Consider the following 142,454-nt stretch of genomic DNA (forward strand, 5'->3'; position numbering starts at 1 on the left):
GGTGCAGGACCCTCTGGCTTCCCCAGGAGCCCCGCCTGAGCGGACTCGCTGTGGGAAGCGCACGGAGGGGCAGAGGATGCTGAATGCTCCGAGGTCAGACCCAGGAAGGTGGAAGCCAGGTGAGCTGTGTGTCCTGAAGACAGGCTGCTCACCGAAAGGCGACTGCCCCAGAGTCCTGCCTGGCTTCATGGGGATCAGTTCCAGAGCATTGCCCAGGGACTCCGTGACAGCCTCACAATGCCCCAGCCACAGGATGACCCTGGAAAGAGCCCCTGGGCAACCAAGTTCTTCAGAAAGTCACTGTCCAGCTGGAGAAATAACCACCCTGAGAGTCAGGCAAATAATGAGTAAGCCGTGATGGATCTGTCTGGGCTGCTATTAGACACCCACAGTTGGCCCATGCCATCTGACTTGGGTATGAGGAGGGTCGGGGTAAGGCGCTGTTTATCTGTGGTGTAGTAGGAGGGTCCCAGAGCCCAGGCTCCAGCCCGAGCCCAAATGTCTACACTACAATTAAACAGCCCCTTAGCCCGACCTGTCTGCCTAGCTGTCTCATGCAGTGTAGTTGTAGTCATGTAGGTCCCAGGATATTGGAGAGACAAAATAGGGGAGGTCATATCTTGTATTGGACCAACTTTCTGAAGTCCGATAAAAGATACTGCCTTACCCACCTTATCTGTCTGGCTGTCTATATCTTAACCCATTCCTGCCCACACAGCGCCAGGGAGCTTTCCCACGCTGTAGAAAACACCCTGACTAGCTGATGTAAAATGCAATTCCCTGCAATGGAATGGGACAGAGCAGAAAGGCCAGGCAGGGGATGCCTCTACCACCCGTACTCATCTGCAACAACGGGCCTGGGCCCAGAGGGCGGGTGATCCTGCCTGCCTGACGGTTGAGTCTGGTGCCATGTTGACGCTGCAGTGAGCACATGGGCCAGGAGCAAACTGCACCGACCTCTTTTACGGCTTCACTCCAGTGCGTTTCTGTGCTTCAAATCTTATAAGTCAATGCGGCAATCAGCCAGGCCAGGCGCTGCTTCCCGGCGCTCAGGGAAGGGGAGAGGAGGTGGCATCTGGAGACCTCCCTGGGTGTTTCCAGCTCTTACTCCGATGACTGTACAGGCCACGCCCACACCCATGGCTGGTGACATTTTGCTTTAATGATCAAGGCTTTTACGCTCTCCAACCTGCCTTGCTCAGCTCTTCATCTGGGACGGGTCAGTGGCTTAGGGTCATATGGGGGCTGGCCCCACCCACACCCTTAAGCGCAAACCAAACCTCAGGTCCCTCTCCAGTTGGAAAACAGCTGGGAAAGGCTGCTCTGTAACAGCACGGCAGGAGTACATCGAGCTGCCATACGGGAAGCTGGCCTTGTGCTGGTTCCAGCCAGGCCCGAGCCAGACGGCTCAGGGGATGGAACCTGGAACCCTCCCCTTATGAGCTCACCTGCTGGAGTCTTAGGCCAGAGCAGTTGGGGAGCTGCTGGACGGGGGAACATCTCAGAAGCGTGCCCCCAAGAGCTGGGGGGCTGCAAGGCCCAGCCCACGCCCCTCTCCTGAGTGTGGAAAGTGAGCAACTCCTGGGGGGCTGATCAGGCCCCAGTCACAGTGCCGGACAGGTACAGCAAAGGCCCCTCTGGCAGCTGCACCTAGGGGCTTGCTGGTGGCTCAGCGTGAGATGGGAGCATAGCCGCTCCTATCCTCAGGGTCACCTCGGCTTCCCCCTGCTCCCCTCTGCCCACAGCCAGGTGTTCTCCAAGCCTGTGACTCCTTCCACTGTGAGAGCTCTAAGGTCCCTCCCTGCCGCTCCCTCTCTGCTGCTAAATCCTTAGACACAGGCCCAGAGCCTCAAAGGTATTTAGGCACTCACTGATTCCAGTGGGCACTAGGATCCTAAATGCCTTTGAGCACTTGGACCTTCTGGCTTTGTTGTGACCTCCTCCCTCTGGTTTGCCTCTCCACGCGCCAGGAGCTCCTCAGCTAAAATCACCTTCCTCGGCTGATGCCCCAGCCACGTCACCCTCTCTGCAGATCTGACCTCCGGCGTCCCACATTGTTCCACAGGAGGCTGAGGCTCGCCCACCCTCTCACGCTCTCCTGTGCCTCTTCCCTCTCCCTGCACTCCAAATCCCGTCTGTCCCCGTCTCCTGCTTCCTGCTCCGTGCCCTCCCCGCTCTGAGTGTGTGACTCTGTGGCCTGTCCCCGTGCGCTGAGCTCCTGTGCGCCTCCCCCCTGCTTCCTGGGCCCATGCGCTGCACTGCACTGGTGTGGCTGGACGGCACTGTGTGGGGCTTGGCTGAACGAGATGGAGAGCAACCTTGTTGCTTCCTTGGGTCAGCAACCTTGTTGGCTACCTGTCTACAAAGACACTGAACCAGGAGTATGTGGCTCTGGCCCCGTCATGCAGCCCTGGGAAATGCTTGCCAATAAACAGCTTCCGCTTGGACTGGCTGGAAGGTGCAGCTGACACTCGTTCCAGCCAAGAGCAATGATTTTCCAATGCTTTCCCCTCTGCCCTGGCATGCTGCCCAAGCTGCGGAGCCGTAGGCTGTGGGCCATGCATGGCGCCTTCACAGCCCAGCCCTTGGCTCTTGCTGATGGTGCTGCTGAGCGGAGCATCACAGCTCACCAAAAGGCCAGAAGAGGCTGGGAGGATGGCACAGCAGTCTGGTGCCGCCTCTCTGCCAGCCATGGCTTTTACTGGGCTGGGACGGGGAGAGCTTCGGCCCTGGCCTGAATGGCTCGTGGGCAGTGGAGGGAACTTGTGTGCCAGCCGCTGCGTGCACGGCTATGGGGTCTGCCTGCAAAGTTCTGCCTGTTCCTCCTCCTCGGCTCTCCAGCCCCAGAGCCGGTCAGCTCTAGGGAGCTCCTTCGAGTCCAGCTCAGGCCACTCCGCGCAATCACTGATCTACGTGAAAGGCATTGTTCAGTCTCAGCCCAGTTCAGAGCAGACCGGCGTCCCCCACCCCAGAACCACGCCCCTGGCTAGCTCTGATCCCAGCTCTGAGAACCTGACTGGGCCTGGGTCCCAGAGGGAAAGCGAGGCTCCGGGGGCTGTGGCAGCGGGGTGGTGGACAGCCCAGCCGGTGTCTTTGATGGCTAATGGCGATTTCAATCCCTTGAGCTGTCACTGCAGCACCTCTCCCCACCGCCAACAGTCCAGGCACGAGGGAGGGCTGTGTCTGGGCCCAGTGCAGCTGTTCCCATGCGAGAGCAACACATTCAGCCGCTTGCTATCGACCCGGCAAGCCGGCTGCGGATGGAAACCGCACAACCAGTGCACCAGTCACTCTGCTGCTGTCAGAAGCAAATTTTCCACCATTGAAATGAGACCATTTATCCCCGGGGCCGAGACGCTTATTTTTAACTGCAGGAAATGGCCGTTTATTCACAGGGCAGCAGTGAGCGCAGGGGCCGGTAAATCCACGTACCTGTGCCGAAAGGCGGAGCCCGGGGCAGTGTGCGGTGCTGGCTGTTTTCCTGAGCTAGAGAGCAGGACACAGACATCTGGACAATGGCACCCGTGGGTGGTTTGTTACCTGATGCCATGGGTCAGCGTTACTACAGCCCGGGTGGGGAGGGGGCTGCAGCACCCCTATAGACTGATGCATCTGATCTCCGAGCCACTGAGCGTGTCACTGCAGTGGGGGGCAAAGACACAGGAGGGCAGGGGTCACACCACAGCTGGCTGGGAAAAACGGTACCTGATGGTGCTTCAGACCTCAGAAGCACAATGAGAGTTTGGGGCAAGGCAAGCAACTGGGACGTGGGGAAGGGCTGAGGAGGCAGCCAAAGGTGGTGGTGTGGGCGCTGAGAGAGGAGGTGGAGGAGGGTGGTGATCATAGAATCATAGAATATCAGGGTTGGAAGGGACCTCAGGAGGTCATCTAGTCCAACCCCCTGCTCAAAGCAGGACCAATCCCCAATTAAATCATCCCAGCCAGGGCTTTGTCAAGCCTGACCTTAAAAACCTCTAAGGAAGGAGATTCTACCACCTCCCTAGGTAACGCATTCCAGTGCTTCACCACCCTCTTAGTGAAAAAGTTTTTCCTAATATCCAACCTAAACCTCCCCCACTGCAACTTGAGACCATTACTCCTTGTTCTGAGCCATCCTCTTTGGAACCCCCTTTCAGGTAGTTGAAAGCAGCTATCAAATCCCCCCTCATTCTTCTCTTCTGCAGACTAAACAATCCCTGTTCCCTCAGCCTCTCCTCATAAGTCATGTGTTCCAGTCCCCTAATCATTTTTGTTGCCCTCCGCTGGACTCTTTCCAATTTTTCCACATCCTTCTTGTAGTGTGGGGCCCAAAACTGGACACAGTACTCCAGATGAGGCCTCACCAGTGTCGAATCGTCCCTTGATCTGCTGGCAATGCCCCTATTTATACATCCCAAAATGCCATTGGCCTTCTTGGCAACAAGGGCACACTGTTGACTCATATCCAGCTTCTCGTCCACTGTAACCCCTAGGTCCTTTTCTGCATAGAATCATAGAATCATAGAATATCAGGGTTGGAAGGGACCCCAGAAGGTCATCTAGTCCAACCCCCTGCTCAAAGCAGGACCAATTCCCAGTTAAATCATCCCAGCCAGGGCTTTGTCAAGCCTGACCTTAAAAACCTCTAAGGAAGGAGATTCTATCACCTCCCTAGGTAACGCATTCCAGTGTTTCACCACCCTCTTAGTGAAAAAGTTTTTCCTAATATCCAATCTAAACCTCCCCCACTGCAACTTGAGACCATTACTCCTCGTTCTGTCATCTGCTACCATTGAGAACAGTCTAGAGCCATCCTCTTTGGAACCCCCTTTCAGGTAGTTGAAAGCAGCTATCAAATCCCCCCTCATTCTTCTCTTCTGCAGACTAAACAATCCCAGCTCCCTCAGCCTCTCCTCATAACTCATGTGTTCCAGTCCCCTAATCATTTTTGTTGCCCTTCGCTGGACTCTCTCCAATTTATCCACATCCTTCTTGAAGTGTGGGGCCCAAAACTGGACACAGTACTCCAGATGAGGCCTCACCAATGTCGAATAGAGGGGAACGATCACGTCCCTCGATCTGCTCGCTATGCCCCTACTTATACATCCCAAAATGCCATTGGCCTTCTTGGCAACAAGGGCACACTGCTGACTCATATCCAGCTTCTCGTCCACTGTCACCCCTAGGTCCTTTTCCGCAGAACTGCTGCCTAGCCATTCGGTCCCTAGTCTGTAGCTGTGCATTGGGTTCTTCCGTCCTAAGTGCAGGACCCTGCACTTATCCTTATTGAACCTCATCAGATTCCTTTTGGCCCAATCTTCCAATTGGTCTAGGTCCTTCTGTATTCTTTCCCTCCCCTCCAGCGTATCTACCACTCCTCCCAGTTTAGTATCATCCGCAAATTTGCTGAGAGTGCAATCCACACCATCCTCCAGATCATTTATGAAGATATTGAATAAAACCGGCCCCAGGACCGACCCTTGGGGCACTCCACTTGATACCGGCTGCCAACTAGACATGGAGCCATTGATCACTACCCGTTGAGCCCGACAATCTAGCCAGCTTTCTACCCACCTTATAGTGCATTCATCCAGCCCATACTTCCTTAACTTGCTGACAAGAATACTATGGGAGACCGTGTCAAAAGCTTTGCTAAAGTCAAGAAACAATACATCCACTGCTTTCCCTTCATCCACAGAACCAGTAATCTCATCATAAAAGGCGATTAGATTAGTCAGGCATGACCTTCCCTTGGTGAATCCATGCTGGCTGTTCCTGATCACTTTCCTCTCATGCAAGTGCTTCAGGATTGATTCTTTGAGGACCTGCTCCATGATTTTTCCAGGGACTGAGGTGAGGCTGACTGGCCTGTAGTTCCCAGGATCTTCCTTCTTCCCTTTTTTAAAGATTGGCACTACATTAGCCTTTTTCCAGTCATCCGGGACTTCCCCGGTTCGCCACGAGTTTTCAAAGATAATGGCCAGTGGCTCTGCAATCACAGCCGCCAATTCCTTCAGCACTCTCGGATGCAACTCGTCCGGCCCCAGAATTGCTGCCTAGCCGTTCGGTCCCTAGTCTGTAGCAGGGCATTGGATTCTTCCGTCCTAAGTGCAGGACTCTGCACTTGTCCTTGTTGAACCTCATCAGATTTCTTTTGGCCCAATCCTCCAATTTGTCTAGGGCCCTCTGTATCCTATCCCTACCCTCCAACGTATCTACCACTCCTCCCAGTTTAGTGTCATCTGCAAACTTGCTGAGGCTGCAATCCACACCATCCTCCAGATCATTTATGAAGATATTGAACAAAACCGTCCCCAGGACCGACCCTTGGGGCACTCCACTTGATACCGGCTGCCAGCTAGACATGGAGCCATTGATCACTACCCAATGATGGGAAGGGAGGTGGGGGAGTAGGCAGCTGAAGGTGGTGATGGGGGTAGGGGGCAGAAGGGATGTGAGATAGGATGTGGTTTCATAGATTTAAAGGCCAGTGGGAACTAGTAGATCATGTCGTCTGACTTCCCGCATATCGCAGCGGATAGAATTTCACCCAGTCAACCTGCACTGAGCCCCACAACTTGTGTGTGACTCTGAAGGAGTTTTTAATGTTCGATAGAAACAGAAGGAATCCTATTCATGGCATTGATCAGCCCTAGGTGGGTACGGTAGAACCGTCCATAATAATGCAGAAAAGGCAGACGTGGTCAAGAAACATTTCTGTTCTGTATTTGGGCCAAAGCCAGATGATGTGTTCCTACCAGATGATGATGATGAAATACTTTCCATTCCAGCAGTAACTAAGGAGGATATTAGCTCAGTGGTTTGAGCATTGGGCTGCTAAACCCAGGGTTGTGAGTTCAATCCTTGAGGGGGCCATTTAGGGATGGGGGGAAAATATTGGGGATTGGTCCTGCTTTGAGCAGGGGGTTGGGCTAGGTGACCTCCTGTGGTCCCTTCTAACCCTGATCTTCTATGATCCATGTTAAACAGCAGCTACTGAAGTTATGCATTTTAAAGCAGCAGTTCTAGCATCCAAGAGTTTTTAAAGGGCTGACCAAGGAGCTCACTGGACCGTTAATGCTGATTTTCAATACGTCTTGGCACACTGGAGAAGTCCCAGAGGACCAGCAGAAAGCTCATGTTTGAATATTTTAAAAGGGTAAACAGGATGATTATAGCCTGACACTGATTCCAGGCAAGATATGGAATGGGTGTTACAGGACTCAATTAACAAAGAATTAATGGAGGGTAATGTAATTAATATCAAGCAATGTGGACTTATGGAAAATAGATCCTGTCCAACTCATTTGCTATTTTTTTTGAGACGCTTGCAGATTTGGTTGATCAGGGACTAGTGTTGATATAACATACCTGACCTCTGTCAGGCATCTGAATTTGTGCCCCCTGGCATTTTGAATAAGAAACTAGAATGATATAAAATCAACATGGCCCACATGAAATGGATTAAAAACTGACTAACTGACAGGTCTCAAAATGTAACTGCACAAGGAGATCATCATTGCGTGGGTGTGTTTCTACTGGAGTCCTGCTGGGATCCGTTCTTGGCCCTCCACTATTTAACATTTTTTAACAATGAGCCAGAAGAAAACATAAAACCATCCCTGCTAAAGTTTCTAGATTACACAAATATTGGGGGAGTGGTAAATAACGGGGACAGGTCATGGATACAGAGGGATCTGGGTTGCTTGGTCAAGTGGGTACAAGCAAACTCTGTGTGGTTTCATAGGGTTAAATGTAAATGTCTACATCTAGGAAGAAAGAATGTAGGCCATACAGGGGTGAAGTAACTCCAGACACTTACCAGTATGGGGCCGGGGCCGGCTCTGGGCCCCGGCAGGGGCAAGGCTGGCAGTCACCATCCCCCAGTGAGCTGCAGTAGCAGCAGCAGCAGCCGGAGCCCCGGGCCCTTTTAAATCGCCGGCCCCGGGGCAGCTGCTCCCTTTGCCCCCGCTGCCTGTCAGCGGCCGGGGGGAGGGGGGCAGGGCAGAAGGGGCAGGGACGCTAAAGCCCTGCAGGGTCATTGCTGCCTTTCCCCCCTACCAGCAGGGCTGCCGACGGAGGAGGCAAAAGGGGCAGGGACATTAAAACGCTGTCACGGCAGCACTTTAATGTGGGCTGCGTACGGGCTGATGCGGGTTCCTACCAGGACGCCGTACCGGCCCGTACCAGCTCGCTTTCAGCCCCGAGGCCATACTCACAGGCTGGGGGACTCTATCCTGGGAAGCAGTGACTCTGAAAAAGATGTGGGGGTCATGGTGAATAATCAGCTGATCATGAGCTTCTAGTGTTATGCTGTGGCCAAAAGGTTGAACACAATCCATGGATGTATAACGAGGGAAAGTTCAAGTAGGAGTAGAGAGGATATTTTACCTCTGTATTTGGCAGTGGTGTGACTGCTGCTGGAATCCTGGGTCCAGTTCTGGTGTCCACAATTCAAGAAGGATGTTGATAAATTGGAGAGGGTTCATTGAAGAGCCACAAGAATGATCGAGGGATTGGAAATTATGACTTATAGCTATAGACTCAAGAAGTTCAATCTATTTAGCGTACCAAAGAGAATCATAGTATCATACTCATAAGGTTAGAATGGACCACAATGGTAATCTAATCTAACTCTTGTTAAGGGTGATTTGAGCACAGTTTCTACGTTTCTACGTGAGGAACAGAAATTTGATAGTAGAGGGCTCTTCAGTCTAGCAGACAAAGATATAACATGATCCAAAGGTTGGAAGTTGAAGCTAGACAAATTTAGAATAGAAATAAAATACAATTTTTAACCGTGAGGGCGATTTAATCTTTGGAATAACTCACAGGGGTTGTGATGGAGTCTCCATCACTAGAAACATTTGAGATTGGATGATTTGTGAGAAGACCTGCTCGAGTTCAAACAGGAATTAATGTAGGGAAGTTCTCTGGCCTGTGCTGGGCAGGAGGTCAAACTAGCTGATCACAATCATTTCCTACTGGCCTTGGAATCTATGAATCTCCCAGAAAGGCATCCAGTCTTGACTTGCAGATGTAGAGAAATTGAGGATTCACCACTTCCCTAGGTAGTTAGTTCCGATGGTTAATCACCCTCAGTGGTAAGAATGTGTCTTATTGCTAGTTTGAATTTGTCTGCCCCCATCTTCAAGACACTGGTTCTTGTTCTGCCTTTCCCTGGTAGAGTAAAGAGCCCTTTAGTAGCACCTGGTATTATTTTCCCCAGGAAGGTTCTTACACACTAATCAAATCACGTCTCAGTCTCCTTTCTGATAAACCAAAGAGATTGAGTTATTTGTGTCTGTCACTGAGAAGCATTTTCTCCAGCCCTTGAATCAGTTTGGTGTCTCTTTTCTGTACCATGTCCAATGTTTCAACATCCTTTTCAAAATGTGGCCACCAGAACTGGATGTAGTATTCCAGGATCCGTCTCTCCAACGCTGTAGACCAAGAGAAACCACCTCCCTGCCTCTACGTCTGTTCATACACCTTTTTGGCCACAGCATTGCACTGGGCATTCATGCTGAGTTGTTGAATAGCATTAAGGCAGGTACCCACACCTGTGGAGCCCCACTCGAATGCCCCTATTCAATGATGACTCCCCACTGATCACTACGTTCTGAGATCTGTCAGTTAGCCAGTTCTTAAACCACTTACGTGAGCTCTACTGCTATTCGAGAGTGGCGGGTTTTAATCAGAATGTCATGCAGCACTAAGTCACATGCCGTACAAACACCACATCGATGCAGTTACCTTTATCGTTCAAATTTGTAATCTCATCAAGAAATACCAGCTTTCTTTGACAAGACATATTCCATATAAACCATCTTGATCTGCATTAATTACATTCCGATCCTTTATTTCTTTATCAGGTACACCATGTCTTAGCGTTGCTTTGTTTTACCCAGGATTGCTGTCAGGCTAACAGGCCTGTAGTTACCTGGGTCATGCCACTTGCCCTTTTTGAATATCGGCCCAACATGAGCAATCTTCCAGTCTTTGGGATTCCCCTGGTATTCCAAGATGTATTAAAACTGAACAGCAGCGGGCCAGAGCTCTCCTCAGCCAACTCCCTTAGGACTCTGGGGTGCGAGTTATCCAGGTCTGAGTTAAAATATTTTATCCCTGGGAATTGTTGGTGTTTGGGGGGGTTTCCCCTTCAATCTTTCCCCACAAATTTTCTTTCAGAGAAGAAAATAACAGTACCCTTCCAAGTGTCTTGGGAGTCTAATTCCCATTTCCAAGAGTGACTTAGGGCCAGACTTACAAAGGCAGGGAAGCACTGAGTAGGGGATTCTATTGACTTAAGCTGGACGTGCACAAGTCCATGGGGCCGGACGAGTTGCATCCGAGAGTGCTGAAGGAATTGGCGGCTGTGATTGCAGAGCCATTGGCCATTATCTTTGAAAACTCGTGGTGAACCGGGGAAGTCCCGGATGACTGGAAAAAGGCTAATGTAGTGCCAATCTTTAAAAAAGGGAAGAAGGAGGATCCTGGGAACTACAGGCCAGTCAGCCTCACCTCAGTCCCTGGAAAAATCATGGAGCAGGTCCTCAAAGAATCAATCCTGAAGCACTTGCATGAGAGGAAAGTGATCAGGAACAGCCAGCATGGATTCACCAAGGGAAGGTCATGCCTGACTAATCTAATCGCCTTTTATGATGAGATTACTGGTTCTGTGGATGAAGGGAAAGCAGTGGATGTATTGTTTCTTGACTTTAGCAAAGCTTTTGACACGGTCTCCCACAGTATTCTTATCAGCAAGTTAAGGAAGTATGGGCTGGATGAATGCACTATAAGGTGGGTAGAAAGCTGGCTAGATTGTCGGGCTCAACGGGTAGTGATCAATGACTCCATGTCTAGTTGGCAGCCGGTATCAAGTGGAGTACCCCAAGGGTCGGTTCTGGGGCCGGTTTTGTTCAATATCTTCATAAATGATCTGGAGGATGGTGTGGATTGCACTCTCAGCAAATTTGCGGATGATACTAAACTGGGAGGAGTGGTAGATACGCTGGAGGGGAGGGATAGGATACAGAAGGACCTAGACAAATTGGAGGATTGGGCCAAAAGAAATCTGATGAGGTTCAATAAGGATAAGTGCAGGGTCCTGCACTTAGGATGGAAGAACCCAATGCACAGCTACAGACTAGGGACCGAATGGCTAGGCAGCAGTTCTGCGGAAAAGGACCTAGGGGTGACAGTGGACGAGAAGCTGGATATGAGTCAGCAGTGTGCCCTTGTTGCCAAGAAGGCCAATGGCATTTTGGGATGTATAAGTAGGGGCATAGCGAGCAGATCGAGGGACATGATCGTTCCCCTCTATTCGACATTGGTGAGGCCTCATCTGGAGTACTGTGTCCAGTTTTGGGCCCCACACTACAAGAAGGATGTGGATAAATTGGAGAGAGTCCAGCGAAGGGCAACAAAAATGATTAGGGGTCTAGAACACATGACTTATGAGGAGAGGCTGAGGGAGCTGGGATTGTTTAGCCTGCAGAAGAGAAGAATGAGGGGGGATTTGATAGCTGCTTTCAACTACCTGAAAGGGGCTCTAGAGGATGGCTCTAGACTGTTCTCAATGGTAGCAGATGACAGAACGAGGAGTAATGGTCTCAAGTTGCAGTGGGGGAGGTTTAGATTGGATATTAGGAAAAACTTTTTCACTAAGAGGGTGGTGAAACACTGGAATGCGTTACCTAGGGAGGTGGTAGAATCTCCTTCCTCAGAGCCCTGGCTGGGATGATTTAACTGGGAATTGGTCCTGCTTCGAGCAGGGGGTTGGACTAGATGACCTTCTGGGGTCCCTTCCAACCCTGATATTCTATGATTCTATGACTTCAATGGGAGTTAGGCTCAGGCACTTTTGAACCTGCCCGGAGCTTAAATACCTTTGAAATCTGGCTGTCTGGGGCCAAAGTCACAGAGAGTCAGTGGGAGTTAGTTGCCTAACTCACTTAGGCATTTCTGAAACTCCCACTCGTGCCTCTCTGCATCCCTTGGTAAATCTGCCCCCGAGTTCCTTGCTTACCTATGAGCTTTTGAAAAATTCATCTCAAGACTGGAAAAAGAAAATCAGTCCAGAAGGGGAGCATTTCAGGAAGCTGTGAGTCTCCATGAAAGCTGTTCAAATGGAAACATATAGGTAACTTTAACCCCTGCTGCTGAGACGCCCAGATGTACCATGGGAAGGGCAGCGGGTGCAGAGACTCAGGAGTTTCTCGCAGAGGGCGGCTCAGCTCAGCGAAGACCCCAGTGGGCCTAGAGAGGCTGGTGACTGCTGTGATAGAGGCCGTCAATCATCTCGGTCATCAGTAAAAGCTAAAGTCCATAAAAAAATTATGTCAATAAAAATGTCAAGATCGTGTGGAACAATATTTCTGTTTCACTCACTGGCAGATGGTTCCAGCTTCTGTGCAAGGTTAAGACAGACTCCAGTTTTACAGGCTGTTTTTATTACTAGGATGGTGGAGTCTTTATAGGAATGGACCTGCAGGACCAGAAACATCTCTGACTCTCCCTCGCTCCGCGCCATTCCAGCCTGCAGTCTGCAGGGGAGCCGAGCGACTGAGCACAGCGCTCCTTTGGGGCCACGAAACCGACGTGCGGCACAGATCACTCAGAGCAGTCACGCTGCCTTTTGCTTTCTGGCTGGTTTGGGAGATTTAAACAACTGGGAGCCCAGCTTTCAAATTGGGCACTGAATTCAGAGAGCTCAGTCCATGAGTGAGCCTTCAGCTGGCAGGCAGAGGGTCCCTGCCGCAGTGCTCAGTGTAGTCGCCTAAGTGCTGAACTGCAGCTTGAAGCCCCAAAGGGTGGCGAGGGCTGCAGGGCACAGGGCCTCCCCAAGGCTAGGCACCACTTCAGGCTTCCAGCCATGAGGCGCTTGGAGAGGGACTAACGGGCAGGGGTGCTGCAGCTGCACGTGAGTGAGTGAGGGCCATGGAAGCGACAGTTGGCTATAAATAGGGAGGTGGTGTGAGGGGGCGTTGACAGAGGGGACGTGGCTGTCCATGGGGAGGTGGCGTCAGGGGGCGTTGACAGGGGGACGTGGCTGTCCATGGGGAGGTGGCGTCAGGGGGCGTTGACAGAGGGGATGTGGCTATCAATGGGGAGTGGTGTGAGGGGGCGTTGACAGAGGGGACATGGCTGTTAATGGGGAGTGGCGTGTGGGGGCGTTGACGGGGGACGTGGCTGTCAATGGGGAGGTGGCGTGTGGGGGCGTTGACGGGGGACGTGGCTGTCAATGGGGAGGTGGCGTGAGGGGGCGTTGACAGGGGGACATGGCTGTTAATGGGGAGGTGGCGTGTGGGGGCGTTGACAGGGGACGTGGCTGTCAATGGGGAGTGGCGTGTGGGGGTGTTAACAGAGGGGACATGGCTGTCCATGGGGAGGTGGCGTCAGGGGGCGTTGACAGGGGGACGTGGCTGTCAATGGGGAGGTGGTGTGAGGGGGCGTTGACAGGGGGACGTGGCTGTCAATGGGGAGGTGGCGTGTGGGGGTGTTGACAGAGGGGACGTGGCTATCAATGGGGAGGTGGCGTGAGGGGGCGTTGACAGAGGGGACGTGGCTGTCAATGGGGAGGTGGCGTGAAGGGGCGTTGACAGGGGGACATGGCTGTGAATGGGGAGTGGCGTGTGGGGGCGTTGACGAGGGACGTGGCTGTTAATGGGGAGTGGCGTGTGGGGGCGTTGACGGGGGACGTGGCTGTCAATGGGGAGGTGGCGTGTGGGGGTGTTGACAGAGGGGATGTGGATTTCAATGGGGAGTGGTGTGTGGGGGTGTTGACGGGGGATGTGGCTGTCAATGGGGAGTGGCGTGTGGGGGTGTTGACAGAGGGGACGTGGCTGTCAATGGGGAGTGGCGTGAGGGGGCATTGACAGAGGGGACGTGGCTATCAATGGGGAGGTGGTGTGAGTGGGCGTTGACAGAGGGGACGTGGCTGTCCATGGGGAGGTGCTATGTGGGGGTGCATTGGTAAGGGAACCTGTCTATCAATGGGGATCTGGCAGGAGTGGATGGCAGGGGGACCTGTCTGTCAATGGGGAGGTGGCGTGAGGGGCATTGTCCCGGCAGAAGGGGCTATCGGTATGGCTGGCTTCCTTCTTTTCACAGATGGTAGCAGAATCTCGCTGGTGCTCAGAGCTGGCCCAGGTAGGGGGAGGGATTTATGGCCGCATAGTGGGAAAGGGGCCAGAGGTGACACAGGTCAGTGGTGCAGTGATCACTTCTCTGCGCCCACTGGGCCTGCCACTCGTGTCCGCTGCCCAGCCCACAGCGCCGCCCGCACACGCAGCTGTCTCACCGTGGGGAGCAGGTCCCCACTACACAAATGCTGCAATTTACTGATTCTCATCTATTGCCCAGTGTTGTGATTGACACTCATGGGTCCAGCCCAGCCTCTGGGGTGCTGGAGACCCCATTTTCCTGCCCCAATGCCCTGGGCCTTCCTTTGACTCTCAGTTTGGTCTTTAGTTCCAAGTGCCGAAGGGTCGCACAGGCTCCTTGGTAGCTGAGGTGTGTTGTAAAATGTGTTAAATTGTAAGCTATCCCTTTACGTTCTAAGGGGGTTCCTGGGTCTGCTTGTAGGCAAGGGAAAGCTAGAGAGAAACAGGGGATCTGGGTCTAGCAGAGTCAGTCTGCAGCCAGCCAGCTAGCTGGGGTGAATTGGGCCTCTCTGTTTTAGGGAGCAGCCTGCTTTCTCTTTCTCTGGTTTTGAGTTCTGGTGCTTTATTGTTCTGAATTCTAAGAAATAAAGTTGTGTGGTCATAGAATCATAGAATATCAGGATTGGAAGGGACCTCAGGAGGTCATCTAGTCCAACTCCCTGCTCAAAGCAGGACCAATCCCCAACTAAATGTTGTAGCCTTCCAGCAAGAGTGTTAATGTTTTTATCTAACGTCTTGGGATGTTTGCCAGGAACAAAACAATAGGGCTCACAAGTATTGATTATTTTACTTGTCCCCGCCTTTAACCTTCCAACTCCCTCTCTGGTACACCACATTCACTGACCCCCTCCATCTCTCGCACACGCACACAGGGATATGCACACATGTGCATGCAAACACACAGACACGCATGAACACACAAGCATGGAAGTCAGCTGGCCATACTTGTAATATTTAAAACAATTTTATTCATGAAAATATGCTGTACAATGCACTATACACAGTTCTTTACATTGCCACATACACAAACTCTAATAGCACAATCAAGAAGGTTACGTTGCCTACAATATATGTGCGGTGAGAGATGACAGCCTGTCCGAAACCCTCCCCCCAGGTCTGTACAGTTATAAATACGTGGGAAAGAATGAACAGAAACATCTGTATAAAGGAAACTGTTGGAGCCAGTCCCTCTGCGGAGCCCTGTCCCGCCGGGGAGCCAGCTCCGCTCTTGGATTGCTCCTTGCTTGTGTGCCCATCGCTGAGTCACTGAAGTCAGGCCCCACCAGGCCAGAAATGGGAGCCAGGCTGGGAGCGTGGGGCAGAGGGGGACAGTGCACTAGGGAACCAAGTGGAAAGTTCAGAAGAGGAGTCTCCCGGGGGGGCTGGGTATGGGCTATGCTTGGGGACTCACGTCCTGAGGGAGATTTAAAATAACCCCGCTGATTCCTTCAAATCAAAGAACTGGCCTTCTCCTTCCCTGTGCTCCCAGCCATGCTAGGAGCCGAGCAGCTGGTGGCTTGGCACTGATGTGGAGGCCCAGCGTGGCTGGGCAGGGCAGCCCAGCCGTCTCTAGGACTCCCTGGACACGACCCCGAAGCCGTATTTAAACGTGGACTCATGGCCAAGCCACATGACAACAGCCTGCACAGTGCAGACGGCACGGCCATGTGCTCGCAGGCCAGAGAGCCTCATGCGTGGCTCCTTGCCGTGGGCCTGCACAGACCGCAGCAGGGCACGGAGCCAGCTCTGCAGCATGCTGGGCCGTCGGGGGCCCCATGCTCCCCAGCTGCAGTGCGGGGGTTGCTGGCAGCCCTGACCAGGGTCAGAACCAGCAGCGATGCCACCAAGGAGAGCAGTTCTCCTGCCCTGGTCTCTAGACAGGTGGGGAGCAGGAGGCCGTGCCCAGGGCCCAGACCAGACCTGTGCACATATCATCTGACTCTTGCATACAGGAGAGCGGGGGCCCAGGGTCCAGGATGGAAATGGAGCTGCAAGGGAATGACTGACCCCCCCCCCCCCGCACACCTAATCCATCCCCATGTGCCTTGGCCCCCGCTCCATCCCAATCCCTGAGCAGCGCTGCCCCCATGCACAGCCCTACTCTCTTCTGCCCGCCCTGGCACTGGGGGTGCTGCACAGGTCACTGGTCCCTTGGCTCCTGCCCGGGCCCCTCCCGCCCTGCACCTAAACTCCCCCGCAGAGGCCGGAGGCTGACGTGCCCTTGCCCGAGGGCGTGGGTGTCGCTGGGCACGCAGGGTGATGGGTTGCCCTGCCCAGCTCCCTGCCCGCCACCACACCCCTCGCACTGCACGACGACGCCACACACAATGCTTACCAACACAACTCCACCGTACACACGACACCCCCACGGTCACGAACCACAGACAGCTTTGCAAGACAACGTGCCCGGGGCTGGCCTCCCAGGTCAAACACACGGTGGGGCAGGGCGGGGCGGGGCGAGGGGAGCAGGCCCAGGGGATGCCGGGGGGTCTTCTCTGACTGAGGCCTCCTGCTGCTTCCTCTAAGTACCAATGGATGCTCAGGGCTGGGCAAGGCCAAGGGGCTCCCTGGGCATCTCTGTCCCTCTCCCCATCTCCTTTGGGGGAGGGATGTAAACTCTAAGGCCCAGCTAGCACTGAGCTCCAGGGGCTGGGGCAGGTCGAGGCGCCTGGCCTGCAGAGGCCAGGGAGAGTCCCTGAGACTGGCAGAGAGCAGGAGTGGGGACGGGGCCTGATGCTGAGCACTAAGCACCCCAGTGAGCCTGTTGCATCCCCAGGACAGAGCCAGGCCTCCCTGGGCTGGGGTTCCCTGCCAGATGGTGGCGCGTCTCCTACAGAGGGGCAGAGCTTGGGCACCAGGCTCCACCTCTCCCCTCTCCCAAAGCAGGAACGAAAGCACCCGAGAGGAGCAGAGACTTTGCAGCAGAACCAAGCCTGGCAAGAACGATGCCAGCCTGTGCCGCTGGCCCGGCCACGGAGGGGGTGATGCTGGATCCAAAGCCCCAAGTGTGTGGCTGGTGCTGGGAGGGGCGGGCGAGGTGCCCGTCTGATGCCACATGCCGATGGCACATGCCATCCAGTGCCTAACGCCACCATCCTCTATTGTGCTGCCGGGGATGTGCCTGGAAGATCAGGTGTTTGGAAGGAGGTAGCTCCCTCCTTTCTCTCACACAGGGCAGCACTGCTCCCCGAACGCCCCTCGTGCACCTAGTAGGTGGTCCCAGCCCTGCAGCCCCCAGCCCCACGGTAAGTACGGCTCCCTGCCACACCCCTCCTCTCTAACCCTCCTTAGCGCCCCCGGGCTAGGGCAGGGCAAGCGGGCTGGGTATTTCATAGCCACCTATCATTGACAATTTCTTTCTGCAATGAATTAAATACGTATGGAAACAGAATGGGAGTGTCGAAACAGAGTGAATGAATAAATGTATGCTATCGACCAAATAATAATAATTTTTTAAAAAGCCTCTGAGAAAGAGTATCTAGAATAGAATATATTAAATTCTGTACATGATCCAACAATGTAAACATAATTAATTAATTGGTAATAATGTCTTTATAAATAGACTACGACCTCTATGTACCTGGAGCAAACATCAATGGTACATCAATGGGCTCCTTTGTTATTCCCCACCATAGACACATGCCGGGTCCCTGACGGACCCTGGTCGGGTGAGGCAAGAGGACCTGGTGTATGCCACTCTGCCCCAGGCAAGGAGCAGCTGCTCCGTCTCCTATGGCCTCCATCAGGACATGTTGCCTGGCCCTTGGAAGATGCATTGGTTGTGATGCCCGGGGCTGGGAGAATTGCTGGAGGGGAGAGATGGGGTCTTTAATAAACCCACCCCTTTCTCTGTGCCTGACAGCGCTTGGTGCTTCTGGGCCATTCACAGAGAAAGGAGGGGGGCTACAGGGCAGGGGCATGGGACAGCCCCAACCGGGGAGGGAAGCGCCCTTCGGGGATCCACCTTGCGTAGGGATGGGGACCCATCAGCAGCTGGGATCTCCTCTGCCCTTCAGATGTGCCTATGCTGACTGCTCCTATGGGAGACAAGCCTGAACCCAGACGACAAAGCCACAGGCTCCATGGGCCAATGCGGGGGGCTCCAGGTGCTTTCTAGACCACCTGGCCAGAGACCCCTGAAGCCTGGCCACCACGTGGAGTCAGGGAGCCTCCAGTTCCCGACTACATGCGATTATACCAGGGCCAGTTCTAGGGTCCCTTTCTTGGGGGGCTGGTGTGTATGCTGGGGTCCCTGGAGGTTGCTGTTTAAAACACAACCAGCCTTCCAGGAGCCCAGGCCTGGTTAGACCCAGGAAATCTTGGCATTTAAGAAAGTAAAATTTGGCTCTGGCATCAGTAGTTTGTCACTGTCACTTTCACTGCTCAGGGCTGGGTCACTCACTACGTAATTCGGCCTCTCTGACTATACTTTGGGGCCCCTTGAAGATCGTTTGGGAGGCAAATGTCCCTCCCCCTGGCTGGGAAACACCAGACCTGTGTCCTACAGTCAGAGTTCACAGAAACCTTGACTCCCACCCAGGGGGTTGCGCCCGGGTCGCTCGAGGCCCACGGTCCAAAGGACCAGCGAACCTAGAGCAAAGCGCCATGGAAACAACGTGGGTCTTCATTTCAGAGCCAGGAGCCGGGCCCCAGTTCAGGAGGAGCTGGACCCCCAAGGAAAAGCTCCAGCCCCAGAGCTCAGATGGTGTTTGGGCTTGACTTGTTAGAGAGACAGGGACTGTCTACAAGGCTCAGGCCAGGCTCTGGGTCTGCCTCAGGCCCGTCGTTGTTGAACAAAACCCTGCTGTACGGGCATGCTTGCCTGGCCTGGGGGCCAGCAGAGCCCACTGCCCAGCTGGGCCCTGTGCTGCAGCTGCCAACCTTCAGCTGAGCCCCGGGCCCACTCCTGGCTCTTCTGGCCACTCTCGCAGAGGCAAGGGGATCGGCACCCTTCTCACTTAATGTGAAGGATCCTCCCTCCGATTGGCTCGTCCCCAAATGCTGAGCACCTACTGTGCCCGCTCGTGCTCGCTGCGCTGCTGGCCCCACCCGCCCAGCTCAGATGGGCAGTGCTCAGAAAGCATGCTGACTCCTGGAGGGCCCTGCTGCTAGACCCTGACATTTAGCCCCAGTGGCTCCCTGGTGCGGGGAGCAATAGCACCTCTGCCTTGCCTGACAGACTGGCAGCCCCCGGGCACCAGCCCAGAGCCTGCGTACCGACCCATGGGGCAGGGGAGGGAAGGGTTTGCTGGTGGTGGGTTAAATGGTCTGAAAACGCAGGGGCACAGTGAGCTCTGCAGAGGGAAACAAGTGTTTGAACCCCAAGTCCCACTGGGAGGTCCAGTGCCCCGGCGCTGAGCACCTCAAACTCTGGGGATGTTCTGCATCACAAGCTAGATCCAGGTTTTGCAATCATCTCCCAACCCTCTGCATATCCCTGATTATTAACTGCCATCTCCCGTGAGCACGCGCTGCCTGCGGACTGCCTCCCCAGTGCAGGGCATAGCTCCCAGCACGGCTCTCCCGTTTGCTCTTCTAACAAGGTGATTATTCAATGGCAAGAGAGTGCGTGAAATCAAATAAATAACTCCACCCCCCACCCTCTAACCTCCGCCAGCCTACCTCTCCAGCAGGGATCCAGGCTAGCAGCATGCCCCTCCCAATAGGCGGCCACGAGCCTCACACAGGCTCCTGGGCCTGCAAAACACGCACCTGCAAAGCCGGCATTTGCACATGCAGGGGCATGCATGCCTGTGCCCCCACCCATGCACACACCAGCTGTGCATGGCACCCGGCACGTTGTATACAGACAGCTGCCAGTTGTCAGTGGGTTGGGATTTTTTCAGGCTCTGATGACTGAAAACGTGGCCATCCCCAAAGCTGGCTGAGATCAAACTGGCTCAGAATCCAGAATCAAACTCTGGAGAGAGCCCCGTGCGCGTGGGTGCTGCCAGCAAGCGGCCACAGCTGCTAGCTCCAGAGTTCAGAGGCTTTCCCTGGCTCCCCAGCTACCCCGGGGTTATATCAGGTTCTAGAACAGGCTTAAACAGTACATGGAAATCCACTGGTCTGCTGTAGGGTGAGTGGGTGGAAGGGGCTGCAGGCTGACGCTAACTCTGACTGCTGGGGGGAGCCTCCTCTCAGCCAGCCACCGCTCCTGATCGCCGCAGCTGAATTTTCTGAGCCTGCCCTGGAAAACAAGGGCCTTTGCAGTCATTTTGCCTCTGCTCCAGGGCTGCCACCCACTGTCCGTCCTGGGGAGAACTAAACCAAACAAGAGCACAAAGGGTGGGGCCAGTCACCGGTGGGGCAATTTGGAAAGCGAATGCCTTGGGTCCAGACTCTGCACTGCCTCGGCTGGGAACCCCCCTAGGGGCGGAGGAGGGACAGGGCGTGCAATTAACCAGACTGCCTTTATGTCCACACCTGATGTGCTTTCTCTTTTGTTTTACCGTGCTAGGGAGAGAACTGGGGTGGGCCTGGGGCTCCCCAGCAGAGCCTGAGCTAGCTAGTCTGGCGCACACATCAATGCGGGTGATACATCTGGACTGGCTGGCGGGGCCGTGTCCTGCGCCCGTACGGATCTGTCACCCTGCGGCTTGTGGTCAGGGTGGCTCTCCGGTTTAACAGATGGCTCTAGCCCGTCAGAACAAATAAAGGCAGAAGAGAAAGGAAAAAAAAGTCTGTTTCACTGTTCCCCATGTGACTCCTTGGTGGGAAGCATCCAGCTTTGTCTCAGCCAGGCACCCAGCTCTGGTTGGGGGGCTGGGGGGCGCTGGGCAGCGTGGCCATGTTGAGGCCATTCTGCGGGGGCAGAGCCGAGTCGAAGTTGAAGTCCATCTCGTCGCTGTCCATAAAGTCATTGAGGATAATGGACTCCACATCGCACTCCAAGCTGCCGTTGAACATGTCCAGGTCAAGGTCTGCTGGGAACCTGTCCTGGCCCAAAACAGGGGGGTGGATCGCCCCTTGGTAAGGGCCCTGGAGGGAATCCAGCAAGCTCATGTGTGCCCCCTGGGTATTGACGTAGGGATGGAGATGCCCGTGGTGGGGCATGGCTGCCATGCTGCAGGAGTCACTAGGCAAGCTCATAAGGCTGATAGGAGTGGGTAAGGCACTGGTGCTGACAGCAGGGTGGTGGCTGGCTGGTGACGGGTGGTACAAAGTGTTGCTCTTCATGAGGGAGGCCGAGTGGGCGGGGTAAGAGGACAAGCCCAGCTCCCCACCTCCGCACATGAGGGCACTCTGTCTGTGGCTGCGGGACGGTGCCAGGACGCCGGCCTGAGCCATGGGCGGCTCGCCCTGAGCCACGCTCTCCTTGTGCACGTAGGAGATGGAGGAGAGCAGGTCCTGCAGCGAGGCGTTCCGGTAGGAGCCGACGGGCGAGAAGGTAGCTTGCTTGTTCTCCTGGATGGTCTGCATGGGCAGACGCCGCAGCAGGTTCATGGCGGGCTGGCTGTAGATGGTCCCGCAGTACATGCTAGTGGGTGCCCCAAGCGTCGAGCACTTGGAGTTGAAGGTGAAGCTGGAGCTCCTCTGCCTGAGGCCGCCCGAGGGCAGCGGTTGGGAAGGGCTCATGTTGTAGCTGTCCTGCAGATCGTCCAGCAGGCTCTCACCAAGCCCTTCGTTCAGGCTGATGGTGCCGGTCAGGTCGGTCAGCCGGGGCAGCTCCACGGAGCACCTGCTGGTTAGGGAGGGAGACATGGTGCTGGAGGGGCTGGGGTACATCAGCGGGGAGGATGGGGTGCCGTCGTCCTCTTCCAGCTCGTCCGGCTCGTGGCTGGACAGGATTGGGGAGAGGCGCCCGCCCAGCGTGCTGGCCGAGGAGTTGGCCCGTGTCCGGAAGTCGGCCCAGGCATCATACTCATCGCTGGTGTGGGAGGCGGGGCTCTCAGACCACTTGGCCTGCTGGGAGGACGGGCTCTCCTCCCCACGCTCCTGAGTCGCCTGCAGCTGCTTCTTCTTGCTGGCTTTCCCTTTGATGCGCAGGAACTTGCTGTTGTTGTCCATGGACACAGAGCGCCGGCGGGGCGGCTTGCCGGTCTTGCCGCCCTCGGGGTTCAGCATCCACCAGGAGCTCTTGCCGGTGCCCTCGTTCTGCACGCGGATGAAGCGGGTGTGCAGGGACAGGTTGTGCCGAATCGAGTTCTGCAGAGACAAAACAAAGAGCCTCTGTCAGTGAGAGTCCACAGCGCCTCTGCCCCTGGGACTAGCGGCTAGCAGGGGGGCTTCCCTATGGTGTGTGTGGAGAAAGCACTGCACTGGGACCCCTGAGAGCCGGGCTCTATTCCCTGCTCTGCCACTGGCCTGCCGGGTGACCGTGGCAAGTCACTGCCCCACTATGTGCCTCGGTTTCCCCATTGGTACAATGGGGATAATGATACTGACTCCTTGGTACAAGTGCTTTAAGATCTAGGGCTGGGAAGAGCTGGGGGGTTTCTCTCTGTCTTCCTTTGGTGCACGGCTGGAGCGGCGCATATGTGCGCTGACATGCACTAGCCTGGGCAGCCGGGGATTTATTTAGCACTCAGCAAGGGCTCTGACAGCCAGGGAAAGGAGCCTCTACCACACCCCCTGCGACAGGGGCAGGGCTGGAAGAGTTCACCCCAGCCTGCCAGTACCCTCAGCCTGGCCGGGCAAGGGACCACTGGGCGTTGGCGCTCCACGGCACCTTCAGTCCTTAGCCTCTCTGCTGTGGCTGCAGCAAGGGGACCTCTTGGTGCCATGGGGGGGCTGCCCCCAGGAGCAGCACTGAGATGCCCAACTCATATTGCACAACGGCTCCTGGACAGGAACAGCCCCCTCCGGCCCAACTTTGCAGTCACGCTGGTGTAAATCAGGAGCAGCTCCGCTGGAGCCGATGGAGGGACACTGACGTCAGATCGTGACTGGGATCAGAACCAGGCCCTGAGCTTCTGGCGACCAGGGCCTCGTGCGAAGGGCTCCCTGGTCCCACCCTCAACCCCCTTCCCCCAGCACAGACTCCTGGAGCCCTCCTTCGGGGCCCCCTTCCCAGCACAGCCCCATCCATAGTCCTCTTCAGACCCAGCGAGCCCATCCCGCTTGCCTCACTGGCACCAGGCACATGCCAAGTCCCTCACCGGCCTGGCAGACAGACCCTTCCTCCCAGCCCCCCGGTGGGCACCGAGTCCCTGTTCCCGTGCTCGAGCTGGCTTCAAACTCTTCTCACCAGCCCTGGCTACTATTGCCTGGCGCGCACCAGGAGGGAAGAAAGAAAACATTTCCAAAGCTCCTGCAAGCTGCCTCCTTCCTCGCTCCCCCTGGCCGTGCCCCACAGCCCGGGGCAAAGGTGAGCCTCTAGACTGGCTCCCAGCACACACGGCACTATTCTAGCCAGGTCTGACACCGGCGCGTCGGACGGCCTCCCGCAGCGCGTTCGCCCCCTGACCACACCGCTGTCACATGTGGATTGTTCTCTCATTCTCTCCCTGCAGGAGAAGCGTGCGCCGTGGCGGGCAGGGTCTGGTTTGATGAGTACCCTGGGGCTCTGTGTTTCTGGCAGAGGGGGCAGGTCTGAGCAATGGGCCTGGCCCGGGGGCAGCCGGTGCTGAGGCGTGGGATGGGCCTTGGCTCTGGGGGGAGTTCAGCCCCCAGCGGCAAGGCGGGCTGCAGAGACCTGCAGGCTCATGGACCTTGCAGCTAGGAGCCTAGCTGCGCTCAATCTATATGTAATGCCGACAGACCCTAGGCGTCGGCGGGTGGGATTGAACCTGGGACCGCTGGAGCTAAACGCATCAGCCTCTACTGCATGAGCTAAAAGCCAACTGGCTACAAGCTAAGGCTGTAGAGCAGACCCATCAATCGCTGGCTCCCTAAGTGGTCTCGGTGCCACTAGATGGGACAGAGCACCACACCCAGGAGGTGTGTGGGTTACATATGCATGGCCCATTAAGGGTGGGTGGGTCCCCCCTGGCCCAGCCCTAGGCCAGGGCAGTGGGGACGCTACAGCCCAGGGGACTCAGGACCAGCTCCCTCCAATTCCCTCAGCCCATCATCTGTATCAGCAAATCGGGAGCCACCCCCACATGCAGGAAAGGTCAGCCCAGCCATCTTGACTGCATCAGAGCAGAGACAACAGCATGTCCCCCGGGGACCAGCTCCACGGCACGAATGGTGGCTGTTCAAAGCAAGTTGGTGTGAAGCGTTGGCCGGCAGCCAGCCGGCTGGGCTCCGCTCACACCAGGAACTCGCACATTGCGTGCGGATCGGGGTCTGACCCTGGGCCGGGCGCACATCCCCCAGCATCACGCACCTGGCACGAGGGCTGCTTGCAAACCCTTACGGGATCCCGTCCCCAGCAGGGATCCCCTCCTGCCCCCAAATCCTCCCCTTCAATATGAGGTGTGGTCCTGACCTGCCCGAAGCCCAGAGCATGTGAGTTCTGGGGCCCGTGTCTCGGGCCCATCTCTCCTGCCAACAAATGCAGAGTTTGGCTATTGAGCGTGAGATGCTGCTGGCCTGGCTCCCCATGAGTGGCTCCTTCCCCTGCAGCCTCCTGAGGACAGCAACAAAACACAGGCATGGGTGTGGTGGTATCCGACTCTGATTTTTCCTCAGCAGCACCTTTGAATCCTGGTGCCAGGTGCTTCTGCAGCCACCTCAGTGCTGCCCGCTTGCAGCAGGAGCCTGTCTGACGCTGCAGCGTCCTGGGTTCTGTGTTCACAGCCCCCCAGGGCTGGTGTGATTGGACTCCCCCAGGGTGCAGCCAAACCCTGGGCAGAGAACACGGGAGCCACGGAGACAAAGGCTCTCCCAGCTATGCCACACCAGCACTGTCCTCGCCCACGGATGCATTTCCGACACCATCGAAAGCGGGGTTCCATTCTGAGGGGGAGCAACAGGCAGGGCCACGCCCTTCCGCTCACCCCCCACGCTTCGATGCTACAGCAGGGAAGTCCAGGCATGATGCACGTGGGAGCTGGGGACCGTCACTCTGTGACCCATGGATTATTCCTCAGAGTTGGCCCATGGATCCCAGTGGGCACCCTGCAGCTGCCAACAGCACATGTCACTTGTGGGGATGCTACAGAACGCCGGGCCCTTGGGAGGTGGCATGATGAATGCTCCCCAAGGCTGCCTCCCACCTGGCCCCAGCAGACAGCCGGGGGCTGCGCTTTGCTCCCTAATGAGCCCCCTCGCTGCCAGAGATTCCGTGGTAGCCGTGCTAGTCTGCATCAGCACAGAAAACCCGAGGAGGACTAAATCGGTTAGTCTCTAAGGTGCCACAAGCACTCCTCGTTTTTTTTCCTTTCGGAGATTGGTCTGGGGTGAAGGGGAGGGACCAGGACAGGACTCCTGGGTTCTCATGCTGCTGTGCTGCCAACTCACTGCGTGACCTTGGAGGAAGTCATGTGCCCTGGCCGTGCCTCGGTTTACCTGTCTGTGAATGGGGATAAAGGTGGTTCCTCTGAAGCAGGCCCAGTGCCCTGCACAATGCAGAGAGCTGAGGGTGGAAGAGACCAGCTCTCGGGCCTAGGCAGGGGGCATGCTGCGCCAGCTGGAAGCCAGAGAGGGGAACATCACGGAGTTTGCAGAAGGGCTGCCTGTGGCTGAACAGGCTCCTGGGTCCGGGTGTCTGTCCCGGCCCTGCGGGAAAGTGGTTAGCCCCAGGCCAGCCCAGCTGGGGAAGGGGCCGGGGCGGGGAGGGGGAAGTTGCTGAGGTGCCTGGGAGAAGTTTGGTGCGGCTGCCAGCCTCGAGTGGCATACTAATGAGAAGCCGCGCGAGCTCCGGGCCCATCCATCAGATTATGTAATGGCTTCCTTCTCCGCACTTCATTTATCTGGAGATTGCTCCCAGCCTGGCTCCTTGCCAGCAGCCACCAAATCCAAGTCTACAGAAATCAATCTCGCGCTGACTGATTAAGCCGTGTTTAGAACTAATTGCTCCTTCGTGTGTGGGGAGAATAAATTATGGGCTTTAATTTCACATCTTTAAAATGCAACTGCAGGTACGGGCTGGCCGTTAACCCCTTCCCAACCTGCCCTCAGCACGGAACAGCCCCAGTGCCACCTGGCCAGGCTGCCCCACAGCCCAGACGGACTCAGGCCAGGGCACCCAGGTGGGAAACACCTGCCACTGCTAGGGGCTTCTGTGGGGCACATGGGCGAGGAGCGCCTTGGCCCTCCATTCCCTCGCAGCCTGCTGGCTGTCCCCAGGAGCCACACAGCCACGGGCAGCAGGCCTGGCACTAGCCAGTCCCGGGAGACACGCCCCACCCAGCCCAGAGCACCTGGGGGGCTAGTCGCTCTGCGTCCCTCCTTACCCCCTTCCCCTCCCCCATTGCCCTCCCCTCCAGCTCCGCGGCCCACTGCCTCCTGCCCCCCAGTCCTCTCTCTCTGCCTTCTGCCCTCACTCCAGCCTCCCGTCTGCCTGCTGGCACAATGCCTGGGGCCAGCCATGCCCTCCTGCCCTCGCGCAGGCAGCTCTGCAGGGAATCCCTGTCCCACCAGGTGACATCTCTGTGCTGCCGCGAAGAGCCTGGCCCATCCTGGCCGACGGCGCAGAGATGCTGCCGGGCGGTGGCGCTCAGTCGCCCAGGTGTCTGGGCCGGGGTGCAGTGGCTCCTCAGGCTGCGGCAGCCCCTAATGCCCAGAGATGCAGGGCGCGCCTGGGGGGCAGCACTGTGCTCTGCACCTTGGGCCCCACGAGGGACATGGTGCAAACTTCTCCCGCTGATGCCACCCTGAGCCAGCCCTGCCGCCGGTAGCAGTGTGGGGCGTCCTGCTGGGCAGACGCCTGCAACAGCTGGCAGAGATAGGCTAACCCATGCCCTGACTGCAACGCCAATGGCCGTCTGCCCGGGCTCCCCGCGCTGCAACCAGCGGAGGCCCACTGCTGCTAGCAACAGCACAAAGTGCCCTGGGGCGGGCAAGCTCCGGGTCTACAGACCACGTGCCGCCCTCTAATCAGGGCACTGGTGCCCAGGGACTGATGGCCTGGAGCTTCAGCCAGGAGCTGCCAAGGGGTGGGGGCTTCGTTGTCTAACCCTGAGTTATGGGTCTTATCCCCAGAACTGCTACAGCCTAAACAGGGGTAGGATACATCACCCCCTCAGGCAGGGGGATGCCAGGGCAAGCTCTGCACATGGCCACACCAATGCACTACAGTCTCGAGGGTGAGAGGGGAGTCCAGTCTCCAGAGCTCGCTCAGCCCTCGGCCTCCCTGCTGATGCTGCCAGCGAGGTGCCTGGCAGTGTCGGCGGTGTGGATGCCAGTCCACTGAGAATGGCTCTGTGCCCGGCAGTGTCGGCGGTGTGGATGCCAGTCCACTGAGAATGGCTCTGTGCCCAGGTCGCTGGAGGCAGGCCCTGACCGGCATCAGGCTGCAAGGATGGGCCCTCATGCACTTGTGCACCTGGCTAGCTCCGGCCAGCGTCCCATACCCCCTCCCTTCATGGCTGGCCGGCATCAGCCTGGCAAGGCGAGGGCAGAGGAGCCTGCGGCTGCAGGGCCAGGGACATCGCAGTGCCTGGCGCTCCTCCGGGCTGAGGGGTGCTGGGGGAGAGGGGAGGGATTTGCCCATTGTTCTGACAGCGGGATGCCCAGCTCGCCCTGCTCCGTGGGAGACCAGACAGGCAGTGGCAGCTCCAGGGAACGGCATCGCCATGCTGGAGAGGACGCTCATTCCCACTGGCTCGCACAGTGCGGTCCCAGCCCCAGCTTGCCCTGCCCTCGCCAGGCCAGACCCACACAGCCACCCGGCCCCTCCCCCGGGCCCCAGCAGACGCTTCTCGGGGCTGATGCCAAAGCTGTTCCCAGGCCTCTGCTGAGGCTGCTCCCTCTCCCTGGCCTCACCCCCGGCACCCCTGGCTGGCTGGATCCTCCAAGGCCTCTTAGGCCAGCTAGTGAGCGGCAGTTACAGCCGGGGCAGGGCAACAAGGAGGCACTGATGCCATCCCCCACTGCAGCGCTGCCAGGCTGGCTCCTTGCACTGCCCCCTTCGGCCCCCCGCTGTGGCGGGGTCCCTCTTTCGGTGTATTCGGCAGGGCGGGCCCCGCTGCCCCCGCTGCCAGCCGCGAGTGACGGCACCCCCGGCGCCGGGGAGAGAGGCGCGCCAGCAGCCTCTGGGCACTCGCTGCTTTGGCAGAGGGCAGGGTCCCACAGCGGGCATTAGCGCCCCCCACTAGGGATCCCAAGTGCCCCGAAGCCTCTCTGGTGCTTCTCCGTTGGGAGCCAGGCCTGGGGATGGTCTGGGGCAGGGCACAGGAGGCACCACAGCGGGCACCGTCTGGGTCGCACAGCTCCAGCCACAACGCGCTTCAGGCTGTCCCTGTGGGCAGCTGGCCCTGCACTGGCTCCCCCCGAGGTCAGCGGGAGTGGGGAGCGCTCAGCACCTGGCAGGATGGGGCCCTGCCCCCTCCACGCAGGAAGACAGATCCTGCCTGAGCTGCCACCTCCTTTGTGCCAGGAAGTGACTGGGGCAGGTGTGGCACAATTTATGGGGAGCTGCAGACACCTGATCACCTTGCCAGCACCTGGCAGGGTGCCGAAGGGCGGGGGGTGCAGAGCCTGCGGCCTGTGAATGGCACCAGTGCAGCCCCAGCGACCACATCTCCCTCATCTCTGCCAGCCGTAATGCAGGAGATGCTGGTGCCCCCGGGTGTGGCACGGGGGTGTGAAAAGTCACCTCCTCCACTGGGACAGGGAGTCGCTGCTGGCCGGACTAGCTAATGCCGAGGCCAGATGCAACCGTGGGCTCCCCTGCAGTACTAACAATGGGCCTGTGCATCAAATACCTTCCCGAGCCCCTGGCTTTGGCTTTCCCCGTCCAGCCGCTGCCTCTCTCCTTTTTTAGGCAATTCCAACAACTGGAAATCTCTCCCCTCCCCGAACTTGGCACCCAAACCCATCCGCACTTAGCAGCAGGCCCGGCAGGGGGCTGCCCCCTCCCCTGCCTGAGACCGAGGGACCAGCCCGGGGGCCAGGAAGGGGAGCAGCTCGGTGCCAATCAGTGCGGGGAGGCTGCTGCCTCCTTCCACAGAGAAGGTTCTTTCAGAGCAAAAAGGAAACAGCAATTAATTGTAGCTGAGCCGAGCCGGGGACTCAGAGCCGACCGCGTCCAGGACTCTGCTTTGTTAGAGCCCTGAGGCACTTTGCTTGCTGGTCTGGGTGGGCACTGGTGGCAGGGCAGCCGGGCTCTGCAGGGAGAGGACGCGGCGGCGGGGACAGGGACACAGAGCTTAATTAATGGAGTGGAAGAAGCCTGGTTGCTTCTTGCCCACAGCAGCGTCCTCAGGAAGAGGTGCCCGGCCCTTAGCAATGCAACGGGACACAGATGCACCCCTGCCACGGGCAAACAGCTCCGGCCAGCCCACAAAGCAGGGAGCGAGGGCAGGCTGTTTGGGGGAGCCAGCGTGTGTGTGTGTCGGGGGGGGGGAGGGAACAGGCTGGGCCAGTGGCTGCTGGGGCCGGCACTGCTCCTGTGGGCAAACTGGGTTGAGTGCTAACGACACATGGCGCTGACCAAGCACATTGCGCCTGCAGCGACCCCAGCCACTTAACCATCCGACGGCAGGTATCCAACCTCTGGCCACAGGGAAGGGCTCGCCCAAGGCCACATGGCACATCAGGACCAAGAAGCTCCTGGCTCCCAGGCCTGTGCGCTCACCACTAGTCCACACTGCCTCTCAGAGCTTCAATCAGCGGGTGCGACATGAGTCACAAACACAAACCAAAGCCACACGAGGAGATACAGCAACGACACCCTCGGCTTTCCCCCGCAGCCTCTCCCCTGTCACTGCCGCTTGCCCCAGGCCACTGCCCCCTCTCCTGCCCCCTCACACCCGCTCCCTCTCACTAATGCAGCCCCTCACAGATCTCCAGTCAGCCTGAGCCCGTTGGACACCAGCCCCCCTCCCATCAGACGCTGCCCCTGCCCCGACGCCCGGCTCTCTTGCTGAGGCAGAAATCTCTCCTAGCCAGCTAGGCTATGAATGGGCCCTGGGCCTTTGGGAGGACCTGAGGGTTCCTGGGGGGGCCTGGGCAACCCCAGAAGTGCAGGCATCTCCCCCTCACGGTGAGCACCTCCAAGGCGTCACTTGGTTGCCCTGACGGCCAGACACACAAAGCTCTTACCAGGCAAGGCGCCGCACGGCCACAGGCCATGGGAGGGAAACGTGGTGTGTAGCACGGCCTGCCTGGGGAGTCGCTGGCATGGGATTCCCCCAGCACAGCTCCGAGTTGGCTGGGAGAGCCCCGGGGGGCCTGTGCAGCCAGCTCCCCGGCTCGCAGCCAGAACCACAGCAAGATGGCAATGCCCACAGCTCAAAGGGCAGCCTCAGCCTTGACAGGGGCCGCAGCTCAGCCAGGAGGTGGCTCTGCACCCGTCCGGAAACGGACAGGGCGGAGCAAGCTGCGGCTGGTGACCCAGCAGGGAGCACTGCTCCCCACATCAGCACCCAGGAAAACCCCAGCATGGGGCTAGGGGCGCTGGCCAAGTGAAATGTTCAGGGAGCTCCTGCACTTGGGGTCATTACTGACAGCATGGTGCCACTTCCTGTCCTAAACTGCTGAATGGCATTGCTGTGCTCTGTTATACAGGTGCTGTGCTCCACCTCAGAGGTGGCTGCCTGCCAGAGGCTGGTGAAATAGCCTTGGGAGAACTGCCAGGCTAGGCTGTGTTAGCTGACACAGGCAGCAGTGGGCAGGGGTATTATCACTTGCAGCAGCAGACGTGTTGGCTCTGGGCAGCCAACTCATGAGGAGAGGCTCTGGGCCTGGTGAGGAGGGTCCCTGGCAGCCAGCAGTGTAGAGAGCAGAGAGGAGGCAGGAGAGGTGGCTGCCCTAGGAGCTGGAGGTTGGAGGGGTATGCAGGTAGGCAGGCCCCTGCGAAGGCTGCCGGCGGGTTTCCCAGCACAGCAGAATCCCCAGCTGCCATCCCATATGCCTTGCCCCACGCCCGCTCCATCAGCCCTGCATCCCCAGGGGGCTGGGGAGACACTCCAGAGAGCGGAAAGGCACTAATCCCAAGGGTGCCTCCCCCCGCCTCCCATGCCAGCAGGCCCAGCACAGGGAGACGTGCATGCCAGGAAAACAGCCCCCATCCCCCTGAGCTGATCTCCAAGGAGCCTCATTGTCAAGGGAAACAGCCAGTGTGAAATTGGTCTGATTAGCAATTAGTCCCATTGTGAAAGGATTAGCCGGACCCATTGTTCTGATGAGTGGCTTGACTAGCAATTTGCATCTGGAAGGAGCTGTCCATTTTCTCAGCATCCTTCTGCCGGACAGACACCCGTCTGGGGCCGTGCCGCCGAGCACTGCGGCTGGGACCCGGGCAGGATGCAGTGGCTAGCCAGCTGCAGGGCCGGGAATGGTGCAAGAGCCTGGGGTCAGACTCTGCAAATATGGTGCCTACCATTGGGCACCTTCCCACCCATCTGTCCACCCTTTGGCACCTGCGGGCGTGGGCTGCTCGTCCATGCCGCTGAGCCCTGCCTCCCTTGCAAGGCAGGAGGAGCTGTGGGGGCTTAGCACCTCTGGAAAGTTAGTTTCTTAGGCTATGTCTAGACGGGCAATTGAGTGACAAAACTTTTGTCATCCAGAGGTGCTAAGCTGCCCTCCCACCCCGCCCCCAAAGACAAATGTTTTGCTGCAGCAAGTGTGTGTAAACAGCGTGTTGTGGGCAGGAGCGCTCTCCTGTCTGCAACACAAACGCCGCTCATTGGGGGTAGAAGTATTTTGTCGGCAAAAGTTCCGACAAAAGCGGCTACACTGCCCGACTTTCAGCCACACAGCTGTGTCGACACGGCCATGTCGCTGAAAGCTGTGTAGTGTAGACAAAGCCTCAGTTAGGTGCCTCAATTTACACTCCTTTTGGAGGCTCCTGGTTTCAGCCTCAACTCTCTGGCAAGCACAAGGGCTGGGATTAGCCCAAGCCAGACGAGCCATTGAGAGCTGGGGACAGGTAAAAAGCCAGCGACCAGAGCTACCCACAAAGCTGCCCGGCCCCCGACCAACTGTCTCTCACTTCCCAGGAGCAGCTCCTTTCGCCTGCTTGTCCTGACACCCCGAGTGGATGGTCCCCAACGTACCAGGCCAAGGGAACTGCCCATGAAAGAGTGAGACAGTGTTCCTGCCCCTGGCCAGCCGCTGCCCACATCCTGGGCACTGTCTGCTCCCCCACAGACAGGCTCCAGGACCTGGGGACAGGGTGGGTTGTGCCTTGGCTAGCAGAGCTGGACCCGGGAGCCCCTGCTCCCCCGGCAGCCAGCAAGGGGGCGGAGAGACCGGCGCTGTACTTCGGGGCACCGAAGGGCCCATCTCGGAGCACAGCCTCCCCCACACCCTCCCCTTCGCTGTTCCCTGCCTGGAGACGTCACCCTAACCAAAGAGCTGCCCCGTGAGAGCCCGTGACCGCACGCAGCAGGACTGCTGGCTCGTCCTCACGTGTCCTGAGTTGAACTGGTGGGAAGCAGCTGCTGGTCTAGACCGACGTGGGGCCCGGCCCCCCCTCGCTGCATGGGGCGGGCCAGGCCCTGGGGGCGGGGGAGAGGGGTTCTCTTCAGCCGGGGAGTGTGGGCTGCAGCAGCTGGTGTGTGTGTGTGTGAGCTAGGAGTCGGGGGGGGGGGAATGGGTGACGCATGGGGGTGGAGCTCACGGGTAGCTCAGCAGGAACGCCTGCACACCACGGGTCTCAGGGCTCAGCAGGGAGCTGGCAGGGCCTGCCTGGAGGGCGGTGCCATGTGTCTGATGGGCAGAGTGCCCGTCAGCTCCGCGAGGAGTGAGGTGTTTGCTCTCAGGACCAAGCTGAGCACTGTGCCAAGCGTGAGACTTCCTTGGCGCTGGCAGGTGCTTGCAGCACGTGGGGTCTGGTTCAAATCCAGCTCATGTCAGCAGTGACCAAAATGCATCCCCATCCAGATGCCGGTCGGCAAGCCGCTGGGGTGCCAGCCCCGACCTCGGCCCCTTCAGTCGCTTTGTCAATGCTCTGGAAGGACGTCTCCCAGCAGGGCCGAGAACGTCTGCAGATGGCCTAGCCACTGATGGCGCGGTAAATAACGATGGGCCATGGCGCCCTGGGTCCCTGGGTAAGGTGGGCTCAGCAGAACGACGTGTTCTACCAGCCGAAAGCAAGGTACAAAGAGCATCAGGTCACACTTACAAAAGGGGCGACCGTGTCCCAGAGAGCAGGGTTCTGCCAGGGACGGTGGGTCCCGGGAGATAACCAGCTGGCCAGCAGCTCCCAGTGCAACGCAACACTTGGTCATATGAGCAGAGGAGTATTACACAGGAGACGGGAGGGGCTGTTCCCTCAGCATGCGGCCTGGGTCTCGTGTCCCGGTCTCGTGTCCCCACAGCAACAATTATGTTGAAAAATTTGAAAGGGTTCCGAAAAGGGCTGCGAGAACGAGCCAGGGTCTGGAAACCTGCCTGCCAGGGAGAGACTAAAGAAGCTCAGTTGATTTACCTCAGAGTAGCAGCCGTGTTAGTCTGTATCCGCGAAAAGAACAGGAGGACTTGTGGCACCTTAGAGACTAACCAATTTATTTGAGCATGAGCTTTCGTGAGCTACAGCTCACTTCATCGGATGCATACTGTGGAAACTGCAGAAGACATTATATACACAGAGACCATGAAACAATACCTCCTCCCACCCCACTGTCCTGCTGGTAATAGCTTATCTAAAGTGACCACTCTCCTTACAATGTGTATGAAAAGCAAGGTGGTCCATTTCCAGCACAAATCCAGGTTTTCTCACCCCCCACCCCCATACACACACAAACTCACTCTCCTGCTGGTAATAGTTCATCCAAAGTGACCACTCTCCCTACAATATGCATGATAATCAAGGTGGGCCATTTCCAGCATAAATCCAAGTTTAACCAGAACATCTGGGGGGGGGGAGGGGAGGGGTAGGAAAAAACAAGGGGAAATAGGCTACCTTGCATAATGACTTAGCCACTCCCAGTCTCTATTTAAGCCTAAATTAATAGTATCCAATTTGCAAATGAATTCCAATTCAGCAGTTTCTCGCTGGAGTCTGGATTTGAAGTTTTTTTGTTTTAAGATAGCGACCTTCATGTCTGTAACTGCGTGACCAGAGAGATTGAAGTGTTCTCCGACTGGTTTATGGATGTTATAATTCTTGACATCTGATTTATGTCCATTTATTCTTTTACGTAGAGACTGTCCAGTTTGACCAATGTACATGGCAGAGGGGCATTGCTGGCACATGATGGCATATATCACATTGGTGGATGTGCAGGTAAACGAACCTCTGATAGTGTGGCTGATGTTATTAGGCCCTGTGATGGTGTCCCCTGAATAGATACGTGGGCACAGTTGGCAACGGGCTTTGTTGCAAGGATAGATTCCTGGGTCAGTGGTTCTGTTGTGTGGTATGTGGTTGTTGGTGAGTATTTGCTTCAGGTTGGGGGGCTGTCTGTAGGCAAGGACTGGCCTGTCTCCCAAGATTTGTGAGAGTGTTGGGTCATCCTTCAGGATAGGTTGTAGATCCTTAATAATGCGTTGGAGGGGTTTTAGTTGGGGGCTGAAGGTGATGGCTAGTGGTGTTCTGTTATTTTCTTTGTTAGGCCTATCCTGTAGTAGGTGACTTCTGGGAACTCTTCTGGCTCTATCAATCTGTTTCTTCACTTCCGCTTGTACTTGTAAGAATGCTTGATAGAGATCTTGTAGGTGTTTGTCTCTGTCTGAGGGGTTGGAGCAAATGCGGTTGTATCGCAGAGCTTGGCTGTAGACAATGGATCGAGTGGTGTGGTCAGGGTGAAAGCTGGAGGCATGTAGGTAGGAATAGCAGTCAGTAGGTTTCCGGTATAGGGTGGTGTTTATGTGACCATTGTTTATTAGCACTGTAGTGTCCAGGAAGTGGATCTCTTGTGTGGACTGGACCAGGCTGAGGTTGATGGTGGGATGGAAATTGTTGAAATCATGGTGGAATTCCTCAAGGGCTTCTTTTCCATGGGTGCAGATGATGAAGATGTCATCAATATAGTGCAAGTAGAGTAGGGGCGTTAGGGGACGAGAGCTGAGGAAGCGTTGTTCTAAGTCAGCCATAAAAATGTTGGCATACTGTGGGGCCATGCGGGTACCCATAGCAGTGCCGCTGATTTGAAGGTATACATTGTCCCCAAATGTAAAATAGTTATGGGTAAGGACAAAGTCACAAAGTTCAGCCACCAGGTTAGCCGTCACAGTATTGGGGATAGTGTTCTTGACAGCTTGTAGTCCATCTTTGTGTGGAATGTTGGTGTAGAGGGCTTCTACATCCATAGTGGCCAGGATGGTGTTATCAGGAAGATCACCGATGGATTGTAGTTTCCTCAGGAAGTCAGTGGTGTCTCGAAGGTAGCTGGGAGTGCTGGTAGCGTAGGGCCTGAGGAAGGAGTCTACATAGCCAGACAGTCCTGCTGTCAGGGTGCCAATGCCTGAGATGATGGGGCGTCCAGGATTTCCAGGTTTATGGATCTTGGGTAGTAGATAGAATATCCCAGGTCGGGGTTCCAGGGGTGTGTCTGTGCGGATTTGATCTTGTGCTTTTTCAGGAAGTATCTTGAGCAAATGCTGTAGTTTCTTTTGGTAACTCTCAGTGGGATCAGAGGGTAATGGCTTGTAGAAAGTGGTGTTGGAGAGCTGCCGAGTAGCCTCTTGTTCATATTCCGAACTATTCATGATGACGACAGCACCTCCTTTGTCAGCCTTTTTGATTATGATGTCAGAGTTGTTTCTGAGGCTGTGGATGGCATTGCGTTCCGCACGGCTGAGGTTATGGGGCAAGTGATGCTGCTTTTCCACAATTTCAGCCCGTGCATGTCGGCGGAAGCACTCTATGTAGAAGTCCAGTCTGCTGTTTCAACCTTCAGGAGGAGTCCACCTAGAATCCTTCTTTTTGTAATGTTGGTAGGGAGGCCTCTGTGGATTAGTATGTTGTTCAGAGGTATTTTGGAAATATTCCTTGAGTCGGAGACGCCGAAAATAGGATTCTAGGTCACCACAGAACTGTATCATGTTCGTGGGGGTGGAGGGACAGAAGGAGAGGCTATTACCAGCAGGAGAGTGAGTTTGTGTGTGTGTGTTTGGGGCGGGGGGTGAGAAAACCTGGATTTGTGCTGGAAATGGCCCACCTTGATTTTCATACACATTGTAAGGAGAGTGGTCACTTTGGCCCAAGCTGGTGCTGGGGCCGCAGAGCTCGATGCCGTCGCTGGCGGCTCTGGTGAGGTGCCCAGGGCAGCGGGCTCGGCACCCCGGCCCGCCCGAGCGCTGGCAGCATCTGCTCTTGGCTCGGGACGCCCTGCACTCCTCCAGAGACGTGGCTACTCAGTCAGCTGACAGCTCCGGGAAACAGCCCGTCGACAGGGCACCTCCTGGTAGACCCCAGGGGCAGAGACGTGCTCCTGCCTCCCCCGCTGCCAAGTGGGCAGCAGCGGGGGAGGGATGGGAGTCAGCTCTGGCTGAGGAGCTCCAGGAGCTTGGCTGGGCAACAGGAGCCCCGGGTGTGCTCAGAAAAAGGCTCCGGTTTCCCAGAAAGCCCTGATCCTACCGGCCGATTCCTCCTCCAGACAGCAGCTGTCCAAGCAGCCTGGCCACTGGCAGGGGCCTAGCAAGTCTGCACATCTGGCCCGGCTGCTGGTTGTGCCAGCTAATGAGCCTTTTACCTGCTTGTGCTGCTTAACGAGAGAAAGTGGTGACAGGCCACTAACGAGACTCCTCGTCTGAGCCTGGCCGGATAACAGCACGCGCGGCTCCGGGGGCTAATGGCTGGTTGTTCGCTTTGCACACAAAAGTGGTAGGTGTTGGAGGAAAGGCCCTGCAGCTGGGACTCGGTGCCACGGCTCCGGTACTTGCCTTCCTGCCTGCGGGGACCATGCTCACATGGCAGGGCTGGGCACACTGCACCCAGACCAGCTGGGCAACGGCAGGGTACTGACGGTGGGGAGCCCCACCTCTCCAGTCCTCAGACAATGCCTGTTACAGCCTCACCCGACCCCCCCGTGCGCCTCACCCCACTGGAAACTTCTCCAGTGGGGAGTGGATAAGGGCAGCATTATCCAATGGGTATCCATCACTGAGGTACCCATCACCATGGTCTCTGGGCGCCATCTTCACAGCACAGGATGAGGTACAGTTCTGTCCACAAGGTGGTAGGGGAAGGGAAGCAGGAGTCCAGTCTGGGCCCCAGAAAGCCCTGAGCATTATTATCTGCATTAGACTCAGGCCCAGAGGCCCCACTGCACTGGGTGCTGTAGAGATATAGCTCAACCCAGACTAATATCGCCTAGTTCCATAGTGAAAGACCCCTTGGCAGCCTTGGAAACATGCCCAGAACTTGCATCGAGGGCTGCATGAAGAGAATTTAATGTTCCATACCCAAGGGCTACCTAGGGCACCTTGTCAGCTACTGAAATGCAGCCATCTCTGGGGTGGAGCATGGCATTAACAGTGCTCAGCAACCTCGCACAACAGTTTAGGACAGGCAGGTAACTAGAGAGGCATTTGAGACAGGCAGAGGCTGGCCAGGACGCCTGGGTTCATACTAGAGCCCCATTTACACTAAATGGAGTTGCCCCTGGAACTCAGCACCCCCACTCCTCACTCCCACTCTGAGTTCAGGGCTTGCACACACCTCAGTGGAGCTAGCTGAGCGTCACCAGGATGCAGTGCAAAGCCCACCCCGCTCCACAGACCTGGTCCTGACAGCCCATGGCCCTGAGCTGAGCACTGGGGCGGCACCCAGCTCCAGTAACACCCCAGCCTGCTGGGTGGGGTCAGGGCATGTCAGGCCCACCACTACTGGCCATCCAGACCCAGCTCTGCACCCCTGACCACCAGGCGAGGGGCTTCACCGCTGCCTCAGGCAGCCGGCACACCCAGCGCAGCCCGCGAGGGCAGCAGACCGCAGCCCATGCCCCAGAGCAACCTAAAACCCCCAAGCTCCTCTAGCTACCCCCTGGAACCAGAAGGGGGCAGGTGTCCCAGCCTGGCCACAGCAGGGTGCTTGGGAGTAGTAGAGAGCAGCTCATTGGGAGAGATGCTGGGCTCTGGGTCAGGCTCACCCTGGGGCAGAGACTGGCTTTCGGTTCTGTGTCTATGCAGCCCCTAACGCAGCGGGGCACGACAGGGATAGAAACTATAAACAACCTGTCGTCTTCCCCCAGTGTGGCACTGAACAAGAGCCCGTCATTATTTGGAGGGCCCCATCGCGTCACAGCCCAGGGCACAACACAGTCCCTGCCCAGAAGAGTGTCAGCGGGGAGGGGCGGGAGGGTGGGTTGGGGGAGTCGAATTACCCCAGCCCCTCTCCTCTCTAGCTTCACTGTCCAGCTGGAGGGGAGGGTACCTGGGAGAGGAGATGCTGGAGAAGACGCTGTGACTGCAGATGGGGCATCAGCCATTCCCTGCCCCATGCAAGGCACTCACACACCGGGGGGTTCCTAGCCCAGCAGCCTTGACAGCCCCCTGCCTGCCAAGCAGAACAGGATTACGCTGCTGGGCCATGCCACACCAGGTCTGTCGGGTGGGGTGGGGCCCCATTGCGTGGCATGGCAAGCTGCTCCCAGAGCAGGATCACCACAACCTCCCCATTGCGTCTTATGCCAGTGGCCCAGGCATGCACCACATGGCCCATGGCAGCCCCAGCCAGAGCTCTCGGACAAGGAATAATTGGTGCCACAAGAGGGCAAGGGGGAGCACGCTGGTGGTGAGGAGCTCCTGGGTTCTATTTCTGGCTCTGCCCAGTCCCTGCCCTACTCTGTGGCTCAGTTTCTCCATCTCTACAATGTGGATAATTCATAGCTTCGAAGGCCACAAGGGACCACTGTGATCTGACCCCCTGCACAACACAGGCCAGAGAACTTCCCTGACTTAATTCCCCTTTGAACTAGAGCAGAACTTTTAGACAAACTTCCTGTCTTGATTTAAAAATCGCCAGTCATGGAGAATCAACCACTGCCCTTGGTCCATTGTTCCAAGTTATTCACCCTCACTGTTCAAATGTGCACATTATTTCTCATCTCAATTTGTCTGGATTCGACTTCCAGCCACTGGATCATGTTATACCCTGTGCTGCCAGACTGATGAGCCTTCCCGCTCCCCACGCAGGTACCCCACACAGGTACGTACAGACTGTGATCAGCCACCCCTTAACCGGCTCTTTGATAAGCTAAGCAGACCGAGCAGCTTGAGCCCATCACTATCAGGCAGGTTTTCTAATCCTTCCATTGGTCTCGTGGCTCTTCTCTGATCCCTCTCCAATTCATCAGCAGCCTTCTTGAATTGTGGCCGCCAAAACTGGACACAGGATTCCAGCAGCAGTCGCACTTGTGCCAAATACGGAGGAAAAATGACCTCGCGACCCTACTCAAGATTCCCCCGTTTATGCATCATAGGATCAGTGGACTGGAAGGGACCTCGAGAGGTCGTCTAGTCCTGTCCCCTGGACTCATGGCAGGGCTGAGTATTATCTAGACCGGGGGGTCTTAACCTTTTTCTTTCTGAGGCCCCCCCAACAGGCCATAAAAACTCCGCAGCCACAAGAACTGGTTTTCTGCACATAAAAGCCAGGGCTGGTGTTAGGGGGCAGCAAGCAGGGCAATTGCCCAGGGCCCCACGCCACAGGGGGTCTCGTGAAGGAAGTTGCTCAGGCTTCAGCTTCAGCCCCAGGTGGCTGGGCGTGGGGCCCCGGATTTCAGCCCCATGAGGTGGGGCTTCAGCTTTCTGCCCTGGGCCCCAGTGAGTCTAATGCTAGCCCTGCTTGGTGGCCCCCCTGAAACCTACTCACGGTCCCCACGGGGGCTCCAGTCTCCTGGTTGAGAGCCATTGATCTAGACCATCCCTGACAAGTGTTTGTCTAACCTGCTCTTAAAAATTTCCAGTGACAGAGATTCCACCACCTCCCCTGGGCAATTTATTCCAGGCTCAATCACCCTGACAGTTAGGACGTTTTTCCCAATGTCCAACCTACACCTCCCTTGCTGCAATTTAAGCCCATTGCTTCTTGTCCTATCCTCAGTGGTTAAGGAGAACAATTTTTCCTCCCTCCTCCTTGTAACAATCTTTTATGTACTTGAAAACTGTTCTCATGTCCCCCTGCCCCAGCCTTCTCTTCCCCAGACTTAAACAAACCCAGTTTTTTCAATCTTCCCTCATAGGTCATGTTTTCTAGAAACTTTGACTATTTTTGTTGCTCTCCTCTGGACTTTCTCCAATTTGTCCACATCTTTCCTGAAATGTGGAGCCCAGAGCTGGACACAATGCTCCAGTTGAGGCCTGAGAAGCGCAGAGTAGAGCGGAAGAATTACTTCTCGTGTCTTGCTGACAGCACTCCTGCTAGTACAGCCCAGAATGATGTTTGCTTTTTTGCAACAGTGTTATGCTCAATTCGTATTTAGTTAGTGATCCACTATGACCCCCAGATCCCTCTCCGCAGTACTCCTTCCTGGGCAGTCGTTTCCCATTTTGTATGTGTGCAGCTGATTGCTCCTTCCTAAGTGGAGTACTTTGCATTTGTCTTTCTTGCATTTCATCCTATTTACTTCAGATCATTTCTCCCGTTTGTCCAGATCCTTTTGCATTTTAATTCTATCGTCCAAAGCACTTGCAGCCCCTCCCAGCTTGGTATCGTCTGCAAACTTTCTCAGTGTATCTCTGTGCCACTGTATAAATCATTGATGAAGATACTGAACAAAACCAGCGCCAGGGCCGATCCCTGCAGGACCCCACTTGGGATGCCCTTCCAGCTTGACTCTGAACCACTGATACCTGCTCTCTGGGAACCAGTTGTGCACATTGACGCACTGGGACCTCATGTTCAGCTGATTCTCCACCATGATCCCCAAGCCCGTTCTGGAGTCCCAGATCCCCAGGGTAGAGCCCCCTCCTGTGCATATGGCCAGCATTCATTAATGATAGCAATCACGGAGGTGCTGGGAGATCTGTGCACAGGGCTGAGTACAGTTAGCATCTCCCTCTCATCCTTCTCGCCTGTGGTGGCCGGGGGAGAGGGGGTTAGCAGGGCCCCCATGAGCCAGATGCAGCCTCCTCCCAATATCACAGGTGCTGTCAAAAGGCTCATGGATCCAGCGCCCGGGTTTGAGGCCTAGCATGGCCACGCTGGGACTGGGGCCGTGGGGAGAGGAGGCACCAGTGGGATGGGTTGGGTAGCTGCAGGAGAGAGCTGCTGGCCAGCAGAGCGTATGGCAAGCAGTTAGGAGCTGAGGACAGGGGGTCGTCGGGGTGGGGGAGGGGTCAGTTCCTCAGCTAGAAGGGAAGGCTTTGGTCCCTGGGGGGAAGCTTGTGGCTGGGAGGGGGCGTATGCATGGGTAGCTTGCATTAATCAGGCAGGTAGGTGGGGGCTGGGAGCTGAGCAGTGCATTTTTACTCTTTGCCCCACACTCTGGCTCCTCCAGGGCCAAGCTTGGGGCAGGAGGGGGAATGAGAAGAACGGAGCCGGGGGATTGGGTCCCAGGAGCAGGAATCGGGAGGCAGGGCGGTATTGTCAAAGGACTGATGCGGCCCCAGAAGGATGGAGGAGGGGGGTAAGAGGCCCTGGGTGGGCTAGCTAGCACTTCCCTCTGTCTGCGCAGTCTGCCCCCTGCCCCGCCCCATGGCACAGCTAGCCATTCCCCAGGGCGCTTTGTGACGGCCACCCGTGCCCGCGGCAATGAGCCCCCAGCCCCACCTTGGCCGGATACGCTGAGCCCCTCCTCACCTTGCTAGTCCCTGTACAGCACGGGACAGGCTGCCAGGCTTCACCGGGCTCCTGCACATGTGCGTGCATGAGTGTGAACTCTCTGCAGCCCCCAGGTTCACTCTGGGGCAGCACTTTTAAGGCCATGCAGCCAGGTGGTCCCCTCCCCTTTCACACTGGTATAAATCCTGCACAACTACCTCCAGGGGTTTCTCTGGGTTTACAGAATGACAGGGTGCAGAGGAGCAGCCATGTTAACAGAAAGAAAAGGAGGATTGTGGCACCGCAGAGACTAACCCATTTATTTGAGCATGAGCTTTCGTGAGCTACAGCTCACTGCATCGGATACATCCCATGAAGTGAGCTGTACCTCACGAAAGCTTATGCTCAAATAAATGGGTTAGTCTCTAAGGTGCCACAATCCTCCTTTTCTTTCTGGGTTTACAGTGGCCTCAGAGCCCAGGACTGGGCCCTAGACCTTTGCAGCAGGAGACCTGAGGGGCCCATGTACACCACAGCCCCACTTGGACCTCGATGTGGGAGCACGGGATGAAATGCTCTGGCCTGGGCTATGCAGTGGGTCAGACTAGCTGATCGCAAAGGACTGTTCTGCCTGAAAACCTCTAGCTCTATAAACAACCACCACTGTCCCCACTGCACCCACCATGCTCTGTCCCTGGTGTGAACTTCCCCAAGGGTCACATGCTTGTCCCCAGCACCTCCGAGGTCTGTGGAGGGAGCTCTGGGCGTGCGGCACTGTCCCTTGAAGAGCCAGGGCAGCTCTGTCTCTGGAACAGCGCGTGGGGCAGTCAGGTCCCAGCGGGCCAGCGGGAGCCGTGTCTCCGGCCGTGCAGGACGGATGGGCTGGTTTGACCCGCTTGGTGCACACCTGGGACCTCACCCCTCTGCAGGCGCCTCCCCGCTGCCCAGCTGGAGCCAGGTGTTTAACCCTCTCCGGGCACCCAGGGCTGCAGGGGACGGGGGCGCAAGAGCTAGTGCAGGGCTTGCTTACTCCCCACACAGTCCCTGGGGCCGGGCACAGCCAGAGAGAATGCAGACAGGAGGGGAGACAGGCAAGAGCTCCCCTGTCTCCAGCCAGGCCTGAGCCAACCCCCTGCTTCAGCCTCCTGAATTAACTCCAGCCTCCCCAAAACGCTGCTCCCCCTGCGCTAAGCTGAGCCGCCGCCCCCCAGCACCCCCCGCCGAGCTCCCCGGGGCCAGGGCCCCCGTGCCGCCCCCCCAGCCGAGCTCCCCGGGGCCAGGGCCCCCGCGCCGCCCCCCAGCACCCCCCGCCGAGCTCCCCGCGGCCAGGGCCCCCGCGCCGCCCCCCCAGCACCCCCCGCCGAGCTCCCCGCGGCCAGGGCCCCCGCGCCGCCCCCCAGCACCCCTCGCTGAGCTCCCCGCGGCCAGGGCCCCCGCGCCGCCCCCCAGCACCCCCCGCCGAGCTCCCCGGGGCCAGCATTCCTGTACCACCTGCTATAGCGCTCCCTGCTGGGTGAGGCTTGAGACTGCACAGCCCCATAACCGGTGCCCCGGCGCCCTCCCCTACAGCACCTCCTACTGGAGGGAGCAGGGAGCAGGCTGGCCTGGGGGACTTGTCTGGCGGGGGCAGGCTCCGGGTTGACATGGTGTCCGGGTGCTTCCCACACAGCCAGCACTACTGGGTAAAAAGAAAAGGAGGACTTGTGGCACCTTAGAGACTAACCCATTTATTTGAGCATGAGCTTTCGTGAGCTACAGCTCACTTCATCGGATGCATGCCGTGGAAACTGCAGCAGACTTTATATACACACAGAGATCATGAAACAATACCTCCTCCCACCCCACTGTCCTGCTGGTAATAGCTTATCTAAGGTGATCATCAGGTTGGGCCATTTCCAGCACCCCTGCCGCGTGCCGCGATTCCTGCCCCCCTTTGGGAGCAGGGTTTACAAGGCACCAGCCGGAGCACAAGGGGTGCGAGGCGTGATGCTGTCCACAGACGGCTGTGCTCTGCCTCTGCACGCAGCCAGCTTTCTGCCTCTAGCCGCTGAGCAGCAGCTACCAGGTTCGGGTCAATGCATCGCCTGATCCCAAGCCAGCCTGACATGTTGATAATTGAACCAAATGCCCATTAGCGGCATGCCGGCCTGGGTCAGTCACGGAGCCCTGTATCGCAGGTGGCGGACATATGAGGATCCCAGCTCCTGCTTGAGAGCAGCCCAGTGTGTCAGCAGAGGCCTGTCCAGAGCATTTCTCTGCTTGTCACGCAGTACGGACCGGGGCACGCTCTTGTCAGTCAAGAGCCTGCCTTGCAAATCGTTAGCACCTCTAACAGAGGAGGGGAGGGAAAGGGCTGGGCCACAAGGTGACGGGTGACCCATGCCCAGGGATACAACACACACAGGACACACACAAGGTTCGCTGTGCTGCACAGACCATCGGGCCATCAAGTCTGGGCTGGCTCCTCCAGCCACACCTGATGAGGCCCCGGTGCTCCATCCAGCCCAGGATCCGGCCGGCGGCCGTGCAGCAGGAACTGCAGACTGTTCACCACAAGCCTGGGAGTCAGCAGAGCTGCCATCCTCTGCTGACTGGCTGGGCCAGCCCTCCTGCCTCTCTCTGCTTCGCTTCCCACTCCTGTGGCCTGGGGATGGTCCAACCTGCCCCCCCGTGGATCCGGGAGGCTGAACTCATTCCTGGGCAGAGAGCCTGGGGCAGGAGGTGCTGCCGAGCCACCCCGTGATCACTGGAGCCCTTAGACAGGCAGGGCGTGAGACCATCCTACTGCTGCCTCTGGCCTGGAGTCCTCCTCCCAGCTCGGGTGACCGGATGTCCCGATTTTATAGGGACAGTCCCGGTTTTGGGGTGTTTTTGTTATATGGGCTCCTATTACCCCCCACCCCGCCCCGATTTTTCACACTTGCTGTCTGGTCACCCTACTCCCAGCAGTGATGGGCACCTGCTGCTCTGCATGCGAGCGGGCGCCCCCCCCACCCCAGCTGAGCCAGGCTGCAGTCGGCTGGTACATCTGTACCGGGATGCTCCCTAGGGGAGAGAGAGGTGCCAGCAACGTGGCCCATGTTGCCCTCAGTGGCGAGGGCCAGCCAGGATGGACTGAGGGCCAGTTGGGATGCTGGGAGCTGTGATGTGGAACTTGCCCTCTAGGAGCTGGGCTGAGCACCTGCCCCGACTCAGTCCCACAGGTGCCTAACCGGCTGCTAGCTTTGCACAGGCTGGCCTGCTGCTCACTCCAGCTGGGTCTGCGCTGGCTCCAGAGAGGGGGAAGGTGATTCCTTGGTGATCACCTACGTCATCCTATGGCAGGTCAGTAGCACGTGTCCCCCAAGCCGCCCAGTCCCCTCCTGTCCCGCCCCATCCCTGGCTCCTTATCCTGCGCTACATTTCTGATCGCACTTATGCTGGGTCATGCTGGGATCACAGAGGAAATGTCTCCTGTTAGGAGAGGACTCAGCCTAGCGGGCCTGCCAAGGTCCCTTGGGGGTTGGACAGAGAGGGGTTGTGACCCAGAAGGGGGCGATACTCAAGATGGACACAACATACAGAGCATGTAACCCAGATGGATACAGGGCCTGATCCTACGCCCACTGCCATCAGTAAGAGTCTTTCCATTGGTTACTGGGCTTTGGCTCAAGGGCCCGGGACAGCAGATGGCAGCTGGAGTGGCTGGACGTCCCCAAGAGCCAGTCGGGTGTCCACTACCTGCATCCTTCCTGCTGGGACAGAACGTGCTGCCCCACTGGGCTGGGCTCCCCTGGCCTGCCCAGCCAGGTCACCTCTTGGCTGCTCGGGGTCAGGAGTCCCACCAGATTCAATCAGCCCTAAGTGGCTGTTGGGTAAAACCCTGAGAGCGAGCCGCCCACGCAGCAGAGCCGCCAGAGCTGCAGGGCTCTCAGGAGAGGTGCCACCTTCCCCACGCCTGCGGACTTGGCACCTGCAGGTTTGTTTCCCATATGGGAGCGAAGGGCCCCTCTGCTGAGTGAGTTGTCTGTGGGCAGGTCTCCCTGCCACTGGCATGGCCCCTCCCCGGGCAGGTGTCACGCTCTGCCATGCCTGTCGCTGCATTCAAATTTAGATCAGCTCCCTCCTCCTGCTCCTGACCACGAGCTCTACGAGTTATTTCCAAACCAACAGGATAGCCGACTGACGCCAATCAAACCACAGCACCCGCCCACCCATCTCCAGCCTGTGCTTCCTCCAGGGTACCGGGCACAGCCTGGCACCTGCAGCACCGCGGGACACTCCGCAGACTCTGGCTCGTCTGCTTGTGCATTCGCAGTATTGCAATCATAGCGATCTCCCAGCTGCAGGCCAGACAGGATGCAGAGCTCTCCGGAGAGCCCCCGTCCAACCAGCCCCGTCCCGTCCCCAGCCCCATACAGTGACACACATGGCAGAGTGACACCATGCCAGGGGCGGGGGAGACCTGCCAGCAGACACCTCACTCAGCAGAGGGGCCCTCTTCTCCCATCACTGTCCCCGAGTGACCGCCACCCCCCACAGCGGGCAGAGAGGAAACAGAGACGCATATCATGCCCCCCCAGGCATGTTCCATGAGGGAGCAGGCGTGGGAATCTGGCAACTGCCACATGGGATCAGAGCAGGATCTGTCCAGCCCAGGATTCTGCCTCTGCACCAGAGAGAGGGGCAGAAAACTCCTGAAGGGGGCAGATCTGGAGTAACCTGCCCCAGCAGAGGTCCCTCGCTAGCCCGCATCGTTTAGAGCAGGCAGGTCTCCAGCCTGGGCAGATGCTGATCCCAGCTCACAGGTGTGGATAGCCAGAGACACTCCACCCGCCCTGGTTACCAGTGTGGCCAAACAACTGGTTGCTAAGAAGTTCTGAAATGGGAGTGTTTCTGTTGCCATGGCAGTGGATTTATTGTAGCCAGGCAGAATCACTCAATGGCCCCTTTGAAAACAGACCAGACAGGGCAGCACTCCGATCACTGGGGATGGGCCATCCCGGGCCTGGGGAGCAAAGTCCTCATGCCCCCGCAGGGGATCCAGGACCCCGCAGCTGCAGCCATGCAGCCCATCGCTCTCCAGACACTGCCTTCACCTGCTGTCCCAGGAGCATCCCCCCAGCTGGCCACCCCAGCACAAGGCATCTTTATGTGAGCCAGCCTTTCCCCTGAGCCTGCCAGGGAGGAGGAACACAGGGCGGCTTTGTAGCGGAAGGCTCCTTCCCCCTCCCAGCTGCAGCTGGATTCACCCGCTCGGGCTGCATGACCAGGTCCTGGTGACCCAGCTCTCTGGTCAGGTGATGGCTCTTTCCAGCCGCAGGCAGGAGCCACAGCAGGGGAGGTTTGCAATCGGTGCCAGATGGGTGCTGTTAGGGGCACGGCATCACTGACGATACGCCCAGCATGTGCCACAGGGGAGGAGTGTCACACTGCCAGGCCCAACACCTGGGGGCACAGAAGGGGGAACATCCTCCTCAATCCTCACGTCCTCCCTGGCTGGCTGCAGTGCTGTGCAGGGCGTTCTTGGCTGGCAAGCTGCACAGCCCTAGATGCTGCTATGGGCACAGGATGGCGGGGAAGGGAGTAAGCTCGCTTTTTCCAAAAGAGCCACGGGCAGGGGGTGTGGAGCTGGCCCCAGAGGCCCCGATCCCAGCCAGGAGACCGCTCCACCCAGTTCTCACCAGCTGGGTGAGGAAGAGATCCCTCCCGGCGGGGACTGGCTCAGCGGGGCGCTGACCAGCACCACTGCAGCCTAGCGGAGCCCTGTCTGCACACACTTCTCAGTCGCTAGGTCTCGCCCTCTGCCTGGGCCGGGATGGGCGCATGGGGCCCTGCAGCTACCTTTGCCATGGCCGGCGTGGACCCCTGGACTGGCTGCAGGGTTACTGGGCGCTTGGCTGCTGCATTTTCGTTTGCACTTACAAGGTTGAGTTAGGACAGAAAGGGCGGGGAAAGGAAACCCTCCAGGTGGCCCATGGGGCATGCAGGTGGTCCCAGCAGGCAGGCCAGCCCAGGGGGTCCATAGCTTAGCCTTGGAGGGCCAGTACAGGGGCAGCACAGAGATCTGGTGCTCAGAGTCCCTGGCATTGCTGCCTTGGCCTGAATCCTACCAAGCTCGGAGGAATCCAGCGTCTGACAGGCTGCAGCCATGAGCTGCGGAAGGCTCTGGCCACCCGCCCTGCAGGCAGTCAACAAGTTCTTGTCAAAGGCCCCATCAGCTCCCATCCTACATGGAGCCCGACTGGAGCGTCTGCCTCAGGGACTGGGCGGGTCTGATCTCAGGTGCCCAAGCCAGGTGAGCGGCTCTAATGGCATCTCCGAACCACTGCCCCTTCGAGGGGGACAGGGCTTTGCCAGGCTTTCTGTGGCCAGTACCCCTTCCAGATGGGGCCATCTCCTGCCCAATCCCAGCTCAGGGGTGACACGCACCCACCCTGGGGCAGGCATGGGGCAGACAGAAGGACGCTGTGGCTCAACACCTTTATGAAGGATAGTTTTAGGACAGGTGTGCAGCTGGGTGTGTGTGAGCACGGCAGCAGATCAATTGTGTGTGTGTGTATGTGTCAAAGTGCACTGCGTCTGTAACTGGGTACACATGGGCATGTCAGGGGATGCTGTGTGGGTGCAGGTGTGTTCTGTCTGTGCGTGTCGGGATGGTGCATGGATGCAAGTGTGTGTTGGGATGCTGCGTGGTGCAGGTGTGTGTGTGTGTGTGGACATGTCAGGGGATGCTGCATGGGTGCAGGTGTGTGTGTGTATGCATGTCAGGAGATGCTGTGTGGATGCAGGTGTGTTTGTGTGCGTGTCAGGGGATGCTGTGTGGATGCAGGTGTGTTTGTGTGTGCATGTCAGAGGATGCTGCATGGTGCAGGTGTGTTTGTGTGTGTGTGTCAGGAGATGCTGTGTGGGTACAGGAGTGTTTGTGTGTGCATAGGTGTGTTTGTGCATGTCAGGGGATGCTGTGTGGATGCAGGTGTGTCTGGGTGGATGTGCGTTGCGTGCAGGGGACAGGTAGGGATGGTGGCGTGTGTAACAGTGTAATCCCTTTGCTTCGCCAGTCGAAGCTCTGTCTCCTGGACTGCCCCCAGCACCGTCTGTCCGGCCCCACGTTCTCTCCAAAGGGCTCATTAGAGTGAAATATGCACAATGGAGATAATGACTCCAAGCGCTGTCTCTTGGGGAGCCCGGCGGGGTGCCTGTTGCTGGGGTGGTGCGCTGCGGTCGGAGCTGTCTCAGCCTGGAGGCCCCAGGAGAGGCAGCTGCTGGGAAGCTCAGCAGGTGGTGGACGGTCTCTGTTACGCTCCGTCTTAAGATGCCCCCCCCCGCACACACACACACACAGAGTCCCTGCCAACCCCACTCGGCTCTGGCCTCTGCTTCCCAGCCCTGCCGACAGCCCCCAGACCCCAGGCACCAAGTCACGTCACCCAGGTCTCTGCCGACTGCAACCAGACTCCTCAGCTGCTCCAGGCAGGCTGTGATGGCGGCTCCTGGGGGAGCCCTGGAAGGACGCGGGGAGCCGAAACATTGGCCTGGCTGAGTGCGTGTGTGTGAGGACGGGGCGCGTGACAATGGGGGTGTATAATGATGGAGTGTGGGTCTGTGAGTGAGAATGGGTTGTATGAGGATGGCAGTGTATGAGGATGGGGAGAGTAGTGAGGTTGGGGGGGTGAGGACGGGGGTGTCTGTGAGAGGACGGGAGTGTGGGGGTGTAAGTGAGGATGAGGGTGTCTGTGAGAGGATGGGGGGTGTGGGGGTGTGAGTGAGGAGGGGGGTGTCTGTGAGAGGATGGGGCGTGTGGGTCAGGGGGTGAGGCCGGGGCTGTCTGTGAGAGGACGGGGTGTGGGGGTGTGAGTGAGGAGGGGGGTGTCTGTGAGAGGACGGGGCGTGTGGGTCGGGGGGTGAGGCCGGGGGTGTCTGTGAGAGGATGGGGGTGTGTGGGTGGGGGGTGAGGATGGGGGCGTCTGTGAGAGGATGGGGCGTGTGGGTCGGGGGGTGAGGCCGGGGCTGTCTGTGAGAGGACGGGGTGTGGGGGTGTGAGTGAGGAGGGGGGTGTCTGTGAGCGGACGGGGCGTGTGGGTCGGGGGGTGAGGCCGGCGGTGTCTGTGAGAGGATGGGGGTGTGTGGGTGGGGGGTGAGGATGGGGGTGTCTGTGAGAGGCCGGGGCGTGTGGGTTGGGGGGTGAGGCCGGGGGTGTCTGTGAGAGGACGGGGGTGTGGGGGTGTGAGTGAGGCCGGGGGTGTCTGTGAGAGGATGGGTGGTGTGTGGATAGCGGTGTTTGTGTAAGGACAGGGCGTGCTCGATGTGGGTGAGCCAAGGACGGTTTGAACCTGGCTCCGGCTCCATGTCCCTGCAGGAGAAGGAGCCAGCGCCAATCTCCTGGCCTGTGCTCGGTGGGGAGCGCTACGGCCTGGCCCATGCTGCTGCTCGCCCAGCCAGGCCTGGCCCCCAGGCCCCTCTTGCCTGCTGTGTGCTCGGGGGATTAGCGCGAGGAGGTCGGTGGGTTGCTGGGGGACGCCGGGCAAGCGCGGATTAGCTGCTGCGGCTGGTGACTGGCGGCTGAGTAGCCGTGTGAGCACCGCTCCTCGCAGCTATTTTTAACGCCGCGAGCGGCCGGCTCCCCGGCTGACACCTGGACTTGGCGGCACATGCGGTGGCTGCCGAGCCAGGAACACACAGCACTGGGCCTGCCGACGGGGGGAGTCAGGCGAGCCCAGGGCAGAAGCGGGGAGTCAGAGATCGGCCCCCCGTCATCATGTGTCTCAAAGCCCCCGGTCGCTGAGCTTTCCGGGGGCCCTGCCGCCCTTTGTCCCGTGGCATGGACGGAGGCTAGTCGGCAGGGAGGCCAAGAGAAGCAGAGCTGGGGGGGTTGTTGTCTCCATTACGCCAGGCTCCCAGAGCTCCTGTTGCTTGTGGGGTGGGGTACATGGGGTTCAGTTACCAGGGGGCGCCTACGGCCAAAAGGAGAGGGCTCGGGCTGCACTGCCAGTCATGGCTCTGCTCCCAGAGCTCTCACCTCCACTGAATCCCATGGGACAGCAGGAGCAGACAGGGCAGCAAAAAGCTGCTTTCATTCCTCTTGGAGAATCAGATGGCTAACAGCTCCTCCTCTCCCACGGGGTCTGCCAGGCCCCGGTGTCTCTGCCCTCCTGCTCCACATCCGCCCGCAGCTCCAGACAATTTGTGCACTGCTGCAGGCTGCCGTGCAGCCAGCTCGTAGGTGTGTCTCCTCCTCAGCAGGCTCAGCCAGTGTTGTGCCGTGCTGGAGAGACGTTAGGGCGCACAGGAAAAGCACCTGGCTTAGCTCAGGGAACACCGAGGTGACACTACGGTGACAGGAAACACGGGGAGGAGCTGGCTGGACACACTTGCCATCTGCTGAGGCCACCTGGGTCCTCCTGTCCAAATGGCACACGGCCTTGCGGCTCACCGCTGCTCCTGGGCACACCCCTCCCAAGCAGAGCACAGACGAGCTGGCCAGGCAATTGCATTGCTCCTCCCTGGGGAAGGCCTCTCGATGGTGAGCCAGGCTGCTGGCACCTCCTGGGACCCCAGGTCAAGCACACAGAGGCCTCGGCACATCTCAGAACTCGGCACTTTCTATCGGCTCTCCACCGTAGGTACCGTCTGGCCTCTGTCTGCCAGCAGGGAGTGCTGTGACTGGTGCAGCTTGGCAGGGATTTCCTTCCAGCAGGAATCATAGTGACCACGGCTTTGCTAACAGTTGAGCATCCTGCAAGACTCCCCTGCTTCTCCCTGAGCCATGATGGCAGGAGAAGGGCCAGGCCACACTGCCGTGAGTGGAAGATGTGGCTCCAGCAAAGGGCGGGTGAGGGGAGAGTCCTGGGAGCACTGCAATGGGAGCAGCTTGCAGCTGGCTCTGGGGAGCTGCTCAGGCTCCTGTCTCCTGGGGGCCCTCATCAGCATCACCAGCCCTGGAGGGAACAGCCTGAAAGCCACATTCCCTTGGGGCAGAAGCCGATGGGGCTGCTCTTGTGAGCTCTGCCAAGGATAAGCTCAGGGCCTCCCCTCCCCCAGGCCAACCACACCTACCAACGCTCCCGCTGGACTGGTCCGTCCAGACCCACCGAGCCAGGGCCATTGGGAAGGGGCCGGGGTCAGGCTGCGAGCACCACACATGGCTCGCCACCCGACAGCCCATCTGTGCGCCGAGGACTCTGCCTGGCAGCATTTCTGGGATCCGGGCAGAGACTCCAGTGACAGCCGGGCTGTAGGGAACAGGCTGGGCCCAGAGCCATCCCCTGGAAGGTCCTGGGCTCCGTGGGCATGGTGCCGCCTCGTGCTCCTCCTCAGTACCAGGGCCGGCCTGCCACGGGCGGGCTCTGTGGAGCTCTGGCAAGGGGGGAAATCCCAGGATTAAAAGCAAAGCGGCCCAAGGTGATGGCAGACATTCACCCAGCCTAGTGCCGCTCCCCAGCCCCAGGGCCCCACCCTGGTGTGCTGCTGGGCCGCCCGGGGAGTATTTTCCTTCCTCAAGCACAGGAACAGGAGGCTTTTGCTCTAGCTGCCAGAGGGCTGCCTGGGGCAGGAGCACCCGTGTGCCGGCACCCATCCGCTGCCCTCTCTGCTCCCGCAGCAGCTGGGAGGCGCACAGAGGGTCAGCAGGCACATCACAAAGCCTTTGCATTTTTAATTGGAAAACATGTTCTCTACCTGCTCCCCCCAGGTCCCTGAGCAGCCAGCTCCTGGGCATTCTTGGAAATCCCAGCCGTGCACGCAGCACGACAAAGCTCAAATTGCCAGAGCTCGGGGCGGATCGGGTTAACAGCAGAGTGTGCACCCCAGGACACGGCCATAGTCAGTAAAGTCTCTAAGGGGCCACAAGTACCCCTCTTCTTTTTGCGGATAGAGACTAACACGGCTGCTACTCTGAAACTCCCATCCAGAGATCACCAGCCCTACCCCAGGCTGGGGCAGTGGCAGGTCCCCCCGCCATGTTACAGATGGGGAAAGCGAGGCTCAGAGAGCAGCAGGGATCTGCCCCAGTTATACAGTGACTTAGGGACACCTGCAGTGAGTCTCGGAGCCTGCGCCAACTGCCTCAGGCTTACGGGGCTCACGTCTGGGGTTCCAAAGAGCAGCGTAGCCGTTCCAGCTCGGGCTGGAGCCTGGGCTCTGAAACCCGGTAGGTGGGAGGGTCTCCGAGCCATGCTCCAGCCTGAGTGGGAATGGCTACACTGCTGGTTTTAGCCCCGGAGCGCAAGCCCTGTGAGCCTGAGTCAGCTGACCTGGGCTCAGTGAGACTGGCTGCCGTGGGGTCTTTTTTTGGCAGCGTAGACATACCCAGAGTCTGGGAGAGAACCCAGGCATCCTGACCCCAAGCTCTGTGCTCCCTCCTCCAGACCCTCCTGCTGCCAGCTAGCCCCCCAGTACCCGAGGTGTGCTAGGAGGGGCGCAGAACCCCACAACGGCCCACCCAGGCGTATTGCATCAATCCCGTGCTGTTGGTAGCCACACGTCTCTGCTTGTAAATGCACCTGGGGCCAGGAGCGCTGTGTCACCGTGGCCGCTGCACAGCCAGAGCCCTGTGCGAGGCGTATGAACCCCAGGGAACCCCAGGGGATGACACACTGCCCCCAAATGACCAAGGCAGAGGCCAGCCTGGCCCCTCCCCCAGTACGGAAAGACCCCTCTCCACTCGCTACTGCCCCAGGAATACTCTAATTACACCCCAGAGCTGGCCACCAAAATAGCTGCAGTAAATTACATACAGCTGCCATGTAATTTTTGCATGAAATTACAGTATTTTTTCCCCTGGGTTCAATTTCCTCCACACCAAGTTCCTACTGCAGCCAAATAATTAAAGCGGCAGTGCTCCCTTTTCCTCAGGTACTTGTCTAATGCCCCACTGGCACTCCCCCCGTGCCTCGGCTCAGCGGCTCCCGGGCCAACGAGCCAGGGAAGAGTACACGGGGGGGTCCGGAACCCCAGCACAGAAAGAGATGCGGGAGTGGGGACGTGGAACCCCCCGCCCCAAAACTGGAGCTTGTGGCTGGTTTGTTTGCTGTTACAGGGCGGGGCGGGTTTGAAAAGATGCAGCAGGGAAGCTTCAAGGTGCGGGGAGGGGGTTGAAGGGCTTCATAAGCTAGTGCGGGAGGGTAGCCTGCAACCAGCTCATCTTAGGAAGCTGATCTCCAGAGGTGCTGGCGCCCACAGCCCCAAGAAAAGCCAACGGCTGCTGCAGGTGCTCTCGTCTCTGGTCGCCAGACCCTGCTCCTCACCTTCTCAGCACTGTTCCCAGGCTGCAGCCTGCAGGAGCTGTCTGCAGAGGGCTTGGTCACCCGGCTCTGAGCTCCCATGGCTTGTCCCAGAGCCTTGGCCGACTTGAAAAACCCCTGGAGCTTCGGCTGCTTCTTTGTTGTTTGACCTGAGCTGGCAAGAGCAGCTGCCAGATGGCAAACAGCTGTGCCAGCTTCGGGGCAGAGCAAAGCACTTGGACACCTGGGGGCCAGCCGCACCCTCTGAGAACACGCTCCCTGCTGCCCAGGCTGCAGAAACGCACCTGCCCCCCATGTCAAATTTGTGTAGCCCCAAGGCTGAGGGCTCCAGAGTGGGAGAGACAAACCCAAGGAACTGAAGGGCTCCCAGCACAGCGGTCACCAGGGTGGCACCTTAGAAAGTCACTGTGCACAAGCGAAGTGTGTTGAATATGCACACCCTGCACTGGCTCCTCGAGAGCATCTCGCTTGTTCAGTATGGGGAGCAGAACCCCTAATCTCGGGTACGAAGCACCCAGACCTCTCCTCCTTGAGCTAAAGGAGAGTCCCCGTTAGCTACTGCTATTCATAGGGTCTCACACTGATACAGCCTCTTTTCAGCCAGGAGAGGATTAGATCATGAAAATGAGAAGCAACTGAGCCACGAGTCAGATTCTTGGGACTTCCCTGGGGCAAGTTGGATTCCCTGGTGTTGAAATGTAATGCAGTCTGGCCACGTGAGAGTGAGAGCTGCCGGGCTTTTCCATCTCTCCAGGGAAAGGATGGAAGCCCCATTGCTCGGGATGTTTCCAGCAAGGCTGGACAAAGCCCTGGACCATGGACCGTAGGACTGCATCTGAAGTGAGAGGGCTTTTCTAGCCCTCATTTCTACGACTCCATAATGAGCCTCCACCTCAGCCAATGGCAGGGCTCAGAAATGTGGTAACATCAGTTCTGATTGGACGGCGGCACCAAAAGGTTGATCAGATGATTTGCCCTTGGCGGATATACAACACTTAGAGAGTAAATAGTGAGACACATTCCCCTGGTTGGGGGGGCCCCGCGAAGTTCCCTTAGCCTGGGTTTCCCTTGAATTGGGTCAGAGCCAGCCTGCACCCTCACACTGACCTGAGACCAGCCCCAAGTCTGAAAACGACTGAGCTTACAGTTGATGTACCCGCTGCTCTGAACTGGCCAGAGCAGGAGCAGAAATAGCACCACAGGGAACAGAGGTCTTTCCCTGGTCTCTCCCCAGCCCCATGGGGAGGAGGGAGAAGACGCCTCCCAAGGAAGGCGTACAAAATGATTTGTAACAACAAAAATGATTAGGGGACTGGAACACATGAGTTATGAGGAGAGGCTGAGGGAGCTGGGATTGTTTAGCCTGCAGAGGAGAAGAATGAGGGGGGATTTGATAGCTGCTTTCAACTACCTGAGAGGGGGTTCCAAAGAGGATGGCTCTAGACTGTTCTCAGTGGTAGCAGATGACAGAACGAGGAGTAATGGTCTCAAGCTGCAGCGGGGGAGGTTTAGGTTGGATATTAGGAAAAACTTTTTCACTAAGAGGGTGGTGAAACACTGGAATGCGTTACCTAGGGAGGTGGTAGAATCTCCTTCCTTAGAGGTTTTTAAGGTCAGGCTTGACAAAGCCCTGGCTGGGATGATTTAACTGGGAATTGGTCCTGCTTCAAGCAGGGGGTTGGACTAGATGACCTTCTGGGGTCCCTTCCAACCCTGATATTCTATGATTCTATGAAGCCGGCTCTTGTGGAATTTCCAGCCTGGAGTGGCTTGGAAACGCATCCTGTCTTTTGGATGCTGATCTGAACCAGTTCTTTGTAGGCTGGCCCAGTGCTAGTTTCCAGGCTGTGATCTACATTTGAACTGGACAGTTTCCAAGAATCCACAGTACGCTGGGCACTGGGCCATGCAGAAGGTCACAAAACCCCTGGAGCATGCGCTGCTCGGCTAGTGCCCTTTTCTTCCTTACATTGCAGGGCGCATGGATACCATGGAGAGGAGTACAGCATAAACACACAGGCAGGTGGCCAGTCCCTCTCTCTCCCCTCCTTATTAACCTCCACGGCGCCCTGCACAGCCCCACGCCCAGCTCTCCCTGGGCAGGTTGGCAGCACCAATGCAGCCAGGCTGTCCAATCCCAAGGTGATAGAGGTTTGTGACGGCTAGGAGTGTGGCCAGCTGCTCGGTGCCCTATATGCCTACCTAGTGCCACCTGGCCCTTGACAGCATGTCTAAGGGGCGGCAAGCGAAGAGACCCGTTCCCTTCTCCACCTCCACGCCCCGCATCACCCCACTCTGCTCCACACTACAAGGTGCACAGATGGTTTCCAAAGCCAGGGTTGGTCTCTTCTTCGCTCTTCCTCTCCCCAGCCAGGCAGGCTTCAGCCAGTGCCACCGGCTGCCTGGAACACACAGCTGCAGGCTGATGGCAGCCATGGAGCTGCCTTGAAAACCACCAGTGCTGTTTTTGGCAGTGACAGTCCCCAGTCAGTGAACTGGCTGGTTTGGCTGCTGTAGAGCAAGACGCCTCCACACGGAAAGCTGGCTCAGCGTGACCGGGGAGGAGAGCCTTCCCCCACTTGGCAATGGGACAACATCACTGATTTAGGCTGTCCCGCAGAGCAATGTCTCCCACCTGTAGTTACAAATGCAGCCCAATGGCAGCTGCGGGCACTCAGCCCCTCTGGAATCAGGATGCCTCTGCCCCCACAGAAGGGTAGGGGCCTTGTTACCTCCTGCTGGCTGGTGCAACTTCCCTCCCGCGAGAGTGGACTGGTGCCTCAAGAAGCGAGTAATCCCAGCTACAGCTCAGCACAGCACGGGCGTCAGCCGGGCAAGCGCCTCCCAAGAGCACCCAAGGGTGCGGGATTCTACCTGTTTTATGGGGAGCGTACTCAGAAACAGGGACCCTAGCTGGGGAGATGAGTTGCAGTTGAAGGAGTTTCCAGTACAATTTCTGGCAAAACGTTGTTGTTTTTTTCCCAAAAATGGAAAAAAAATGTTGCAGAAAATTTTCATTTTAGTCAAAATTTTCCAGTTTTTCACCAAAAAAGGGAAATAGATTTTTTCTTTTGGTAACAATTTTCAGCTTTCAGAAAAAACGGGGTTTTCAAAAAACCTGTTTCCCCATTTTTGGGAAGAATGACGTGTCGCTGTTTGGATTCTAAGAAAGCAAAAGCTTGTCATGGGAAATTTTGCAAAAAAATAATTTTTAAAAAACTGCCTGGGGAACGAACTGATCTCGTCCCCCAGCTGGGCTCCCCGCTCCGCTTGGCTCAGCAAACCGCACAGCCTCGGCCCTGCCTCCTCCGCTACTCTACTCCCTCGCTTGCCCCAGAAGCAGGGCAAGAATCACCTCCAATCAATATATGCCAGACCAGCATAGGCTTCTGGTTAGATAGAAATAACTGATGTGAACTAACTCTCCCTTTCAAAGCCATGGTTTCAATTTAGGGGGGAAATTGCATGTTGAACCAAAGCACGTTTCGAGAATCTGAATAGTCTACTGAAATTAAGGGCTAGAGGTTTCTCAAACCCCATTGGGGCCTGTCCCTAAGCCCCAATTCCTGGGTACATTTCAGTTTCAGTTGCACCCTTTCAGTCTAAATCACACCTGCAGTTTCATTTGGATCTGCTGCTGTTCTTCACGGCCTGACCTAAACTTCTACGCAACATCACTGTGCACTGGTAAGCAGCAGCTGTGCTCCACCCCAGAGGAGCACCGGCGCTCCATGCTGGATAAAGTCATGCCTGGTGAGTTTCTTTCAGTCTGTTATGCTTTACATTTCTTTGGATGAAAGATGCTCTCTCCATGTCAGATTAGTTATGATGAGTATGATTTATTACAGCTCTGCCAAAGCCCCTCAATCCGGAATTAAAAATATAGCCACATCCTTTCTATTCCCATGCTAGGCTCCCAGCCAGCATACCTCATTCCTAGCCAGCAGCCCCCAGCCTATATGGATCACAACCCAACGCACCTGGCTGTGCTCTCTCAAGCAGAGACCAGCAGGCAGCCCACACAGCAAGCTGTAGGACTTTCAGAGGGGCACAGACAAAGCTGAGGGCAAGACTCAGAATTACACTTTGCCTGCACTCTGAGGTAGGAATAGAACCCAGGCCTCTGGGGCTCAATGGCCTGGCACGTACCCATCACACCCCACAGCCCTACTATGCCTGTGAGCTTTGGGCATAGGAGCCAGCCCCACTCATGGGTCAGCAATATTCCCGGATGTGCAGACTCCCCCCCCCCATACAGACTCATGCCCCACATCCACCCCTCCCACATCACCTCCTCATAGACTCCCCTCCCCATCACTACCAGATGGGCCCTTCCCAGACCCTGACAGCCCCATGTACACCCTCCGACGTGCCCCCAGCCAGCCCCAGCCCCCACTCCACCTCCCATGCATGCACGCCCTCTCTGCCCATGGCCCGACAGCCCTAACACTCCCAGCACTCCTCTCTCTGCTGGAAATGGGGCCCTGTGTTGCTCCAGTGAGGCCTGAGGGTGACCCCCCCATCTAGAAGTGTCGGGTTTTACCCTCTGCCCCCACGGCGTGTGCCCTGGAGAGACAAGCAGCCCTGCCCTGGCAGGTTCCTTAGAGCAGCCTTGGCCCAAGTGTCGCTCACACTGGGATCAGACGCTGCTAAGCAGGAAATTCCCATTAAAGTGGGAAAGGGACTACCCTGGCAGGGGCCAAGCCAGCTGCCTGATCCCGGCAGAGCCGCAGGCCGCCCCACAACCCAGGGCACGGCTCCAGCCATGGCACAGGCTGCTGGGGCGCTGGTAGGGGACTGCCTCCCTGGGGCCATTCTCCAGAGCCAGCAGGATCCTTGCAGGACCTCAGCGAGGCAGGGGAAAGGCTGCTCATTGCCACACTCGAGCAGGTCACCCTGCAACCATGGGGACCCCAGCTGGGGTGCTGGTGTAGGAGGGGCAGCAGGGGCCAGTTGGGGAGAGGGGAGCCCTACACCTGTGACTCTGCTCCCCCGCCCCTGGCAGCCTGAAGTCTGCACCCCCAGTCACAGGCCTCACCCCGGCTGGCAGAAGGTGAAGCCATTAGTGAGCCGAGCCCTGAGCCGGTGTCCTGCCTGGATGGGAACTGGGAGCTGCTTGTGCGAGCCGCCTGCCAGCTCCACTCAGCCTCGCCAGCTCGGGCTCACCCAGCCAGCTCCGGCCCCTTCCTGACCGTCGCATGCACCCGGAGCATGCAGCACTGCTACCCAGCGCCCTGCTGCCCAGAGCGCAGGCCAAAGGGCCGGTCCCCAGTGCTGGCTCCCCAGGCTCCAGGGACGCCAGACACGCTGCCTGTCAGCAAGCCCCATGGCCAAGGCACCACGGAGACAGTGGGGCAGAGATGGGTCAGCCAGAGAGTGGATAGTGCTGGGGATTGGACATGGGGGAGGGGGGCTACTGCACTTCTGAGACCCCAGCCATGGACTTGGGGCAAACAGTTGTTGTGTTGTCACATGCCAGGGCCAGACAATCCCGCTGGGGCCAAGGTGGGCCGAGATGGCTAGTTATATTTCAGTGGCAGAAAATGGCTCCTCCCAAAACTGCCCAAGAGCTAGGAAGTGGCTGTCAATTCCCCACACCCTGACAATACCTGTGGGTGCCAGCTGGGCCTGACCCCTACCTGGGGAAGAGGCCATGCAATCTCTCGGCACTGCATAGGGGAGGGAGGGGAACGGGAACAGCCCCCCCGCCCCACCGCAGTGGGCTAATAGCCTCTCCTGGCAGCGAGCACCATTCGGGAGTGGGGGGTAAGGCCAGGATCTCTCTGGCAGTGGGAGGGTATTGGGGCAGCACCTGGGCACCAGCCCTGTCCCCACTGACAGGGCGACCCGGCTTAGTGCCAGTGGTAACACCCGGCAAAGCACAACTGTTCGTCCCACACAGGGAGAGAGAGCTCGGCTGCCTCCTCGGCGCGTGCATGCACACGCACATTTACACACACATCCAAGCGTGCACGCACACGCACATTTACACACACATCCAAACGTGCACGCACACGCTACGTACATCACCCCAGGCATCCACCTGCGCACAGAGCAGGGGGAGCAAATCCCAGCGGCTCGCACTGAGGGAGCCCAGTTAGCAGCTCCTCAGCCGACAGGTCCTAGTCTCTGCCCAGGCCCAAGGCCGTCCCCAGCCACAACGTGGCCCTCCTCAGAGAGGGGGAGGGTGGGAGAGAAGTCCCCGTCCCCCCAGACATCCAGCAGTGATGAACTGCACGTGACAGGATTATTCCATCTTGAGACCATGGCTCCCCGAGCACACGCGCTACAGAGCAAAGTCACACAAGCAAAACAAGGTCATTGCTGGACTGCAGGATCCCAAAGCCCTGGTGCAGGAGGCTGCTGCAGAGCCCAGAGCAGGCAATTGCGTCCTGGGCATGTAATGGGCAGCGGAGGGCCAGCACTCGTGTTCAAGCACCGCACACACTAATGGAATAACTAGGGAGGAGGGTCAGGGTCATGGGGAAACTGAGGCACAGTGGGGCCATGACCAGATCACAGAGTGAGGCAGTGGGAGGCTGGGGATAGAACCCCACTCTCCTGCTGCCCCAGCCTGGCTGGTTGGCCCAGGGAGTCACCGCTTAGGCAGCGAGGTTTGCTCCACTGCCATTCCGTTAAATCCTCGAGCTCTGCCTGCACCAGCGTGCGTGTGCGTGTGTGCACCCCCACACGTACATCTCCTTTCTCCCGCGTGCAAGAGCCTCCCTGAGTGAGATGTCAGGCCTTTTCCCCAGCAGCCTGGTCGGCACAATACACCATGGAAACAGCTCTGCCCCTCCACAAGAAGCACACTGGGAGTGTAACGAGTTTCACAGTGTTAGCGTGCTTCTGCATGTGAGCTTCCCCTCCCCGCCCCCGCGTGCTGGCAGGGAGGGGAACTTGGAGAGGTCCCTGGTATGCTGGGAGGCTTTCGCTCCTCTAGCCGGTAAAGCCAGCAGCAGTCAGGCTTCCCTGCTCAGCAGCCGCGCTGCTCTGGGTGCCAGCATGCTCCTGGCAGGCTCCGAGTCAAGCCCAGGAGAGCCCTGCGGGTGGGGAGGATTTTCCATTTGGTGCTGAAGACAAGCCAAAAAGCAACTGCACTCTCTGAGGGGAGGCGGTTGAAGCTCCCATCTTCCAAGGATCAAGAGCACGGACCTGCAATGGCCACCTCACCCTGAGAGGCCAGAGCCAACTCTGCAGGGCCCATGGCCTCTGCTGGGGCCCACGCCAGCAGGCGATCTTTTATCCCCTTCTGTCAGGCCTCTGGCATCCAGCAGATTGTGCGTGTACGCACTCATACGCTCCCACGGCCCTCCCGCACAGCCCGTGCATGACACAGTGCACGACCCCCCCCCCCCACACACACCCGTGACCCTCCCGCACAGCCCGTGCATGACACGGTGCATGACCCCCCCACACACACCCGTGACCCTCCCGCACAGCCCGTGCATGACACAGTGCACGACCCCCCACACACACACCCGTGACCCTCCCGCACAGCCCGTGCATGACACAGTGCACGACCCCCCCACACACACCCGTGACCCTCCCGCACAGCCCGTGCATGACACAGTGCACGACCCCACACACACACACACCCGTGACCCTCCCGCACAGCCCGTGCATGACACAGTGCACGACCCCCACACACACACACGCCCGTGACCCTCCCGCACAGCCCGTGCATTGACACAGTGCACGACCCCCCCACACACACACGCCCGTGACCCTCCCGCACAGCCCGTGCATAACACAGTGCACGACCCCCCCCCACACACACACCCGTGACCCTCCCGCACAGCCCGTGCATGACACAGTGCACGACCCCCCCCACACGCCCGTGACCCTCCCGCACAGCCCGTGCATGACACAGTGCACGACCCCCCCACACACGCCCGTGACCCTCCCGCACAACCCGTGCATGACACAGTGCACGACCCCCCACACACACACCCGTGACCCTCCCGCACAGCCCGTGCATGACACAGTGCACGACCCCCCACACACACACTCGCCTGTGACCCTCCTGCACAGCCCGTGCATGACACAGTGCACGACCCCCCCCACACACACACCCGTGACCCTCCCGCACAGCCCATGCATGACACAGTGCACGACCCCCGCCCACACACACACCCGTGACCCTCCCGCACAGCCCGTGCATGACACAGTGCACGACCCCCCCACACACGCCCGTGACCCTCCCGCACAGCCCGTGCATGACACAGTGCACGACCCCCCCACACACACACCCGTGACCCTCCCGCATAGCCCGTGCATGACACAGTGCACGACCCCCCCCACAAACGCCCGTGACCCTCCCGCACAGCCCGTGCATGACACAGTGCACGACCCCCCCACACACACACCCGTGACCCTCCCGCACAGCCCGTGCATGACACGGTGCACGACCCCCCCCACACACACACCCGTGACCCTCCCGCACAGCCCGTGCATGACACGGTGCACGACCCCCCCACACACACACACCCATGACCCTCCTGCACAGCCCGTGCATGACACAGTGCACGACCCCCACACACACACACCCGTGACCCTCCCGCACAGCCCGTGCATGACAAAGTGCACGACCCCCCCACACACACGCCCGTGACCCTCCCGCACAGCCCGTGCATTGACACAGTGCACAACCCCCCCCACACACACGCCCGTGACCCTCCCGCACAGCCCGTGCATGACACAGTGCACGACCCCCCCACACACACACCCGTGACCCTCCCGCACAGCCCGTGCATTGACACAGTGCACGACCCCCCCCACAAACGCCCGTGACCCTCCCGCACAGCCCGTGCATGACACAGTGCACGACACCCCCCCACACACACACACCCGTGACCCTCCCGCACAGCCCGTGCATGACACAGTGCACGACCCCCCCCCACACACACGCCCGTGACCCTCCCGCACAGCCCGTGCATGACACAGTGCACGACCCCCCCCCACACACACACCCGTGACCCTCCCGCACAGCCCGTGCATTGACACAGTGCGCGACCCCCCCCACAAACGCCCGTGACCCTCCCGCACAGCCCGTGCATGACACAGTGCATGACCCCCACACACACACACGCCCGTGACCCTCCCGCACAGCCCGTGCATGACACAGTGCACGACCCCCCCACACATACACCCGTGACCCTCCCGCACAGCCCATGCATGACACAGTGCACGACCCCCACACACACACACCCGTGACCCTCCCGCACAGCCCGTGCATGACACAGTGGATGACCCTCCCTGCACACACACTCCCCTCACATACACACGTTCTCACACCCACACACGAACACATGAACAGACACCCAGAGCCCATGGACCCTGGCCACATGTGCACACGCACACACATCCCTGCAGTGACTCAGCTGACCTGACGGGCAGCAGCTTGCTTTGCACCTGTTAATTACCTCCCCTTCCACCCCCTCAGCCTCTCTCACCAGGGTCTCGCCAGCCAGGGCTTACTCATAATTCATAGAGCGGGGAAGGGGGATCCTCCCACATGCACATCAGCTGCTGCGCAGCCAGGCCCAGGTGCCCTGAGCGGGGGGCCGGGGGCTTGTGCCATTTATAGCTGCAGAAGATTAACCCTCCAGGCTCCAGCAAGGAAACACCAGACGGTACAGCAGTTTCAGCACGGCTGCTCTGTAGACCTAGCCCCAGCCCTGCCCCCGCCCCGGCAGCACCGGGAGGGAATGAGACCAACCCCAAGGACCATGACTGCTCCCCAGCTCTGAGAGATCCTCACACGTGCCCACCAGGCCGGGTGCTGGAAGGTTTCAGGCAGTGGTGGTCCTGTCACTCAGCCCCACCCCGCCACTGGGAAGGCCCCTATTCCTCCTCCCCAGTGTCCCATTCACCCCTTTCACTGGCTTCCCAGGTCAGGCACTGTGCTGAGCTGCGCGTTATCACTGACCCCCTGAGTTGACCCCCCCGCGAGGGGCTAAGGCTAATCAAAGGGGGCCACGAGGTACATGCAGAGGAAGAGCCAGGCTCAGCATTAGAGCTGGGTGATCTTCCCCAGAGCCCAACCTCCATCTTGCCCTCCCCGCCACATATTTCTGTGCTCAGAGAGGGGGCCAGTTGGCCTTCCACTGGCCCCCAGGGACAAGGAGCACACCATGGAGTGCACACAGGGAGCCTGCCCTCCCCCCTCACGCAGTGCAGGAAGCAAGTGGGGAGCCCCCTTAGTTCCCACGCCTGAGACCTCGCCCAACAAGGCGGGGCACCAGGCAGGGCAGCCCAGCACCGTAAGTCCCCAACACACTCCACCTGCGACACCTGCAGATCTGCTGCACACACAGCTATGTCCATATGCCTGCACACGCAAACGCACACCCTCATGAGACTTACACACTCTTACGTTTCAGAGTAGCAGCCGTGTCAGTCTGTATCTGCAAAAAGAAAAGCAGGACTTGCGGCACCTCAGAGACTAACTGTAGCTCACAAAAGCTTATGCTCAAATAAATCTGTTAGTCTCTAAGGTCACACTCTTACGTGTGTGCATACACACAGAGGTGCACTTAAAAAAGGGAACATTGAGCGGGTTGCTGACTCGCTGCGTTGTATGTGCACTGTATATACACTCTGTGGACGCCCAGCTCTTCCCATGCACACTGGCCCCCCACACACGTGGATCTGAACATATGACACAGCCAGTCTCTGACCAAGGAGTCCTGCTACAGTGTGACCTCAGCTTCCTGTGCCCTAGGACCACTCCTCCTGGGAAGCGCCCCGTGGCAGGCTTGGACTCAGTGAAAGGTGAGGGATTGCCTCGGGACGTCACCGGCTGGTCTTGTCTCCCAGGCTTGGGAAATCCCCTGGAGCACAGTACAGTGCAGGGAGCGCAGGATCCATCGGGGAATTCCCAGTGGCTGCAGCATGCTGCTCTGGTTTGATCCCAATATAACCCCCCCCCCAGCCCCACCATCACTGGTGGGGGCCAGGGAGCAAGGCAGGGCTGTCAAATGCTGCCCAAGTAAGGGATTTTCCCGAGAGCCCTGATGAGCTGGCAGCATCCCCAGGCGCCCTGATGTCTGGGTGGGTCTGTGTGAATGTGCGCCTGGGGCTTGCCTCTGACTCACCCCCCTCGAGCCCAGGGACAGGAGCATTTAACCCCAGAGTGCCCTGGCTAAGCAGGACTTCTCCTAGCTTCTCAGAGACAGATCTACTTGGATTAGGAGAGGTGGGATTTGCGACTCAGACCCAGAACACAGCTAAGCCCTTTGAAATGACCAAGAAATCCACTTACATAACAACAGGCACAAAATGGCTGCTACCTGCAGGCCACTTTCTGTTACCGGCATTTCCTTGGGGAGCTGAGAGGGACCAGGAAAGGGGAGTCAGCCGGGGAAAGGCCATCGCTCAGGGGCCAGGTCCTCAATTGGAGATATGTACCCAGGTGTGAACAACAGAGCAAGACACCGGCATGGGGATATACCCCCATCCCACCTCGATGGGTCACCGTTAAAGCCTCCAGAGCCCAGGGATTCCGTGGCAAGGCTGACACTTTGCCTTAAAGGCCACCGCAAAAGGACACTACAAATCAGGCTGATGCCCTATTTCACTTCTCCCGGACAAAAGCCTCATTTAATTTCTGCTTGTTCTTAACTTCGAAACATTGGGATCATCAAGGCTGGGCCTTGCTGGAGAACCCAGAGCTCTGGATTCCCTCACCTGAAAGGATGGGGTCACTGAATCTGGAACCAAAGGAAATTCTTCTCCTGCTGTTACTGGAGGTTAGCGGTGCCGTCAAAGACAACTCCGAACAGTGGGATGAAAATCACTTTCCTAGACCATTCATCAGTTTTCACTGCGACAATCAAAGCAGTTTGCTGGTACAGGAATGCAGCTATAGCTACACTGGCAAACCTGCCTAGTGGAGATGCAGCTTATCCTGGCAAAAGAGTTCTTTTGCTGGTAGAGCTTACACCAATTCCCTGCCTGAATACGCCAGCAAAAGGACATTTTTGCCAGTATGGTGGTTTGCACTACGACTTTTGCTGGCATAGCTCTGTGGGTTAGTGGGGAGTTATTTTTATACTTCCAACCAACATAGCTATGCTGGCAAAAGGTTTAAGCATAGACCAGGCCTCAGATCTACCAGTTCTCCGGTCATCTCTCGAGTCTTCCAGGGAAAGCCGGAAAGAGCAGGCCTGGCTTTCTAACAAACAAAACCACCCCACCCCTGCACACACACACTTTGTTTTCTTGAACTTTCAGACTTCCTTTATCCATCAGAAAGATGCAAGAAAGGGCACAAGCCCAATTCTTATTTTCCTTATCCAGCTTTACATCCTCCCACTGAGTGTAGAAATAGCAACTTCTCATCCTCTGGACACTCAGACATGCCCCCCGCTGCAGCCCTGACCAGACCCTGCGTGAAGGCAGGGTGGTGGAGCAGAGAGGGGCAACTGCACAAGCACTCCCCATTCATCAGTGAACAGGTCACAGAACTGATGCGTGGACTTTAGAGAAGCAAATACAGCTGCAAAGAAAGGGATGTGAAACTCAGCTCCTCCTCTACCTGCCTGCCAGGACTTGGCGTCTGGATTCTCTGTTACCCGGGAAACGGCTGATGACATCCCAAGCACCTTAAAGCCAAGCAAAGAAATTCTCTGCTTTAGGTGTTAGGGATGCCATCCACTGTTGCCAGGAAACACAGAGCTCTGAGTTAAGATCCCGGCAGGTAAGTGAAGGCGGAGCTGATTTTCAATGTTATTTTATTTATTATTTTTATGTCAGTCAATCCTAAAGGAACTGGCTGTTCATGGGGTTTCACAGCACCACTGGGGGGTGCTGTGCGGGGGGAAGGAAGGGATTCAAGTCATTGTCCCACCCCTCGGGCATGCTCCCCGCTGCTCAGGGCAGTGCAGTGGGTGGGAAGTGTGGAGCTCGTGACCTGCTGGGCATCACCCCACACATGAGGGGACTCTGGGGTTGCTCTCCTGGGCTGACCTGCAGGGCGGGAGGGGAGACTTAGGGCCAGGAGGTTCCCTCTCCAGATAGCTCTCCACTCATGTGGTGTCTTCTCCACTTTCCCTGCCTTTTCACTCAGCTACTGCGCAGGTTGCTACCACGATACTCAATACAGCCCCTTACCCTGCAGCCTCAGCACCTCCTGGCTCTAATCCCCCCAGCCTCAGGCCTCGTGCTGGTAGGATGACCGGATGTCCTGATTTTATAGGGACGGTCCCGATTTTTGGGTCTTTTTCTTATATAGGCTCCTATTACCCCTCACCCCCATCCCAATTTTTCACACTTGCTGTCTGGTCACCCTACGTGTTGGGCTACTACCCCACAAGCAAGAAGTGCCCTGGAGTGATCATCATATTAACGACAGGGGCTCAGAGTGCATTACCAACGAGCACGCACTCTGCGGAGGTGCCAGGGGATGATTAGCTCCACTCCTCAGATCAGGAAAACGGACTCATTCATTTCCACAGACATCCCAAACTCAGGGGGCTGCAGGCATCCCAGCATGCCGTCCCCAGAGGGGAGGGCATGTGGGACTTGTGGCCATTCACTCTGGCGGGGTGTCACCACTGTACAGAAATGTCTTTCCCCTGGCCAGCCTTAGCCCACTGCTTACCCAACCCCACCCACAAGCCGCAGTAGCAGGTGAGTCCAGCAGGCTGCCTTTGTGCAGGGAGATGCGGGATGTCCTGCCTGCAGCCACATATAGGGGTCAGTGCGAGGGATATTGCCAAAAGAGGTACAAAGACACGGACGACTAATTCTCTGTCTGGGGCCAGCAAGTTGGCAAAGCTACGAATGGAGCCAGGCTTGGAAGCAAAATGAGGTGGGCAGTTCCCATTAGACAAATGAATCCTGGGGTAAAAGTAGCTCAGTTTCAAACACTTGGCAGTGGAGCAGCCTCTGGCTTCCCATAGCAGCTGCTCAACTGCCTAGAGGGGATGGATTAGCAGCAGAGCCTTGATACAGCCTGAAAAGATCCTACAAGGGACAACAGGCACACCTGGGGGTGCAGCAGCTATTCCAGTTAGGGTGTAGCAGAGAAACAGGAACACAACAACCTACACATCTGTCAGCATCTCAGAGGATCTCAACAGTTGGCCACATAGGGGACCTGAAGCTTTACCTGTAATGGCAAAAATGACATCATCTTGAACTTCTCTAGCAGCTGGTTCCTTGTGCAGCCCAGTGGCACGGAGAGGCTGTTCTAAAGAGAAGCAGTCATTCTCTCTGTGTACAGCTGCACAGACGCCCTGCAGGGGCTAGTCAGACATAATGATGTCCCTTCAGTTCTAGGAGCCCTGGAGATCCAGATGTCAGCCTCCAAATGATAAATCCAGTCCCAATACGAAAATCATTTCACTACTTCCAAAGTGAACCAAGATATGACTGGAAATGCCCCAGTGTGGGTGTAGAAACAGGATTGCTAGGACCAGTTAGCCAGCATGAATTGGGTTATTTAGGAGCTATAGGAAGGAAAACACACTGAAATCCCACCCCCTTTCCCCCCCTGTATTATACACACCAAATTCTAAGAGCGGGCAGCTAAGCATCAGGCTGTCAGCATTCTAGTCCTACCTCTGCCTGTAATTCTAGTCATACCTCACTGTATGGCATCAGACACATCACCGTGGCATGAATTACCAAAAGTGACTAGTTTGGGCAGAGAAATCTGAAGGTGTCCTAAGAGGGGCCCCCAGAACTGAGGCACCAAACTCAAAGGCTGAAGCTGTCTCAGGATTAATGGACACTTTTGAGGATTTTAGGAACACAGGAATTGCCAGAGTGGATCAGCCCTGAGGTCCATCTAACACTGATGCTTCAGATACAGGTGTAGCAGTCCTCCCCCTGGTCTCTCACAGTCAGAGATTGGGTTTAATATCCCTGCCAGAATTGTTGTTATAATTAATTTTGAACTTAGCTTCTCTGTGCCTCCTCTCTTGCGTGTAAGAGGGGATGATACCAAGTCCAACCTCAAAGTGAGGCTTAAGGAACGAACGTTTGTAAGGGGCTTTGTGCTCCCTGGGTGGAACGTGTGAGATCAGGGATGAGTCTGTGTCGCAAGGTCTGGATTCAGACTTACCCCAGTACAGGAGTGTTTGGATCCAGAGATCTGGCTTGACCCATTGCAAAGTTAGGGGTCAGGCACAGAGTGTGGCTCCAAACGCACACTGTCCCAGCTCTGGGGTTTGGGTCCAGGCCTGCTGCTCTTACTACTGTTCGCACTGCATTCAGTAGCACCCAAAGGCCTCACCTGGGATCGATCATACCCCAGGGAAAGTTTTTACCCCAGGAAAGGAGACGATCCAGAGATGGCGCTCGTGCTATTGATTTCACGCAGACGGTGGCCACAGTGATGAGAAACAGCATTATACTCTGAGACAGAGACCATGCTAGGCAATACACAAATACAGCTCACAGTATAAAAGACACATGAACAGACAAAGGGTTGGGGACCGGGAATAACACACAAGCACAGGGACGATGGATAAAGTTCTGCTAGTTCCACGTTTTGCTGTTGTGGGGGGGCAGGGTGTTTATTCCTTTTGGTTTTAGTTGCGTAGAAATGGGATTTGGTTCAGGCCTGTGTCAACTGTAAAGTACTGTCCTAAACACCCACACAACGTACTCTCCTCTCTGGCATCTCTAGTGCTTCTGTTAGAGGGTGTTTTTACACCTCATGCTAAGCCTGCACTGGGAGACAGTTTGCATATGGCAGCGACATCCTGGGAAGGAGAGTGCGAGCGAGACCTGAAACCCTGTTTATCTAGCACCACTCTGCAGAGCCACATCTGCTGTAGAGCTCCACAGACACCTCTCAGAGCCTCCAAACACATGTCCCAGCTGCTAGCTTCTCCCCCAGCAAAGCAGCCAGGCGTGGCTGGTTGACGGAGGCCTCCCTCAATGGTGCAGGTGCTAGCTTCCCACTCAAATGGCCCCCACTGAGACACCTCTGACCTGGCAGGACCTCTTCAGAGGTGAGAGTGGTGTCGGTGACCGGTTCAGTCCCTGGCCATTCTGCTGAGACCGAACAGCCAGGGGCCAATCCCTGGTGCTGGGGGACCTGTGACGTGGGCACTCTGGAGAGCACACACATTTCCCATAAGCCACTGGAGGGGAAAAGCCTTCAATCTCTCCTGACCGGCATGTGCACCAGTGAGCCAGAGACAGCGGGGTCCGTCCCACGCCGGGTCGCTGAGCGATTTCACACAGGACACCTCAGTGCCTGGAGCGTGACTGCGCAGCACAGGCTGGTGCAGAGATCCTTCCCTCTGTCGCTGCCCACTTCCCACAAGTGACTCCTCTCGCCCTCTGTGGCGTCACCGTCACGGCTGCCTCCCCCAGCCCCAGCTAGGAGGCTGAGGTATTTTGCTTCCTTCAGAGTCAATGTCAAGAGCACTATGGCTGGCAGGAGGTGCCCCACACCTGAGCCTGCAGCAAGAGCTCCAGGGCCGTCATCCTGGCCTGGCTGCGTGGGACCCACAAATTTCCAAGCCCCTCTTGTGCCAGGGGCTTTTCCATTGGCACATCAGGGGAACTCTGCCTCTTCGCATCAGAGGAGTTCAGACCCCACACAAAGGGCATTGTCATGGCCTGGTGCTTAGCCAGGGTGTGTGGCCTGAGCCCGATGGCCAGAGCCAGATGTGGGACAATGGGAGATGGGAAGACAATATGCTGTTGGCACCAGTGGGCCTGGCATACCCAGAGGCCTGGGAGCTGCTCGCTGGGGGCTGGGGAGCAACACAAGGGCCAGCAGCTGAATCCTGGCCCAGCTGCAGGGCCTGGAACAGTGTGCGAGGGACAAGCAGTCTTCCCCGGAACAGCAGGGGCCGGAAGCAGGCGCCTGGCCATGGGCAGGGTGTGGGAGGGGCAATGCTGGAGAGGCTGCAGGGGTGGGGGTGGGTTGAAGGGTGGGGGTGTAGAGATGGGTGAGGGGGGTAGTGATAGGAAGGATGAAGGCATGTATATAAACAATAGGACAGTTGTGGGGGGCAGGGGCAGGAGGAGTACCAGGGATGGGTGTGTCAGGGGCTGGGGTGAGTGTGTCAGGGTTTGGGTGCAGGGGAGAGATGGGGCTGACTGTGGGGGGGGCCTGGGGTGAGTGTGTCAGGGCTTGGAGCGGGGGGAAGGTGAGACTGACTGGGGGGAGCTGGGGGGAGTGTGTCAGGTTTTGGGGGCAGGGGAGAGATGGGGCTGACTGTGGGGGGGGGGCTGGGGTGAGTGTGTCAGGGTTTGGGGGCAGGAGGAGAGGAGGGGCTGACTCTGTGAGTGGCTGGGGTGAGTGTGTCAGGGTTTGGGGGCAAATGGAGAGACAGGCCTGACTGTGTGAGGGGCTGGGGTGAGTGTGTCAGGGTTTGGGGGCAGGGAGAGGGGTGGGGCTGACTGTGTGAAGGGCTGGAGTGAGTATGTCAGGGTTTGGGGGCAGGTGGAGAGGTGGGGCTGAATGTGTGAGCAGCTGGGGTGAGTGTGTCAGGGTTTGGGGATGGGGGAGGAACAGGGCTGACTGTGTGGGGGGCTGGGGTGAGTGTGTCAGGGTTTGGGGGCAGGGGAAGCGGAGAGGCAGGTCGGGATGTGTGGGGAAAAGGCATGTGTGTGGAGTGATTCTGGGTCTCTGCTCAGTGCCATTATCTGCCTGAGACCTGCTCCCCACACCCCCTCATGGCCAGGCCCAGCCCGAGGTGGAAGTGGGGGGGATCGCTTAGTGCCTCACTGGGCATTGTCTCAGCTGTGTAGTTGGGACACTGCTGGCCCCTGTGGCAGAGGACTGAGCTGTTCCCCATGGTGCCCTGACTGGCTGGGTCCCCCGAGGCTCTGCCTACCTGGGGGACGCGGGCTGTGTGTCACAAGGATTGAAGCCGGGGGACGCGGGCTCTGTGTCACAAGGATTGAAGCCAGGGGACATGGGCTCTGTGTAACAAGGACTGAAGCCGGCTCAGGTGGATAGAACAATGGGCGGCTTTAGCATGGACCAGCTTTGCTGACCTGCCTGCAGCGAACCCGTCACTCTGCAGGGCTCACACAGTTCCTAGCCTATCCCCACCTTACCCCACTGCGTGCCCTTCTCCCACTGCAGCTTGACACAAGGGATCCTCCAAAGGGCAATTTCAAAACCACTGGCCCTGGTGCCAGCCCCTTCGGTGTCCCCCAGGAACAGCGAGTCCAACCAGGCGGTTCTGCAGCTTTCAGTCATGAAGCTGCCATGCAGAGATGCCAGAAGACAGGCTATCTCCGTCCAGCTGACTGCAGGTCTGGGGTGTTGGGACCAGCACCAGGACAGTAACTTATGGCTTCCCCCCCCCCCCGAGCTGGCAGTCCCCTGCAGGTGCCTCCTGCCCAGGAGGGTCCCACCGGCTCCCCCGTGCTGAGCTCCTTTTGGGCTCTCCAGCTTTGGGACACTGAGTTTTAATTGAATTAGATGCTGCTCCCTGTGCAGACCAGCCTGCAAACCACCCTCAAATTCCTGGGAAAGGCACCCGATCTGTCTGCAGCCTGATTCCCCAGCCTCCTCCTCCTCAGCGCTGACCTAGAACTGACAAGCTTTAGCCCCCCCTCCGTTCCCCCCCAGCTGCAGGGGGTCCTGCTGCCCTGAATGGAGCTCATTATGCAGACGATTAGGCATGGCAAGCTGAGCAGTCGGAGGGAGCACCGCCCGGGGGCCGGGAGTCTCTCCCAGCCAGGGTCAGATGTGCAGAGCCTCCTTCTCCTGCCAACTTCCTGCACAACAGAATGTACCGAGAGCTACGCAGCTCCAGCCAGGGACACAGTGTGCTCCCTGCTCCAGGCCTGTTTTTCCTGGCCAGCCTCCGGCTCCGCACAAAGCAGGGCGGCCAAGCCCGGTCACTCAATAGCGCCTTTGTTAGCTTCACCGAGTCACCTCCCTTCACACCTCTGCCCCATCAGCCCCCTCTCCCCTTCCCACACTCCCATCATGCTCTCTGCTAGGGGCCACATCGCCTAGCGGTCCCATTTCCCCTCCCCTGGCCTCTCCTTTCTTACCTGCCAGGCCCTTCTCCTTTGTGTCTCATCACCCCCCTCTTGGTGCCCCTCTGGCCCTCGTTCCATGCCTGAGCCTGTCCCCACCAGCTGTGATGGCAGCCGTAGTGCCTGGCATAATGAGCTGGTGCGGTGCCCAGCCTCTCGGAGGCAAGGGCCCGGTGCCACAGGAAACACCTGTTACCTTCTAGGAAGCCATCTCCCAACCTGTCCGGCCCAGACTCGTGCACAAGGATGCAGGGCGCAGCTGTAGCAAGGACGGGTGATGGGGTAACAGGCAGTGACATGATCCCCACAGGAGCCATCCACTGTACGGCGCTGGAAGCAGCCCAGGCCACAGCTGTCGTGTCAGAGATCTGTTCCCAGGGCTGGCACCGCGGCTCCATCAGAGCAGGCAGGCAATGCCCCCAGCAATGCCCCACTCCACATGGGGACTTCCTTTACCCCTCCCCCCCCCCCCGGGCACCACGTGGACACCAGCTGTATGCCCCCAAAAGCAAAATACGGCCATTGAAGAGAGATCCTGAATCGCAGCCCCCAACCTCTAACCTCAGCGTCCTCTGCCAGCATTCATACAAAAGGGGGACAGCCAGGCCATGCCGGGGAAAGGTGGGGACAGGCCACAGAGCCTGCACAAGTTGGGGAGGACAGCTCACAGGACCCATACAGAGGGAGGGACCGGCCACAGGGCCCACACAAGGGGAGAGGTAAGCCACGGAGCCTGTGCCAGGGGAGGGGCGGGACAGGCCACAGGAATCATAGGGGAAAGGTTAAGCCACCAAGCTTGCACTGGAGAAGGGGAGGGGTGTGCTGTGCCTGGGGAGAGGAGGGACAGCCACAAAACCAGGCACAGGGGGAGAGGCAGGCCACAGGGCCTGTGTAGGGGAAAGGAAGGGACAGGCCACCCTGGGAACCACAAGGAGGAAGGGCAGATAATGGAACCCCTGTCCAGGTGTATAGAATCTGGGACCTTTAATCTTGGAGCCCACTTCACACTGTTCCACACTTTTAAAATCTTTTTAGCTTTGAATACACAGGAGTCAATAAATAAATAACTACCACCCCAGCTCTTCTAGCCTGGGGCAGAATCGCAGGCACCTAACACAGACAGACAGGGCCCTCGACCACAGACAGCAACTAGGAAAATCACAACACACTCCACAGGGAGCCAGGCCTCAAATGCTGGGTCTTCAGCTCGGAAAACACAGGCCTCTGACACTTGAGCTAAGGCAGAACTCCCAGAAGCAACAGCATTAGCAGGTGCCTTCTCCTCTCTGTAGGGTTCATCAAAGGGCGGCATCACTCTTTACACCCAAGCCAAGCACATTCACCTTCCTCCGTAACCATAGGAATTACTGCAAGCCCACTCTGCTATTGCAATGCTCATGTACCTCTGAGAGGCTGTGTGACGAAGTGGGACTGTTCTTAATGTTTCCTCTGAATACTGTAGGGATGCCTCAGTTTCCCCCATGCATTTCTTAAGTCTCTAGGTGGTGGGATAAGGGGGATAACTGTTACAGAGTAAAGGGCTAGTGTACGTAAATGGCCGACACCCTGTTTCCTGGCAACTCATGGCCTGGGCCCTTCCCCCTTGCAAGGTGAGAGCTAAAGGGTTGGAGAACAAAGGAATCAGGTGACCTCCTGGCCAGGGAAAGGGACAAAGCCCAGAGGAGGAGGGGGTGGAGAGTGAGTCAGTTGGGGGCTGGCTGGAGACATGGAGTGAAGTGCAGACAGGGTTGTCTGGCTCACTGCCCCCCAAAATGGACCCGGCTGAGGGGTCCTGTTCTCTGCACCTACAAGCTCTGTGTTAGACCATGTTCCCATCATCTAATAAGCCTTCTGTTTCCCCGGCTGGCTGAGAGTCCCGTCTGACGGCGGAGTTGGGGGGCAGGACCCTCTGCCCCCCCCCCCTGGACCCCGCCTGGGCGGACTCGGGGGAAGCGCACGGTGTGGACGGGGATGCTGAATCCTTGGAGGTCAGCCCCAGGAAAGTGGAAGCTGTGTGAGCTGCTTGCCCTGCAGACAGGCTGCTCCCAGAGAGGAGGCTCCCCCAGAGTCCTGCCTGGCTTCGCAGGAAGCCGCTCCAGAGCATGGCCGGGGACGCCGGGACGGCCTGCCTCTCCCAAGGCTCTGGGCACCAAAAGGAAGCAGAAATATAGGTTCGTCAGAGTACGGCCATTCTGGGCGCATTTCACATAGAAACACGCCCACAGCCCAGTTCAGGTTCGTTCTTCCCCAGCATGAAGTCCCCTGTGTTAATGCAGGCCATGCCAGCCCTTCCACACACGCTCTGAGGGGTCAGGCAGAGGAGGGGTAGGAGAAGGGGATTTGGGAGGTAGGAGGGATGCTGTAGTCTCATCTACCGATGGGCTCAACTGAGCATTTCATCCCCATACAGATGCAGAGATCCTGCTGTCTCAGGAACGTTCCCAAAGAGAGCCCCAAGTCTGCATTCCTGGAGACTTCAGTCTGCCATGGCTTGGGATCAATGTCTTCCCTCCAGCTTCAATAAACCCTTCTCTGTGGAAATATTTTACACCTCCTGGAAACGGAGACAGCTCTCCTTCTGACATCGTGCTTCCCTCCTGGACAAAGATCCCTACTCCCTACAACAAATGGGCTTTTCCATCTTCCCTGATCCCATCCCACAAGCAATCTATGTCCTTGGTCTCAGGGAGATCATACGTATCCTAATTCCTCCCCTCCACATCCTGCAGCAAGATGCAATCAAGGGGAGCTCAGAAATGAAGCCTAGACAACAACCCATAGGGTCCTTTCAAGGCCGCCCCAATGGGGCGTAGTTCTTATGTCATCCTACTCCATCCAGCTCTACTCACCCCACCTCCTGTACAAAACTATCTAAAATCCCACTGTAGGCCCCTGAGGCAGGGGAAGGGACCAGATGAGCAATAAGAGATCCCACCACAATGCCAATGTATAAACTAGACCCCAAGAGATGTTCCACCATGACCATCTACGTTACGGTGCAACAACCACCCAACGGAGCCCTGCATCCTGCCATGGCTGTCCACCAGAGCTACCCATTGTGAATACCCAATGAAGCGTCTTACCATGAGTCCCCAAAAGAACCCCTCAACCTTCTGTGATCACCAAATGGGATTCCCCACTGTGACCAACCAATGGAGCTCCCCAGTGCAACCACGCAATGAAGGTCCATCTGGGACTGCGCAATGGAGCTCCTCATCATGGCTAAGCTCACCACCATGACCACTCAGTGGAGGTTCCCACTGACCGCTCAGCTATGACCACCTAATGTAGCTGCCAACTACAACCCGCCCCAAAGAGCTCCCCACTGCGACCACCCAACAGAACTGCCCATCATGACTGCCTATGGATTTCTCTGCCATGACGACCCAATGGTGCTCCCCCCAATACCACCCAACAGTGCTCCCCACCATGCCTGCCCAAGGAAGCTCGCACCAGCTGCCAACGAGCTCTCTGCCATGACTGCCCAATGGAGCGCCCTGCCAGGACCGCCCAGCGGAGGTTCTTCCAGCCGTAAAACTCCTCTAATTACTGTTCTTTCATATCTAAAACTACCTGAAAATAGCATCTGGAGATAATTCATTTCTGATGAATGATGATGAATACCCCTCTCCAAACTACCCTTCCCAGATGAAACTGCCAGGTGTCTCCAGCTCCAGACACATTTATCCAGGCTTCCAGCACCGCTGGGGTTAAGCCCATGTGGCGTCCTCAGTCTACCACAAAAGAAGACCCCATCTCTCTCTCTCTCTCTGCTGCTTCTGCTGCTGCTTTATGGCTTGGCAGAGGGAAGGGGCCACGCCTGCATCTGTCTGGCAGCTAAGCCCCTGTCGCCATGGGGGCATTAGCACGATTACTGCAGGGAGCTCCCCAGAGGACAGTAAGTGGATCAAAGGGTTTTAGCAGCAGACAGCTCCCAGACAGGTCTGGATTGTCTTCAAGGCGGCCACTTGAGGCTACAAATGCAGTTTCTGACTGCAGCTCCAAAACTGAAAGTTTCACACGGGCTTTATTCCTGTTAACCCCTCACAGCTCACAGCTGCCGGGACACTGGGCAAGGAGCAGTGTGCAGACGCTTTGCACCAGGAGCCCTCCTTCCAGCATGTGCTCCTGCTACCCCCTCCCAAAACCTCACCCACTTCTCCCTGTCATAGGATAAACCCCTCAGAGAGCATCATGGGGCAAGTTCAGTCCTGGGGTCGTTCCATAGAATCATAGAATATTAGGGTTGGAAGAGACCTCAGGAAGTCATCTAGTCCAACCCCCTGCTCAAAGCAGGACCAACCCCAACTACATCATCCTAGCCAGGGCTTTGTCAAGTCGGGCCTTAAAAACCTCTAAGGATGGAGATTCCACCACCTGCCTAGGGAACCCAGCCCCACAGCTCGGAGGGTTTTGGTGGAAATTCCAAAGCCAAACCTGGGGGCCAAAACCCAGGCCCCTTGTTGCACATTTCGGTGCCTAAATAACTGGACTTGTTTTCAGAGGGGCTGAGAAAGGTCAGCTCCCAGACTGCTGCGCTGGGCATCACAAAATGGGGAAGAGATGGCCAGCCCTCTGTGGAGATAGAGGTGGTTAGGGACTATTTAGAAAAGCTGGACGTGCACAAGTCCATGGGGCCGGACGAGTTGCATCCGAGAGTGCTGAAGGAATTGGCGGCTGTGATTGCAGAGCCATTGGCCATTATCTTTGAAAACTCGTGGCGAACCGGGGAAGTCCCGGATTACTGGAAAAAGGCTAATGTAGTGCCAATCTTTAAAAAAGGGAAGAAGGAGGATCCTGGGAACTACAGGCCAGTCAGCCTCACCTCAGTCCCTGGAAAAATCATGGAGCAGGTCCTCAAAGAATCAATCCTGAAGCACTTGCATGAGAGGAAAGTGATCAGGAACAGCCAGCATGGATTCACCAAGGGAAGGTCATGCCTGACTAATCTAATCGCCTTTTATGATGAGATTACTGGTTCTGTGGATGAAGAGAAAGCAGTGGATGTATTGTTTCTTGACTTTAGCAAAGCTTTTGATACGGTCTCCCACAGTATTCTTGTCAGCAAGTTAAGGAAGTATGGGCTGGATGAATGCACTATAAGGTGGGTAGAAAGCTGGCTAGATTGTCGGGCTCAACGGGTAGTGATCAATGGCTCCATGTCTAGTTGGCAGCCGGTATCAAGTGGAGTGCCCCAAGGGTCGGTCCTGGGGCCGGTTTTGTTCAATATCTTCATAAATGATCTGGAGGATGGTGTGGATTGCACTCTCAGCAAATTTGCGGATGATACTAAACTGGGAGGAGTGGTAGATACGCTGGAGGGGAGGGATAGGATACAGAAGGACCTAGACAAATTGGAGGATTGGGCCAAAAGAAATCTGATGAGGTTCAATAAGGATAAGTGCAGGGTCCTGCACTTAGGATGGAAGAACCCAATGCACAGCTACAGACTAGGGACCGAATGGCTAGGCAGCAGTTCTGCGGAAAAGGACCTAGGGGTGACAGTGGACGAGAAGCTGGATATGAGTCAGCAGTGTGCCCTTGTTGCCAAGAAGGCCAATGGCATTTTGGGATGTATAAGTAGGGGCATAGCGAGCAGATCGAGGGAGTGATCGTTCCCCTCTATTCGACATTGGTGAGGCCTCATCTGGAGTACTGTGTCCAGTTTTGGGCCCCACACTTCAAGAAGGATGTGGATAAATTGGAGAGAGTCCAGCGAAGGGCAACAAAAATGATTAGGGGACTGGAACACATGAGTTATGAGGAGAGGCTGAGGGAGCTGGGATTGTTTAACCTGCAGAAGAGAAGAATGAGGGGGGATTTGATAGCTGCTTTCAACTACCTGAAAGGGGGTTCCAAAGAGGATGGCTCTAGACTGTTCTCAATGGTAGCAGATGACAGAATGAGGAGTAATGGTCTCAAGTTGCAGTGGGGGAGGTTTAGATTGGATATTAGGAAAAACTTTTTCACTAAGAGGGTGGTGAAACACTGGAATGCGTTACCTAGGGAGGTGGTAGAATCTCCTTCCTTAGAGGTTTTTAAGGTCGGGCTTGACAAAGCCCTGGCTGGGATGATTTAACTGGGAATTGGTCCTGCTTTGAGCAGGGGGTTGGACTAGATGACCCTCTGGGGTCCCTTCCAACCCTGATATTCTATGATTCTATGAGCAGCTGCAGCTCCTATTGAAGTCCCGCAGACTTGAATTATTTGGCCACAGTAACAAATGCAGCCCCCCGGCCAGTAGCATTATTCCCCCTGCACCGTGGGAATGGAAGCACAGAACAGGGATGCGACTTGTCCAAAGCCACACTGAGTCAGTCGCAGCGTGAGGAACAGTCCCTCTTCCCAGCGTCTTGCAGCACCTACTCCGCTGCCTTAGGTGGCCGGTGAGGGAAGCAGCAGGTGCTGTCCAGGGTGGACACTGCCCGCCCCACCCCAGTCACTCGCGCTCTGCGCCCCCGCCCCCCAGCAGCAGAGGGCACCAGTCCCTGCTGGATGGAAGGAAAGCTGCCTTAGGTGGATCACATTTTGCCCTAAGGCCTCCCATCTCACCCCTTCTGCCCCAGCCACTAGGTGCAGCCCAGCTTGCATCAGGTCCTTCGGCCCTCTGGTCTGTGCTTGATGCAGCCCCGAGCCTCAGCCACTGCTTCCCAGGCAGAGGCCCCCATGAGCTCAGGATGGGAGGGCAACTTCACTGGAGTCATAGAATCATAGAATCATAGAATATCAGGGTTAAAAACCCTTAAAAACCTCTAAGGAAGGAGATTCTACCACCTCCCTAGGTAACGCATTCCAGTGTTTCACCACCCTCTTAGTGAAAAAGTTTTTCCTAATATCCAATCTAAACCTCCCCCACTGCAACTTGAGACCATTACTCCTCGTTCTGTCATCTGCTACCATTGAGAACAGTCTAGAGCCATCCTCTTTGGAACCCCCTTTCAGGTAGTTGAAAGCAGCTATCAAATCCCCCCTCATTCTTCTCTTCTGCAGGCTAAACAATCCCAGCTCCCTCAGCCTCTCCTCATAACTCATGTGTTCCAGTCCCCTAATCATTTTTGTTGCCCTTCACTGGACTCTCTCCAATTTATCCACATCCTTCTTGAAGTGTGGGGCCCAAAACTGGACACAGTACTCCAGATGAGGCCTCACCAATGTCGAATAGAGGGGAACGATCACTCCCTCGATCTGCTCGCTATGCCCCTACTTATACATCCCAAAATGCCATTGGCCTTCTTGGCAACAAGGGCACACTGCTGACTCATATCCAGCTTCTCGTCCACTGTCACCCCTAGGTCCTTTTCCGCAGAACTGCTGCCTAGCCATTCGGTCCCTAGTCTGTAGCTGTGCATTGGGTTCTTCCGTCCTAAGTGCAGGACCCTGCACTTATCCTTATTGAACCTCATCAGATTTCTTTTGGCCCAATCTTCCAATTGGTCTAGGTCCTTCTGTATCCTATCCCTCCCCTCCAGCGTATCTACCACTCCTCCCAGTTTAGTATCATCCGCAAATTTGCTGAGAGTGCAATCCACACCATCCTCCAGATCATTTATGAAGATATTGAATAAAACCGGCCCCAGGACCGACCCTTGGGGCACTCCACTTGATACCGGCTGCCAACTAGACATGGAGCCATTGATCACTACCCGTTGAGCCCGACAATCTAGCCAGCTTTCTACCCACCTTATAGTGCATTCATCCAGCCCATACTTCCTTAACTTGCTGACAAGAATACTATGGGAGACCGTGTCAAAAGCTTTGCTAAAGTCAAGAAACAATACATCCACTGCTTTCCCTTCATCCACAGAACCAGTAATCTCATCGTAAAAGGCGATTAGATTAGTCAGGCATGACCTTCCCTTGGTGAATCCATGCTGGCTGTTCCTGATCGCTTTCCTCTCATGCAAGTGCTTCAGGATTGATTCTTTGAGGACCTGCTCCATGATTTTTCCAGGTACTGAGGTGAGGCTGACTGGCCTGTAGTTCCCAGGATCTTCCTTCTTCCCTTTTTTAAAGATTGGCACTACATTAGCCTTTTTCCAGTCATCCGGGACTTCCCCGGTTTGCCACGAGTTTTCAAAGATAATGGCCAGTGGCTCTGCAATCACAGCCGCCAATTCATTCAGCACTCTCGGATGCAACTCGTCCGGCCCCATGGACTTGTGCACGTCCAGCTTTTCTAAATAGTCCCTAACCGCCTCTATCTCCACAGAGGGCTGGCCATCTCTTCCCCATTTTGTGATGCCCAGCGCAGCAGTCTGGGAGCTGACCTTGTTAGTGAAAACAGAGGCAAAAAAAGCATTGAGTACATTAGCTTTTTCCACATCCTCTGTCACTAGGTTGCCTCCCTCATTCAGTAAGGGGCCCACACATTCCTTGGTTTTCTTCTTGTTGCCAGCATACCTGAAGAAACCCTTCTTGTTACTCTTGACATCTCTGGCTAGCTGCAGCTCCAGGTGCGATTTGGCCCTCCTGATAACATTCCTACATGCCCGAGTCATGGTGCTATGAATTATTCAGAGCATAACAGTAATTATAGAAGCCACTACTGACTGCCCTCCCTCTGCAGGCGGGATCTGAATCGGTTCTGCTCCTTGAACCGGGCTTGGATGGGGGCCCACGAGCTGCTTGGATGGCAAGTAGTCAGAGGGGTGCACACGGACTGGGAGCTGTCGCCTAACACTCCCATCTCAGTTGGATAAATCCATCAAAACAGCAGCCTCCCGTTGGCCTCCTGTGGTGCTGGGACCGCTGTAGGAGTGTGGGTGCAGCAAGAGCAGTGGGAGGGGGACACACTGAAGCAGCAACAAAGCTAGAGGGAGAACTCAGGAGTCCTCCTTCCTAGTCCTTGCTCAGTCTACTAGGCTATGCTGTTGCCTTAGGGACCATCAATGATCATGGTTTATGCTACGCAGGGCACTTGAGGCAGATCAAAGACAAGGAGTGAGATTTTCGAGGCTGTCTAGGAGATTCAGACACGTCTTCCATTAAAGTGAATGCAGGTATGTGCCTAAACCCTCTAGACTGCATGAAAAAATCTCAGCCAAGGTCCCTTCAGCGAGCTTCCAACCTATGAAAGACACTAGGCCGAGGTAACTGGAGAGAGACGGCACTGAGGATCTCACAGGAATGATGGCTGGTCACCACTGGCTCCATCACTGACAAAGTGTGCAAATGACACAGAAATTGGGGGAGTGGTAAACGATGAAGAGGACAGGTCCCTGATACGAAGTGATCCGCATCGCTTGGTGAACTGCGTGCAAGCAAACAGTATGTGCTTTAATATGGCTAAATGTAAATGTAACATCTGGGAACAAAGACTACTTATAGGCTGGGGGACTCGATCCTGGGAAGCAGGGACTCTGAAAAGGATTTGGACCTCCCAGTGCAATGCTGTGACCAAAAGCGGTAAGGGGATCCTGGGATGCATAAATGGGAATATCGAGTAGGAGGAGGGAGCTTATTTTACGTCTATATTTGGCACTGGTGTGACCACCGCTGGCATATTGTATCCAGCTCCCATGGCCACAGTTCAAGAAGGATGTTGATAAATTGGAGAGAGTTCAGCAGAGAGCCACAAGAATTATTAAAGGACTAGAAAACCTGACTTATAGTGATAGGCTCCAAGAGTTCAATCTATTTAGCTTAACAAAGAAGAAAGTTAAGGGGTGACTTGATCACAGTCTCTAAGTATCTACGTGGGGAGCAAATATTTAATAACAGGCTCTTCAATCTACCAGAGAAAGGTTAACATGATCCAATGCCTGGAAATTGAAACGAAACAAATGTGGAATGGAAATAAGGGGTCGATTTTTGACAGTGAGGGTAATTAACCGTTGGAGCACCTTATCAAGGGATGTGGTGGATTCTCCATCACCGACAATTTTTTAATCGAGATTGGTGTTTTCTAAATGCTCTGCTCTAGGAATTATTGTGGGGCAGGTCTCTGGCCTGTGCTGTGCAGAGACGATCACAATGGTCCCTTCTGGCCTTGGAATCTGAATCTATGAATCTACGGGCTGGTGGTCGGATCCCAGGTCCTGCTGACATTTCCGGTGTGATGTCAAACAAGCCCCTCAGTTTTATAACAAGCTGGATGCCCAATTCTGCATGGGAAAGTGGGACCCCCTTGTGTGAGACCACTGTGCGTGGCATGTTCACTGGATATCTGCGTGTGCAAGTGATCACAATAATGTTACTGTACCTGGTCGACACACATTGTCATGTTAGGTGTATACACAAATCACGGGGGCAGCTGTGCACACATGGAGCACATGCAATTGCAGAGCTAACTAATTTAAAACCCGGATCCTTACACTTTCTGTGCCTCCATTTCCCCAGCTAGGAGATGGGGGTTGCAAGGCTGAATCCATGAACACTTGTGATGTGCTTTGGGCAACAAGGATGGCTGGTGCTAGGGAAGAACTGGGAGTGGAATGTCTGGATCCTGTTGGGAATTCTCTCTGCTCATTTAGTCCAAACAAGGGGCTGGTGTTCAAAAATTAACCTGAAGCCACCATCATTAACCAAGTGCAGCCTCATCCTGCCATAAATCCTCCGGTCTAACAGCTGCCTAAGAGCTTGGCATGCAGCCTCCCCATATAGCCACTCCTTGGCTCGCACGCTCAGACGACAGGATGCAGCAAAAAAGAGAGCAGGTCAGCCAAGAAATACACAGGGAAGTCTGAGTGGATCCTATTGCTGGGATTCCAGAGCTGCCTAGCTGGCTGTGAACTGGGTGCTGGGAAACCTCTGCCATAGGGTCACTGCAGATGGGCGGGCTCCTGAGGACACACTGCCGGCCAGCACAGGTTTCTTCAAGCCTTTATCCAGCTCTCAGCAGAAGCCTTGAGGACAGCTTTTCAGTGGCCCTGCTCCTCTGCACGTGCAAGGCTCGTGTGCTGCCCATTCACCAATATTGGCACGGAGGTTTATACATATAGGGTCCTGGGCACGCACACAGGTCCGTGATTCAGCAGGCTTGCTGAAAAGGTGCCCATTATGGCAAGCTCAGCAGAAGTTAGCTGGCAGGGCTGGGAGTCCAGAGACCACTTCTGAGCTTCAAATCTGGAGTGTCACTCTCCTGACCCAGGGAGGGAGGGGCTGATACCATAAATCCTGGGTGAGCACGGAGACCACACCCATCAGTTCCTTCCATGGGATAAAGAGACCGCCATGCGTCAGTGTATCCCAGCCCAGGCAGTGATGCATCCGTCTGGCATTTTCTCATTATACTGAGGGCTTCTGTTTTGCTGTGTGCATTTGCCACAACGCTTTCCGTGGTGGAAAAACTATTTGCAGAAATGGCAGCACAGTGTGGGAAAGCAGCATGAGGAGGGACTCCAGCATTCAGCAACCTACAGCCACACGCCGACACTGCGGGGCTCACCCAAGTGCATCTGTAGAGTGTCAGGGAACGGAACCCGCAAACTTTAGCAACAAAACCGGGGCGTGTTGCTGTGAGGCAGCCTTCCCCAGCTTCGCCACTCGGGGACGCTGGCACACGCGTGCAGTGGCATTGTCCACCCTGCAAGGGCTGAAATGGGCTTGAAGACCCCTCAGCCCTGGAATGAATGGCAGGCGAGAGAGGGGGACAGGAACTCTGTCCAGCAGCTGAGTGAGGGCCAGCCTTGAGCCATAATTCATCACGGTGATTTATGTGCCCTATGCAGACAGGTGCTCACAGTGGTACAAGCCACAAATAAAGACAAGATCCCTGCCACAAGGATCTAAAAAACCTCACATTGCTCCGAACTGAAAAGCACCCTCATCCTCTGCACCATGCGAAGAGACCCAGCCACCCGCAGCACCCGACACCCAGGGGACGCACACACAACAGCACAGGCACTGATGGCCGTGTGTCAGCCCAAGCTGGTTTGCCTCTGTTTTCCTGGACCCTCCTGGGCTGTGGTGCGAATAACAGGGTGGGTGGTGAGTAGGTTCCAGACTCCCGTCCCCATACCCAGAGATCACAATCCCCCACGCAATGACAACGGCTGCAAATCCTCTGCTGGGGAGAACGATCCTCACTTTGTTTCTGCCAGGGAGCCCAGGGGAGGCTGGGAGATTTCACAGTTGGCATATCCCCAGTTGCCCACTCCCACTAGCTAGAGGGGCATAGGGTGGAGGCAGAAAGGACAGCCAATTTCCCTAGGCTAATCAACTCGTAATGCTGTATTACCCTGAAGGCGTGTAACCCGGCCAGCCCTGGGCTGTCAGGTGCATTTACCCACATACCCAGCCCAGGGCAGCAGGCAAGGGAGGCGGGAGCCAGGGCAGAGCAATTAGCGCCTGCTGGAATGGGTTTCTCCTTGCACAGCACACAGGGAAGAACGAGCTTCTCTCTCCAAATGCTGCATGATTTTGACAATCCCATAATGAATTACTGTAGCCCTAAAGCGCGACTCACAGCCTGCTCTCAGGCTGGCTAAGATGATGCCTGCCTAGGGTTGCCAACCCTGACAGAAGCGATTCCCCCCCCCCCCAATATGACGTAATGTCATTTTCTTAAAATATCCTCTTAACATCTTCCAGATTGCTTTCAATAGTCACCAGGAGATTGATGCCGATTCCAGGAGACTCCAGGCCAATCCTGGAGAGTTGGCAACCTTATGCCTGCCCCAGGGCCTGACTGCACGAGGCTGGGGGAGAAAGGGAAGCTGGTGCTTCCCTTAGTTCATGCAGCACATTAACAGGGGTCTGATTTTCCGCTGCACCTGGCCCCTTTACACTGCTCCAGAGGCAGCAAGGATTGGAAACCACTGCCGGGGAATCCCTGCGCTGTAGCGGGGGGTGGGGAGGCAGAGCAGGGAGGCGGTACAGCCCGGGCACATGGGGGGGCTGGCGGGTGGCCCCTAGGGGGACTGCTAGAGCTAAGTTAGAGCAAGCCCAGGAAACCCAAGAATATGGTGAGCAGAAGAGGGGCTTAAAGCCACCTTTGTCCCTCCCCCACTCCCGCACCTGGCAGGGGGACAGCCCAATGGAGACCTGGGCCCTGAAGGTCAAGGGCAGTGCTGCAGCTGGACCACTGTGCAAAGTGTGGGAAACGCACCCTCCCCTTCGGGTTACTGCCAAGCAGTCCCTTGTGCCTGCATGCCCCCCCCCAGGCTTAGCTCTCTGAGGGGCACTGTTTGCCCCATTCCCCTCTCTGCCTGTGCCTCGGGGACAGCTGGAATGGAGCAGCTGGGGCAGAGCTGGGGCTGAGTAGCTGAGTCGGATTAACAGGGGAGGCAGCATCTTGGCAGAGACCACGACAATGGAGAGAGACGGCGGAGACAACCCAAAGCCACCATCAGTCCCTGAGGGCCTAGCTGCTTGCTTTCCTTCCAGGTAGCACCAAAGAGCAGGCCATTTAGGGTTCCCTCGACACCAGCAGCCTGTCCCCTAGCACCCTAGGTTCCGGGTGAGGGGGGCGGGGTAAGCAGGTTCCGGGTGAGCAGGTTTCGGGTGAGGGGTGCTGGGGTGAGTACGTTCCAGGAGGGGGGCTGGGGGAGGGGGGCCGGGGGAGCAGGTTCCAGGAGGGGAGCTGGAGGAGCAGGCTCCAGGAGGGGGGCTGGAGGAGGGGACTGGGGGAGAAGGCTCCAGGTGGGGGGGCTGGAGGATGGGGGCTGGGGGAGCAGGCTCCAGGTGGGGGGGCTGGGGCAGGAGAATTGGGTGAGCAGGTTCAGGAGGGAGGGGGGCTGGGTGAGTAGGTTCCGGGAGGGGGGCTGGGGGAGGGGGCCTGGGGGAGGAGGCTCCAGGAGGGGGGCTGGGGGAGGGGCATTGTGTGAGCAGGCTCCGGGGGAGGGGTGAGCAGGTTCCAGAAGGGGGGCTGGGGGAGCAGGTTCCAGGAGGGGGGCTGGGGGAGGGGGGCCAGGGGAGCAGGCTCCAGGAGGGTGGCTGGGGGAGGGGCATTGTGTGAGCAGGCTCTGGGGGAGGGGTGAGCAGGTTCCAGGAGGGGGGCTGGGGGAGGGGGGCCGGGGGAGAAGGCTCCAGGAGTGGGGCTGGGGAGCAGGCTCCAGGAGGGGGGCTGGGGGAGGGGCATTGTGTGAGCAGGCTCCGGGGGAGGGGTGAGCAGGCTCCAGGAGCGGGGCTGGGGGAGCAGGTTCCAGGAAGGGGGGCTGGGGGAGGGGGCTGGGAGCTGTGGTTGGCTACTGCCACTGAGATTTCCGCCCCTCGCTTGTGATTCCCCGCAGCAGCTCGGCGGTGCCCCTGCTGCGTCTCCGTTTCCCGGAGGCGGGGCTGGCTGGGTCTCTGCAGGCCACACTCGCCACTGTCCCGTGTGCGCGGGCGGGCCCCACCGCGCCCTGACCCTGCATGAGCCGCAGCTCCAGGCAAACCGCTGCCGCGGGCTGCTCGATGCACAGGCCGGCTGCCTGGGCTTGCCCTGCCCGCATCCCGGGTCCGTTCCCACCTCCACGGGCGTCTCGGGCCGTGCACACCCCAGAAGTGGCCCAGTTCCCTGCTGTACACTCCGTCTGCTGCTCGCCCTGGGACAGGGGACCTCACCCACTTTACCTCTTGCCCCGGCAGCCTACTGGCAGCTACTCAGCACTGCCTCAAGCCAGGCAGGAGGCTGCCAAGGAGCAGACCAGGCAGCCTGGCTCCAGTCGAGAGCAGGCGGCCCAGTGCCAGCCAGCTATCGGGGGCAGCCTCGCGTGCAAAGGAGCTGGCTGCTGGCGGCAAAGGAATGAGGTCGTGGGCACAGCCGGGGATCGGAGGAATCAGCGCTCAAGGGAGAGAAAAAGGACCACAAAGTAACTGTTGCCCAGCTGCACTGGAAAAAGGGCAGCGTCCCTCTCCCCCCCTTTGAGCACCCTAGGGTTCTTATTTTGTGGAGAGCCCAGCTCCCGTCAGGTCTCCCAGACCGAGGAGTAAGAGAGTGAATTAGCTGGGTTCAAAAGAGACCGCAGCCACATTTCAGTCAGATGATTGCTACAGCTTGTCAGGGGCCCCTGGAGCCCCAGGAGAGCTAGAGGGAATCTTCTTGCCCCATGTCCTTTGGAAGCAGAGCGAGGAAACAATCAGAGAGGGCCTTGGGGAGCTGGAAGGCAAGAGACACAGGCTCATTCCACTTGCCCCGGAAGGGTCCTAGCTCCCCAAAGGCCACCCACTCAATCTCAGCACAGCCTGTGCCAGACCTACGCCTTGGAGACCGGCACAGCTCCCTGCACCGGTGTGCAGGGCCCCAGGCCCCCCCTTACTGCCGTGGCAGTGGGGCATGCAGCCACGCAGGAGCCACCCCACTCAGCCCTCAGAGGAGATGCAGGCCCCTGCCCGCTGGGATTAGCAGGGACATATCTGGCCACCCGAACGGCAAAGGAATAACATTGTGATACAAGAGTTCGTGGGTCGAGGCTGCAGGCGCCGGTTTGGAAAGACCCAGACTCAGCCTGGGCTCACTCACACCCACACTGCGAGCTGAACTGCACGGTCCCAAACCAGCATGTTCCACTGGGCGGGCTGGAGCCGGCTGACAGGCCCTGAAATGGCAGGAGAAGCCGTGGGAGTAATCTACCGCCGCTTGTCTCCAGCCCTTGGCACAGCCAGGAGGGATCATTCAAATAAAGCTGCCCCTACGCAGACCAAACTTTTGGATGCTTCTCCAAACCAAACGTCACCTCTGACCTTCCTGAGGCCTGCCCTTCACTCCCTGAACGGTGACATGCATCAGCTGGCTTGGAAGCACGTCTGGGCGGGGCAGGCTGCACAGAGAACACAGCTCCCTTTCTAGGGTCGCCAGGCGCCTGCTCAAAAAGGGACCCTGGCAGCTCCGGTCAGCACCGCTGACCAGACTGTAAAAAGTCCGGTTGGTGGTGCAGCAGGGCTAAGGCAGGCGTGCTAGCCAGCTCCGCGCAGCTTCCGGAAGTGGCAAGCATGTCCCTCCGGCTCCTAGGTGCAGGGCCGGTCAGGGAGGCATTGCGCACTGCCTCTGCCCCAAGCACCAGCTCCGCAGTTCCCATTGGCCAGGAACCATGGTCAGTGGGAGCTGTGGGGGCGGCGCCTGCGGGCATTGGCAGTGTGCAGACCTCCCTGACCACCCCTCCACCTAGGAGCTGGAGGGACATGCCAGCCACTTCCAGGAGACGCCTGAGGTAAGTGCCGCCAGGATCCCACACCCCTCACCCCCTCCCGCATCCCAGCCCCCTGCCCTCCCACACTCCAAACCCTCAGCCCCATCCCCCATCCTGGAGCCCCCTCCTACACCCCAAACTCCTCATCCCTGGCCCCATCCCAAAGTCCACACCCCCAGCTGGAGCCCACACCCTCTCCCACACCCCAACACCCTGCCTCAGCCCAGAGCCCCCTTGTCACGGAGTCCCTGGGCGATGCTCTGGAACTGTTCCCCATGAAGCCAGGCAGGACTATGGGGCAGTCGCCTTTCTTTGCGCAGCCTGTCTGCAGGACACACAGCTCACACAGCTTCCACCTTCCTGGGTCTGACCTCGGAGCATGCACCATCCTCTGCCCCTCCGTGCGCTTCCCACAGCCAGTCTGCCCAGGCGGGGTCCTGGGGAAGCCAGAGGGTCCTGCCCCCCAACTCCACAGTCAGACATGACTCTCAGCCAGCCAGTAAAACACAGGTTTATTAGATGACAGGAACATGGTCTAACACAGAGCTTGTAGGTGCAGAGAACCGGACCCCTCAGCCGGGTCCATTTTGGGGGGCAGTGAGCCAGACAACCACGTCTGCACTTCACTCCGTGTCTCCAGCCAGCCTCAAACTGAACCTCCCTCCAGCCCCTCCTCCTCTGGGCTTTGTCCCTTTCCCGGGCCATGAGGCCACCTGATTCCTTTGTTCTCCAACCCTTTAGCTCTCACCTTGCAGGAGGGAAGGGCCCAGGCCATCAGTTGCCAGGAAACAGGGTGTTGGCCATTCTCTGTGTCCAGACCCCTGCACACACCTGCCCTCTAGGGCTCTGCAACGATCATACACCCTTATCCCACCACCTAGATTCTTAAGAACTGCCTAGGGGAAACTGAGGCACCCCCACACTATTCAGAGGAAACATTAAGAACAGTCCCACTTCGTCACACCCCTCCAACACCCTGAATCCCTAACTTATGGCCCCACTCCGGAGCCCACATCCCCAGGCCGGAGCCCATACCCCCTCCCACACCCCAACACCCTGGAGCCCCCTCCTGCACCCCAAACCCTCATCCCCAGTCCCACTCCAGAGCCCACAGCCCTAGCCGGAGCCTGTGCCTGAACGCACCCCCCCCAGCCCAGTGAAAATGAGCAAGTGAGCAAGAGTGGGAGAAATTGAGTGACGAAGGGAGGGAGGATGGCATGAGCCATAGGTGGGGCCTCAGAGGAGGGAGGGCAAGGGTGTTTAGTTTTCTGCAACCAGAAACTTGGCAACCCTATCCCTTTCACCAGTTGCAGACAGCCTGGCTTCTTATCCGAAAGGGCCACACCAGCTCTGCACATCTCCATATGGTCCACCAAAGCTGGCTTCACTGGAGAGGCACCGTGGTCCCAGAAACTGGCCTGGGACTTCAGAGACCTTGGATCTGTTCCTGGCTCTGCCACCAATTTGCTGTTGGAGGGGGGAGGGATAGCTCAGTGGTTTGAGCATTAGGCTGCTAAACCCAGGGTTGTGAGTTCAATCCTTAAGGGGGCCATTAGGGATCTGGGCCAAAAATTGGGGATTTGAGCAGGGGATTGGACTAGATGACCTCCTGAGGTCCCTTCGAACCCTGATATTCCATGATTCTATGACTCCGGGTTCATCTCCAACCACATTCTGGTCTATTTTGCCTCTAAGCTCCTCAGAGCAGGGAGTGTCTGTTCCCATGGAGCTGTGCAGTGTCCAGTGAAATGGAGCTCTGATCTCAGCTGGGGCCTGTGTCACGGAGTCCCTGGGCGATGCTCTGGAACTACTCCCCATGAAGCCAGGCAGGACTCTGGGGAAGTCTCCTTTCTGTGAGCAGCCTGTCTGCAGGACACACAGCTCACACAGCTTCCCCCTTCCTGGGTCTGACCTCGGAGCATTCAGCATACTCTGCCCCTCCGTGCGCTTCCCACTGCGAGTCCGCTCAGGCGGGGCTCCTGGGGAAGCCAGAGGGTCCTGCCCCCCAACTTCACAGTCAGACGTGACTCTCAGCCAGCCAGTAAAACAGAGGTTTATTAGACAACAGGAACATGGTCTAACACAGAGCTTGTAGGTGCAGAGAACCGGACCCCTCAGCTGGGTCCATTTTGGGGGGCAGTGAGCCAGACAACCACGTCTGCCCTTCACTCCATGTCCCCAGCCAGCCCCAACTGAAACTCCCTCCAGCCCCTCCTCCTCTGGGCTTTGTCCCTTTCCCTGGCCAGGAGGTCACCGGATTCCTTTGTTCTCCAATCCTTTAGCTCTCACCTTGCAGGGGGGAAGGGCCCAGGCCATCAGTTGCCAGGAAACAGGGTGTCGGCCATTCTCTGTGTCCAGACCCCTGCACACACCTGCCCTCTAGGGCTCTGCAACGATCATACACCCTTATCCCACCACCCAGAGACTTAAGAACTGCCTAGGGGAAACTGAGGCACCCCCACAATATTCAGAGGAAACATTAAGAACAGTCCCGCTTTGTCACAGCCTGTTATTATTTATTGCCTGGAAGCCCCACTCATAGACAAGGACCCACTGTGCTAGGCACTGTACAAACACAGACCACAAAGAGGAGCCGACAGGGGCTGCTGTAACACAGATAATACATTTACACAGGCACACGCAGAGCAAGGGGTCTAGACTTCAATTTTAGAATTTGTTTTTAAAAAGTTCACATCAACTGCAATTTAAAGAGAAACGGCTTTAACAAAATCCCTGACAGCAGAGTTCTGCTTGGCTGAGCCTTCCCCTCTGCTGTGCTGTGAATTCAGCCTCCGCAGTCACACAACCAGGCAGTCTACAGACCCAGCCAGCCTGCTCACGTTGTCCAAATGCAGTACGATGCAGGAAGGAGCCCAAGAGCCGATGCGAAGGAAAGCAAGGAAATAAACATCTCCCTCTGGAATACTCCTCAGGGCTGGTCTCAATCCTGCAATTGAATCGATGTGGGCAGCCCCAATGGGGTCATGTGCAGACACAAGGGTCTGCCAGAGTAGATCCAGCTGCAGAATCGGTGCCCGCATTGGCTGCATGGGGAACAGCATTTTAACAGCACACATGTGATTTGCACCTGAGGCTCCTTTCAGTGGGTCTCAGTTTTCCCTACATCACTGAAAAGGTGCAGTTTTCACCTCACTGTAATGCACATGAGCTGTCCTGAGGTAAAAACACAGTGCAGACCAGACACATCCGTTTTAGTGCACAGTAGCTAGGCCAGGCTAGGTTAGCACCAGGGCTGAGTTCGCCTTGTTTACCTCCTGGTAAAACCAGAGCACCTGGCTTTCGCTGGGCTTTTCCCTCGGGATAGCTCATGAGCACTAGTTCACCCGAGGCAAGAAACTGCCTTTTTTATCAGTGAGGACAAGGCTTCACTTAATAAAAACAAACCACAAAGACACACAATCTCTCCTTTTACTGATTAACATAAAATCATGCTCCACCATGATTTACACACATTATTAGCCTGGTGTCCCATAGGAAATTTCACCAGTGGGACCTGCAATTAATACCTGTAACATAATAGAGTTGATTATAATAATTGCCATGATAATTACGTGACACCCTGGGAAGGGCGGGGGGAGAAAGCCTTGCAAAACAGGCTCTTTGTCTTTACCTTTTTGCTTTCTCCCCAGCTTGCAGGTATCAGCCGGCAATGGACAAACCCCATTTTAATGGACTCTTAATAATGCTGTAATTTCCCTTTGCAGTGAAAGTTTTCCAAACAGTCAAAGCCTCAAAACAAAGCAATGATTGTTCCTATTAGCATTAAATTCTACTCTAGGAGAGAGAATAAATCAAACATGGGGATTCAATTCAAAACAGAACTATAAAAAATCCAATAATGATTTTTAATATTAATAAGAAAAATATATTGTTATGCACTCTTAGCATTTAAACTTCTAATCCAATCAGTGCAAAGTGCAGAGATAAATCACAGGAGCAGAGGAACCAGGAGCAGCCATCAAGCATGCAGCAACAAAACGCTGTCTCACAGCCCTGGGACAGAAGTAGGTTTGACAGTCTAAAAAAAGGGGAGGGATCGGGGGGGGGGGGTGGGCTTATAAGCCTGTCACTCCAGAACAAGCTTGTTCATTGCCTCTCTGCAGCTCTCCATGTACCCCGCATCCCAGGTACAGGGTATGGAGGGGCTAAAAAGGCAGGGCAACTCAGATGCTCCTCTCACCTGGAGACCCCAACCCAACCAAGGGGTTGATGACACAAGTCCTATTTGTTAAGCTGCCACATGCAACTGTATTTGCTCAGCGTTTAGGAACATAGGACGTGCTGTACAACATCAGACCATGCAACCAACCTGCTTCCAACAGCTGATGGTGTCCAATGGTACGGGAGGGCAAAACTCCCCTATTATAAGCCACCTAGTGTTGAGCAGCACTGCCTGGGTATGGGGGGGTTCCTCTCCCCTTTGGCATTTAGTTTATGCACTGAAGCATGCAGGTTGATTCTCCTTATCTAAATACAGAACTGCAGGGATTCCTGTTAAAATACACACGCATGCGCGCGCGCACACTAAAGGAGCCTGCATTAGGCAGCCATCCAAGGGCCCAGCAAAAACTGGATGCTTAGTACAGGTGGGTCTTAAATACAAAGTCAGTTTCATGTGGTTTCAGTGGTTCTTTTGCTTTCTCCTTCCTGTATCAATTGTTGATTTCTTTGGCTGCCTTATCTTGGATGGCAGCACTGGTACCGGCTAGAATCGCATCTCTGGGGCTCTGTTCTCAGTACACAGGTAAGCACCTGGATCATACTCAGCATTTCAGACTTCATGCAGTGTGGTTTTATGGCACAGGACAGAAGCCACTCAATGAGCAGCTATTCTGTACGCATATCACTCAAGGGATGACAAAGAGCCCCAGCTTAAAAGGCCTAATCAGTTGATCAGCACCAGCTCCCACTGACTTCTAGCGTTATGGGTGCTTAGCACTTTTGAAAAGAAGGGTCCACATGACCACTTTTACACATCACTATGTGGTTCATTGTAGAGCCATGTTTCCTGCTGGTTCTTGGCCCCAGGCTGGTGCAGGTCTCTTTGAATTAAATGGGGAATGTGACTTCTTATTAGTGGACTCCTATGACATTTTCTCAATTTACATTGCACTGTTGCACAACACATCGAGTAACAATATACTAACACTTCCACGGTTGTAATCGCAGGTTGTGAGCTCCCCAAGGCAGGGGCCAGGCATTCTTACCAGTGTGGAAGAATCTAGCACATTGTGGGTGCTACCATAAACTAATCATCACCCTAATCACAATAACACCCTATTGTAAATCATGGTTTACTCACCATGGGATCCTAGGTGAGCTAATAACAGATAATGGTCAGCAACTCACCCGTGACTCATCCTGGCACTTCTCTTTGCTTTATCAGCTCAAGCACTACTGCGCACACCCAAGTGGGTCAGCAGGAAAGTTGAAGCAAACAGCAAAGACCTTGATAAAAGAAATTGGGCAGATCCCAGGGCTCCCTGTTCAGCAGGATGAGAACATGGCAGCACCCCCTCAGGCTCCATTCGGGTCAACAGATGCGGTGAGTTGGAAGCAGAGGATCACAGCCCTTAGCGCTAACATCTAAGAAGCTTCTTGAGTTGAAGGCAAGTTAACCCCAAAGTAGTTACACGAGTGTGAGGCACCAGGAAATGGCAACAGAAGGAATGCCCCGGCAGGAGTGCCAAATGGCTCCCTCCCCCTCAAGGGGGAGAGAAGTAGAATCCAAACAGGAAGTGACTGATACTGCTGACAATGACCAACCAAGGAACAGAGGATAGACAGACAGACAGACACTCCCCCTACATCTCAGGATTGTTGTGAGGTGCAATTAACTCATGTTTGTCAAATGTTTTGAGATGCTTGGATAGGAGGCTAACAAAGAGGAATGGATTGTAGTTTATTCATTGACAGGTTTCAGAGTAACAGCCGTGTTAGTCTGTGTTCGCAAAAAGAAAAGGAGGACTTGTGGCACCTTAGAGACTAACCAATTTATTTGAGCATGAGCTTTCGTGAGCTACAGCTCACTTCATCGGATGCATACCGTGGAAACTGCAGAAGACATTATATACACACAGAGACCATGAAACAATACCTCCTCCCACCCCACTGTCCTGCTGGTAATAGCTTATCTAAAGTGATTATTCATTATTATTATTGCACGTTTAAAGCCGGTGCATCATAAAGCATTTCTGCTCCAGCTTTCTTTTAGAATATTTGATCAGATGTTCTTGGGGCAGGAGACAGACCTGACAGAGCCTCATTATCACATTCCTGTTCTTGGCACTGATTGGTCAACTATTTAGCCACTTAATAATGCCTTTGATTACATCTCTGTCTCCATAGAGGTGATTACTCTGAGGGAGACCAAAGGAATTGGCCTAGAAATGAGACGCAATCATGTCCAGTGATGAGCTTTATGTATTTTAACTTAAAATAAAAAGTGAAAATATTCAGAGCCAGGTTTTCAGAATTGCCTCGGCACGCACAGAATGCGTGCAAGCCGCTAGTCCGGTTGCATGCAGCTGATGTCTACCTGGACATCTCCTCACATGCAGGTTCTGAAACCGCACTGCATTTGCGTACGCTGTGCACACAATTCGTACTGTGCCTAAATCTTCGTAATGGGACAATATGGTCATTGATTCACTGCATGAGCCAACAGCTCCATAGTATCCCATGAGGCGCCTGAGTGCTCAGCACATCAAGTCATCAAACTGGCCGAACAACCCACGTGTAGCAGGGTCTCAATAAGCGTCAGGCTTGTGATGCCTAGAGCCACTGGTTCAGCTCCTAGCAAGGCTAGCTCAGCCCTCACCACTTCGATATTGATAAACCGAGCTCCGTGCACTTGGCCATGTGGGGTCTTTGGGGGTGAGCCTTTGTGCCCTTTAAGGTACGAGAGCACTTTTTATCGAAGCTGGGTTCCCCAAACTCCCCCTCGTCCTCCCACTATTGTGAAACCTGCTGTCTGCTGCCCAGCCCCCCAGAGGTGGCTGCATTTCCATATTGCACAAGTGCTGCCTGAGACGGCACTCAAGCCCAGACATGGTCAGGGAGACTGCAGGCCCCTGCCGCAGCACGCTGAGGAGGGCACAGCCAGGAAGTGCACCGGGATCTCTCAGGGTGACAAAGGCTAGTCAGACTGACATGATGATGATGAACTGGCATCACTCTCTGCACTAAGAAGCTGAGATTTTCTGGGATCAAGGTTCTTTCTCCCCACCAGACAGGGGACAAACAGGTGGGGAGAGCACCCTGAACAGTGGGAATCTCCTGGAGGCCGAGGGTCTGGTTCTCTGGTCTGCTGTCTGGTCTGCAGCCGTTCTAAGACAGACACATTACCGGGCTCTGTGCCTTCGGCCATACAGTCCTGCCGGCGGGCGGAGGTGAAAGCTAGTCCTCGTTCTCAGCCGCCCAGCCAGGTTACTGTCTAATCGGGGGGGTGGGGGAGTGGCCGGCAGCCCAGGACTGTCAGTGTGAAAGACAAGATGCTTTCCCAGGGACGAGCTTAGCGGGCAGGCCTAGGTGGGGAAAGCTGTGGGCCACACTGAAGGCAACTCGAGTTGGGCCCCTGAAGTCAGGTGAGAGCAGGAGGCTGAACGGCCAGTTGCCCTTGGATAAAAGCCAGCGTCAGACATGAGTGAATGAGCCCAGTTGGCGGGGGGGCTGTTGAGCAAGGGGCCCTCGCTACCTGCCTCCCCTGCGAGAGACAATCCGTCCAGAGGTGCGGGTCTGTCCCCAGCATTTGACACATACTAACGAATGGGGCCTGTGCCTGGGGTGGGTAACGAGCATTGTCCCCCTTTTACAGGGGGCAGAGCCAGGGCAGAGAGAGGGCAAGGGAACTGCATAAGGTCACCCTGGAGTCAGTGTCAAGTTCCTGGCTCCCGGTCATACTCCCTGCACACCGGCCCACATCCCTACAACCTGCTCAAGCCCAGCTCCCAACGACCCCCACCCCTTCCCTCTGCTGATAAACCATGAGACCTCTCCGGGCTCTAATGGTTCCTTAGCACCTTCCATGCCAGGACTGGCCAGCTGGGAGCAGCGCTGACCAGAGCCTGCAGGCCCCACTCTGCAGGGCAGGAATCCGAGCTGGCAAAGCCCCACGTGCTCCCATCTCCTCCAGACCCGGGGTCCGAGGCTCCTCCCTGGAGTTCAGTTCCCGGAGGGCCTGCTCCTCCCACCCCACATGAAAGGAGCCAGACTCCCTGGGAGACAACAAAGGCTGCTCAGAAGAGGAACGGGGTGTCTAGAGAAATGCCAGACGAGCCGCCCTGCACGCGAGGGCGTTGGGGCAGAGGAACACTGCGCGTTCACTGCAAGACCAAATCCAGGGAACGCTGGGGGTGAGTGGGGGGCTGGGGGCAGTGAACTTTTGAACCTGCAGTCTGCAGATCCACGCATTACCTTAACACAAGTTAAAAATAAACGTCTCGTCTCTTTGAACAAGTCTGTCTGCAATTACTGCTTGGCATGTCTGCTTCGGCGCGTCTCAATCGCTGGCATCGTGCCAGGTGGCTTCTAAGAACCCTTTTTTTCTGAGCAAATCAAAGGTGTCTGCTCGGCTTCTCTGTCTCGGCCTCCCCCGAGCTCCCCGAGACACTGCGTGTTCTTCAAAAGCACCCCTGAGCTCCAGCCCCTTTGATACCCACAGCTCTACAAAAAGGCTCCTTCTTCCTTTCTCAGCCCCCTGAAGAGATGGGGAACTCTCCTCCCCAGCCCCCCAAAGAAAGGGTGAGGGGCAGAGGAGGGTGGGGTCAGCCCAGCCGGAGGTGTGGTTAAGGGCCAGCCTGCTGCATTATTCCCCCAGTTTGATTGTCACAATATTTACCCGTATCTTCTGTGCACACCCACTAAGCAATTATACAGATAGACAGGGGGTGGGTGTGTAAATGCACAAGGGGGCAGGGGTGAACGTGTATATATGGCAGTCATGAGCACGTGGGGTGAATATGCTGGGTGTCTGTGTGTGCACAGAGATGGTGGTGCGTATGTTGTGTGTGCTCATGTGAACATGTGGGGAATGTGTAATATGTGCTTGTTTACGCATGGGCATTTCAGTGTGTAAAGTGTGTATAAGTGTACTTGTGTGCCCTAATGAGGGCATTAGTGTTGTGTGTGCACAACACAGGAGTGCTAGAGTGTATGTCCAAGTGTGTGTGAGCAAAGGGCACGCATTTGTGTGCGCAGTATGACAATGTGTGCGCACAGGAGGCTGCACTAGTGAGCATGAGGGAGGCATGACCACGTGGGGTGTATTTACTTTGCACTGAACGTGTGTCCGAGTGACATGTCGTAACCAGTTCTGTGCTGAACGCCCAGAGACTGTGGTGATGGGCCCTGGAAAAGGCAGCTAGTTGTGATAGCAGAAGTGACATTGCAAACGGAGGCTCTCTGCCACATTGAGGGTGCCCCTCTGCTCTGTGTGTGTGTGTGTGTGCATCACTGGGGGGGGGGGGGGGAAGTGCTCTCGTTCACTTTCCCAGGGGCTGGGGCTGCTGAGGCCAGACCTGGGTTTGGCCTTGCACAGGCCTCTCTCCGTTGCTTCAGCCCAGACACCAAGCAGCTCCAGTCTTTCCCCTCTCATTGCTGAATACACATGTTCTCGCCTCCACTGCTCTCAGATCCACATGGGCAGGGGGACAGACCCAGAGCTTGGAGTTCCTTCTCCCCACGCCAAAGGCAAACAGGGACCCCACCGTCATCCGCCAGCGCTGCACAACAACCACGACTGTGCTGGCTCTCGGAGGCCTCCCAACCACTCTCCGGGCAGGGCTGCGGGGGACATGCAGGGCCTGGGGGAGCAGCAAGATGAGCACATCTCCAGCTTATCCCACTATAACAACACACCGGAGGCACTGAGCAGCAGATGCAAAGCCAGGTACTCAACCCGTGAGCAGGGCTGGTCCATTCCCTCGACGACTCAGCCGTGTCGGGATCCACGCTAGGAAAGCTCGCCTTGTCCCCAGCCCCAGGACACAGTCGGGGAAGAGTGCAGGGACCGAGGCGTATGAAGAGGCTTCCAGACAATGGCGCAGGATGCAGCTCTCCCAAACCAGAGAGAGGCCGATGCGGACGCTGGGAAGAGAACGGGAAGACAGGCTGGCGTGGCGGGTGCTCAGGCAATGGAGAGTGTGAGAGACAGAGGGCTGCAAGAGCTCAGCTCTCCCTGCCAGACATTAACCCACGTGGGGAGTTAGAGCAAGGAGCCAACACTCCTGGGGTCTATACCCTCCTCAGCTACATGTGGGCTTTGCTGCTCTGTGCCTCAGTTTCCCCTACCTCCATGAGGGGCTTGTGGGGAGGTGTTAGCTGCTGCTGTCCCCTACTCTGGGAAGCTGAGCTTTCCCTCTTTGCAAGGGGAGGGGACCCATGCCTTCCTCTGACTGCACAGCACCCAGCACCATGGGGCCCCGATCCCAACAGGTTCTACTGTGAGCGCCTGTGTTTCCCCTTCCTGGGGTGAGGCAGAGACAGGAAAGCAGCCCCTCTCCTCTGCCGGGTGAAAGCAATGTCCGTGTTGGGCTTTGGGCTCGCCTTGCTGGCAAGCAGCCAAGCCAACACATAATAATGAACAGATGCTGTCCAAAATGAGCTTCAGCAGCAAGCGGGTGACCTGTTCCAAGTGTCCTCCTGTAACCCAAAGTGTCTTTCACCTCACAATAGCCAGGCACCTTCAGCAGGCGAGAGGAGCGGACAGGAAGCATCTAGCTAATTAAATGCAATGGGAGCAGGGACAGGACAGCCAGGGGGAAATAAGCAGCTGACAGGGTGCTGCCGTGGGGTCACAGCGGCAGGGTTGGAAAGGCAGCAATACACCCAGGCTGAGTCTGTGGCTTGGCACTAAGTGGATATTCACTCAAGTGTTCCCGGGCAACTGAAGCACCAGCAGCAAAGGGGCACAGGGCCTATCCCTGGCAGTGAGGGCCAGGCAGCGGGACTGCTTGTGGGACCCCATGCATTAGCCTTAGCTCAGAGGTTCCAGTCCTTACCACCCTTGTGAGCAAAAGTTGTAACTGTCTGAGAGGGGCCTGGGCAATGAGCTGGGGCTGAGTGCAGGAGGGTCCACAAGGAGCCTGGCTCACTTGCACAAATGGCCCCAGGGCAGCCTCCACAAGCAAGAAGGGCAGCTGCAAGGTATTCTGGGAGCTCTTTGTAAGGAAGAAATCCACCTGCTGCACTCTGTGTTAACGGCAAAAAGGTGGTATGAGCGGCCCTACTCGGCCATTCCCTACCTTCGGAGGCCTTGACTTGCCCCCTTAATGTTCTTTGAATGTCATTTATTGTGCGTCATTTCCTAGGTTCTTAAAAAAGCAAACTGACATTTCCCTCCCCCCCCCCCAATTCCATCACATGGCATCATACTGACATCATGGGTCATCAGCGGGGAATCCACCGTGCAGGCCTCTGCAGTACTGGCCACAGACTCTTCTGCTGCTGGTGTCTCCACGTCTGACCCCTTCCACCCTGGCCAATGTCCTGTCCTTCATCCCCTACCCAGGCCTAGTCTCCCTCCAACCCAGGTCCTTGTCTGATCTCAGTCTTCCCCCATTTGTTCCCAGTCCCAGCTTCTGCCCAAGCTGCTTCTCCCAACTGACTCCCTCCACAGCTCCCAGCTCGTATTCCCTCCCTCTGCAGCCATCACACAGCCGAGCCGCCTCCCGCATCTTGCCCCAGGACAGCAGTAAGAGCACAGAGGACACCTCTCCCTACCCTCATTTCTGGTGCCCAGAGTTGCATCGGTCCCAAACAGCTGGGAGACGCAATTGCAGGGGAGTCCTGTCCAGCCACTGCAGCCTGGCCTGCAGCATGCCGAGTGCAGCTGGAATCTACAGGGAATTTAGCTGCAAGTTCTAACAAGTCTCTACTGAGCATGTGCAAACTGTGATTGCTCAGCAGTTTATAACTGAGCCAAACGTGGGTTTTCTTTTTTCTTCCTGAGAACAGTAGAAGACACATCCCTGCCACTAGGCTGACCCCTGACAAACTTCAAGTCCCGGCTACAAACGATGAGGTGCTAGCCCTTCTATAGAAACAGAAGGGTTCTTTTAACATCAGCAAAGCAACATATTTTCCCTCATTTCATTCTTGAAAACAGCTGAACCGTTTTCACTGAAACTTTCCAAAACATTCTGCCTGAGGTGGACACCCAGAGTGGAAAGTTTCAGCCCAAACGGCTCATGCTTGGCAAAGTTATAAGCAACTGAAAACAGGGCCTTCTAATGGAAAGGGCAAACAATTATACATGGCGCTACCAGAATACCAGCCCTGGGGGGTGGGGGTGGGAGCGATGTAAGAGGTAAACGGGGGTGGCTCCTAAAATGTGACCTTTGATGGGCACTCGGAGAACAGGAGCAGCCCACCCTTCCATAGGCAGTCGGGGAGGATCTGTTGGCTCCTAAGGTATGTGCCCCACATATTCTGAAGGAATCCACGCTCCTTGCCTTTCTGCCATCACCGCTGGCCTGCCAGGAGATGGACCATGTTGCCCGGTGGGAACGTGCTGTGAAGCACTTGGGGGATGGGACACCATGCCTGTGAGCCTTCTTTCCAGGCTCTTTGCAGTACCCCAGGTAGCGCAAGGCCAGCGCTGGGACATAATGCAGTCCAGTGGTCGAAGCACACCAGCCTCATCATGTATGGAGGGAGAACGGGGGACCCTGCTATTTCCTGATTTCCCTCTTGCTCCCCTCCCTGCCCACACTGAGGATATCTTAAAATTAGAGGCCCGATCCTTGGCTGGAGTAAAATGATGTAACCCCATGAGCTTCAATGGGTCGATGGTGATTTACACCAGCCGAGAATGTGGCCCTAGAGCAGTAGGCAGGGTGCACAGACACCATTCCCAGCAGGAAGTGTCACTAGGAAATCACAATCCAAAGGGCAGCAGCATGGAGCAGATCCTGGGGCCCATTCCTGGTACCTCAGCACCTTTAATGACCTGGGCCCTTCTGCGTCCAGGAGCTCAGAGCAGCCACTGTGCTGAGACTGAACTGATCAGAGTCCACCCAAAATATTTACAAGGCCTTGTAAGTAGAATTCCAAATGCCAGGAAATCCATTTCCCAGCCCAGGAATCTGGCACTCACCTCCCAGTGTCAGGCTGCAGCGAGCGAGGGAGAGAGGCAGAGCCGGGGAGAGGCAGTAGCAGACTGGAGAGCGACCTCCTGGAAGTGCCCCTTCTAGTCCCCAGCAGCTGGCGTGTAGTTTATATTCCAGTGGTTATTAAAAATAAAGGGAAAAGAGAGCTCAGAGCAGAGCAAGCTGTTCATTTGGAGCCTCTCCCTGGGGGTTAATAAAGCCCCACTCACTGCTGTAGTATCATTTTTATGTTATCATAAAGCTGGACCATTTAGCAGGTTTGTGTTACTTCAGCAGTTAGCGCTGCATGAGAAGGAACTCAGAGGGGAAAAGAGGATGAAAACCTCCCCGAGAGCCCAGAGAAATGCTGTGGGGAGGAAGGGAGCCCCACCAGCAAGGATTCCTTGCGTTAATACCCCAGCTGCCCTCCCCCTGCCACCGCTAAGGGCCTCCCACACACACAGCTAAACCCCCAGGGTCTAGGAAGAGCTGGCGCCATCCCTCCCCACACTTCAAGAGGCATTGTCACCAACACATAGCTCCGAGGGATGGCCAAGGGATGTGACTGCCCCAGGGAGACAGGACAAAGGCTGATCCGCAGAGGGTTTCCCCTCTGCAGCAGCAACTACCCAGCCTGGATCCTCCTGGGCTGCAGAAGGGAGCATTTCTCCTGACATCAGCAGTGGGGCATGGGAACAAATCACCCCAACTTGGTCCTAGCTTGCAGGGAGGGACACAGACCCATCACCACAACAATCAGAGCCACCTGCTATGCTTAGTAGCCCCAGGGAATTGGGGTGACTGGCTGGAGGGTTCAACCCAGCATTCCCACCCTCGGTGGAGATGGCAAGAGAGGGGAAAGCCCAGAGCAGGGATTCAGAGCCCAGAGGGTCTCGTGCTCACTGCTGGTCCCCCAGGATCACAGTCACTGAGAGACCCTGGATCTGGGGAAGGTCATTTGGGGAGTTGATTGTTTGCCGAATTATGGTTCGTGTTTGAGGAGTAAAAATTGAGGGTTTTCTTGGGTCCCTTCCAGCCTCCACTGCACGCCGGGAGCTCAGGGGAACTGCTTAGGTCCGGTCAGTCCCTTCCCAGTCCCTGCTCCAGCAGGAGCAAAAGGGGTGGTGGCTCATGGCCCCACTTTGCCTAGGACCCATAAACAGAGAAGTTGCTGCCTCCACTGAGCCTTGTCCTAGGAGCAGGGAACATCCTGCTAATCATGCCTGGGGGCATTGTGTAAACCTGCTCCTGAAGAACCTCCATTAGGCAGGGGCCAGGAGCTCTGGTCACCCCATCCCTTTGGGTGTGAGAGTCATTCATTCCCCTCCAAATCACAGCCTGGAGCAGTCATGGCCAGGAGCTCCCTGCAAGTCCCTCTTCTCCGTGGACTCCAACTAACATCCTGCATCACTGGGGAACGATCTCCACGTATGGAGAGGAAGGGGAGTGGAGTACGGGAGGCATGGGGACTCCACAGGGGCCAGCCTCCGGGCAGCTGCTGCTGTACCGGCTGCCCAGGAGCAAAAGTAACTTTGCTCTCCACTGCACGGGTGCTAATGGGAAGTTGAAACAACACTGGAGCCTGGTGAGTGGCCCAGGTAGTGCAGCATGGGTTCAAGTTGGCAGCCCCTGAGAGGCGAGGGCGTTTCCCCCAGGAGAGGCCAGAGGGAGAGCGTATCTGGGCTCACGAGGGCTGCTCAGCGACAGGTACAACAAGAGACAGGCAGCCCAGGCACTGCAGCTCTCCAGCTCCCCCTCACTCCCTGCCCCACCTCTCACTCCAGCCAGTCCGCCCCTCATTCCCACTTCTTGGCAGTGCAGAGCCTGCAGGAGACAGCTGCTCCCACGCTGCACTTTTCAGCCCATTTTGCTAACCCCCATGCAGACCTCCAAGGGCTTAACCAGTTCCTGAAAGCAGCTGCCAGGAGGTTACAGCAATTTAACTGAACAGGTTTAAAATCACACCTCTCCTTAACCCAGGATAATGGCATGTGGACCAAGCCCCAGGCCCCAAAATCACCCTCAAAGCAAGCAGAGAAGCGAAGGGCTCTTTCTCTCCACGCAGCATCGGTGCTTTGTGCTGGGAGGAGCAGGCAATGGGCTGCAGCTGGCTGCTACCTGTCATTCCTCCACCCTCCTCCTGGGAGGGGGCACTGCGCTCCAGAAATGAATCCATCACTTTATAATGCCCCCTGCGTTTCTCACCTTGCTCTCGCCCTGGAGCAGGGTAGGAGGGGCCACACTACTCAGCCCAAACTGGAAATGTCCCAAGCAATGGGGTTTCCACCCTGCCCCTATCCTGAGCCTTCCCTGGCCTGAGCCACCCACTTGCCTATGGCCGCAGTGCTGTCCTGCTGAGGCGGTGTGCAAAGTGCACCATGGGACAGGGAGGGCACAGAAATTAAGGCTTTCGGCACTGTCAGAGCTACATCAAGCAGCCATCCACCAGCTGATTGCTTGAGTGTTCTATTTTGGACGTCAAACCGGAGCAGGCAGAGCCTTAGAACGCATCAGACCTGCTGCCTTTTGACGGAGGGTGTTGGTTTCCCATTAACAAGTGGAAAGCGTGAGCTGGAGCAGAAAACTTCAAGCGCTTTGGAATTGATAAAATAACAACTCCCTAATTAAGCAGAACTGTCAGTCACAGGCACTGGCTGCCCGGCCCCGGGAAAAAGCAGCGGTTTCCAGCACACGTGCCTGGCATAACAGAACAGAGGGTGTGCTGCCACTCACACTGCACGCTGGGGGTCCCCAGGACGTGCCCCAGAGCAGAGCTCCCCTTTAGCCACTGGAAGCAGCACAGCCTAAAGGTCTGAATACAATGGAGACCAGGAGCCAAGACTCCTCTGTCCCATTCCAAACTTTGACTGTGGGCATGTCATTTAAACACCATGCCTCGGTTTCCCCAAGTGTAAGACAGGGCTACTGCCACCCACTCCATTGGAGGGGATGTTAATGATTGCAAAGTGATGTGAGCCCACTGAATGAAGGTTTCAGAGTAGCAGCCGTGTTAGTCTGTATTCACAAAAAGATTCACAAAAATAAATTGGTTCGTCTCTAAAGTGCCACAAGTCCTCCTTTTCTTTTCACTGGATGAAAGGGGCTCCAGGAGGGGAGGGGAAATGTGCTCTCATTATTCGGCTGCTCCAGCAGCTGTTCCCACCCTGAGGCTCGGGTAGGGGCAGAACACTGCTCCTGAGCAGCCTGTCATCTCCCCTGCAGGCTCCCAGATAGACCAGCCAAACTCAGATCCCCGTGCACTGTGCTTGCATTCTCTCACTGCAGGGACAAAGCCCACTCAGCCTTCCCCCAAGGACACGGAAACGATCACCCTGCGCTGGGGAAGGCTGTGCACAGCCATGTGTCAGGTCCAGGTATGGGGCAGGAGGAAACGGCTGTGAATGCTAAAGATAGGGTGACCAGACAGCAAGCGTGAAAAATCAGGACATGGGATGGGGGGGGGGGGGAAGGGGTAATAGGAGCCTATATAAGAAAAAGACCCCAAAATCAGGACTGTCCCTATAAAATCAGGACATCTGGTCACCCTAGCCAAAGAATGCCCAGGGCCAACCAAGGAGCAGTGTGTGCGCAGGAGAGATTCCCAAAGATACCCACCTTCCCTTTAGTCGCCATACGCAGTAGGTTGGCCCTGAAAGACGTATTCAAATCCTGGAGAGCCCCCTTCCGAACAATAGCTCTGCTGAGCACCAGGCATGGCTGTGTGGGGTTGTGGGGAGGAGAAATGCTGCATGTCTAGTGATGAGAGCAGAGTAGGAATCAGGTCTGCTGTGCTCTGTTGCTAGCTCCAAAAGGGGTTAAAGTAGGAGCTCCTGGTTCGGTTTTTGGCTCTGAGAGGAAGCCCGGTCTAGCGGTTAGAGCAGAAGCCATGCACTTCTATTCCTGGCTCTGGATGGGGGGGGGGGGCGGTGTCCAGTGGGCAGAGAAGGTCAGGAGTCAGGATTTGGCTCCCAGTTCTAGCACTGCGTAGCCTGGGGCAAGTCACCCAGGAAATGAGGCTAGAGCTACCCCTTTGCACATCAGCCTCGCCCTCGCACAGGGCAATGCACTGGGAGCATGACACTTGCACAGGGAGCTAATTAAAGGCAAAGCCCTGTTATCCAAGACCCCCGTCCAACACTCCTGTCAGTAATGAAACGCTTTAAAGCCAGGCTTGGGGCAGGAGGAGAAGAGCAGCCTCCGCAGGCTCTGCAATGAGCAGCTCATTACTACAAGCTTGTCTGCCCCCTACTCCAGTTACACCCGCTGCCAGCACTGGTGCCACGTGAGGGGGCATTCAGGGGAGTGTAGCACCATTAGCACCGTGGAGGGGGCTGTGCATCGAGGGGAGGGCATTCCCAGGGAGCCAGGCTTGGTTCTGCTGGGGCAGGTTGGGGAGGAAGGCAGCTGTACTGCAGGCCGGGGATAGGGAACAGACAGGACAGTGTGCAGGGCAAGGCTTAGAAAGCAGGGCGCAGACAGAGGCTGTCACTGCGTGGTGTGTACTTCGGCCTTTCAGCAGCTCCCTCCCAGCCCCCACTCACATCCACAGATTAAAAGGGCAGAACCTGTCTTTATTTCAGGGAGAAGGCTGAGGAGAGAAACGCCGTGCCAGCTCAGAGCACCGGGCCAGGCTCCCTGCTGCGCTACGTGGGGTGCTGCAAGTGAGACAGCAGGTCTGGCATTAAAGCCTTGGCACACTAGCACTTCATAGGGATGGCACACCAACACACCCCCTACCCCCAGTTCAGTCGTGGCTGCTACTGGACACGCAGGACTCGTTGATCCCAGCCAAGAAAGCCCAACGGTCTGGCTTAGCTCCATGGCAGCCTTGCTTCTTTGGCTGCTGGAGAAAAGGAGAAAGCGGTCCCCTCTGATGCACACAGGGATCAGCGGGGGTGCACAGGACAGAGGTTCAGAAAACACCACGTGAAGGACAGGGAGACCAAAGGGGTACTTAGCACATCAATCCAAAGCCCGCAGGGGTTGCTACAGGCCCCCCCAACAGCAAACACAGGCAGGGAATGTGGGTCCAGAGTGCCCTGATACAGACAGGGAGAGAGCCATGTACCCACACAGGGCTCCTGGCTCGGGGGTACTGGAAACCCTTCTCTTCCCAAATTCACAAGGGCCATCTGCCCCAGAGAATGCTGCTTTCAGGACCCGCACAGAGGTGCTCTGCTGCATTCACGCTCACTATGGGGCCTTCCCGCTAAGTGTGCAACACTGGGAACTGGGCAGGCAGCTTGCCGACAGCTGTTCTTGTGTGGGAGGTGTCAGACACGGTCTGAATGTCATCGGGAGGCTGCAGGAGATGAGTCGTTACTAACTGCAGCTGTGCCACACTGCAGACAAACCCTTCTGCTCTCAGCCCAGGCAAGAGGCACAGAATCGCCGCTCGCCATCAGCGAGTGCGGGAACCACCTGCCATCCACGGGGACGGGTCCCCTCTGGCCAAGGCCCCGGAAGCAAATTGCACTCACCCCCCAATCCCTTTACCAAATCCTCTGGGTCATGGAAGGCACCCGGCTGCCTGGGATTCCTTGGCCAAGCAGGGCGGATAGGTTTGCCCAGACAAAATGCCTACTAATGTCCAATAATGGCTGAGCACCTGACAGATCCTTTGTTCCTGCCTCCTTCCCCAGCTGCAGCAGCAGTGTCCCGAGCAGGAGTCCACACTCCTGCAGAGATGCCCTATGCTCCTCGGAGCAGAGCTGGGAGAGGCCCCAGCAGAACTTCTCCTCTCCAAGTGCACGATCCTCTCTTCTCCCTCAAGGCTGGTGCTGGGGCTCTAGACCCCATCCTGGCTCCAACCATGCTCCCAGCTTCGCTGCAGCATTCTGGGTTCCACTGGCTCCTTGCCTGGGTTATCCCCCCCTCCAATCATCTCTGTGGCCATAGCATCCACCTCAAACAGGGAGCAGTGTGGGGGGAGGGGGAGGGCCAGCAGCCACATCTGGCCAGGTGAGTCACTCTTTCCCAGCTTGCATGCCTGTCTCAGGGTGTCATTCCCCAGGGAGAACATGGTCCCACAAGGAGGCGGTGCTCCAGATGAAGCCCCTTTCATGCAAAACACTTGATGAAATCAGCAATCCCCCTCAGGGCTGGCAGCTACCCAACACAATCTTTGCTCCCAGGCTGCACATGCTGCTATAAGGTGCACACGGTGCTGTGAGGGTACGTGGCCCTCTCCAGAAGGTAGGTGAGAGACCCTCCCTGCCCCAAAGGGCAGACAAGGAGATGCTCTCCAGTCTCTGGGTGGGGAACAGAAGCAGCAGCGCAAGCTGCATCATGCACAAGTGCTCCCTAGTGGATGCTTCCAAGCAGCACCAGCCCATCATGCTATGAAGTTGTCTGGTCTCTTAGCCGTGGGCTGCAGCGAGGCCGTGACATATAGAGAACAAGGTGCACTGGAGGGAATGCTGGGGATGGTCCCAATTCTGACACACCTGCTGTCCAGACAGGAAACCCCTTAGCACTCACCCTGTCCAAGGCTGGGCTGCAAAAGCAACAGCCACATTCAAGCCCTTACTGCTGCAAGGCCAAAGCTGTTGCTCATCCCGACTGCACGATTGCAAGCCCAGCCCTAGTACCGGCTCCACCCTGGTGGTTTGTGAGTGCCCTTGCCAAGGCTCTTCCACTGTGCTCATCTGAATCCTCAACCCTCTCAGTCTCCTTCTAGTGAGGTCATAGTTTGCAAACTTGCCCACCCCTCACCACTGATCCCACCCTCCCCAAGCCCCCTTCTCCCCTCCCACCACAGCAATAACAAGAATCCTTTATCCTTCCAGGAGCCCGTATATCTGGAGATCATACAGCATTTTTTACACTCATTAAATAACACAACATCCCAGAGAGCTGACAAGGGATAGGAAGGGAATCTCTTTACCCACTACTGAAATGCAACCACCTCTGGGGTGGAACGTGTCAGCTGCCTAAGAGCACCCAATAACATTTCAGTTCCCCAAGGAAGCCCAGCACTCAAAACCTCCAGTGATGGAATTTTGTGTTCTCTAAATGACTACCACTCAGACACCTTTCTAGTGTGGGACACATTTTCCCAGCCACCTTGTGCTGTCTCTGGCCCTTCCCAGTCCCTTGATACTTCAGTGGGTGAGTCTGCCACCAGTCCCTAAGCGCTGATTTCATGTGTTCTTTGGTCAGAGTGCCCCACATACTAATTCAGCTACAATTTTCTTCTTTACAGTGGAAGCTTCTACTGGGCACGTGTCTGTAAAATGGTCTCATTCTCCTCTGTTCTATTTAGGCTCCTTCTCCATGAGGATGGCCCTGAGGTTAAAGCACTGGACTGGGACTCAGGAGATCGAAGTTTGATTCCGGGCTCTGCTAAACACTCCGTGCGTCAGCGTGAGCAAGTCACTGCCTCTCTCTGGAGAGTTGGGATAACAATTCTCCTTTTGTCTGTCATGGCTACGTAAAGCATAAGCTCTCTGGGGCAGAGCCCATCTACACAACCCCTAGCACAACGGGGCATGTTCTCAGTGGGGACCTCAGGGACTTTGCTAATACAAGTGACCACCATACTATCTGCACACCTGTGCTGCTGGAGTTAGTTCTTCACAAAGGTCTCATAGCAGCCAGGGACATCCCCTGGGGATGGAGCAGCCCAGCCTCCAAGTCATTAGGGAGAAGCGGGGGTAGGCTCAGCACGGACAGAAATGGGCACAGCTCCTCCTGACCCCAATGGGAGCTGGGTTCGCTAATGCCAGGACAGAGTTTGGCCCATATCCCACAGCAGCCCTCGTATTAATGAACACACTGCTTGTTACCCACTAATCACACTGGAGGCGACAGGGTTTAGGGGAGGGGTTAAGGGAAACCACCTCCTAGTTTACGGACACCATCTAGACACAAGGCAATCGCTCCGCTCTGCCAAGTGTTGCTAACATGAGGTGTGTCTCCAAGTGGCAGTCATTTTGTAAAAGTGCCCTTTCCGACCGGGCAGGGTGCTGTGACAGAGACAACGCCTCCGCTGGCAGGTGCGACTGAGCTCAGCACAGCCTCTCCCCCACCACTTGGCTCCAGGAGTGCCCGTGTAACAGCTCCACGGGAAAACACAGTAAGAGGGGAATCGATGGTTGCTGACAGAAATATTTAACAAACCAAAGGCAACAGCCTGCCAGTGAAACCAAATCCAGAGAGCAGAGGGCTGTGTGCGCGCACATGAGGGGAGGGAAGCACAGCACCTTCCGAGGGGAAAGACCTCTGTGCCTACTTTCCCCTCACCACGCTGCAAGAGTTAAATCCTGATCTGCCCAAGACTCACACATGTACAGCGAAAGGAGCCTCACAAAGCCATTTCTCTGGAGCTCACCTGTCTGTGGAGAGCCGTCTGCCTCACTGCCGTCAGACAATTAGCAAGGCGACATCTCTCTGGGCAAACCAGGCAAATTTAGCTCTCCAACTGTAGGACGGGACCCCCCTAATCTCACTTTACTGACCACACAACAGAAGCACATTATGCTGCTGGGCAAATCCCAATCGTCCATGTAACCTCCCCATACTCACTCGCACCACAGTGCTGGGGATTGGCAGCACTGTAATTAATAATGCTCCAATGCTCACGTGTGGCAGGCAAAGACGGCTTATAGCACAGCACCAATTTTTATCCTGACAGACCGGGAGCCAAGACCGCTGTCACATGTCTGACTCCAGCTCTGCTGGCCACTAGCCCGGCCAGCATCTGAAAGAGGTGAGCCAGTCACTTCTCATGCGATAAAGTAGATATGGATTTCTCCCCTCTCCCCCAGACCTCTTGTTCTCAGACTCCTTCCTCTAAAATGCAACCCAAGAACAAAGATGTATAACATAACCACATGGAAAAAAGGGAGGGAAGGGGCAAGTCTCTGGTGTCATTCATCTGAATCAGGTTTCAATTAACACCAACAGGAGACAGAGCCATGCACACACAAGCACCTCCCTGCTTCTGCTGCCCAGGGTCCTTTCCAGGTGGGCAGGTGCATGGGCAGTTATAACACAGCGGCAGCAAGAACTCAATGCGAGAATGATCCCTCGGCCAGCTTTCAGGAAGGGGGAGGGCCATTCAAAATGGGTGAACAGGTAAACGGGAGCTGCTGTAGACAAGTTAGCCCGGTAGGGATCTCCCTGCTAACACACACAAGGCAACAGGAACCTCTTCTCTCTCCCCACCCTAGAGAAGCTGGGAAAACTTGCTGCTCCCCTGTATGCAGATGCACAAATGTGGATGGGAAATCTCTCCCAGCCCAGCTCTAGGTAAAACCAGAGCTCTGATCAAATAGATCAAGCTGCCCGTCCCCTAACCACACATTCACTGATATGGCCCCAGCCTCTGACCACATGCATCGCCTTAATGAAACTCCGCTCACAAGCAGGGACCTAGCAGGTATTTCTGATAGTACAGAGAGAGAAACTTGTCCGCTCCCCGCTTGGAAATGGGCAGCTGCAAGCGCAGCCCCTGACCACACAGATTAATTCAACGCAGCCTCTCTGGTAGCACACAGGGATTTAAATTAAACTTGGCTGGCGCCTGCGGGCAAGGAGGCGCGGGCACCGCTCCGGCCCCAGGCGGGGGCTGTACGTACCTTCCAGCCGGCAGAGCTGTTGCTGTCTCCTTTATCCTTAAAGTAGGGGACGTATCTGACCATCCAGTCGTAGATCTGGGACAAGGTGAGCCGCTTCTCCGGGGAGCTCTCGATGGCCTTGGTGATGAGGTCCGCGTAGGACAGGTTGCCCCAGGCATTGCGCCGCGAGTTCTTCGCCTTGCGGAGCTGTCCAACATCCGCCCCCAGCGAAGGCAGCGCCGAAGCGGCTTTGCGATCCGCCACGGCTCCCGTGTTCTCCGAGCCCTCTGCCGCTCCGCCGGCCGCGGGAGCTCGGGAGCCACCGGCTGCCGCCGCGCCTCCGTCCTCCTCCTCCCCGGGGAAGTCGGGGTGAGGCAGCGGCCAGGTGCAGGAACGGGGCCGGCTCTGGGGTTCAAAATCCGGGTCGATTTCAACCTGATGCGCCTGCCGCTTCTCTTCCATGTTCCCCCCGCTCCGCCTCCCCCGCGGAGTCACGGCAGGGTTCCGCACGGCCGGGGAGAGGGAGAGACGGCGGGGAGCCGACCGGGGCGAGCGCTCACGGGAGAGGCAGGGGCGGGGGAGGACGCCAGCCCCCGGGCCGACCCTGGAGTGCAGCGGGGCGGGGAGAAGAGGCCCCGGCAGCAGGGAGAGGACGCACAGCAGTCCGAAGCCAAGCGCCGGCACCTAGGAGGCAGCTGGTCCCAGCCCCATGGCAGCCCGCAGCAGTGTAACGCGAGAGCTCAGATGGGGGGCTGCACGATGGGGGCTCCCGAGGCAGGGAGGGGCGCGGAGCTCCCCCGCACGGAACGGCCCCAGTGCCGGGGGGCTCAGCCAGAGGCGCATGGCGGGCGGGGGCTGGCGAGGGCGGCTGCATCCATCGGGGCCAGGCTGGGGAGCGAGGGAGGCTGTTCAGTCAGCAACAGATGCTCCGGAGCCCGGGCGGCGAGCGGCAGCGGAGTCCTGCCGGACGGGCAACGGGAAGGCTGCGGGCAAGCCCGGGGATCCCAGCGGCCAGCGGGGCAAGTAACAGGGCAGCCTGCGCGCTGAGCCCGGCTCCCGCCTGCCCTGGGCGCAGAGAGGCGGCGAGAGCAGGGCGCGGCGGCCGGCTCCTCACGGCTGGGCGGCCCGCTCCCCGGCAGGTGGGCGGCAGGGCGGCGGAGCCCAGGCGGGCATGCTCCGGCCGCACGCACCTGGCAGCGGCCGGCTCCCGGCCCGGGACTGGCGGATCCCGCCGCCTGATTCGCCGACTGGGCAGAAGTGGCGGCCAGCGCAGGCGAGCCGAGAGCGGCCAGGCAGCGCGGCTGGGCGGCACACGCCCCGCACCTAGCACCTGCCGGCGCCGCGGGCCCCCGCTCCGCGCTGCGCCTCCCCCGCGGCCGCCGCCCTGGGCTGGCGCCGCCTCTCTCCCGGGACGGGGCCGGACGGACCCATGCTGAGCCGGCGGCTGCCCCTGTCCTCTGCGCCCTGCCCCGCGCCGCCACCGCACCGCAGCGCCCGCCACCGCAGCCGCCGCACCTCCGGGGAGCGGGGCCAGCGCCGGGCCTGGCCCCGCCCCTCGGCCCCTCCCCTGGGCCAGCGCCGGGCCTGGCCCCGCCCCTCGGCCCCTCCCCTGGGCCAGCGCCGGGCCTGGCCCCGCCCCTCGGCCCCTCCCCTGGGCCAGCGCCGGGGCGGGGCGCCCTGCGGGGGACTCCCGCCTCCACCAGCGACCCGCCCCACCCCCGCTCCAACCTCCTGCCCCTTCCCGGCCCCCACAACCGACCCACGCCAACCTCCTGCCCCTCCCCCCCACAACCACCCCATGCCACCTCCTGCCCCTTCATCGCCCCCACACAACCGCCCCACCCCCCAAGCCAACCTCCTGCTCCTCCCCCACACAGCCGCCCCACCCCCACCCAACCTCCTGCCCCTCCCCCACACAGCCGCCCCACCCCCCAAGCCAAACTCCTGTCTCTCCCCCCACGCCAACCTCCTGCCCCATCCCCCTTCCTTCGCTCCAACCTCCTGCCCCCACCCAGAACTGCCCCGCCCCCGGGCGGGCTCACGGGACAAGAAGGTGTGAGCTATTCCCGCCCATTGTACCGCGGCCGAACCGAACGCCCCCTTCTCATTGGAAGGACGCGGCACAGGCCCCGCCCATCGCGCCTTCCCATTGGCCCGATCGGAAGCCTGCTAACGGGGCGGGGCAGACAAGCCTCGCGCGCAAAGGGTTTCCGCCCACCAATGACGTCAGGCCAGCGGCTGCATCTGTGAGTAACCCAGGGCAACGGAGTTTCAGAGCCAGTCAGCGCGAGGCCACAGCCACCGCCACGCCCTTGCGCTACGGCCCCGCCCAGTGCCCCGCCCCATAGTCTCCCGCCCACGTCCTACAGAGTCACGCCCCTCACAGGACCCCCGAGCCGCACAGACCCCGCCCACACACCAACCCTGCCCGCTGCCTTAAAGCTCCGCCCATAGCCTCAACGCTCCGCCCACTCACTGAAAAGCCACGTTTCCCGCCGAACACATAGCCCCGCCCCCACAAGCCCCGCCTTCCCTGCACCGAGCGCCCCGCGATTGCCCACAGAGCCCCGCCCTCCCCCACCAAGCCCCGCCCACACCCGAGAGCCCCCGCCCTTCCCCCACCAAGCCCCTCCCAACCCACTGGGGGGGAGGGGTCAGGTGGCGGGTATCTGGGGGCCTGTCCAATGGGGGGGAGGGGTCAGGTGGCGGGTATCTGGGGGCCTGTCCAATGGGGGGGAGGGGTCAGGTGGCAGGTATCTGGGGGCCTGTCCAATGGGGGGGAGGGGTCAGGTGGCGGGTATCTGGGGGCCTGTCCAATGGGGGGGAGGGGTCAGGTGGCGGGTATCTGGGGGCCTGTCCAATGGGGGGGAGGGGTCAGGTGGCGGGTATCTGGGGGCCTGTCCAATGGGGGGGAGGGGTCAGGTGGCGGGTATCTGGGGGCCTGTCCAATGGGGGAGAGGGGTCAGGTGGCGGGTATCTGGGGGCCTGTCCAATGGGGGGGAGGGGTCAGGTGGCGGGTATCTGGGGGCCTGTCCAATGGGGGAGAGGGGTCAGGTGGCGGGTATCTGGGGGCCTGTCCAATGGGGGGGAGGGGTCAGGTGGCGGGTATCTGGGGGCCTGTCCAATGGGGGGGAGGGGTCAGGTGGCAGGTATCTGGGGGCAGTAATAATGAGTCCATGTTTAGGAGCGGGGCAGGTGACCGGTGCAGTGGCAATCCCCAGGCAGGGCAGACTGGCCACGGGGCTTGGCCCATGAGACAGGAGGATCCGCTGGGAATTCCCGGGAGTGCCTGCCCACATCAGGAGGCCCCTCCCCCAGCCTAAGGGGAGGAGTCACTAGACCCAAGGTTCCAATAAAGCCGGGGGACAGCAAATGACAAAGCAGGAACAGGAGTGAGGGTTATAGGGTCAAACGCAGGGAGCCAGAGGGGGTCACCGAGCAGAAAACCCCAGACAGTGCCCACTGCTCCTCGAAAGCGCCCAAGGACCCAATGGAGGAACTCTGCCAGGATACGGGATCTAAGGGAGGAGCAGAAATAGGCCCCACAGTCGCAGAGCACCTCCCCATCCAACAACTTCCTGCTGGTATGGTGGATGGCCACCTTGGCCAGTGCCAGGAGGAGGTCTCACGACTTCATGGGGCCGTGGATGGGGGGGTGGGTATAAATCAGGAAGTGTGTGGAAAAGTGCAGCCAGAATCTAAGGCGAAGGTTCTGAAGGAGTCAGAAAAGGGGCTGTAGCGTGGCACACTCAAGATAGATGTGTGCCATGGTCTCCTCATGCCACAGAAGGGGCAGGTGTCAGGGAATGGGGTGAACTGCGCCAAGTACACTCCCATGCTCATGGCTCCGTGAAGGAGCGGCCAACTAATATCCCCAGAGGGCCATGGGATCAAGGTGGAGTACAGGCTGGCCCACCAGGGTTCCTCACCTCCACAGACGGTAGCATGTCCCACCACGTGGTGTCGGGGCGGGACATGAGGGTGAGGAAATGAAAGGCGTGGAGCATGAGTGCACACAGCTGTTCCCTTGGCACAGTTTGGAAATGGACCAGCTGCAAGTCACGCAGCCAGATCGGGTTATGTAGAAGGAGCAGCTGGGGCTTGTGGGGTGGGGGCCCAATGACAAGATCAGGAGGATCAGGGCTGAGGGGTGGGCAGGGAGCACCCTCCTGCAGGACCCGCTTAAGGAAGGCCCGAGAGGCAGATGATAAAGCTGCCCTCACCTCCTGGAGTATGTGCTGTGGGGTACGAGGGGTGGATAGCCCCATGTGCTGGCCAATCCCCCACCCCGGGATCCACGCAGTACCCCCAGTTGTAGTCCAGGAGATCTCCAATCCTGGTGGTACCTGCCAGGACCAACCTCTGGCACACCAAGGGGGACTCCGTCCACTGTGTTGTAACCATTAAATCAATTGTTTGCCTTTTCCCTGTACCCATGAGGCTGGCTCAGCACCCTTAGCCGAAAGGCCTGGCCATGCTGCAGGTGGCTGCATTTCACTGCAGCTGGACGAGCGTAGTTTGTAATGTGCCGTAGCATCTTTTGAGATGAAAGACTCTTTATCTTTCCAAAATACTTCTGAACAACATACTAATCCACAGAGGTCTCCCTACCAACACTACAGAAAGAGGGATTCTAGGTGGACTCCTCCTGAAGGTCGAAACAGCAGACTGGACTTCTACATAGAGTGCTTCCGCCGACGTGCACGGGCTGAAATTGTGGAAAAGCAGCATCACTTGCCCCATAACCTCAGCCGTGCGGAACGCAATGCCATCCACAGCCTCAGAAACAACTCTGACATCATAATCAAAAAGGCTGACAAAGGAGGTGCTGTTGTCATCATGAATAGGTCGGAATATGAACAAGAGGCTGCTCGGCAGCTCTCCCACACGAGTTTCTACAAGCCATTACCCTATGATCCCACTGAGAGTTACCAAAAGAAACTACAGCATTTGCTCAAGAAACTTCCTGAAAAAGCACAAGATCAAATCCGCACAGACACACCCCTGGAACCCCGACCTGGGATATTCTATCTACTACCCAAGATCCATAAACCTGGAAATCCTGGGCGCCCCATCATCTCAGGCATTGGCACCCTGACAGCAGGATTGTCTGGCTATGTAGACTCCCTCCTCAGGCCCTACGCTACCAGCACTCCCAGCTACCTTCGAGACACCACTGACTTCCTGAGGAAACTTCAATCCATCGGTGATCTTCCTGATAACACCATCCTGGCCACTATGGATGTAGAAGCCCTCTACACCAACATTCCACACAAAGATGGACTACAAGCTGTCAAGAACACTATCCCCGATAATGTCACGGCTAACCTGGTGGCTGAACTTTGTGACTTTGTCCTTACCCATAACTATTTCACATTTGGGGACAATGTATACCTTCAGATCAGTGGCACTGCTATGGGTACCCGCATGGCCCCACAGTATGCCAACATTTTTATGGCTGATTTAGAACAACGCTTCCTCAGCTCTCGTCCCCTAAAGCCCCTACTCTACTTGCGCTATATTGATGACATCTTCATCATCTGGACCCATGGAAAAGAAGCCCTTGAGGAATTCCACCATGATTTCAACAATTTCCATCCCACCATCAACCTCAGCCTGGTCCAGTCCACACAAGAGATCCACTTCCTGGACACTACAGTGCTAATAAACAATGGTCACATAAACACCACCCTATACCGAAAACCTACTGACCGCTATTCCTACCTGCATGCCTCCAGCTTTCACCCTGACCACACCACACGATCCATCGTCTACAGCCAAGCTCTGCGATACAACCGCATTTGCTCCAACCCCTCAGACAGAGACAAACACCTACAAGATCTCTGTCAAGCTTTCTTACAACTACAATACCCACCTGCGGAAGTAAAGAAACAGATTGATAGAGCCAGAAGAGTTCCCAGAAGTTACCTACTACAGGACAGGCCTAACAAAGAAAATAACAGACACTAGGTGTCCACTAGCCGTCACCTTCAGCCCCCAACTAAAACCCCTCCAACGCATTATTAAGGATCTACAACCTATCCTAAAGGATGACCCAACACTCTCACAAATCTTGGGAGACAGGCCAGACCTTGCCTACAGACAGCCCCGCAACCTGAAGCAAATACTCACCAACAACCACATACCACACAACAGAACCACTAACCCAGGAACTTATCCTTGCAACAAAGCCCGTTGCCAACTGTGCCCACATATCTATTTAGGGGACACCATCACAGGGCCTAATAACATCAGCCACACTATCAGAGGCTCGTTCACCTGCACATCCACCAATGTGATATATGCCATCATGTGCCAGCAATGCCCCTCTGCCATGTACATTGGTCAAACTGGACAGTCTCTACGTAAAAGAATAAATGGACACAAATCAGATGTCAAGAATTATAACATTCATAAACCAGTCGGAGAACACTTCAATCTCTCTGGTCAAGCAATCACAGACATGAAGGTCGCTATCTTAAAACAAAAAAACTTCAAATCCAGACTCCAGCGAGAAACTGCTGAATTGGAATTCATTTGCAAATTGGATACTATTAATTTAGGCTTAAATAGAGACTGGGAGTGACTAAGTCATTATGCAAGGTAGCCTATTTCCCCTTGTTTTTTCCTACTCCCCCCCCCCCCCCAATGTTCTGGTTTAACTTGGATTTAAACTTGGAGAGTGGTCAGTTTGGATGAGCTATTACCAGCAGGAGAGTGAGTTTGTGTGTGTATGGGGGTGGGGGGGGTGTGTGAGAAAACCTGGATTTGTGCTGGAAATGGCCCACCTTGATTATCATGCACATTGTAGGGAGAGTGGTCACTTTGGATGAGCTATTACCAGCAGGATAGTGAGTTTGTGTGTGTGGTTTTTGGGAGGGGGGTGAGGGGGTGAGAGAACCTGGATTTGTGCAGGAAATGGCCCAACTTGATTATCATGCACATTGTGTAGAAAGTTGTCACTTTGGATGGGCTATCACCAGCAGGAGAGTGAATTTGTGTGTGGGGGTGGAGGGTGAGAAAACCTGCATTTGTGCTGGAAATGGCCCAACTTGATGATCACTTTAGATAAGCTATTACCAGCAGGACAGTGGGGTGGGAGGAGGTATTGTTTCATATTCTCTGTGTGTATATAAAGTCTGCTGCAGTTTCCACGGTATGCATCCGATGAAGTGAGCTGTAGCTCATGAAAGCTCATGCTCAAATAAATTGGTTAGTCTCTAAGGTGCCACAAGTACTCCTTTTCTTTTTGCGAATACAGACTAACACGGCTGTTACTCTGAAACAACTCTTTATACTGGGACCTGCCAATGAAAGTGCTCTGTAAGAGCTCAATATTCTTATTATATAGATGCTCATTATAAATTATTATTATAAGAATAATCCCTTGTGATATTTTTTGTTGTCTGAAATCTAAAATTAATTGTTTTCTCTCTCAGCATTTTCTCAGAATCTTAGAACTAGAGACTGAAAAGTCCTTTAGGCAGAGATCCATGCCTCCAGAGACCAGGGCAGGATTGATTTCTGGAGCATATTCCTCATGACACTGTCCAACCTAGTTTTAAATAGCCCAAACAATGGAGTTTCCATGACTTCCGTCAGGCAGACTGTTCCACCTAGTGCACTGCAGTGTTAGGAAGTTTTCTTGATATTCAGCATAATTTTTCCCTTTGTCTCTGTTACTGGTTCTGCCCATCAGAGCCCCCTACACAATATCTGCTCCCTCCACTTTGAATTGCTGATGGAACGATCCTACATTTGTTTAACAGCATGTGGAATTTGTAAGCTGTCTGTTTATACCTCAGATCAGAGCACTGCCCAGGTCCAGTGGTGATGCTGCCAGGCATTTGTGTCTGTATTCCAGATCAGCCCAAAGGAAACACCCCTGAGCTTTGGGCATGTTTGAAACCTGGCCCCAGAGCCATATCGTGTAAACAAGCCCATATTTTTAAAATGGGGTAAACTAACCCCCAGACCTGAATGCCCCCAAGCCTTTGCGGGTGGTGGAACCCAGATCTGGATTCAAATTGTGCAGCTTCGATGCCTCTCTCATCTGGGATTGTATTTTTATAAGGTCACATGACTGATTACGTAATGCTTCCTAGGGCCGGAACACATTAATGTGGCTAAATGCATATTTCAGTTTTGAGGGAGCTCTTGGGAAGTTTTGATCTCATTATTTTGGCTGCACAAATGAGAAGTGTCTGTGAGGCCTGGTCTACACTGAGCGGCATAGTTGAGCAGACCTGACCCCAGCATAGGCAGCACTAGGTCGATGGAAGAATTCTTCCGTCAACCTAACTACTACCTTCCTGGGATGTGAATTACCTACGCTGATGGGAGATAGGATAGGTAGTGTCTATACTGAAGTGCTACACCAGTGCAGCTGTTTCGCTGTAGCATTTCAAGTGTAGATAAGCCCTGAGTAACATAACCCCAAATAAAATAAACTACCTCACCTGCCTTATCCCTCTAATATGCAGGAAACAACATGACTACAGCAACGCTGCATGTAACCCCAAATAACAGTCTGGCTTCTTGTGGCATCCAAATGCAGCCATTCAAAAATCAGGCTCCCAAAATGAGGAGATTGACTTAAAAATGAATACATTTGGGGTCTATTTGCTTTCTGGTTCTGGAGCCACTAGGTCACATTGGGTCAAGTTTTCAAGCTTTTCTCTAAAAAAGAAAAGGAGTACTTGTGGCACCTTAGAGACTAACCAATTTATTTGAGCATAAGCTTCCGTGAGCTACAGCTCACTTCATTGGATGCATACTGTGGAAAATACAGAAGATGTATACACACAGACCATGAAAAAATGGGTGTTTATCACTACAAAAGGTTTTCTCTCCCCCCATCCCACTCTTCTGCTGGTAATGGCTTATCTAAAGTAATCACTCTCCTTACAATGGGGATGATAATCAAGGTGGGCCATTTCCAGCACAAATCCGGGTTTTTCTCTGTAACCAGGAGAGCTGGAAACTTACGTATCTTTTAGATGGAAGCTGAAAGTCTCCTGTAGTCATGGAGCTCAAACTTTAAGACAAACATTGCTAGAGCTGCAATGCTGGGGAGGCCTGATTTTAGTCTCACACAACTCCATTGGCTTCAGTGGAGTTTCTGCTCATTTACACATGAGTGCATGACAATGTGCATGGTTTATTTGGGGGAATGTAGGGGAGGTACATTATTTCCCCATTGCTTCCTCCCCCAGCCCAAGAAGAAGCTGGATGCAGCTCCTTCCAGAGCCCTTTCTTATATTATCAGTTAAGCGTGTGCGCCCAGGGCCCAGATCCAAGCTGGGCACCCAGGTGTTTGAGCTGCTGGGACGCTCTGCTCAGCCGCTCGTTGCTGCAGGCTGGCCTTTTGCCAGCACAGCTGGAGGGCTGGCCCCAGCCAGGTGCGAACGGTGTGCACTTTGCACATGCAATCTTGCCTGTTCACAGCCATCCAGCTCCAGATCCTTTGTGCTGCCAAGCAGGGGTGGGTTGAGGACACAGAGGGAGTGGCAGCCCTTTTGAATGCCAAGCACCTGCACTGGAGAAGGGCCAAACTCCCAGCAGAGCCAGGGCCTCTAAGAAGCCAAGCAAGCACAAACGGAGACACATGGAACTGCCAAAAGCCAAACTGAGTTGGACCTTGCAAAAGAAATTAAAACCAATAGTAAAAGGCTCTTTAGCCATATAAATAAAACGAAAACAAGGAAAGACAAAGTGGGACGGCTCAGCACTGAGGATGGAGTGGAGATTAAAGAAAATCTAGGTATGGCCCAACACCTAAACAAATACTTTGCCTCAGTTTTTAATAAGGGTAATGAAGAGCATAGGAATAGTGGCAGGGTGGTTAATGGGAACTAGGATATGGAAGTAGAAATTACCACGTCAGAGGTAGAAGCCAAACTCTAGCAGTTTAATGGGACCAAATTGAGGGACACAGATAATCTCCATCCAAGAATATTAAGGGAACTGGCTCAAGAAATTGCAAGTCCAATAGCAAGGATTTTTAATGAATCCGTAAACTCGGGGGTCATGCCGTATGATTGGAGAATTGCAAATACTGTAACTGTATCTAAGAAAAGGGGGAAAGTGATCCAGGAAACTACAGGCCTGTTCGTTTGACCTCAGTTGTATGCAAGATCTTAGAATAAATTTGAGAAGAAGTAGTTAAGGACATAGAGGTAAATGGTAATTGGGGTAAAACAATATGATTTTACAAAAGGTGCCAGAACAACCTGATCTCTTTGAGAAGATAACTAATTTTCAAGACAAAGGAAATTAAGTAGATCTAATATACCTGGATTTCAGTAAAGCATTTGATACAGTTCCACATGGACAAGTATTACTTAAATTGGAGAAGATGAGGATTAATATGAGAATTGAAAGTTGGGGAAAGAACTGGTTAAAGGGGAGATTACAACAGGTCATGGTGAAAGGCCAGACTGGAGGGAGGTTACTAGTGGTATTCCTCAGGCATCAGTCTTGGGACTAAAATTATTAACATTTTCATTAATGACCTTGACTCAAAAATTGGGTGTGAGCTAATAAAATTTGCACGACATGAAGTTGGGAGGTATTGCCAATACAGAGGAGAACCGGAATACCAGACAAGAAGATTTGATTGACCTTGAAAACTGGAGTAATAGAAATTGGATAAAATGTAATAGTGCCAAGTCATGCACTTAGGGACTAAACCATAAGAATTTTTGCTATAATCTTGGGATGTATCAGTTGGGAGTGACAGAGGAGGAGAAAGATCTCAGTGTTTTGGTTGATCACAGGATGACTACGAGCCGCCAGTATGATGCAAAAGGCTGATACAATTCTAGGATACACCAGATGAGGCATATCCAGGAGAGGCAGGGAAATGTTCCTGCCATTATACAAGGCACTGGTGAGACCTCATCTGGAATAGTGTGTGTGATTCTGGTCTCCTCTGTTTAAGAAGGATGAATTCAAACTGGAACACGTGCAGAGAAGGGCTACTAGACTGATGAGAGGAACGGAAAACTTACCTTACGAGAGGAGACTTAGGGAGTTTGGCTTGTTTAGTGTGAGGGCTGAGGGGAGATACTACTGCTCTCAATAAATATATCAGAGGGATAAACACTGGGGGTGGGTGGGTGGGGGAGTTATTTAAGTTAAGGGCAAATGTTGGCATGAGAACAAATGCACATAAACTGACTATCAACAAGCGTAGGCTTGAAATTAGATGAAGGTAGATACCTCGAAGAGTGAAGTTCTGGAACAGCTTTCTAAGGGGGAATAGTGGGAATAGCAAAAAATCTAATTTGTTTAAGACTGAGCTTGATAAATTTATGGACGGGATGGTATGATGAGATTGCTGACAATGGCATATGGCCCATCCATGACTGCTATTAGCAAATATTTTGAATGGCTAATGATGAGACACTACATGGGGAGGGCTCTGAGTTACTACAGAGAATTCTTCCCCAGGTGTCTGGCTGGTGAGTCTTGTCCCCATGTTCAGCATCTAACTGATCACCATATTTGGGGACGGGAAGGAATTTTGCCCCAGATCAGATTGACTGAGACCCTGGGATGTTTCTGCCTTCCTCTGCAGCGTGGGGCATGGGTTATTTGCTAGTTTGAACTAGAGTTAATGGTGGATTCTCTGTAACTTGATATCTTTAAATCATGATTTTAGGACTTCAGTAACTCAGTCAGCGGTTCTGGGCCTATTGCAGCTGTGGGTGAGTGAGGTTCTGGCTCCTGTAACGTGCAGGAGGTCAGACTAGATGACCATGATAGTCCCTTCTGACCTTAAAGTTTGTGTGTCTGTGAACCCACACTCCATGCTCACAGGAGCTGCCATGGCACTGGTGCTTGTTCGGGAGGATGGGCCAAATCTCCAAACCCCCCCCAGACAAGGGGAAAACGAGGCTCAGAATCTGCTGCTCAGGGCCCAGCTGTGCTCATGAAGCCTATGTGTGATTAGCTTCTGAGATGGGTCTCAACAGCTCTTTCTTTGAGTTGTGAGCACTAAGCTTCCCACATATGTGGACGGGGCAGGAGAGCTGCATGCTGCAGAGGCAGCTGAGCCAGCTTCAGCTTTCAGCACCTGCCCCACTCAGGATCAGCGTGTAGGCATTGGGTGATGATGATTTCCTGATTTACTCACTCTCCCTTCTCCAGGGAAGCAGATTCCAAAGGTTGAATCTTTGAAAGATTCCTCCTTATCCACTTCCCTCCTGGCACCAGCGCACACAGGTCTGTCTGGGCTCCCGGGGTGGCATGGCTGCTCCCCAATGTAACTGGGCTGGCAACTCGCTGGTGAGCTCACTGGAATGATATGCTGCTGGAATTCACTCAGACACCTGCAATCCAGGCCAAGGTGCAGTTAGTAGCCCTGCTTAAGGAGAGTAGAGATGCCACAGAATACCGGGAAAGGCTGGAGCATGTACTCAAGGTGTTCCGTGTACTTGTTCCTGTACTAGATCAACATCTGATCCGCAAAGAGCATGGTAGGCCCTCAAATGCCCTGCCAGGGCTCCCTTCCGGGGTTGAGGTGGGCCAGGGGAGTCAGAGAAACCACTCCAGCCCAGCACACCATGTTCATCTGCAGCCACGTGCCCCCGCCCCAACCCTGCACCGTGCTCCCCTTTGCAGCCACATGCTCCTCTCCCCAGCCTTGTACCAGCAAGGCCCTGGCCTTTCTCCCTTCCTTCTCAGCCAGTGGACTGGAGTTGGTGCTGGGAGGAGCACACAGCCTGGTTATGTGGGTGAGAGCTAAAGAACAATGGCAGTGAATAATCTGGTGCATTTGTGCACGTAATGAACGTTCACTGTACTAAATACAAACCCAAACAGATTCTGTGGGAAAGCAGCATTGAGGTGAGGAAATCAAATGTGGTGTAGTCAGGAAATGCCAAAAGCTTAACCTTAACACTGCCCCTTTGGTTTATGCCTCTCTCTTTATATCATTAATCATGAACTATTAGGTGTTACAGTACCACAAAGAACAAATAATAATCTGCATTAAAATGATACCCCAGATTGCTGCTGGGATTGAACCTGAGATCTCTGAACATAGGCACCTACACCTTGAGCTAAGGGCTTGGCTCGCTTTGTAGGGTTACCCATGCACACACTGCACACTGTGGTCCACTTGACCCACTTGCAGACCCTTTCTGTGCTTGCATGAGTAATATCAGTGGACCAATATACGAAAAGTTGGATACGAGTCAGCAATGTGCCCTTGTTGCCAAGAAGGCCAATGGCATTTTGGGCTGCATTAGTAGGAGCATTGCCAGCAGATCGAGGGAAGTGATTATCCCCCTCTATTCGGCACTGGTGAGGCCACATCTGGACTATTGCGTCCAGTTTAGGTCCCCCAACTACAGAAAGGATGTGGAAACTTGGAGAGAGTCCAGCGGAGAGCAATGAAAATGATCAGGTGGCTGGGGCATGTGACTTATGAGGAGAGGTGAGGGAACTGGACTTGTTTAGTCTGCAGAAGAGATGTGTGAGGGGGGATTTGATAGCAGCCTTCAACTACTTGAAGCGGGGTTCCAAAGAGGATGGAGCTCGGCTGTTCTCAGTGGTGGCAGATGTCAGAACAAGGAGTAATGGTCTCAAGTTGTAGTGGGGGAGGTTTAGGTTGGATATTAGGAAAATCTTTTTCACTAGGAGGGTGGTGAAGCACTGGAATGGGTTCCCTAGGGAAGTGGTAGAATCTCGATCCTTAGAGGTTTTTAAGGCCCGGTTTGACAAAGCCCTGGCTGGGATGATTTAGTTGGTGTTGGTCCTGCTTTGAGCAGGGGATTGGACTAGTTGACCTCCTGAGGTTCTCGGCCAACCCTAATCTTCTATGATTCTATGATATCATTGGAGGAGCTGAGAGACCCCCTACATTTAGGTTGCTTAACACTCGCCGTTATACAGGATTCTTGAAATCTTTCTTTTGCAAAACTTTCCCACTTCCATTGTTTACAGCAGGCCTTTGTCAGGGGCAAAGCAAATGCCTTTTCTTTATCCCCTAATATTCCCTTTGGCTTTTGCTGAGCTATAAAGTACTAAACATCATTTCCCTTCCCTTGCTTGTATTCCTCGGGGGCATTTTGTTATCCTGCTAAAGTAATAACTGAACAGGAACATTCTGATGCCAAAGCAGCTGAAGACACTGTATGGGAAACACACCTGGGAGATGCCAGAGGGAGGGGAAAAGATCCCAGCTAGGCTTCCACCCATCATACTCAACACCTGGCCTTCTCTGGAGCCACCACACAGAGGAGGAACCTCTCCACCCACCCCCACACACAGCTTGCACTGTGGGAGTGAGAGACAGCAGGGCTTCCCACTGGAGCCAGCACCTGGTAGCAGTCCCTCCCCTTCTGGGATAATAGCCTTCTCCTGCTAGTAGCTGCTATAGTTAGTCTTGTGGCTTGTGTGGTAGCAATGTGTGCTGACATGCTGAAAACTCAGGAGTCAAATCCTGCCAAAGGGTGCTGGTACAGTTGTACATAATAGAAAATGTGTTTCTTAAAAAAATAAATCCTAGGAGATTACATGCCAAAATCTCTAAAAGCCCATTATTTTAATACACCACGCTGGGAGGTGTTACAATCATAGAATCATAGAATATCAGCGTTGGAAGGGACCCCTGAAGGTCATCTAGTCCAACCCCCTGCTCGAAGCAGGACCAATTCCCAGTTAAATCATCCCAGCCAGGGCTTTGTCAAGCCTGACCTTAAAAACCTCTAAGGAAGGAGATTCTACCACCTCCCTAGGTAACGCATTCCAGTGTTTCACCACCCTCTTAGTGAAAAAGTTTTTCCTAATATCCAGTCTAAACCTCCCCCACTGCAACTTGAGACCATTACTCCTCGTTCTGTCATCTGCTACCATTGAGAACAGTCTAGAGCCATCCTCTTTGGAACCCCCTTTCAGGTAGTTGAAAGCAGCTATCAAATCCCCCCTCATTCTTCTCTTCTGCAGGCTAAACAATCCCAGCTCCCTCAGCCTCTCCTCATAAGTCATGTGTTCTAGACCCCTAATCATTTTTGTTGCCCTTCGCTGGACTCTCTCCAATTTATCCACATCCTTCTTGTAGTGTGGGGCCCAAAACTGGACACAGTACTCCAGATGAGGCCTCACCAATGTCGAATAGAGGGGAACGATCACGTCCCTCGATCTGCTCGCTATGCCCCTACTTATACATCCCAAAATGCCATTGGCCTTCTTGGCAACAAGGGCACACTGCTGACTCATATCCAGCTTCTCGTCCACTGTCACCCCTAGGTCCTTTTCCGCAGAACTGCTGCCTAGCCATTCGGTCCCTAGTCTGTAGCGGTGCATTGGATTCTTCCATCCTAAGTGCAGGACCCTGCACTTATCCTTATTGAACCTCATCAGATTTCTTTTGGCCCAATCCTCCGATTTGTCTAGGTCCTTCTGTATCCTATCCCTCCCCTCCAGCGTATCTACCTCTCCTCCCAGTTTAGTATCATCCGCAAATTTGCTGAGAGTGCAATCCACACCATCCTCCAGATCATTTATGAAGATATTGAACAAACAATGCACTTGAACAAGTGCTTTGCGGGACAGGATTAAAATTCAAAATGATCTTGGCAAACTGGGGAAATGATCTAAAATAAATGGAGTGAAATTCAATACAGACAAATGCAAAATACTCCACTTAGGAAGGAACAATCAGTTGCACACATACAAAATGGGAAATGACTACCTAGGAAGGAGTATTGCAGAAAGAGATCTGGGGTCGTAGTGGATCACAAGTTAAATATGAGTCAACAATATAATTCTGTTGCAAAAAAAGTGAACATCATTCTGGGCTGTATTAGCAAGAGTATCATAAGCAAGACACGAGAAGTAATTCTTCCATTCTCCTCAACACTGATAAAGCCTCAACTGGAGCGCTGTGTCCAGTTCTGGGCACCACATTTCAGGAAAGATGTGGATAAATTGGAGAAAGTCCAGAGGAGAGCAACAAAAATGATTGCTGGAGTCTCCCATCACTTCATTGGATGAGTATTCCGCTTGTGTTGACTCAAGTTCTGCGTTTATTTGTTTTTATGGAAAGCGAATCTGATCCTGGATTTGCAAATGTGTCTGTCTGTCTTGCAAATGTAGTCATTGTTGGTGGGTAGGTTTGAGACATTGACCTTATGACATGCTCTCTTTTCCTGCAAGAAAGTTCACATGCCATTCCTTAAAAGTGGACATGGCCTCACGGCACTGACCTCTCCATCTGAGTCTGTCCAGTGCAACAAATTCCCAGGTTTTAATGTCTATCATGCATGCTTTGAGTTGGATTTCAAGGTTTCTTTATATCTGAGAATGGGTCGACCCTCAGAGCGGGTTCCTGTGCTCAGCTGGCTGGAGAGCACTGCTTTCAGCATACAGGAAACCTCATACAGCATACAGGTGCGGACCATGTGTCCTACCCAGCGAAGTTGAGCCCTGATGAGCATGCTGTCGATGCCAGGGATTTGGCACCTGTCAAGGATTTCAGTGTTGGGGATCCTGTCCTGCCACTTGATTCTGCACCTGTCCTGCCACTCGATTCTGCAGATAGATCTTGGGCGTGAGCGTGGGAGCTCTCCTGCTGTTTGATGTGGTGCTGGAAAAGCGTCTGTGTCTCACAGCCATAGGGTGAGGTGAGTACAATAGCATGGCAGATTGTTTATCTTGGTTCTGAGGCAGACTCCATGCTCCCTTCAGAGCCCGTGGGTGAGCCTGTCAAGTGCCAAGCTGTCCTGTGCCAGGCACTGAGTGATCTCACCATCCAGTGCGGCATTGCTGGGAATGTGCTAGGCAGGCAGCAGGATTTCCCACTCAAGTTGAGGGATGTGTTGTCAGCTGTGATGATGGGTTCAGGTGCTTGTGAGCCGGTGGTCTGGGGCTGGCTGGGACGTGCCCTGCGTCTCTGTCAGGCTGAGTGTGGAACTGAAGCATTTTGAGGCCTAGGCAAAGTGCCCCATGATAAGCTGAATATCCTTGTGTGTGTGTGCAATGAGGGCATAATCAACAGCACACAGGAGTTCTTTTAATAGCTGTTTGATTTCCCCGGCACAGGCCCTGAGTCGCTGTAGATTGACTAGAGCCCCATCCAATCTGAACCAATGTGTGCGCCTCTGTCAAAGTCCTGGGATGCAAATGAGCATGGCTGGAAAGACCATGGCAAAGAGAACTGGAGCCATTACGCATCCTTGTTTGGTGCCCTTGGTGAAGGGGAAGGCTTCTGATGAGTCACCACACTCCATCACCCTGGCCATCATGCTATCGTGAAATGAGCAGATGACAGGAATCATCTTCTCTGGGTAGCCAGATTTATGAAGACGTTTCCATAGGCTCTCACGATTCACCATATCAAAGGCCGTGGGCAGGTCAGCAAACACCATCTGTGTTCATGAGCCTTCTCTTGTGTTTGTTGGCCTGCAAAAATCATGTCCTTGGTGCCACAGCCAGCATGAAAGCCCAACTGTGACGCTGGACGCACCAAATCCACTAGATGAGAGATGAGCCTGTTGAGGAAAACCCATGCAAGGTCATTTTCTACCTTTAATCATTTTCGTTTTCTGTCCTCAACAAAAATATTAAAGGTCCAGAAAACATGACCTACAGGGAAAGATTGAAAAACTTGGGTTTCTTTAGTTTGGAGAAGAGAAGACTGAACAATCTTCAAGTATGGAAAAGGTTGTTATAAGAGGAAGGTGATAAATTGTTCTCCTTAACCACTGAGCACAGGACAAGATGTCAGAGGGTTAAATTGTAAATTGTAAGGATAGTTAAGCAAATTACCTAGGGAGGTTCTGGAATTTCCATCATTGGAGGTTTTTAAGAATAGATTAGACAAACAGGGATGGTCTAGATCAGTGGTTCTCAAACTTTTTTTTTCATGGACCAATTGAAAATTGCTGAGGGTCTTGGTGGATCATGTAATGATCTCTCCAAATGTCATTTGTACCATTCGCTAACTATTGTAAACCACTTTGGATAAAAGCGCATTATAAAAAAATTAATAATTTTTTTTTGTTCTACAAATAAAAACACACAACTCATATTTTAATATCAGTAGTCTTACCTTTCTAATGCGATGGATGTGCCCTCTCTCTCACACCGCAGCAGCCCCTGAGCTGGGGCTTGGAAGGAGGGGGGGGGGTCTCTCCCGCCATGGCAGCCCCCAGGCTGGGGCTGGGAAGGAGGGCTGTTTCTCCCCAGCATCCACAGCCCTGGAGCTGGGGAAAGTCACCTCTTTCTCTGGCCACTGTAGCCCTGCACATCCCAAATTCCCCCAGCCCCTCTTCTCACCCTACTGCCCCCTTCCACCTACCCAATATTCCCCCCAAGGTCACCACTTCACCTTACATGTGCATCTTCTCCAGGGTCCAGGCACCTAATTAGTGGAGCCATACCTGCACGGTTCCACTAATTAGGCGGGTGGCCCTTCATTCTGTCATGTGTGGCTGCCCAGGCCCACACCTGCGAGGGAACTGTCTGTGGACCACCTGAATGGGGCTCATCCACGGACCACAGTCTGAGAACTTCTAGTCTACATAATACTTAGTTCTGCCTCAGTGCAGGAGAGTGGACTATCAGTGGTTTTCAAACTTTTTTCTGGTGACCCAGTTGAAGAAAATTGTTGATGCCCGCGACCCAACGGAGCTGGGGATGAGGGGTTTGGGGTGTGGGAGGGGCTCAGGGCTGGGGCAGAGCGTTGAGGTGTGGGGCTGAAAGCTGGGAGGTGGGGCTGAGAATGAGTGGTTCAGGGTGTGGGAGGGGGCTCTGGGCTGGGGCAGGGGATTAGGGTACTGGAGGGGGTCAGGGCTCTGGGCTGGGGGTGCAGGCTCTGGGATGGGGCCGGGGATGAGGGGTTTGGGCTGCAGGAAGGGGATCCAGGTTTAGGAGGGGATTGGGGTGCGGGCTTACCTCGGGCGGCTCCCGGTCAGCAGCGCAGCGGGGTGCTAAGGCAGGCTTCCTGCCTGTCCTGGCACCGCGGACCGCGCTGCATCCTGGAAGTGGCCAGCAACAGGTTTGGTTCCTAGGCAGAGGTGCAGCTCTTGCCCACAGGCACCCCCCCACGCCCTAGCTCCCATTGGCCGGTTTCCAGTCAATGGGAGTGCGGAGCCGGTGCTTGGGGCAGGGGCAGTGCGCGGAGCCCAGTGGCCTCCGACCTAGGAGCTGGACCTGCTGCTGGCCGCTTTCGGGGCACAGCGCGGTGTCAGAACAGGTAGGAACTAGCCTGTCTTAGCTGGGCAGCACAGCCGAATGGACTTTTATGGCCCAGTCGGAAGGGCTGACAGGAGCCATTGCGACCCAGGGCCTTCCATTCTGCGACCCAGTACTGGGTCGCAACCCGCAGTTTGAAAACCACTGGATTAGATAACCTATCGAGATCCCTTCCAATCCTACATTGCTATGATTCTATTTAGGTTGACAAGTCAAGCATTTGAAAGTTATATATCAGATTTACATTTGTCCGTGTAACCTGAATTCAGCCCCCTTGTATGTATACATTATGATAGTCGTTAACTGCACACCAGTTCTTCCACTGGAACCCCCACACACACTCAGTGCACAGGGGGAAGAATTAAGGTTGCACAGGCAACTGGGAAGCTGGAATCTCCTAACTTCTGAATGCTTGGATTTTTGACCTAAATAATGTGCTCAGAAGATATAATATATAATATAATTAATAAATAATAACATATGTTTAGAATTTCTTATAAAACCACCACACACTCAGCAAGTTCCAGACTGCCAGGAGTTAATAATACAGTCATCAAACACAATACAATACAGTCACCAAATCGGCCTTGATTTTCAAGAGCTTGACAATAACCCCCAGCTTGAGGAAAATTGGTTTAGTACCTCTAAAGTTACGAGCATTGATGATTGGCTAGACCAGCATGGGAGCTAGATTTCATTTCCCCATGCTATGCACATTTTAAGGCTGCACTAGACTTTGTGCAGTTGGGAACATTAATACCTTTGTATTGCGTTTGCTGGAGTTTTGGCAGCTTATTATTTTGAGTAATAAACTCTATGGAGAGACCAGATGATATTACATTGGTAACGCTAGAGAGTAATTTTAATAGGATCTAACACCTGAGACCCATCGAAGCACTTGCCCTCTTTGTGCCTCAGTTTCCACATCTGTAAAATGAGGATGATGTTCCTCATCCCCTTTAGTAAGGAGCTTTGAGATCCACCAATCAATGGAGCTATATGCATTCTCAGGATTGTTGTCTAAGGAGCTGGGCAGCCCAGTGGGGAAGTGTCTCATCTCCATGGCCACCTTCTTCCAGGTGTCTTTTGAAAGCCATGGAAGGCTGCAGCAGGATAGCCTCCCTGCACCAGTACAGGCTGGAAAGTGCCTGCTCTGTGTCCTAGAAGGGCTGAGTGTCTGGCGGGGAAGGCTAGGAACCCCTTAGGGGGCTTGAAGGAGAATAGCTCCAAAGCCACATTTGTTCACTTAGCAACTTGTCCACTGAAAGACAAGGGGTGTGATTCTGCTGTTCAGAGGGCACAGCCTGTGGGGTGGGGAGGTACTTTTACATCCCTTTCAGCCGCCCAGAATCAGGGGGGCCAATACAGTGCTTCCAACAACTCAGTCAGCCCTGGAGGCTGCTGTGACCCATGGCAGCCTTACCAAGGCAGTGTATGGGCTCCTTGGCAGACCGGAATTGATTGCCAGCGACCAGAGCCTTCCGGCTGCTCCCTTTCCTGCCCCAGCACATTCTGCTGCTACTTCTGGCTTGCCCCTGTTCAGAGAATGCAAGGCCAGAAGGAACCACCGTGATCATCTAGTCTGACCCCCTGCATAGCACAGGCTGAGACCCGCCCCACAGTCACTCCTAGAGCTGAGCTTTTAGTCAAACATCCCATCTTCATTTAAAAATTGTCAGGGATGGAGAATTTACCACAACCCTTGGTAAATTGTTTGCACGACTAATTACCCTCGCTGCTATAAAATTACATCTTATTCCCAGTCTGAATTTGTCTAGTTTCAACTTTTAGCCATGGGATCATGTTACACCTTTCTCTGCTAGATTGAAGAGCTCACTATCAAATATTTGTTCCCCATGTAGGTACCTATCGTGATCAAGTCACCCCTTAGCAACTGAAACTTTCTTGATTAAATCACTTTCACACCCTTCAGTTGCAGTAAACTGCTTGCAAAGGCTCCATGAGGATTCCTTTCCCTAGGGCTTTTCTATGCAACAATTCACCCCTCACAGAAATTCTGCCCTTACCCTCTTTACCTAGGGCTTGCTCTAGAGGAACACTTTCCTGAGCAACAACAGACTCTTTCTGGGTCTCCCTTACATCCAGAATTACCTCTGGCCCATCTGGTGGATTCCTACACAATCCCCTTTCAGGCAAACTTACAGACTTCTTAGATAAAAGGTCAGAAGCATTCTCCTTCCCTTTGCCACACACAGGTTCAGGAATCTTTTCCTTCTTGCTACAGGTTTCCACACCCTCTGTAGGTAACACAATCACATCATCTTTATGCTCTCCTTGTGCCCTGGCTAGGATCTCACCCTGATTAGAAAAGAATTGCTACAGCCTTTCCCAACAACACACTAGCAACAGGCAAAATACAAGCACCAGAACTGTCTGGTCTCTGGGATTTTACATAGACACTAACTGGATGCGACCTAGTTACAGGGCCATTCTCCCGAGCAGACACAAACTTAGGACCCTTCCCTTCCTGGGCTTTAGCTGAATCCAGAACAAACTCTGAGATAACTGCACTACCCTCAACCATCACAGGCTGAAAGGCCCCTTCTGTCTGCTCCACAGACAAAGAAGAGCCGGACACACTTTCTCCTTTCCCAGACACATAGCTTGGGATCTCCTTCCCCTTGTCCCAGCACACAAGGCTGGTCACAGACAACTGCTTGGAGACCAGGGTAGCTCCCTCCATAGGTAAGTCAATACCCTTGACAGACACGGGCACATTTCCTTCACTGTCACAATTCTCCACCCAGCTAACAGATAAGGTTCAGGGACACTCATCTTCCACTCTCCTCGCCTTCCCACTCTGCTGACTAGACACAGCCATCAGCTCACAAGGCTGCCTAGGCTCATCCAGACTTTCTTTACCAAGCACCTTGCCACTCCCAACAGATACCCTGCCCTGCCTGTGACTCCCCCCACTCAGCTGGGGTCTCAGCTCCCACTGTGCTCAGCGCTGCCCTTGCTGTCGCAGTGGGGGTAGGCAGCGAGCTCGCTGCTTTCCTCACTGCATCAGAGCCAGCCTGAGGCTCTCCGGTGTGCAAGGGGGGCGGGGAGCCCCAGGGGTCTGGTTACAGGCAGGCAGGTAGCCTGAGCCTAGCGGCGATGTGACAAAGTGGGACTGTTCTTAATGTTTCCTCTGAATAGTTTGGGAGTGCCTCAGTTTCCCCTATGCAGTTCTTAAGTATCTAGGTGGTGGCGTAAGGGTGTATGATCATTGCAGAGCCCTAGAGGGCAGGTGGGTACAGGGGTCTGGACACAGACAATGGCCAACACCCTGTTTCCTAACAACTGATGGCCTGGGCCCTTCCCCCCTGCAAGGTGAGAGCTAAAGGGTTGGAGAACAAAGGAATCAGGTGACCTCCTGGCCCGGGAAAGGGACAAAGCCCAGAGGAGGAAGGGCTGGAGAGAGTTTCAGTTTGGGGCTGGCTGGGACATGGAGTGAAGTGCAGACGTGGTTGTCTGGCTCACTGCCCCCCAAAATGGACCCAGCTGAGGGGTCCTGTTCTCTGCACCTACAAGCTCTGTGTTAGACCATGTTTCTGTCGTCTAATAAACCTTCTGTTTTACTGGCTGGCTGAGAGTCACGTCTGACTGCGGAGTTGGAGGGCAGGACCCCCTGGCTTCCCCAGGAGCCCCGCCTGAGCGGACTCGCTGTGGGAAGCGCACGGAGGGGCAGAGGATGCTGCATGCTCTGAGGTCAGACCCAGGAAGGTGGAAGCTGTGTGTCCTGAAGACAGGCTGCTCACAGGAAGGCGACTGCCCCAGAGTCCTGCCTGGCTTCATGGGGAGCAGGTCCAGAGCATCACCCAGGGACTCCGTGACACCCATGTAGGTACCTATCGACTGTGATCAAGTCACCCATTAGCCTTCTCTTTGTTAATCTAATTGGGTTGAGCTCCCCGAGTCTATCACAATATGGCATCCTTTCTAATCCTCTAATCATTCCAGTGGCCCTTCTCTGAACCCACTCCAATTTCTCAGCCTCCTTCTTGCATTGTGGACACCAGAACTAGACACAATATTCCCACAACAGTCGCACCAGGGCCAAATACAGAGGAAAAGTAACATCTCTGCTCCTATTTGAGATTCCCTCGTTTGTGCCTCCCAGGATCACATTTGCCCTTTTGGCCACAGCGTCACCCTGGGAGCTCCTGTTCAGCTGATTCTCCACCCCCACCCCAAAGGGTTTCAGAGTCACTGCTTCCCGGGGCACAAACTAACAATATGTGTTTTAATGTAGCCAAATGTCAATGTCTACATCTGGGAACAAAGGTACCTCAGCCATGCTCACAGGATGAGGGACTGAAGCCCAGGAAGCAGGGACTCTGAAAAGGACTTGGGGGCTGGCTATAGGGGCTAATCAGCTGAATGGGAAGCTGTGGTCACAAGGGCTAGGGTGTCCTTTAGCCCAGTGTTTAGTGTGCTTGCCTAGGATCTGCACCTTTGAAGCTTACTCCGGAGCAGGGACTTAAACTCCCCAGGAGAGCGGCCTAACCCGCAGGCTATGCTGCGGTGGGCTGCTCTCTTCAGCGCCTCTGGAAGCTGCTCTGCTTTGTATAAAGACTTCAATGCTCGTTGAGGCAGAGCGAGAGAATGACTGTCACCTGGTGAGCAGGGCACTCGCCAGCTGCAAGTCTTCCCTGGGCCAGAGTCAGAGGAGGGTTCTCAAGACCAGGCGGCAGAGTCATTCCCTCTCTTGGGCCCGACGGACATGGATGTATCTATACTGAGGGGAGCAGCTCCAAGAGGAGAGACTGAGAGCAGCCCACTGCAGACTAGCCTATAGCAGGGGGGCTGGACTGCTGGTGTGGGGGCAGGGAGAGCTGAATTCAAGTCCCTGCTCCAGGGCAGTGATTCCAGGATGAGTCTCCTACCCCCCTAGCTTGGGGCAGGACAGCGAGAAACATCCTGAAGTGAGCTCCTTTCCCCCTGACGTCAGGGGGCTGCACGGGATGGGTCTCAGCAAATGATTTGACCCAGCACTTTTGGGGTTGAAAGTTAGAACTTGAGTTAAAAGGGGAAAAGAAAAAAGCAGGTGAAATGATACCACGGCAGCGGTGGGGCCAGCAGCCCAGTCACGGAGCAGAGCTGTGGGCTAGTAGGCAGGGCAGGGGCCTGGCAGGGCTGGGTTCCAGTCCCGCTCTGGCAGTGACCTTGGCAAGTCCCTTCTCCTCCTCCTCTATTAACGCTACAGGCCCCTCAGGGCTGCATGGCTGAATGGCACCTAGCACAAGGGGCCCTGCTCTCAGCGGGGGGCTCTAGGTCTACTGGGATTCTCCTAGTTAATACGTATGACGCTGCTGTTGGGATTGCAGGAGTTGCTCAGGGCTCTTCGAGCTGTGAATTTCTCCAAGGTGCCAGCCATGGACATGCCTCCGACGGGCTCTAGCTGCTGCATTGTCATCCCCCTTCCGCCTGGGCCTGCTCAGTATTTCAGTGGGACTGCTTACCCTGGGGGGCGGGGAGTGCGGGGCTACGCAGCAGGCCTCCCCGGGGCAGGGAAGGGTAAATACCCAGGGCAGGCCTTTCCTTACCAGCTGAAAAATCCAGTGGTTGTCATGATTCATTGCCCCAGGGACAGACCAGGACCCCAGGGTGCTAGGAGCTGTACAAACACAGCACAGCATGCAGTCCCACATGGCTTACAGAGAGTGACCGGGATGAAACGTTGCCATTGAAGAGCCGAGGGCAGTTTGGGGGGTGATGAAGGGGTTAGCCCAGTTTCTGAGATTTTCATTTGGGGACAGAAATCAGATGGGGAGAGGGGGAAAGAGAGATTAACTCTTAAAATGCAAGGCCTGATTCTCCTCTCCTTTGCACAGCTCTGACTCCATTGGCTTCGGTGGAGTTACTGCTGATTTACCGCCATGCCAGTGACAGCGGACCCGGCCCACAGTCACTGTGTAGAGCCCACTGGTGGCAGTGGGGTGGGGGCTCTGTCCTGTTGAGAGGCTGCTCCTACAACACAGGGCTGTGGGCCAAAGTTCCACAGTTCAGTGCTAGCCCCACGCTGTTGCCACTGGTAAAACTCTCACTGGGTCTCTGGGAGCAGTTAGGCCACCCCCACGTTCCTGTGCACCAGGCTCCCCTGGGCGTCGCAGGGGTCTCCTGACACCCACATTCCAGCAGCAGCTTCTGGAGACCTTCGGAGACAGCGCACCGCGGTGACAGCCTGAGCCGGCTCCATGTTCACCTCCCATCTTGCCCCTGGATTCCCGCCTGCCCCTCCTCCCCAGGGCTTGCGATTTCCATTCTCCAGACTTAGCTCCATGCTTCACATTTCAATGCGGGGGAAAAAATCTTGGCTGGAATGTTCTGTAACATCCTCCTCCCCCTCCGCTCCACACCCAGACTTGGCCTCTTCCCAGCATCTTTCTGCAAGCTGGGGTGCGTGGCTGCCTTCCCAGTAGCACATACTGAATACGTTGTTTCATGAGCCTGTCTTGGATCAGGATCAGGAATCAAGAGCAAAACCCCAGTTTGCATGGCCAACATGCTCGAGAAGGGCCATCTGGTTGGGCTCACTGTCCGAGCTGAATTTGCTGGACATTTTTGAAGGTCATTGAACAGGGAGTCAACACATTCCCATATTTTCACACGTAAAAACCCCACCTCTATAGGGAGGAGTTAGCAGGCACCCGTGGCTTCACACACACACACACACACACACACACACACACCCCTTACAGGCACATGCAGCACACACACACTCACACCCACACCCACACCCCCACCCCTTACAGGCACATGCAGCACACACACACACACACGCGCGCGCACACACCCACCCACCCCTTACAGGCACATGCAGCACACACACACACACCCACCCACCCCTTACAGGCACATGCAGCACACACACACACACACACACGCACACACACACACACACACACACCCCTTACAGGCACATGCAGCACACACACACTCACACCCACCCACACACACCCACCCCTTACAGGCACATGCAGCACACACACACACACACACACACACACACACGCCCCTTACAGGCACATGCAGCACACACACACACACACACACACGCCCCTTACAGGCACATGCAGCACACACACACACACACACACACACGCCCCTTACAGGCACATGCAGCACACACACACACACACACACACCCCTTACAGGCACATGCAGCACACACACACGCACACACTCACAATCTGAGCTGTGTGCGTAGGAACATGCACACACATGCACAGCACAACTCCCCATGCTGGAAAGGTTCTGTTGGCAGAAACTCCTCTGGCCAGAAATCCTGGGGTCTAGAGCCAGAATGGCACGAACTCCAAGCTGTGGAGGCTCTAGATCCACTTGCCTCTGGCACAAGGTGAGCTCTGGGCTGCCATGTGCTGTGGTTTGATTCCCAGTTCGTCCTAGGAGCTGGGCAGCATCCAACTGAAAGCAGAGCCCGGCTTGTTTGGAGTGCCTGGTGAGACAGAACTGGATCGCATGCATCGCGCCGGCCTGAAGGGAGGAGAAAAGGGATTTGAGGGACTCCAAAAGGTTTGGGGAATGCAGAACTCTGCTGGGTCCTCCCAGCCCTGTGGAAAACACCCCTCCCTTTCCAGCCTCTGCATGGTGCAGGCTTCACAGCCCTTCCTCAGCTAAGCAGTGCTGCTCACCACAGCCACGGGTCTAGCGTGGTGCCCCGTATGCAGCCCAGGCCCAATGCACACCCATGCACACGTGGTTTCTGCACGCCAGGCTTAGATCTGATGAAGCTGGGGCGGGCCTCATATCACAGTTCGGCCCTGCTGCTGCAGGAGGCCCAGCCAGCTCGGTGCAACTGAGTTGGAGCAAGACTCCTTTTTTGTGGCTTTTCCTGTGGTCCCGCCAGGGGCTGGGGCATGACTCCTGTCCTCTCCGTCACTTCCCAGATCGCTCTGGTAGGTTCACCCTGCGCTATTTGCATGCAGACACCTGCGCCCTGGGCTCCATGCACCCAGAACCTGGACTGGCTTCCATGGGACATGCCAGGCAGGAAGGTGAAACGCTGCCCACACGGAGCCAAACTGGCGACTCGTCCAGGCTCCAGCCATGCACAGCCGGCAGCTCCGTCGCAATCCGGCTGCCTTTGCGTCCGAAGAAGCCAAGCCAGGAGGTGGTGGGGATGGAAGAGTGTTCGGAGGCCATGCTGCAGGACACCGAGGGGCAGGGAACATTTCTAGCAGTGCCGGGTGGGCGTGCCGTGCAGGGCTGCGGGGAGGCGCGGGGGTGACGGCTGAGGGACCAGAGCAGGTTAACGCTCTGTCAGCTGACACTGCGCTGGCCAGTGCAGCGGGGACTCTGCTCCAGGGAAGGGCCATCTCCTCCAGGGGACACACACACCCCTTGGGAAGTGGGGATCCCTCTCTGCAGCCTCCCGGCTCCCACAGCCCCAGCAGTGACGTCACCTCGGAGCACAAATCCAGCCTGCTTCCCTGTGCAGTGCGGGCATCAGGGCTCAGCGTTTCCCTCCTGGCTCTGAGTGCTGAACAGAGGCGCGCAGGACCATTACGGACAGGCGCCAGCATAGCCGCCGCCCCCCACCAAGCACCCGACTGACTGGTGCCGAGGGGCTGAGGCAGAGATTCCCCACCTGCCCTGGGAAAGCCCTGTGAGCAGGTCACCAGAGCCCCATCAAGGAGGGAGAGCTGGGTGGGACACAGCCCGGGTGGAGCTAGCAGGAAGGCAGGAGGTGGCACCAGGGAGAGGAGGCAGTTAGCCAGGACTCAGCCTAGGGCTAGCCGTGCTGGGGAGACTTCCTGCACCCGGCTGGGGCTCTCACACGTTAGGGGAATGGGTGCTTCTGGGGCACGCTGCCGTAGCCCCATCGCGGCGACCGCCTAGATTTTGAAGCTGCAGGCGGCAAATGCAGCTCCCAGCGCATGGGGATAAACCCTCATGGCGGCTGCACGGCCAGCTGGAAAGGGCATCTCCACGAGTGCATGGAGCTGCTGGAAGGACGGTGCCTGCTGAGGGGAGCCCAACAGCTGTTTCTGCCTGGCGCCTTGCAGAGAGGGTGCTCTGCTTAGCTACAGAGTCCAAAAGGGCTCCAGAGGGAAGAGGAGCAAGGCCTGGTGCACCTGCAGTCTCCCAGCGGCCTCTCCCCTTGCTCCCAACACGCTGCCCCAGGGCCGTCCCCTGCTACAATCCCTGCACTGATTGCCCCATGCCTTCAGCATCAGAGTCTGGCTCCTGGCCCTTCCCCTGCTCCCAGGCCCAGGATCTGATCCTTTCCTTCGAGTACCCTTCTGCCCAGCAAGACCCTGCTCCTCCCTCCCTTCATCTCCGTTCCCTGCCTGCCTCCTGCGCATCACACCCACAGCCCCCCGGCTCTGGAATGACCCACCTTCCTTCACAATAGGGTTGCCAGGTGTCCGGTTTTTGGCCAGAACGCCCGGTCGAAAAGGGACCCTGGCGGCTCCGGTCAGCACTGTTAAAAGTCCAGTCGGAGGCGCAAGCAGTGCTACTGACTTCAGCGCATTTATACCAGGAAGGATCAGGCCCATACTGAATACAGGGAACTGCAGCACTTGGGGCTCAGCCCCCTGCCGGGGACCCCAGGCTGGGCATGGAACTGGATTCAGCAGTGCAGGGGCACAGCACCTTGGCCCGCAATGCAAGCTCTAGGGGCACCATGTTCAGCGTGTCCAGAAGCTGTCTGTGCAGTCAGCTGTTGGGCAGCTCTTCGCTATCCGACTCCTAGCTGGTGCAGAGAGATTTCAATTCTGGGCTGCAGTTTAGCCCCCTGATAGGGAAGGAGCTGCTGCAAAGGGGTGGCAAAGCCAGCTCAGCTAACCTGCAGGGACCCCAGGCCTGGGTAGTGTAGGGCTGGTAGCACGAGCCCCATGCCATCCTGCAGGCAGCCCCTAGCACACCAGCATGGCAGTGGTGTGGCTGGGGCAGGAGGGGCGTGGCTGGAGTGATTCTCGGAGGGCAACAAAAATGATTAGGGGCTGGAGCACATGACTTACGAGGAGAGGCTGAGGGAATTGGGCTTGTTTAGTCTGCAGAAGAGAATGAGATGGGATTTGATAGCTGCTTTCAACTACCTGAAGGGGGGTTCCAAAGAGGATGGATCTAGACTGTTCTCAGTGGTAGCAGATGACAGAACAAGGAGTAATGGTCTCAAGTTGCATTGGGGGAGGTTTAGGTTGGATATTAGGAACAACTTTTTCACTAGGAGGGTGGTGAGGCACTGGAATGGGTTACCTAGGGAGGTGGTGGAATCTCCTTCCTTTGAGGTTTTTAAGGTCAGGCTTGACAGAGCCCTGGCTGGGATGATTTAGTCGGTGTTGGCCCTGCTTTGAGCAGGAGGTTGGACTAGATACCTCCTGAGGTCCCTTCCAACCCTGATACTCTGTGATTCTATGGGAGGCAGCCAAAGTCAGCACAGACCTTGGGGCTCTTCCTTGTGCTAGGGTCTATGTTGGCCTCAGGGCTGGCCCCTTGGATCTCTCCCCCTCCTGAGAGGTCCCACACAACAAGGTTATTTGCTGGGGCGAGTAGCCTGGTGGAAGCCTGTGAGGATGGGAATTCACCAAATAGGTCACTCACTGCCTTTCACCCACAGGCAGCCCTGGCCCTACAGTCTCGCTTGGCTCAGGCCAGTGCAGGCCTCAGCTGCACGAGTCAGCGTACACCCTGCGGCAGCAGAGCAGGGTTCTGGGACCGGGACTAGGCAGCCATGCGGCCTGCGCTCTTGTATGGGGGCTGTTGGCCCCTCACTAAAACTCAGTGGGGGCGGGGGGTTGGTTGCAAGCTCCCAGAACCGAATGGGAGGGGAAGGGTGGATGGGAAAACAGGACTGACAGCCCCCAGGAATAATGGGGAGAGGCCAACGCTCCAGGTCAGTCTGATTGACAGGGCGGGCAGGCCACTGAGGGAGTCAGGAGGCCAGGGCGGTGCCGGCCTCCATGGGAGCTGGAATGGCCTGGGTCAGACCGAGTGGGGCCGAGCTAAGGGGAGAGCAGGGGCCCAAGCTGAGCGGGGGAGCAGAGCCGGGCCAGATCCAGAGGGGCCAGAGAAGCAGCCCAGGGGGCTGGAGGCAGAGCAGCAGCAGCAGGGCTGGGGCAGAGTCGTGGGGCTGGGGCTTGAGCCGTCCGGAGCTGGGTGTGGGGAGCTGCCGGGGAGAGCGAGGGGGCCCAGCACAGGGAGACGCCTCAGCCAAGAGGCCCTGCAGGCCAGGCTTGGGGGGGGGGGATCGTAACCCTGACGGGGACAACGCTGGGAAGAAGGGTCCTGCCACCCAGAGCCTGAGGGCGTGTGGCCACCGCCAGAGCAAGTGTCCGACCCGCAGCATCCCTGCAGCACAGCCAGGGCCTGGGCAGGGGCCTGGGACGTGTGAGGAACAGACTGAACTGCCCTGACGTGCCAGAGACGCTGGTTGTGGCGGCCCCGGGCCACAGAGCGGGGAGACGGGTTTCCCTTTCACCTTTCCCAGTTTTTCCTTATTTTTTAAATCGGTTGCTGTTTAATAAATTGTATTTGCTTTGAGCTGTATGCAATGATCAGTAGGTCATA

The 142,454-nt window shown here is 56.0% G+C and overlaps 1 protein-coding gene across 1 annotated transcript; it reads right to left on the reverse strand.

The window, feature by feature from the left end:
• Nucleotides 1-15,119: 15,119 nt before the first annotated feature.
• On the reverse strand, nt 15,120-112,463 carry FOXO6 (forkhead box O6). The gene is made up of 2 exons (XM_084652293.1): nt 111,726-112,463; nt 15,120-22,295 (listed from the first exon to the last, which is right to left on the reverse strand). The coding sequence occupies exons 1-2, from the start codon at nt 112,164-112,166 to the stop codon at nt 20,883-20,885; spliced, it is 1,854 nt and encodes a 617-aa protein (XP_084508419.1). The 5' UTR covers nt 112,167-112,463; the 3' UTR covers nt 15,120-20,882.
• Nucleotides 112,464-142,454: the final 29,991 nt, after the last annotated feature.

The sequence above is a fragment of the Lepidochelys olivacea genome, assembly GCF_965140295.1.
Source record: "Lepidochelys olivacea isolate rLepOli2 genome assembly, chromosome: 19".
Lineage (NCBI taxonomy): Eukaryota > Metazoa > Chordata > Testudines > Cheloniidae > Lepidochelys > Lepidochelys olivacea.

Bases quoted from the DNA above. Each gene is read 5' to 3' on its own strand.
- FOXO6 (XM_084652293.1), bottom strand. From the start codon at position 112,166: ATGGAAGAGAAGCGGCAGGCGCATCAGGTTGAAATCGACCCGGATTTT. The intron at 22,296-111,725 runs GTACGTACAGCC...TTGTCTCTGCAG, and splicing joins ACAGCTCTGCCGGCTGGAAG to AACTCGATTCGGCACAACCT.